Raw genomic sequence first — 144,179 nt, 5'->3', positions numbered from 1 at the left:
TCGGGTTTCACTGTTATATTTTTTTTTAATGTATTTTAAGTGAACAAAAATATGTCTTGACTCATCAAGCAATAACCGAATATTAAATCAAGAACCTACATTATTTTTGAATGTTGAAGACACAAAAACAACAGGGTTAGGTTGTTATTGTTTGAATCTAGGACTTACTTGCACAAATATGGTACTATAGCCCATGATTTACTGTAGCTAAAAACTTTAATCTCGAAATGTAATGCAAAATCCTAAGTCAATACATCGTCAGACTTTATTATTACTTTTATTAACTTTATTTGTACACCACATCATGAAACTAAAACATTAATAAAGTAATAGAATACAAAAGGCAGCCTTTTCACTTAATAGCGATCACTGCCAAGCAACCTTAGAATAAATATAGGTGAAGCTAATATAAAGCGTGTAAAAAATAGGAGCAATTCAGCTTCTCAAGTTTTGGGAACACTAATATAAAGAAGCTTAGTATAAAGCTGGTGGAAAATTAGGGAGTACTGCTGATACGGTATTCCAGTATTCAGTGGCGTGCACTTCATACATGCTCAAAAGCACTGCCTACCCTAAAATTGATATATATATATATATATATATATATAACTCGTAAAGGAAAAGAATATTTGTCATTTGATGCAATCTTAGTGCTGTATGCATAACTTGGTAAATAACGTAGTAGACGCCACTGCAAGTATTCATAATAATGATTATCTTTGTTCCAAAACTAAATAGTTCCTGAGATTGCGATTCTTTAAAGAGTAATAAGTGTATAAAGTTACAATAGGCAGTACCTATATAAACTGTGTAAAATGGAGTAATGAATAAGTATGGCAACAGTAAAAAGGTTTTCGTCTTGGATGTTATTAATAAAATAATTCACACGCATAACGGAGAGTATGCAGCAACTTCCTCTGTGCTACTATTATGATAGTAGTAGCACAGAGGAAGTTGCTGTGAACGCCAACCCATCTGCCCAGCGTGGTGATTGTGTGCAATCCCTCCTATGGGGAGAGGCCTTTAGTCCGGCAGTGGACTGTTATAGTCCATTGATGAATTCACACACACGCTCGTAGAAGCACACACCCACACACTATGCCGTTACAATTAGTGGTGAATTTTATAAAAAAAAAAAATCGAAACTCTAAATCAAATATAAGAAATACTTTTATGGGTGGTGACTAAGTACCCCCTTTTTTCGGTAGTCAAATCAGATATCATTGTGATCTTCATAATATGGCTGCCACTCTACGACAATCGTCTCCTTTCCAATAGCAATGAAGGTGACTAAGGTGATTACAATTAATAGTAACCGTTAGACTTATTTTAAAAATAAACTTTTAATTATAAAACTGAACTTACCTATTCATACTGATCTCTACGTAATTATGATTATAACTCGATTCCGATTCGTCGATAGCGTTCTAAGCCCCCATTTAGCCAAAGTGGAAAAATAAGATCTAAAAAGCTTTCGATCCGGCGGAAGCTATAATAACCACAGTTATAATTACTTACTAGAAACTTGAGAGTGCCATTGACGTTGAGTAATTTGTGTGGAAAATCTTACAGCTATGGATAGAGCCAGTTGAAAGTAGACAAATTACATTAAATCAATGTTCTAGAAGTTAAAGATTCTAAATATTGTTTTCCGGAGAACATATAAAAGATTGTCAATCTTTTATATATATATTTCTTGTGTGCGTGTATGTCACTGAACTCCTCCTAAACGGCTGGACCGAGTTAAAAGATAGAAGAAGAATATAAACTAAATTAAAGAAAATTAAAGAACTAAGTATATAAACAAAAATGTAAAACACCGAGAGAGTGATAGACACTGCCACCGCACCCAATTTATATTATTATGTGGAGTTCGCTTTTCAATTTGAACAATGAATTGTAGGTATTGGAGACATGAATTCGATCGCCATTGTAAGGCAAAAAAGGGTAGGTATATAAGAAGTTAAAAAAACAAAACCAAAAGCGGACTCGTCATTTATCTTATACCATTTTAAGTATGTAACATGAAAGCGCTATTAGAATTTGCACTATACGCGAGTAATTGTCATTCCATTCAATCGTTGCAGATGAATCGTTTTTGCTTCCTCGTTTCTAATTAATGCCGCTACGCTGGGGATTGGGGACTGCCTTGAGTTTTCAAGTATCTACTCGCAAATGTTATCGATATATATATATCGATTTTTGTCGCAGTATGAATCTATAATGTTTTTCATATAATTCATTAAATCTAACGTTTTATTTTAAACCTTATATCTAAAAATCATCCTATAAAAATAATGATTGTACGATCAAAATGCACTAATGAAAACTTAGAGACTTTTTGGGTGCCTAGCCCTGGAACCCTTACAGGATCATTTCGTTCTGTCCATCCGTATGTTACGAAACTATATCTCGGTAACAGCTACTTACTCAAGTTTATAGGCTTCTATTATCTGCTAAGTTTATATAATTTTAAGAATCTCATAAAAACACAGGTTTTCGAGTTGTGTGTTCAAAAATCAATGTTAGAAATCATCATCATTTTAATATGAACCCATTATAGGGGCTATAATGGGTTGGGGACACGAATTGGGCAACTGTATTGTCTTCACGGGGTTTGTTGCTAAATATATAAATGAATAAATTACCGGCCCACTACAGGGCACGGGTCTCCTCCCACAATGAGAAGGGGTTGGAAGGCACGTCCACCACGCTGGCCCAGTGCGGATTGGTGGACTATCTCTTGATCTTAGAAATATCTTGTAATAATCTTGTAATTTCGTTCTAGGATACGAATTTTAAAAGTAGAGTTATAAATATAAGTAATTTTGTAATGCGTGTCGACTAAGTTCAGAGAAAAGACCGCATAGAATAGAACAGAACAGAATAAAATAAAACCGCACAGAAAAGAACAGAACAGAATAGAATAGAATATAATAGAACAGACCAGAAAACAAAGGGCCAGAACAAACACAATAAAAATAACAGAATAGATCAGAACGATTCACTAAGTGATTTCGCCAAACCTTATATGAGAAGTTTACTGACTAAAATACCCACCTACACGTATATCTTTTATAGGCATTAAAGTTTTTACTGACGTGTAAAAGTTAAATTTCCATTTGCTACATCACGATGTTTCGCATTAAGAAATGTTTACGGCCATTAGTATAACACTAATAATTATTGTCGAAGAGTTTTGACTGATGTTATAGTAGGTACCTATATTTTATGTTAAGACTGCTCACCATTTGTTTTTTAATGCTGCAATCCAACTTTTACCAACAACATTCCAGTCAATGAGATAAAATTACCACTAAAGTCAGCGTTTGTAGATCAAACTAAAGACCGCGAGAAATATAGATTATCGTTGGTGCCCTATAGTAAACCTTAAGTTAAGTCTTACTTAAACTAAGATATATACTTATTATCACTTTAAAACATTTTAGGACATATTGGCTTTCTCACTCGGAAATAGGTTCGTGAAAACGTGAGACTTGTATTTTTTTATTTTACCAAAAAAGTGCAAAAAATCTCATCAAAGTCGAAGAATACTTCTTCGATTATGGTACGATTTTTTACTTAACATAACATTTTTGCATACCATTGAAAAAAAAATTATGATTTTTTATTTCATATAGTTATAGTTATTTTATTCTCCTTATGGGTAAAAAAATATCATTACTTCAAGCATTATAACAGTAAAAGTACAATTTGTAACAGTCTATGTTGTAAATCAAGTCACTTTCACGGTCATTTGCTTAACTGTCTCCATAATCTTTTCTCATGAGCGATATTAAATTGTTATTAAGTGTTTACCTGATATTAATGTGCTTTATTATGTGGGAATAACTGTATATAATAATAATATGCATGGGCGATGCCGCTTTTTATTATTAACCTTACGGAATCATATTACTAATAGGCACTTTACCTTTCAGTACTCCAAGTTCGACTTATTATATTAAAGGTGGTAATTTTAATCGTCAGAATGGATGTGACACCGTTGGATCTCAATAAAGTTGTCGTTCTACATGTAGTTAGAATAGTACAGTTGCTAAGACTGTGTTCGCGCCATGGTATTCCAATGTGGGCTTATGGAGCTTTGGCACCTTCGTCTACTCACCATCATGTTTAGGTGGCGTGCAAACGTATAACTTATGTAACAATATAATAAATAATATAAATAAAACAATATTCTCATGCGAAACCCATGAGTGTAAGATTGCGGAGGGTAATGTCACTACTTTAAGACTTTTACTTTATGACTACTAACTCTAATTTTATTCCAAGGATATTTAGTTTCCAGGACATTTTGTTTTATTCCATAATCTTCAGATCAAATAATAAAATGAGTAGAGCCATATATATCGACAAGGAAGAATAGGGTAAAGTTAGCACTGCCGTCTGAGTCATAGCAGCGATTTTTCCACTCTTTCGAAAATTGGTTATATATATATGGTAAATAAAAAACACAATACAACTACATGATAAACATATAACATAGTAAAATAAGGAAAGAGGTGAATTCATACGTTGTTTTAGAACTAATTAATTGAGTGAAAGCAATTACTTTTTCATTATTCTTTTGGATGTCTTTTTTAAATTATAACTAGGTAGATTGTACCTTTCCTAAAATATATATAGATAGCTATGCGATTTCGTATGTGAATTAACGTAAGTAACCCTGGTTAACTTACTTTACTTTTTAATTACGCTAAATTTCGTAATGCAATGAGTGAAAGCAACAACATTATTATTGTTCATTAGCATGCTAAATTGCGCAGGAATCCAGGTCACCTAGAGTCGGTAGGTACAACCAGCAAAGTAGCCTTACCGTTTAGATAGCCGCTGATACGGTGCGGGTATGATTAAATCAGGGTCGAAAGTAGACTGCGGCTCACTTTTGTCACACTTTTGGAAACGCTTTTATATTGCAATTAATATTAAACTTACTTTTAAACCAACACCTCCCAGATCCTCTTAAATACGCTCTCGTCAGTTTCGCTCCAATAAAGGAGCATCTTTTGAAGGCTTTACAACAAAACACTGCAAAGACCAAAATCCAATCTTACATATTGGGCGTGCCTAACCTAACCTAACCTAACCTCATGTTAAAAAATGTCAAACAGAAAATATCCTAGTTAGTTACCACATACCCAAATAATTTTAGAACGATTATAAGTTATAATATGTTATTACGATAACATTTGAAATTAGTAACAAGTACAAGTTTAAGTTACAAGTTATTGTTTATTTTCCTATGCAAAAGAATAAAAAGATCGCAAATCGCAAGGTTTTCTCGTAAGAACGCGTAGGCAACGAGGTTTTACAGCGCTATTTTACTGCATATCAAACAATGCAACCTTGCAAAAATTAATATTCAACAAAAAAATATTTACCTACCAATCAATCCACATACCATATCTTCTTATCCATATATAGTCCATTATTAAGGTTCCCTCAGCAACAAGATTTTAGACTTCCTAAAAGAACCTTCCTTACTCTTTAAATCCCCCAAAAAGCAATGCAAGCAATTGAATAAAGTAGGCGTTTACCGAAAAAACACAACCTTTATTCCAGACGTGAATCACTTTCGCTTGACCCGGTTTTAATTATTTCAGTCATTATAATAGAATCTAACCGTCAGAATAAAGAAAACGAACCTTATGCTGTTAACTTAAGAGCTACTAACAAAATACTTAACTCGCTCACATCGGCATTGCGCCAAAATTAATTTCTTTTACCGTTTTTGAAGACAAGGACAAGTAAGGTATATATGTAGTTGAAATTGTCTGTCTCTCAGATTTTTAACACGTTGCATTGGTTAAATACATACGTGAATACATTTATATAACCATATCATCGCCCAATATCCAAACTTTTTATTTTAAATTTGGGCAAAAGATATATTTAATTTAGGCATCACGATGTGCGAAATGACATATTTTTTAAAATTACGATTACATGCTATCTTAAAATTCTAGTAAGCTCGGAGACAACAAAAGTTTTTGGAAACGAGGGTAGGTAAATACGTAATAATATGTAGCATCGTAGAGCACCCAAACAGTTAAACCGATTAAAATTGTTTTCTTTTATCTTGAGGAGTGTTTGAAAAAATGCTATCGTAATAAACGAAATTACATAGGTGTTTTTATTTGTACCTATAACATATTATATTTTATCTTTTTAGCTATACGCTTATTATATTTTTATCTTCAAGAGTAGGACCTTAACGATGAATACTGACTACAGAATTACATTCAGTCTAGTTTTTACACTGAAACCTGATCGGAATTGAACTTGCATCATTCCATTACAGGCGCGGACTTGGCAAAAAATAGGTAAACCGACAGGTATTGCTTACACCGTATATAACAAGCTGTCGAAGAACTATCGAACAATTAAATACTGGTCAGATTACTAGTAGGTAAGTACCTAAGTTTAGGTTTTCTTTATTCTTTAATGTGTTTTATGTTTACTACTTCAAAAATTCCATTCCAAATACTAAGCTTCTCAACTTTTTATTTACTAAGTATATTTAAATACAAGTTAGATTAGCCCTTGATTAAAATCTCATCTGATGGAATTGCTGATGCTGTCTAGGATGGTAGCCACCAGAAAACACTTTAAAGTATTTTACGTACTTTTTCAAGGGGCCGTTTTCAGTGGTTTGATTTCTGGTATTGGCTATTTGGCTAAGATCTTACCGACGACATCACGGTGAACGAACGTACGATTTATTAGTTCTTCTGGAGAACGAATGGCCGGTGTTGAAGACACTACAAGCATAAAAACTTTTCGTTTCATAAGGCAATTTTAAATACATAAATTTAAAAGTAGATAGAAAGATATTTTTTTTAATTTTGCCCTTTTTAAATTCTAGTTAAGATTTGGATTTACTATAAGAAACAGAAACTGAATAAATACCTTTTCCATATACGCAAATTTTATATGTAGGTACTTTTTTCATAAAAAGATATCTCTAATTAATGAACATCTATTTTCCTAATCCTATAAGGCTGTCTGGCTGAGAGCGCTACTAAGCGATAAGGCTGCCTTTTGTATTGTTAGTACTTTTGTTTTTGAGATTCTATTTTCATTTTCCTCAACTTAGTAGTGTACGAATGAAGAGTATAAAGAAATTATAAATATAATAAATGGTGGGGCACGTTTTTATGAATGAAACTTATCATACAACTCGCCTTAATGAAAACTAGTACCTTTTACAACAGTGACCGGTGTAAGCTCAAAGCACTCAAAGTAAGCATGCCTACATACATATTAACTATTCTTGTCTTTAACATTCCTCAACAAGTTTCCAGTAAAGGCGTTAATTACAGCAACGTTTAGTCCGGTGCTATGCTTGTTTTATCAATACTTAAATGTCAACTCATTTACTATGGATAACATACCATTATAACGACTGTGATATTTATAAAGGAAATGACACAGCTATGAAGCTTACTTTAGGTGCCTTGTATTACATTGAGTGCGACTGCGTTACATTAAATAACCTACCTCTCGTCTTGAGCAGTGTTTTACGCCATCGGTTGCCTGGAAGAGATCCCTATGTAGCGATAATGCCGCCTATTGTATACATCGTGTAAACTAGCTTTTTGTTTTTTTTTCTGTATTTTTATGTCGTGTACAATAAAAGTGTATTAATTCATTCATTCATTAGTAATTTTACCGCGGTGGTAGCTTAAGACTTATCCCTTCCAAAATCGAGCTTTCATTTGCTATAAGACTGATATAGAAAAGAATTTTCTATAGTCATCATTGATGGACCAAGCAGATGGCCCACCACGGCAACTACGCCCTTCAGACCGCAACACAGCATTGTCACAATGCTGCTTAGCGACAGAAATAAGCGAGGCGATAGAACTTCCCCGAAAAAGCTCTGTCACAAAAGCTTTACTACTATTAACACAGACTAATTTCGGCATCGGCCCTAGGAGAGCCGTAGCTTGATCAAAGCGCTCAGGCCGCGGTTGCCAGAGAGTCGCACCGGTTCAACTCCTGTGTGTTCCGTATTTTTTAAATGCATTTTACAAATTTATATAAATCATGCTTTCATTCAAATTTCCCTGTTTTATTTTGCTAAAAGTTAGCCTTTATCTACAATCTCAACTGGTGTTAAGTAGGTACCATCTTACGCGAGCTAACCTGCTAGAATTGTGGCAGTTAGAAGCTAAATCGTTTAGCGGCACGTTATTGTCTGTATAGTGGTAACTAGCCACGGCTAAAGCGTCCCAACAGACGAGACGAGAGAAAATTCGGAATAGTGAATTCAGGGCAGCTACCTGCCCTGGAAATCTTGCAGAAATTTAACTTTATATATATATATATATATATATATAATTGGAATCTCGGAATCGGCTACAACGATTTTCATTAAATTTAGTATGCAGATGGTTTCAGGGGCGATAAATCGATCTAGCTAGGATTCAGACGAAGTTGCGCGGGTCAGCTAGTATACCTAATGTTTCATAGAGGTGTCTTTGTGTAGTGTGATGCCAAATAGCCGCGGGCGGCCTGACCTAAAAAAATCTGACTTGCCCCCCTTGCACCCAGTGTGGTGATTATGGGTAAACCCTCTCGTTGGAAGAGGCCATTAGTCCAGCCGTTACTGTTATAGGCTATTGATGATTAAGTATCCTTGTGTTAATTTAACACCGACACACACAATTTAGCGCACACACTCAACAACCTTTATACGTCTTCACTTAAGAATAACCACCAGTTCTTTCTGACCTCCAATCACCATAACGGCTTCACAGACACTACTATCATTTTATTTTGCTAGGGATGATTCAGATAAAAAGTAGGCCAGTGTTACATTTATTAACCTTACGTTTTCACACCGCTGAATACCTATGTGTAATTGCGTACTCATAGTGAGAATGCTATCATTGTTCACAGAAAAGAAATGTTTACAGTGGCTGTGGCTAACGGCACAATAATCTGGATTGAAAAACGCCGTCAATAGCTTGATTACTAGTTTTGCACGCAATTGTGGAAACGTGGCGCAAGTGAGCCCTACTGCACCTAGCCTTGGCAGGAGACAAAAAATTATCCCCCAACATATAAACGTGTCCGCCTGCCAAAGCACGGCAATAGGGAACAGGAGTTGGTCCTCATTTATTATTTAGTTCTGTCCTCTATCTCCACACACAGTTTGGGCAAAATTAAACACATATTATAACCTTTATAGTATAAAAATAATTATTTAAATCGGTTATAATTTGTCGGAGTTATGGTGTAAAATCGTCAAACACTCATCCCCTCTCCCACAGGAACTGAGCTTAGTGTCGGGATAAAAAGTATCCTATATTCCTTCTAACACTTCGAAGAATATGTGTACAAAGTTTCATGAGGATCGGTTTATAAATTTTTGCGTGAAAGCGTAACAAACAAACTTACATTCACATTTATAATATTAGTAGGGATAGGGATTATTTCGACCCACCCAAGGGCGCAAGATAAACCTTGAAGAACATTAACATTTTTTCCTCTCCCCGTGAAGAAGAATCTCTGCTGCCTATCCTAGCCGCGCTGGAGGCAGAAAGAGGTGACGAAGGGTGTAGGCCGCTGTCCACCACATGGCCCGTAGCGGATTGGTGGACTCTACACGCCATTGTGAGCATTATGGAGAAATCTCAGGCATACAGGTTTTCTCACGATGTTTTCCTTCACCGTTGAGGCAAGTGATATTTCAAGTGCTTAAAACGAACATAACTTAGATAATTTAGAATTGCGTGCTGGGATTCGAACTTGGCCCCCGAAAGTGAAGCCGAAGTCCTAATCACAAGGCTATCACAGCTGAAACTATAGAGTGAACTATGCTTAAAACTGATAAGGCCAACCCTTGCAAGATTCCCTGATAATGTCAAGAACGAGTTCACAATAACATGATTATGTCTACAAACTAACATGATCGTGTGATTAATGTTAAAAGTATGCCACTGTTACTGTTTTGTAACCTTATGTTTACACGCACGTGTATATCTAGTCGTGTCAATGTTACCATTGTCTATTTTATCTGAGCTAATTTAGTAGTAGCGTTACCATCGTCATCTTCAGCCTTTAAATATACCACTGCTGGTCACAGGCCGACGCAGTTAGCCTTTAACTGCAATCTTACCTGGTGGTATGTGAAGTAAGATTGCATAGCCTAGCCTGTTAGAAAAATCCATTGTCTACGGAGTTTTGTACTGGAACGCTTAATCCTTTAGTCTATATCGGTAGGACCTTACCTAGCCACGGCCGAATCTAGCCACTAGACCAAGAGATAATTCAGAAATTATGAACTTCCAAATTGTATCGAGAACCCGGTACCCGGAATCCCTTCCAATTTTAAGACCACAGCGCTTACCACTGCGCCACGGAGGTCGACAAACCTAAACCAAATATTACGTTGCATCCAAGCTTTTGATTCCCACAGATGACAATAATATTTTCTAAAGGTAACTTAACCAAAATCGAGCATTAAGGCGCCTCCAAATCCCATTTGTAGCAAACCACAAGTAAATAGTATTTTTAGTAAATGTTCCGCAGTCACAGGCAATGTCAGACCTAATGGCGCACTATAATTCAAATCTTAAGTAGGCCAGTGGTAGTACGTACAACTGCGGCTAGTGAACTAACTTACGTTTTCACACCGTACATGTGCTCTGTCCACGTCACGATTACCTAATAGAGTTAGTGAAAATTAAGTCAACGTTTAAATGTCGTCGTTGCCTGCATTGTAATTTTTATCGGAGGGTTATCTCACTAGGACACCATTGGCGACGCAACCAGTCGCGCTACCAATACAATATAACTAGGACTAACTTGTAGGGTGGCTGATACTATGTCCGCTTGGTTGCGCTACCAGAGTGGTAGCAGCCGCACGGAATACCAGCTTGTGGCGCAACCGCTTATGTTTATGAAGCTATTTGGCATCTCACTCAATCGCCAGTTGCACTAACGGGAATATTTCTCGCTTGTACGTATAGCAAAAGCAGCGTTAACTCTACCGAGCACTTTTTAGAAGGTGTCTGCTCTGGTGTTTCTCGTTTGATCAAGAAACGATGGTGATGCGACCAATGGCGCTGCCATAGTTTCCCAGTGAGATATTGGCCTTAGTTTATGAATTTCATCCATATAACTATCGGTAGTACTGAATCAAAATAAAAGTGATACAATTCATGTTAGACTTATTTATAGGCCTCATTAGAAGGCTCAGAGTCACTCAGCGAGCGATAAAGAGAGCTATGCTCGGTGCATCTCTACGTGATTCAATCATAAATGAGGAAATCCGTAGAGGAACCAGAGTTACCGACAGCTCATTTAGTGGCGAAGCTGAAGTGGCAATGGGCGGGGCACTTAGCTCGCAGAAAATCCTTTCTGGACGTTGGGGTCCGCGCAGCGTTAGTCAACCGCCAACAAGGTGGACAGAAGACAAAGCGCGTCGCAGGTAGCCGCTGGACGGTGGACCCAAGCGGCACATAACCGTGGATCTTTCGGTTTATACATGTAATGATGATGATAAAGGTACAAAAAAAACAGTATATTGAATATTCTATATTATATTTTTTATTCTTTTCAATTATTTAGAACTGACCTATTTTCCTAATTACTTCACTATTATGCCAAAAGCATGCAAAGTAAACGTCTCCTACTGCAACTGAATACTTCTAATTAATAGTAAGTACATAATGGTTAGTAAATCAATGATTAAAAATGTAGGTTAGTCTGTCTCGAGCCATCAAGCAACTGGGCGCCTCGTTTCTAGGCTGGCCATCGATTATACAGGCCCCAATCACAATGGAAAAGGACAACGATTGTAGAACAGTCGAAATCGGCAAGTACCACTCACTATCTTATTTTCTATTCTATAATTATATGCTAAGATGATAAATTTATTATTCGATGGCTATCGGATATCTATAATTTTATTATTTTAATAGCTACGCCATGCTAAACTAATAATTAGTTTGCGACAACGAAAAACGGTAAATTAGGCATGGTGACCTGATGATTTGTAATTGACCGCCACTGTGGCTGCGAAAGCAGCCTTGACACTTACTTAAAAAAAAAAAAATCATCATCATCTTCATTACCGTCCTCAGGTGCAGGCCTCTACACTGGTTATAGAGCATAGATCAGCTTTGCTGGTAGAGTTCCATTGTTAGTCACAATAGCAGGAAGCGACTGCTCTCTAAGGCACAGATATGAATCAGAGTACCTAATTAATATTTCTTATGATTCTTGAAAACATACAAAGCTCTTATTAATCAGTGTAAATGATATATTGAGGTCCGAATCTGGTAATTTTGTGAGTTAGTTTCCCACAACCTAAAAAATATACACAAGAAAAATATTATTTCCGAGTGGAAATAAAAAAATAGCACCTTACGTAATAATTAATTTTTTTTTAACTCGTGCGAATTGTTAAGCCACTATTTTACATGTAATATAAAAACTAGAGAATGAAGCCAATTTAAATTAGATTTGTTTTTTTTTGGATGGATGGATGATTTGGGTGTAACAGCGGCATAGCGATTTTTATTTTATAAGCAAAACTCATTCGAATTCATAACTTTCTCTAAAATCTAAATCTATGACTTTGACCCCGTAGTATATTTGCCGAATCTTATTAATTATATCGCTTCGTTTGTATATATTTCGGATTAAAACTTTATTCAGTGACAATTCAACTTAATAGAGCTCGGAAGGTGGTTTAATGGTAGACCCGAAAAGTGGGCAATAGAATTTCCTCAGCTAAATAACGTGATCCCATCGTATATAGGCTCATTGAATTTGTCGCCTCAAGGACTTAAAAATTAAGTGGTGTAATGTAAGATGATGTGTTTGAGTTCGTTTGATTTTTTTTTCACAAGAACCTACTGAACTCCCTGTAAGATCTTTTTAAATAAGCTTATTTTAAGTTTCAAAAAAGTATTACTAGTACTTAACATAACTTATGAACAAAAATAACCTTAATTAACCTATGTATTAAAATAAAACTAAATAAAATTTTAAACATCTTCGAAACCACCAGAGGAAGGCATAGTGCCTCAGATGTCAGCGTTGCCCCTTTGATTGAGCAAACTCATTATTGGGCCAAGGTAGCCGCCAGCTTTAGGATCACTTGTGGAGTCGTTATACCTTTTTGACAATTCGTTTAAAAGAGCTCGAGTGCCAGTCCGTACGGGACGCTGTACTAACTGAATTAACTAAAATATAATATTGGTACATTCCGTATTACAGATACGATGATGATGTAAACATTATTTTATTCGTTCCGCCATAAGTAAAATAAGTGCTATTACCTCTTCTGTGGTTTTACGCCGATAGTTCTTTGATCAACTGTAATCCACAGAAAAATAATTTGCCGTTTACTTGAAGTTGATATAGGCAAGCCGGTGCTTTTGGAGACATGCAAGCACTATTCATGTACAAACTATACTTGGTGATTGCCTTCGTGACATAAGCACTAAAGACAGGAGTTGCGGCATGGGACTAGAGTAGATTGGGGATTTACTACCATCGCTTAAAGCAGGTTCATTATAATATTGTTTACGTTCTGTTACAGAATTAAAATCCTTATTTTTAGGACGTCAAGGTGAGTCAAATAAGTTAAGATAATACTGTTTTAAGCAATCGTAGTAAGGCCCCAGGGAGCTTTCTACAATAATTTCTTAAAGCAGTATTAATATAATATTATAGGTACATGTTTTGTTACAGAATTATAGTTACTTCTTTATTATAGAGACCTGAAGATAATCAAATAAAACTGTCGTTTTAAAATAAACCTGCTTTATACTATGGTATTAAGACCCGTGGGCCAGGACTTCCGATTTTGTTCTTATAGCCTTTTGATGTCTCACATGTACAGTCAGACCTCTTTAAAAGGATAGAGGGATTATATTTATTCCTACACATAATAATAACCGAAAACTAGGGAACGCGTACGTCTTAATCCCTATCCCTATCCCTACTAATATTATAAATGTCAATGTAAGTTTGTTTGTTACGCTTCCATGCAAAAACTACTTAACCATTCCTCAAGAAACTTTGCACATATATTCTTGGAAGTGTTAGAAGTAATATAGGATACTTTTTATCCCGACATTAAGCTCGGTTCCTTTGAGAGAGGGGATGAAAGTGTTTAACGATTTAACACCATAACTCCGACAAATTATAACCGATTTAAATAATTATTTTTGTAATAAGTGTTTAATTTTGCCCAAACTTTGTATAGATCTGATGAATGTGGTTGGAGATAGAGGACAGAACTCCTCAGCGGACAGCAGCAAACCCCTCATTTAAGGCTAAGCGATACTGAATACTTTAATTTTTTTCAGAACTACAACTAAATTGAATGCCACATCAAAAAACAAAATCGATCGCAGACGAAGTCGCAGGGAACAGCTAGTTAATTTATAGATGAACTTGGAACTTGTAGCCCTGTGGACCTCAAAGCTTAAAGCAGAAGCTTGCTTGGTTATGTCGTGTCTTTAACTAATTAAAAAACTATTTTTTTTTTATGTATGTAGCGTTATAGTATGTAGTTTATTATATTTATATGTATGAACACTATATATTTTATATAATAATTATATGTTTAGTATTAGAATTTATACCATGTATGTAGTTTAGTTTGCAATATTTTTATGTAGGTAGAAATTTTTATTGCCGCACCAACCCGTTCCTTCCAATAACTACTATCGCCAAAGGTTGTCTGGGAGAGATAAGACCGCCTTTGCACACCTAAACTAGTTATTTTTTTTTTAATTATTTCTGTAAATGTGTTTATTTGTATTTTGTTTTTGTGTGTGCAATAAAGAATTTATTATTATTATTATTAATTTACTAGTTCATGAGCAATCAGATGTAAAAATCTAGAACTCAGAGCGCTTGACATTAAAAAGTTATGTAACTATTACAATCATTATGCAGAAGATATTTTGCAAAACTTAGTTTAAATTTATACGAGAATGCAAAGTTTTAGGTGACCGCTCTACTAACAGTATTAATGACACCACAGGTCGTGGGGGTCAATGTATGCATGTGCCGAAGGATTTAAATAACTTCCTCGCTATTGCACATCCGCACGAAGTGGTTTATTTTTGCCTGCCTTTTCACTTCGACTGGATAATAAACATTCCTAAACTTTTACGACCAGTGTAGATAATAAATTTAATAAAAAGCGTTAAAGTTAACAACGGGCGATAATTATAATGTTTCATGACAGATGCTATCTAATTAATCCTCTGATGAAGGGGCTATAGTCGTTTATCTGAGAATTACTATGTTACCATACCATATTATACCAGAGTGTGATAGTCGCAGCGTGTCGGTCTCCAACGAGGTGGGCAGACGACATCGAGCGAGTCGCTGGGAGCCGCTGGAAGCAAACGGCCCAGGACTGTGGATCTTCTAACGGTATTTGGTTGACGTGATAATAATGATGAGAGAGTCAAATATGACAAAAATCCATACAAAGATATTGTGTTTATTTACGCTGCAGATTAGAAAAGTTTGAATATTTAATTTTTCCACCTCCTTGCCTCAGAGAGCATGTTAAACCGTCGGTCCCTATCCGGACCGATATCACTAGAATCCATACTAATACAAATAGTGTTCGTTTGTTTAGTATTAGCTTGTTACTATAATCGCGGCACCAATCATGATAAAATTAAGAACTTTTACAACCTGGAGTTATATACATAGGATACTTTAACCCGAAAGAACTAAGAATTCCAAAGAGTTTAAAAAAAAAAACTCTTACGAAGTCTCGGGTAATCTATATTAATAGCTAAGCCAACCTATTGCGAGAGGAGATGTGTAATTGTACTAAGCTTTAAAACCGTAATATAGGAAACTTGTGCTCAGCCTCGGGACAGGTATTTCTCCCGCTATTCTCAGTATCTTCATATCTAGTACACGTCGAGTCCCAAACTGAAATATCGCATTTTAGATGATATAAATCCACACTCAAGTCAGTTTAAAACATCGCTTTCTCCAAATCGGCCGAATGATGGGCGCTCTAAAGCGATCCCGCCCCTAAATGACCTCACGTCTTTGCAAATACAACATATTTTCGACGGCCGATTGGCGCAGTGGGCAGCGACCCTGCTCTCTGAGTCCAAGGCCGTGGGTTCGATTCCCACAACTGGAAAATGTTTGTGTGATGAGCATGAATGTTTTTCAGTGTCTGGGTGTTTATATGTATTTTCTAAGTATTTATGTATATATAATTCATAAAAATATTCATCAGTCATCTTAGTTCCCATAACACAAGCTACGCTTACTTTGGGGCTAGGTGGCGATGTGTGTATTGTCGTAGTATATTTATTTATTTATTTATTTATATTAAGGTTACATTTTATTAGTGTATATTTTCCCCATATCCGTAAACACAGAGTCCGGTTTGTGTAGGCGGATTGACTCACTGATGACATCATCGTTACTCACTGAGCTGAGGCTTTCGAGGAGTCAGGTAACGAAATGTCTACGGTCTAGATGCTAACGTCATTTAAGACGAGGTTAATGAAAAGTCGTCTTAACACATAACCATTAACTTTAAGTATGCTTGTATACTTGAATATGTGGAGTATGCTTGTATATGTGAAGCGGTGATAGCGCATTAGGTAGGAGCTCGACTTCCCTTTCGGAGAGCAGACTTCGACTCCCAGTACGCACGCACCTCTAACTTTTCTAATAAATGTGCGTTTTAATTAATTAAAATATCACTAGCTCCAACGTTGATGGAAAACATCGCGAGGAAACCTGCATGCCTGAGAGTTCTACATAATGTTCTCAAAGGTGTGTGGAGTCCACTAATCCGCACTAAGCCAGCGAGGTGGAGTACGACCTTATCACGTTCTCATTGTGGGAGGAAGCCCGTGGTCTGTAGTGAGTCGGTAATGGGTTGATGTGATGATGACGATGAAGATGCTTGTATAGTCTTTGCGAATAACGAGAAGCTAACATTGAGTTTGTGAATATAAAATTTTATTACAATAATTTGTACCTATGCATAAATCTGAAAGCATCAGAATAAACTCGCATTGGAGCAGCGTAGATCTTTGAGCATGTCTTATTTCCGGTGCTTTAATAGTCTGAAAATGAAAATGTTCTAAAAATTTTTCACATTACTTGACACAGGATTCTGTATGCGATTAATTTGATACTAATAATTAATCTTACAAAAAATCTCCGGATTGTGAGATTGGATTGAGTAGTGCTAGTTTTAACTACTCTTTCGTGTTCATAAGGACAACACTACTAAATTAAATCTGCCGTCTAAAAATTTGGATTAGATTTATTTTTCTATCGTGTATTTAGTTACATTTTTTTAAAATCCTCAGCAAGTTTGAAATATATACGAAAAGATATTTATAACTTGTTCTTCTAAGCTTAGACAACGGTATTGGCACTTATAAAATATATATACAGAAGCGAATCTCCTCACGTTCTTTTAAAAAAAAACTATTTTTAATGTGTGTGTAAATGGTATTAAATCCAATAGCCTTATTTTAGGTTATTCAATATTTTCGGTGACGATGACAGGGATGTGACAAAGCAAGACCCATTACAGCTAATAAACCTAGAGGCGGTTATTAAAGAATCAATGCAGTTTTATTCCGTTGTGCCTTTAATTGGAAGATATATAGATAGAGACATCAAATTACGTGAGTAATCTCTTTTCTGATAAGTTATTTGTTTGTTCTAATACGCTTACAACTATTTTAGTTATAACTACTATACAATAACTCTTCCTTAATTTATTTTTCAGTTCTAAATTAAACGAGTCATTTGCTAGCCAAATTTAACTATCATGTATCAACCTAAATAATTGTTTTATAATTTGTAACATTGTGTTTTTCCTACACATGAACATTAAAGTAAAACTTTAATATTTCTATTATGTGCTTTAATAAAAACAAATAACTTTATAAGTGCCTACTTACATTAAATATTGCTGTAATTTTGTGATCGTGACTATTGGAGAATTAATCATTTAAGTCGTAACGTTCGGCAAATAATGTATATTTCATGAGATAATAAACGACGCATAGACATTTGAACGATAAATGTAGATTAATGTAAGAAAAAAAATAGCAACAACCAGAAATAAATGTAAGGTTCATATTTTAATTAAATTACATGTAAGATATTCTATAAAGAAGCAGGTGTTTCTTTGCGGAAGTCCGTGATATAAAACGGTATTATCCGTTACCACTAGGCAGATCTAGAGGGTAAATACGTACTTGATACTCCACTACAAATATTATACATGGGAACATGTGTCTGAGAAATGAAATTACAAACAAACCATATGGAGGAGTAGCTGGATTGAACAGAACACAGTATAAGAGAGACAGAATATGAGTATTCCTGTGAAAGCGAATTGGAAGCCACTCCAGTTTGTCGCGAAATTCTGAAATGTGGTCATATTTACGACGGCCAAATATGAAGCGTATGCAAAGATTTTGAATGCACTCAAGTTTATTAAATTGCTCCATAGTTAAATCCAGATAGCAATATCATCAGTGGCGTGCATAGAGGGTATGCACAGGGTATGCAGAAGGTATAAAATGAAGAAAATCGCCAGTATGAATTATGAACAACTTAAGGATAGGAAGTGTAAGTGAGTATCATCGTAATCAAGAATTGGAAAGAGGAGAGATTGAGCTAGCGCAATTTAATAGGTATGGGTAGGAAATTACTTAATCGCCGAAGAGTACCTACAGCTGCAAAAATCTTCCCGCTCACCTCATAAATCTGCATGCATGGCTCATTGCCATGAAAAAATACAGTCTAAGAATTTAAAAAAAAGTAATCACATCGTTGTGTATGAGTCCCACCGGTACATTTAAAAAACTTTAAAGAACACCTTAATTAAGACCGTTTTAGAAACCGGAAGCTAGGGCGGGAGCTGCAGAACACGTGCGGCTTACTAACGTGAAGTTCATTGTATTGGGAGGAAACGCGGTTTGAGTGCCCCTTGTGATAACGCATCTAATTTTTTGTGCATCAAACGTGTTTTAAAGAAACCGACTTTTGCTGACTAAATTTTTTAAACTGAATTTCTGACTTTTAACTAGATTAGCTTGATTTTTTTATCAGGCAGAAGACTTTACTTGCTCTTATACCTACAAATATAGGTTCAAAATAAGTCGCATTAAAATTTCTGAACTGAATTGATGAATTTAATATGCATAATCATCATCATCATCATCACTTCAACCGATTGAAGTCCACTGCTGGACATAGGTGTTTTGTAGGGAGTTCCAAAATCCACGGTCCTGGACCGCTTGCTTCCAGCGGCTCCCAGCGTCTCGTTTGATGTCTGTTCACCTCGTTGGAGGCCGAGCAACGCTGCGTTTACCTGTGCGGCCAGTTGTTGTCGCCATTCCAGCATCTTTAATATGCAACATGATCAATAATATATAAATCTATGGCCATAGATTGAAATATTAGAAGATGTCTCTTAATATCAAATTAGCGTGCTATGATTGGCATAGCAACTTAATAAGTTTTTTACCCACGAAACTGCAGATTTTTTGTAAAACGAAATCTTAGCAGAGCGGTATTAACTTATTTATGAAATAAATCTTTAAAAAACAAGCTTTTGCCCTCGGCTAAATGAACCAAGCTGAACCTATGACCGTCTGCAGAAAGCAAGCGACATGCAAAGCTAAATGAAAATCGAAATCAAAATCAAAATACCAAGTTTCATGGATATAACTTACCTACTTTAAAAAAATAAATTATTTTTTACAAACTTTTGATTAATTAGTCGGTTGTTTTTTTTTAAAAGTTCTGTAACCCGTACTTCTTTATTTTTAACCGAAAGCCAAAATACTAATTTTATTTTGTACAACTCGGGAAATATCTTTAAAAAAATCAGGACTTTCAAACAAACTTTTACGTCCTATTTCACCGCTTTGAAGGCAGTATTTTTAAAAACTTCAACACCTGTTTTATTTGTTAACTAGAACCCAAATACTAATTTACATGGTTAAACAGCTGAGGAATATTTTCTCCTAAATGGCTACATTTAGCTTTTTGGGTATTAGGTGGTCTGTCAGTCAGTCAAAACTAAGCCTTTTAAATTTATTGATTACGAAGATCGCACTACTTTTATCCTAATGTAATTAGTAATTACCTACAAGCTGAATCGTAAACCAATTAGCCGACACATATCACGCCCACGAGGAACGCCTACAGCTGCATTTCCGCGCTTAATCCATTAATTCCTGTATGACTGAATAAAATTTAAAACAAAAAAAAACTTAACTATTATTAGGTACCAAAAATCACTTTGCTTCAAGGCGTTGCTAAAAGCGCCATTGGTGATCTTTTTTTTTTTTTAATCTCTTGTAAAGAGCTGAGTCACTAAAGTGACTATGTAGCTCTTGTGGGTCTACAATTACTACCTTACAAACTAGCTTATTCTACGTCTACCTACAATAATCTTAAATCTATTAAATAAATATTTCGCGGCCTCAGAATAGGGGTCACAGACACAGATGATCGTTCAATGCAGTAATATTTTTAAATTACAGTTTCTATGACAGACCTTGACCTTCTATGAGTAAGGATTATAATTATAAAACAAATCTGGCAATAATAAAATAATACCACATCAAGCGATAGTAGTAAGCCCCAGGGTAATTTAATGTAGATCAAACTTTCACTCCAGTGAACTAGAAGTGTAAACTCAAAAGCTGTGGTATTCTCAAAGGTGAAACGATAAACGTAGAGACAAACGTATTAATTTTATAAAAAACCCAATTGTTTACGTAAACAGATGTTTAACTACATTAAAGAATATGACTTAACTTTAAGTCAGAAAATATAGGTTACGCTTTGCAACAATATAATACTTAACGCACAAATAAAGTCGATTGCACATGGCCGTCAAAGCCGCTCACAACCAATTTTACAAGCAATGTATGTTATATAAAATCACTGCAACATTACGTTATTCGGATTCAAAATTCATTATCGTACTTAATTCTTATACCTAATGATTTACTATTAAGCTATCTGAGATTTCGATGTCAAATATTTTATTATTAGTAAGATTATACGATTCAGATCTTTTCATGGAGGATTCAAATTGGGCACTGAGAGTTCCTTATAACGTAAAACATAGTAGAACTGTTGAGTTTTTCTTATGTTTTCGATTCATTTTAATAATACATTTATAATACAATACTAGCGGACCTGCGCGACTTCGTCCGCGAATGAGTCGACTTAAAAAAATAGTCGTATGTCCAATATAAAAACGAGATTCCAATATAAACGAATCCTAGCTTGAGCAATTTATCGCCCCCTGTATACTAAATTTCATGAAAATCGTTGGAGTCGATTACGACATTCTAATTAGTTATATACATATATTTTATGTATTTATCGATAAAACACGAATAAAATGACATTTTATAAAAATGAATCCTAGCTAGATCGATTTATCGCCCCCGAAACCCCCCGTATACTAAATTTCATGAAAATCGTTGGAGCCGATTCCGAGATTCCATTTATATATATTTATATATACAAGATTTGCTCGTTTAAAGATATAAGATTTAAAATAAATCTAATTATATAATGTAACGTATGTACATCCAAATTGGGCGCAGTCATTTTTTGTTTCAATTAAATAATTTTATGAAATTTATAAACATAAGTAAATTGTATATAGTAAGGAAACTGCTTTAAATGGCATCCCCATTCAAAAATCAAAAAATCATTTACAGAATAAAAGCATTGCTCTATGAGGTAGTTTTTTAATATTTTATTAAATTCATTGTCATTTTCAGTGTTCCTATCTGGCAGATGGTTAAATATTTTTATAGACATTGCGTATGGACTTTGCTTGAGTGCTTGAAAAAGGGTTGCTTTTGAATAGGGGGCATTTAATTTATTTTTATCCGGAAAACGCGGTTCTTTTCCTTTCATTTTGGTGTAAGAAAAAATTTTTTTTTTTCTGTTATTCCACGAACTTCTTCCAGAGAATCGAATCATGGAGTAGAATGGGTTGGCGTTTAAACCTCCTATGATATTGATAGACTAAAGAATTCGGACTATTTCATTGATTATTAAAATCTAATTATTTGAAAAGTTTAGATTTAATAAAGTTGTTTAACTGATAATACCAAATAGCTGAAATGTGAGAATGCGAAAGCAGGAATAGTGTCTTGTGTCTTTTACGGCCATGTGAAATAACTTAAGCGTGAAGGCTAATCTAATAAAATGAGCATGCTAACATTATTCAGCTACTTTGTTGTGTAGATTATGCTTAATAATCTGATCGTTCCGGGGCAAGTTACTGTCGATGGGTCTATTCTCGAAATTGTTAAAGAATATACATATCTTGGACAAATCGTTCAGTTGGATAGAAACAGAAGAGATCGATAGAAGAATACAGCTGGGCTGGGGAGCGTTCGGCAAACTCCGCCGAGTCTTCTCGTCACTCATACCGCAATGCCTGAAGAGAGGGATAAGATCCGTAACGAAGTGATTCACCAAAGAACTAAAGTAACTGACATAGCCTTTCGTGTTAGCGTACTAAAGTGGCAGTGGGCTGGTCACGTTTGTCGGAGGACCGATGGACGTTGGAGTCGAAAGGTTCTCGAGTGGAGACCGCGTGTCGGTAAACGGAGTGTCGGACGCCCCCCTACTAGATGGAGCGACGACCTCCGAAAAGTGGCAGGCATTGACTGGATGAGGAAAGCCGAAAATAGGAAAAGTTGGCGCTGCTTGAAAGAGGCCTATGGCTGATGATGATGATGATGATGATTGTTGTGTAGAATATGGAATATCACCTGTTATTAAAGTAATCCTACAATATTCTAAACAAGTCTCCAATTCAAAAAACAAACTCAATTAAGAGCCTTTCTTTACCAAGAATTAAATCAGTAGGTACGCTAATCTTGATAGACACAACTAGCATAAGAATTCTACCCAGGTTGCTTTTTAAATAATTTTAAGTAACAATGGAGATGGTTATAACAAAATGAAAACCAGGCTATGTTTGTCGTGGCCTTCTTCTTAGAGCGGGGCGCGTTTGGAACGCTCGTAGCTTTTGTCTTAGTTATCTCACTACTAACTAAGTATACTAGACCGTCGATTGGCGCAGTGGGCAGCGACCCTGCTTTCTGAGTCAAGGCTAAAAAATAAATATTTGTGTGATGAACATGAATGGGTGGTGACCCAGACACTGAAAAATCAGCGAATAATCAGCGAATATACCGCAGATATTTACTGGCGAAAAAAGTTATTAACCCGTACCTAATCGCAAAATAAGGAAAATTATGTATCTAGTAGCCATTGGTAAAAATTTATTAAAAATCGCTTACATTTCTCAGATTACCGCCCAGACCATACATATTTCTAGAACGATCCGTGTCTCTAGAGCGTTCTAAGTTGTATGCAAGGCTAAAAATATAATCCTCATGGTATTCCCAGTATTAAAAAGGGTAATGTGATTCTAATTTCACCCAGCAACACGAGTTTTTGCCTAGCATCAGCTGTGTTAAGGTGTTCGACTGACATTTGATCAGACATCTGCCATTTTTTTGATGCACACACTAGATTGGCAGCGGAAATAACGGGAATGGGCTTATAAATGGCAACATTCTTTTCTTTTGTTACTGTTGTTTAAGTTTTATTATTAAACAATTAATTACAAGTAACATTGTTTTAATTGAAGTATTATCTTTTACATACTGTTTAGTGGAACTTTTATGTGTGTTTTAGAGGTAAGTATAAAAAACTAACGTAGTATAGGTAAGTACCTACATGATTTTTTTTTTACACAAGTATTATACCTTATTGTGCACCCTTGATGCAGATTTTTTTTTAAAGAAACCGTTATTTATTTATGCCTTAACTTCAAAACTAGGAACTAGGTAGAAATTTAGAGAATTACATTTACAGAGATTTTTCGAGACTCATACCTACACACTTTCAACTCCAACCTTTGGGATAAAATTTCCAAAATTTTAAAGTAGCCTGTTTACCCGCTGTAAAAACCTCTGCCTGGCTTCAAAAGTCTCGTCAGGATAGGGCAAGCCGTTTTGGAAAATAGCCGGAACAGACCGATAAAACGTCAAAAAAAGTTTTTTATAGTAGATAACGTATAAACTTACATATGCATTTAGTAAAAAGCTGTTAGGTATATTATCGGTCCTTACAAGAGAACTTAATTTTAAACATTTACTAACGTAGTTACGAGTATCTAAACTGTAATAAATTACACCGTTGTTCAATGTACATTGACTAAGTAACGGCTGGTACTATCCACCTGTTGTTCTATTATATACCCACAGAATTAAGAACACACAGAAGCCGTGTACACGACTAATATTGAGGCTTCAAAACCACTTAAGAAGTGTTTCTCGAACAGGTTGTTAGTTACTTCATTCAATTTTTGTTTAAAAAGTGTTTACCTGTAATGTTGTAAACGTTTACCATAAAATGGGGAAAATAGGAAAAATTTCCGCGAGTGCGAACTGAGATGTACGCAGGGCGTTTTCACCGTTTTTGAACACAATATTCTGCACGCACAAGCAGGGCAGGAGAGGAAATATTTTGTCAACGGATACGACAAAATGTTTCTCGTCTCTCATACTTTTATGCACTCTCCGAGCATGGGCGCATTGGTGGAAATACGATTCAAATAATAGACGTTGAATATCAAACAGACTTTACCTACTTGCCGTGCTTTGGCAGGTGGAAAAGTAAATTTTTTTTCCCTGTCAGTAGATATAATTGGGGGATAACATGTTTGCCCCCTCTCTATGCTAGCCGTGCTGGTTGTGCCTACACATGGACTAGGGGGTAAAGGTCATTCGCAAAGAAGAACAAGACACCCAAGCCGACTGGAGCGACTGACTTCAAACAGCCCATAGCAATCATCATCTCAACCTGTGTTCGTATTTTGTAGGGATTTCAACTCGTCACGGTCTAGTGCTGCTTGCGTAGTTACAGCTTCTCCCTGCAACTCGTTAGATATCATCTCTCAACCTTGTCGAGGGGTTCTATCGACGCTTCGTTTACTTTTGTGGTCACTACTGTACTTTAAGACCTCCGATATAATAATTAAAAACCCTACCTGAGACGCATCTGACGCTGAAGACGCTTAAAACAACGACCTTCCACATACCTACTGATGATTTCATCACAACTTTTGTATCTTGAATACAAAACATGTCGGTCGCCCTCCAAAGGTAGGTGGCCTATCTATTGACGAACACTTCATAGATATGTATACCAGATAAGTAGGTATTGCAATATTATCTTTCTAATATCATAAAATAAATCGTAGAGATATGTTGAACAGTGGAGAAAGATCTAATGCTTGCTAAAGAAGTTTACTCAAGTTAACTAATTCAATTTTGTATCCAATAACCGGTATGATTAAAGTAAAACTTTAAACTCTTATTAATAAATTTATTATAGAGAATAAGGTTTTTATATTCATTTTAAAATATATCAATAAGCATTTTCGTTTACTTCGATGACATATTATACCCAGTAAAATCCAAATTCATTGTACTTTCTTTACAATGAATCTCAAAGTATATACTACCCAATAAAGAATATTTTTTCAAATGGGTTTAATAATGACAAATAAATATAAAATATCAACAGAATTTAGAATCAACCATCAAAACCATCTCCGTTTATAGGGGTGACCCCCTTAAGCATAGCGTTAAGCATATCATCATCGTAATTCTCACTGTATTATTTTCGGAGACTAGAAGGCTATAATGAAGTCAAAACCATTTGTGTTGATTATACGGTAGCTTTCCAATACTGCCAATAAGGACCGTGTTATCGACCAATGTCCTTTGAACACATAATAAGTGGTTAATAGTATTTTGAGTTTACGGCATTGGGTGGCCACCGACTACGCCTATTTTTTATGTAAGATCTTTTTTATCAAGTAATTTGTAACTTTTTATACATGCTCACAGAATATAGTTTCTCTAAAAAAATCCCGTATATGGCTATAAGTTTTGCAGCGTTATTTTGATTACAGACACAGCAAGGACAGATCGATTAATTGTATGCTAATAATTTATGTTGTCGCGGGAATACTAATTAAATTAGTATTGTCCGAAAGGGCAGTTGACCTCCAATCTTGATTTACTATCAGCTCAACTATCAATGCTTTGAATAATATAAATGAGCTGGTAAAAATAATCTTAGATTTATGGTTCCTTAAATTCATTTTATAAAGGTCTGACATTTGAAACGTGCTCCCAGTTAAAGTTTATTTTTAAGACCGATAGAAAAACTTTAAACGACTCTCGTTTAAAGTTTCGTCATCATCATCGTCAACGCCAGCGTATTTTGCTGATAGCCCTACTAGTCTAAGAGGTCCTATTAAAAGGATCATCAAATCACTTGAATTGCGGAACCCTTTGTTGTTCCGTAAGTATTATTTTCTTATCCAACAGTTATCGTCATTATTTTCTATCAATACTCTTAAGTGCAAGTTTCGCAAGAAACCTTGAGGTTTAGTTGATCCGGTTACCTAATACTATTTAACGTCTGGTGTACAGAGCAATATGACACCTATGTTGACAACTATAAAGACCAGGAGTGTTAAGTTATTGGATTGTATTACTGTAACCGAAATTTATTAGACACGCATATTGAATTATACTTTTCGTTGGTATAAAATATTACCTTTAATGCATTACTACTTATACCATTTTACTATCGATTTTGTAATCAACGATTTTATACAATGAACAATAATCCTCAAAAAGTAGTAAAATCTTTTTGGTGCAATTTCTTCAATATTTATTCTCCACATTACACCGTTCTTACGATTCAAATAAAATATCAACGCAGGTTTTGTTCCAACATCTCAGAATCCTCAGGAGATCTTGTCTATACAATGAATAATTGCTAAGACTTACCTAGCGATTGTAGCAAATTTAGCTTAATGTTCATTCTATATCATGGAATTCCGCAAAGTAACGCCTGCTTCTACCTACTTTAAACCTACCCAATCAATAAAATAAAGGGCGGTTTGACATCAGCTGCTAAAAGTCCATGCGCTGAGCTATTCACGTACCTGTCCACGTAACCTACTTCTTGTAGCTAGCATATATTATTCACAGCACAGAATATATTATACCTAGTACTAGTTGCGCTATGTAATATTATGTACCTATAGGGTAAATTTGCATTATTGCGTCTTTTAATTCACATTATTTAGTGAAGAATATTTTAGAGTTCACTTCTTTTTAATTTTATCAATTAATAAATTAAATGCCAGAGGAAATTGGGGCATTTATAAAGAGTAAATTTTCTCTGGTCTGGTTGAAGGCTTCAACTATGACTAACTAGTCAACCGATTATGGGTATTACTTTTATTTAACTGCTATAACCCTAAACACGTTAGCCCTTAGCCCGCTACCATCTAACAGTTGCATCATCAAATGAGGGCTAACTTGTATTGGAATAAAAATAAAATGTAATATTGTACATTTAAATATTATTAACTTGCATTAATGTACTTAACATACATTTAAAACTAATTAAAACCATAATAAAACTTTGGTCACAAGTGGGTTACGTAGTATTATGTCATTTATAAAGAAAGTTACGATAATATAGCCACTAACTACTTATTTAACATAGTCAGTTATAATAAACGTGTTGCTATATAATTTGATATGCATATAACGCAATGGTCGAACATGGAAGAACTGTAACATAATAAATAAGTAAAATTGCAAGTTTTTATTTTTGGTTAGTAGCATCATTAATCGACCTGTACATAGACAAATACATATCATTAATCCATATTCGGTACACATTTATTTAGATGTAGTATAAATATGTAATATGTTTGTTTATTTTTTATAACTGACTTGTCAAGAGCTGACGATTATCAATTCGATGCTTTGTTTTTACGTGTGCACAAAGATTTCTTCGCAGTTTCTTACAGAGTTCGCCTATTCTTGCAGAAAACCTTTGGCAGTTGAAAAAATAATTAAAAATTATCTTGCTAGAATTACACGAAGAGGTACCAATATGTTTGATATTGGTTTTCAATAAAAAAACCAATATTAAACATATTGGTCTTTTATTGAATTCATCTAAATGAATTTATTGAAAGGCCTTATTTAAATAGGTAAATGATTCAATTATAATTTTACTTAATACACGCATTCTTTTCGACTTCTTTCAAAACTTTGATTTACATCACTCTCGTGTCAGGTCTATTTTTTTTATCTATTATTATATAAGGTGACTGACTGAATGACTAACTGACTGACTGACTGATCTATCAACGCACAGCTCTAACCACTTGACGAATCGGGCAGAAATTTTGCACAAGGATTTTTGGAAATTCCAACCCTAAGAGGGTTAAATGGGGGATGAAAGTTTCATTCATTTATCAATTTATTTTCAAGTTACATCCAGTAAACTTTCATTTTAGAATCTCGATTTAAATTAAGAAATACGTGTTTCACAAATTTTGAAAATTCCAATAGGGGATGAAAATATATATGAAAGTTTCTGATTTTTTATGCATTTTACATTCATATTTTTCCACTAGCAGCAAGAATTTTTTTTAACCTTTGTAGTTAAAATTTACCAAATAAAAAATTAAACTTAACGTGACCGAAGCCGCGGGCAAAAGCTAGTCATTTATAAGATATTCGCTCTAATAGTACCTTCTGAATGTTGCTAGAAATGTACCTAGTTAGGTATATCTACTAAAGTCCTTATCGTTTCTTTATCAATGATATATGCGCTATCGCTTTGGAAGTAGGTATAGAATGATTTTTCTTCATACTTAAACGAGACGTTTGTTTGGAAGACACTTTGTTTATGTTTTTTTATTTTACTGAATCAGTGGCAGGCCCACTTCAGTTCCGTCAGAAGGGTTAGTCTCATACTGTTGTTTGGCTGTTAATCATAATAACCGGGATCGACCGGTTTTTTGATATACAAGGCACGAGAGTGTTCCCCACCAACATCCTAACTCTGAGCTTCTTAACAATACTTATTATTGCCTCACCCGGAATTAAACCCAAGAACTCGTAATCCCTAGTCGAACCCGCTAACAACTAGATATACCTACCTACCAATCAGACAGTTAATGCATTTAAACACTGTTATATTTCAATAAAAGAAGCTGTTGACTCATTTACCTACTTACTAAGAATAATACTTTGAAATTAGATTGCTTAACTCTTGGCGCCCTCAAGTTGGTAGGCTTTATTGCTATGTTTATAGAGTCGATCATAAACAATTGTCTGTGATTCCACGAGTCTGAATGTATGAGGAAGTATACCTATTATATTTCTTTTCTCACGATCTGACACCGCTCTGGCCATAAAATAAGCGTGTTTCGATAAACCGATAAAGGAACGCTCGGATCATTTAATTCCTATCAAATTTTAAAGCTTTAATATTAATAGCATTACACACAAAGAAGATAATAAAACATATACTTAAAACGGTCGGCTTATTATTTCATAATGTCGGCTTAATATATCGTAGCTCATATGACTTTAATTTTATTTGTAAGAACACTGCAATCTTACGTCATAAATAAAAACTATGAAATAGAAACGTTCGCAGGTTCGAATTAAGATTAGTCCTATTGAATAAAGCGGAGTTTGAGCGTAACTGAAATACTGGCATAAGTAAAAAAATCTAAATAAATAACTCTATACTTGAAGTACATAGGTATACGAATTAAAATCCACTGAGGTGATCCTGTTTCATAATCAACAAAATATATGGTTAGATTATGAGTCCTTTTAAAAGTACCCATTAAAACCTAGATGAAATCGCAAATGCTTCCTAATAAAGGGGTTGTGTCTTACAGAGATACAGACAAAACGAAATATATTACAAGTTCCTCGTTTTATATGACTTGTTTTTTTTGAAATACAATAAATAATCTACATTTTGCTAGACGATCGGAAATAATTACCAACCCACGTTTCATGGCCACAATGTCGATAGAAAACATGACAACGATTCGTTCGGTGTTTCTTTGTCTTTAGTTAACTTCTTAACGAGGAAGTTTTTTTTAATTAAGCGTAATCGCAATATTTAATTACCTTAACGGAACTTAGGAACTTCATTTAATAATAAGTTAATTACCCCTGAGTAGATACTTAGAAAACTACCTATAAAAATAACTGTTAATAGAACGGTTTCGGTATGCAGATTTTTTAAACTTATTTAGCTATTTATATAAACAGAAGGTAGATTTAAAAAACATGATTGAGAAATGTATACAAAACTATTGCATAGATTGCTAGTGTTTGGTTTTGTCTTTGATTGTGTACTCTAAGATCTACTTTCAAAGATTTTCATCAGATATTCAGTAAATGTATATTAAGCTACACAAAGTACTACATATAAAATCCATACTAAAATTATTATTTATTTATTATTTATTTATTAATGAAAAATATACATTTTTTATGTTAACATAACAATATCTGTTACGGCGTAACAAAAACCCAGACGGGTTTATCCGTACACCGGTATTCATCATTAAGCGCTCGGAATTATAAGTAGGTACAGTATTTTAAAGCTACATACAAAATATGATATATGACGGGTAGTTCCAAAAAAAAAAAATATAAAAAATAATGATCGCGTTTCAACCAGTTCTACATATCGCACTTTATCGTTTGAGTAAACTTTACACAGGATGTTCCAGCTATTTATTATTACATTTATTAGTTTGAAAGAAAAATGTTTTAAGTTTCTCCTTTATGTTTTTAGAGTTTATTTTCTGTTTTAGTTTATAAGGCAAGCTGTTCAGCAAAGTCGGCACTAGACAATCCAGGGTCTGCCTTCCGTACAAATTGTTACTTTGGGGAATAATGAGTTGGGCGTTTGACATACTGCGCGTTATTATTGGTAGTTTAATCTGCTTTTGGAGATTTTTCTTGAAAAAGTTCTCCATTAATAAGGTATATTTAATTTTATCGTGTATTGGCATGATTTTACAGTACGAGAATAATTCATGGTAATTACCTCTAAAATTGTTTTTGACTTTTTTGTATGGTACAACGGTTTTTAGCAAGCGCATTTGGAGCTGGTAAATGGTATCTAAATGTGATTTACATGTTCTCCCATAACTACTAAGACCATAGGCAATAGTTGATTCGGCAAGAGCTTTGTAAAGCGATAAGCGTATACTATAAGGAATTCTATTTTTTATAAGAGTAAATTTTGCCAACATGGATCGTAATTTATCACACACGTGGTTTATGTGTGCTGTCCACTTAAGACGATCGTCAATTACGACACCAAGGTATTTATGGTAACTAACCAAGTCAACAGGACCACAATTACACGGATTTATGGTAGCATGTAGGCACGCATGGCTATGGGCAATCAGGTAAGGAGTTACAGTACTTCTGTTTTGACTGGAGCTGATATACATTAGTTTCGTCTTTCTTGCATTTAGCACAAGCCCCATGTCATGAGACCACTTAGTTAGTAAATTAAAATCGGTTTGCAGTTTCAGAAGAGCTATATTTATATTCTCGCCCGCTGCTATAAGACATGTGTCATCAGCAAACTGGTAAATTTCACAATTTTTAATCAACCCAGTGGCGTCATTGACATAGGTTATGTAGTGCAACGGTCCTAATACTGATCCCTGTGCTGTACCTTCTGCAACAGGCATTCTGCTACTTAATTCATTTCCAACTTTAACTTGGTATGATCGTTCCTTTAAATAGTTTTTACACCAGTTTTTTAGAGGTCCCCTTATGCCACAATCATCAAGCTTTTCCAACAGAACATCATGCCGTAGTGTATCAAATGCCTTACTATAATCAATGAATACTATAAGTATATGTTGTTTTACATTTAGGTGCTTAAAAATTGTGTTAGTGAAGTTAGAGAGTAGTTGGGTTGTACTTTTTTGGGTTTGAAATCCATATTGGGTGTCGTTTATGATATTATTATCATCGTAAAATTTAGATATTTGGTTACCTATAAATTTTTCGATAATTTTATTAATTGTAGGTAGAATCGTTATGGGTCGGTAATTTTCATATTCTTTACGACTTCCGGTTTTATGGACCGGTCTGACTATACCAGATTTTAGTTCAACTGGGTATTCTCCTGTTTGGACTGATGCGTTTATCAGCTTTGTTAAAACTGGTAATATTTTTTGGCCTATATGTCTTAGGTCCAATGCTCTCACGCCATCTAAACCTGGCGCTTTATCGCATCTTAATGATTTTATTATCTTTAAGACTGTTGCAGGTGTTGCTTTTTTGAATCGCATTGAAACATTAGCGGGATGAGCATAAGTAGATTTATCTAGTAGTGTAGTGTTACAATTTGGTATAATCTTTTTAACATTTTCGTAAAATTTTATTGCAAATTTTTTTGCAATTTCTTTAGTATCAGTATGTATATTTTGTAGTGCATTTAATATTATATTATCTAAAGATTGTTTAATTCTACCCGTAATTTCATTGAGTATTTGCCATAATATTTTTGGGTTCCTTTTATTCTCAATAATTTTTGCTTTTATTTTATTATCTTTATTTTTTTGGATTATTTTATTAGCATAATTTCTTGATTTATTATATTTAAGTTTTAATATTTTATCACCAGGGTCTTTAAGCCACTGCATAAAAAGCCTATCTCTATGGGCGCATGCGTTTTTAATTTTATTATTTATGTTAAATGAATTAGTAGTGCATTTATGTCTGTCATAATTTCTTACTTTAATTTCCGATTTTTTATAACACGATTTAATATTATTTATTATTATGTTATATATTTCATAGGGACATATAATATTCTTAATAGGCTGCCAATCTATTTCATCAAGATATTTATAAAGATTTTTATTGTTATATGTAATTCTAAATTTCGGAACATCCTGTATCCGCTGTGGTCCAATGCATGCGAATGCAATAGCGCGATGATCGGCCAGAGAAGTTCCGAGCGCTGCCGTGTAAACTTCTTGTGAGCGGGATCTAGCGAAAATGTGATCAATACATGACTTAGTTAGTTTGTCTTTATATAGTTCTATACGCGTATATTCTGAGATCCCGCACACAAGGCCGTGACCATACATAACAGTGCTATATTTATGCTTTATAGGGCAGTTGGATTTTAAATCTATGTTAATGTCTCCTAACACAAATAGGTCTTTATTTCGCTCGACTTTACTGAGAAATGTGCTAAGTTCCGCAGTAAATAAATGCTTACTCTGACTTGGTGGTCTATATATTGCACACAGAGTGGCGGTGTAACCCAATGAAGTAGTAATTTGGCCAGAAAGGAGTTCAAAGTGTATTGATTTATAAATTTTGTTAGTGAATTTGTGTTTTTTCTTAATATATATAATTATCCCACCTCCTTTGCGTCCAGTACGCAGCTCTGTGTGCATTTCGTACCCCTGAATATTATATAAACGACTTAATGAGTCGGATATATTAGCCTCTGTGACAACGATAACATCGGGAGTATTTGAGCATTGTTGAATGCATTGCTCTAGCGATGTGAAATTTTTAATTATAGATCTAATATTTATGTGAATACATAACAGATTTGTTCTAGAAGGTATATAATCGATAAAGTTTTGTAGGTTTTTACAATCTGACACTTCGGATATATCTTCCTTATAGCTATCTAGGTTTAAATTCATTTCAGTATTAGGAATTAGTTACTATAAATAGGTTTAAAATAGTAAGTATTATAATAAGTATCGAAATAAAGTTATTTTAGATTTTTAACGTCAACGCTTGACCGAATTATTATCGCTTTTTCTTTTTCACCTTCTTTGCGAACGCGTATGATACCTTTTTTGATCCATATGTATTTGAAGGTGCTGCTGAGCTCTGATTTACAAAACCACAGCAGGTATTTCTTATATTAATTAATGCGAAATGTGTTTGTTAGTTACATACGGTCACTAAACTGATCCTAATTGTAGTGTTTGTGAATTTATAATATACATTATATATTATAATATCTAATTGTTTAATAATATTACATACACATCAAAACACAAGCATACATTGTACACGCAATATTAGCCCAAAGTGGACGCGTCTGATAAAAGTGCGAGTTGCGAGCCTGTGCTACACTATCCAATACAACATAGCAGACAATACACCAATAAAGGACATATACTATAGCTTGCATCCTGTACATAAAACCTATCCTGTCCTAGGGTGCTTTTTCAGGTCACATAGTAAATAATAATACTAATTGCTCCGATAAAGCACCCGGGTTTTACTCGAAAAATTAAAAAATAACTTCTGTTATAAGTGCACGACTTACGCCCTAAATTAATTATCAATCCAATCCAAAGTATAACCTACCCTGTAATTCTAAAGTCAGTCATTTAGTAGTCCTATTACTAAATTGATTGTGCCATAAGAAGATTTGTATTGAACTGTTTTACGCCCGAAATTATAATCAATCGAATCCTCGAAATCCAAACCGATCTTGTAGAAATTATGTATAAACAGCCAGCTATCTTTAAACATAATTTCGTCAAGGTCGGTTTATTCCTAATCGGGCCTGAAAATTTGTTCGACTAATCCGGGATTGAACTCAGGTCCTCGTGATCCGAAGTTGAGCAGACTAGTTAATAAACGACTCAGTCAGAAACCATCAATAACGGATAATCTATTAGATTGTATAAATAATGATCGAAGCCTTGAAATTATCGATTAGTGCCGCTGCCCGACAGTCTCTACTGTGATAAGTTTAATTCCACAGGGTTTGGTAATGAGCACCGAGAACTGCAATAGTGGTGCAATTTTGTTGCTTATTCATTTTTAAGTGTTTTAACGTACCCTTGGAAGATATATAATCTTGATTATTTTTCTGAAGGCATAAAAATAAATTAACACACATAATATTATGAATCCGAAAGTGTGTCTGTTTGGTTGTTTAGTACACAGGTAGCAAACAAACAGATAACAAAAAAGGCGAATTCATAAATTTTGTTACCTAAGCAGAATCGATCTTGACAAAATTTTGTACGGTTATAATTTGCATCCTTTTTTTCTTATAAGTACTTATGCGGGCGAAAGCTAGTGTATTTATTTTTGTTATCACTGCTAGTTATTTCTTTAAACTTTTCTTATACTATACCGCCTTTGGCTATCAATACTGAATGCTATTTTTGTTTACTTCTCCTGTTTATTTCTGTTTTATTGCAAATAAGGTAATCCATTTATCTAACTATCTATAAAAATTATCGAGCACCATTTCGACAATTTAAACCAGACTCTGCATGGCTATATCGGTCTTACCCTATGTCTAACTACTAAGAACGGATACGATCTTTTCCACTGCTATATTACTGGTTGGCAGGAGAGACCAGAGAGATGTGCTAATAATAATCTTATTTATTCAGGTTCCCTACTGTCACGGATGATGAATGTTTTTGTTTTTCGTATTCAATACGAACTCTTTTTTTTTTATAATTGACATACGAAGCAGACATAAGATAGGCCACTATCTTATGGTAAGTGGAAAACTGTCGTCCATAAATAGACCCACACTTCACAGAGCATGATGCCGTCGAGCCCTGGTGCTCTTCTCATGACGAGCTCTCGCGCTCGCCCCACTCCCCCGGTGACGCCGTAGCAACCTCTCAGGTACGCAACTGTGCATCCGAAAAAGAAAGAAGAGCATGCAAGGAGCACGTCCTGCGACATGCCGCCCTGTGTCCATCAATTTGAGAGGTGCTAAGCCTTATGTACTGTAATGCTACAAAAATAAGCATGTCGATATTATTTCCCCGGACGAGCTTTGTAACCAAAAACTCTACTACTGCTAAACTCACTCCAAACGATAAATTATGACATTGGCTTTAATTATCAGTTTAAACTCCTCTTACTAATATCAAAAACCTCTAATACTAAACGGCAAATGACCCGAAATAAGTGCAATCGTTTAGTAAACAGCATACTTTCAACATAGAACATAAATACATAATACACGGAAGTCGATTTCGATGTTATTTAATGCATTTATCTGTTCAGAAAGAAACGACCGATGCATTTTAAAATTTTAAATATGAAACCCAAAATAAAGTGACATTGAATTTCCAACTTACATTCAGCACACTATCCGAAGGGCCACTCGTGTTTAGGAGAGCATATGACGGAAGCAGATGTTTTAACGGTGCAGCGGTGCGGCGGACCGTTTCATCTGCTTGTGGTTTATGCTGCCCTGGTACTTCACACAAATTAACAATATGGACTTTAGTTTTTTGATCCTTCTTAAAAACTAGCTCAAGGGAACGGCTAAAAATGTATCCAATATTGGGAGCGATACGTAGTGTTGTAGGCAAATAAGTGTAATCATCATGAGATAGTGAATGATTTCAGAGATTATTATTATCTCTACGGTATAAACGTTAAATTAATGAATAATCTGACGTTAAACGTTAAGTTAGAACTTTAGACAGTGCTGACTCTCAGGGTAACAACATTTCTTTGTGTTAGATCGCCTCTACAATACAATTCAGAAAGGTCCTGTTTATGTAAAAATACATTATGAACCTTAGTTTAATGTCATAAGGTGGATTTTATAAAAAAAAATGACTAAGTCAACACCTGACGTCGAGCGAAACGAAGCGAATCGCAAACTACAATAAAAAGTTGAATAAAAACTGTTAAAGATCATTTGATATAGTATCGTACTTGATGATGTAAAATAAATAACATTAGAAATTTTTCTTTTTTACCATTTATCGGGATTGGTCGATCGGGTATAGGTTTTTATTCCACATGGATTGAGCGTATTTTGTATTGTACCTATCACGAAAAGATTTAACATTTTAATCAATGTTTTTGATAAATAACTTACGGAAGGAAGGATTATCTGTGACATTCTAATCGTAACACCATTATACCCACTAGTGCTGCAAAATAACAGTATGAGGGTAGCTAGTGATGCAAGATAACAAATTAAATATATAAGTGATAAAAACGGTTAAAAATTGAATTTCGCTACAAAATAATGATGAAAAATTTAAAATCTCAATGTTCTGCCAGGTTTTTGTTATAGTTAATCCTAGTTAAATATTACCTACATAACTAAATAAAAAATTACAACCATTGATTAAATATAATAATGAATGCTCAAACACCGTTGCTTTGTCAGTAAACAAGTAGAAATAAACATTATTGCTCAGTCTTATCGCATCTTAATCCAACACTGAATTCTTAAATGATTAACCAAGGAAGTAGGTTTGAGTATACGGACGAGTATTCGTGTTGCTAATTAGATTTATATGCGTGCACCAAATGTTAATAAGCAGAAACGCTAAAAACTATACAGAGGCTTAGGTAATTGCAATTTTAAACCTACGCAAGTGTAACATAATATAGTAAATAAAGATATTCTAAATAAACATAAATTGTTTGACGTATTTCGAAATTCTATTATTTATTAGTCGTCGTGCCAGTAAAGCAGGGCCATCTGCCGGGTCTAATTGTGTTTCCAAACCAACTAGAAACCCATTGAACACAAACCCAAAAATACATCACAATCGGTCAAGCTGTTTAGAAGGACTTAGATGCAAAACACAAGTACAGAAGAATATACTCGTATAATAATATTACTTTCATTGTTAGTTTTTTTCTCACCGTTTAAACCTTCCTTAGACTACCACGAATATTTTAAGTCCTACATAAGACAAATCAGTCCAGCCGTTTCCGTGAGAGTTCAGTGAGACTAACGTACATCAATGTGGAGTAGATAGATTTGTAAGATTCAAAATGCGTTTCTCATACCATCATGTTTCACAAGTTCATGAAAATAACGCCTGAGGCTTGGTAAGAAAAATCCGAAATCAAAATATGAAAGAAAAAAATAACTATTAACACTGGCAGCTGCATAAAATGGCGGACTAATAACAAAACGCTTTTGAAAATCACATAACTTATGTATTAGTTATCGACTTTACTAATGGCAAAAGCCTAGGGCGAACTTATAATTCCGTTTTCTATGACTAATCAAGACTCTAGTAGAAATTTGACTAATCGGATGGCGCTATACAAATTGGGATTCAGAATAATAAATACTGTATACGTTTATGAGAAATTTACGTAAGAAATTAAGTTCTTAAAGATAGATGATGCATTAGTGCGTTAGGTGATTGACTTTTCTGAGTTACGAAACAAGAGTTTTTTCCAAAAGTGTAGATACACAAATAGACATGATAACAGTAGATCTATGATCCATGTATTATTAAAAACTATTTAAATTTATAGAGAATTTTTATCTATTTATATAATAATCAAAATATCAACAAAATCTTTAATTTGATCAAAAATGAATCAGACAGGTACTTTCGAACATCATAGGGCAGTTTTCCAGAATTAGTTATAATGTATGGCACAAAATGTGATACAACAATTTTGAATGCAATATAAATATTTAAGAAATACGAAGGTGGGTTATATAACATTGAGCATACATTTAAAAGCACAGTTAAAAATCTATTATTTGCGATAAATGAATATTTATCTATCGTCATTTATTATACATATTGACAAAAATAGCTATTACCGCAGATATATTTTTTGCCTTCCATGTGAAAGAAATGCAATATTTAAAAATACATAACCTTCGTATGATCTATCTGTAATGGTTGATTTAACGAAACTTCTACAATATTTAATGAAAAACCAACACTTCATTGTAGGTTTTCATGTAATTTATTATGAATGATAATAAGCCAATAAGCCAATAAGCCAATTTACTATTAGCACTGTGCTAATTTAGCAAAAGCCAGTTAAAAAGCTAAGTTGAATAACCACGCAAAAATTTATGGGGGTACTAAAATATATAAATTATGTCCTGACATTGAATTTATAAGCTATTAGGTGCTGTTACTATATTTTATAAGTCGAGGCCGAGAGGTTACCTCGAGGAAAGGTTGTGACATTTACCTGCGTTCAGTCAAGCCTTAATGTTTTCTAAACGAACAAAATGCCTGTTTTTTATCAAAATAAAAATGTCTTCGATGCTAATCTAATTATTCATTAAATAAAGATTATCGTAACCGAATTAGCAAAAAAATAAAATCCTATTGCAAATAGGTACCTACCTGTTTAACATGAAAATGGTTTTAAAGGAAACCATTTGTTGAACAATGTTTGAAATACATTTCCGAAGGTATAGGTACCTTGTAGATCGTCGTAGATATGCCTGATTGTAATCAAGTAGATAATTAATTAACGCCAATACTGTAGTTTGCTGTTGTAATACTTAATTGTATATATATAGTTACCTAAGAGTTTTAGGTCGATGACATTTTTGATTATTTTTTATCACACCTACTATGAAGTAAAATTTCCGAAACAGTATAATAATAAATAATAAATTTGGCTTTATAAATAATTAAATGATCTAAGTGGTTTCTAGTTTGAACTAGCCCAAGAGAAGCGTAAGCAAAATGCTTTTTGAATGCAAAATCCGCTCTCATCAGAAAATTACTCACCTGCATTCGAGGAATTACATTTTATGCGAAAATGATCCATCCTTATTTCCTCACTTATTTTATACATGCGAAAGTGGCTTTGTTTGTCTTTCCCTCGCGACCTAACTTTTAATCCTATCACTAAATTAAATTGATTTTTAGCATAGAGTTAATTGAAAGGACGGAGACTAACATACGCTACCCCAACAAACTTTATCCCAGGTAAACAAACGTAGTTTGAAAAAACAAAAATAAACGTGGGTGAAGAACGCTGGCAACAGTTACTATAGAGTCATAATAGCCAAAAGATCGGTTTTTAAACAATAGTGTTCCCATCGCAAATAAACGACGGCCGTTATCGACCAGCAAGTAATTTCAACCTGAATCCAGTTCAGAATGTTCCTAACGATGATGTTTGGCAGCGCACAAGGCCGTGGCCTTAATCAGCTGCACTCTCACTTCGCGAGCGTCGATCGTGAAGCAACTTAGTTTTTGAATTGTGTATTACTACGAAAACAAACATTGGAGACTTAGTAAACTCATTTACTGCCAATAAGGAAAATAGCATCTTGCGAGTTCCTACAGTCTACACGTTTTTTTTTTGCTTCGATGTCTTCCTATTTGTGTTTTTTTTTCAAAACTATATTAGCTATCAGAGTATCAACCACCTCATTATCGACTCCTTTTACACGCTTAGGTACAATCTTTTCTACCAACCATCGAACTCTTCTTTTGTCTTCCTCCACATTGTCCTTTCCTCGTTCATATTTGTTATGTAAATATTATTGGATATTTTTTGTAAATATTTAATATTTTTGAATGTACTGAAATAATTAATACAGGATTTTAATCCTTTAGTAAATAAGCAGGTCATCTTTATAAATCGACCAAGCAAAACTATAAATGCTTTAATTTAAGTTAAGTCTAAAGTAAAATAATTTTATTAGGGTTGATGTTAACTGAAAAGTGACCTTGGCAGTTGCTTTACCAACGTTGTAATTTGTGAAAGACAGTATCCAATAATCATAACAAGTAGGAATATAAAATGTATTATCCCTAAGTGTATGACTTGTGGTGATTCGCAGTGAAACTGAACTCTTGCTAAATGTCCGTTATAATGTCAGGTCACAAGACAACCGAAGGTCATGTCCTTAATTTCTAAAACATCACCTAACGAGTCACGAAAATAAAATGTTAATTCAATATTACTTTTTATCATAAATGTTCGTCAATTTTATTTTTCATAAATATGTTCATGGCGATGTGAGACGTCAAAACAACATCTAAGTTTTTTGGTGGGCTACTACTTAGACCCGGGGCGCGTTTGGAACTGTCGTAGCTTTAGTTTTAAATTTTCGAATGTAATTATCGCTATAGTAATCCATCGCTGGACCTATTTAAATCCTTAGATGGATTTCAATAAATAAATATTTTTCTTTGGCTTTTGATTCGAAATCAAAAAGTTTGAATTTATCTTTTATTTTGAATGAATGATCCATTCATACTGCATTAATATAATGGTATAGGAAATGGTCCTATATATGCTCCCCCATAATTAACAAAATACCATAAACTCGTTATATCGATGCATAAGACTGAGTGCAAACCGAAACTTAAAATAGCTGCTAAATAAAATTGTTTGTATTTAGGTTAAAGTGCTATTATATATTTATCAGGTAAAGACCCGGTAATTTATAGCCCATGTAAATCAGAATCATTAATTACGTCTTTAACTAGTCCGAACAAAGAACAAAGCATGCAATGGTGGTGATTCTGTTGCATACATTTCTAAACTAAACTAAATTAACACACAAAAAACAAACTCACTAAACTGTGAAAATAATCGTTAAAGCCCGCCAACCAGAATTGGACCGGCGTGGTTGGGAATAAGTTATTTGTATATCTACGGGCATTGGTGCTAAATCTTGTTTACACAAATCTCTAAACTAAATTGATCCATTTAAAAGAAATTAGAGTCGGTGGGACTGAGATACTGTTGTGCATATATCACTTAACTAAATAGACACAACAAACAAATTCACTGAACTGTGAAATTAATTTTTAAGTCCTGCCAACCCGATTGGACTAGTGTAGGTGCGACTAAGTTACCTGTGCCGTCTACCCTACAGCAATTGGTACCAATTCTGTTGTACACAAATCCTAAACTTAACTTTATTGACCCATTTAAAAGTAATGCCATTCTTTTCACTATATGACGGTGACTTTTAACAGTATTAATTTAAAGTGTTCTAAATATTAACCATATACTAATGTTATATAGTCATTAGTTAATTGTTTATATTTATCCGGCTAAGTTTGTTGTGAGCTCTTCTTACTCCAGGGCGCGTTTGGAACCCTCGTAACTTTAGGTAAAGGTTGGCGAAAGAAGTTATCACCATCCCCTTACAATTATAAAAAAATAATAAACATATAGTTATGAACGCTTCATAAGTGCCTGTGATAGGCCTACATGAATAAAGAAATTTTGATTTTGAATTTATTATATATGTACGATTTATTTGTGTAAATTAGTTTATGTAGTATTATGTAGTATTATATGATTATTCGCATGTGCGTGTTTTAAAATTTTGTACCAACTGCAGTTTGTTCTTTTCTTTTTTTTCTAATCCTTAGGTTGCCTGCTGGAAGTTGTTACTAAGCGATAAAGGAGTTTTTCGTATTCTTTGTCTTTCTCCATTTTTCTCTCGTTCTTGTATACCTATCTTGTGAGGTGCACAAATAAAGAGTTATAAGTATGATAATAATTTCGTTGCTAAAAAGACAGCACTATTTTTAGACCTCTTTAAATATAATTAGCACCTATATCAAACTAAAATTACAGTTAACAATTTCTTTTCTACAGTAATTATTACAAAACGCGTAAGTACTCGTTCTAAGATACAGAGAATCATAACTTAGCGTAAAAGATTATTTAGAAATAACACTAAGATCTAGTTGGCTGCACGAAAACTCCAAACAACAGTTACGTTATTTTATGGACCGGTCGAGTCTGTTGGTGAATCATCGGTTGCTTTATATTCCGTACACTTCAAACAACAATGATTTCATACTAAATTTCCTTGAGGTTTTCCCACTTGCATCTTAAGCTAACTTATCTTGTTAATAATGATAAACAAATAGTAAAATACAGGGTACCGTAAGCAAAGCATCAAAGCATGCCAACGACTATATACGCCTCTCATGTGCGACTGCCTGCCTGTCAGTCTGTCTGTCATGGGCCGTATCTCATGAACCCTAATAGTATATTTATGTAGATATTACAGTTACAACAACTAATAATAACCAAAAAATTAAAATTTGATTTAGGCCGTAGTCCACCAAGCTGGCTATGTGCGAATTTGTAGACTTCACGCGCCTTTGAAAACATTATGGAGAACTTTTAAACATGCAGGTTGGCTCACAAAGTTTCACCGTTAAAGCAAGTGATATTAAATCCCTTAAAACGCACATACCTCCGAAAAATTAAAAGTGTCTTTTGTACGATATTAATAATGATAATAATGTTTTAAATTTTTCCATGGTACGGAACTCTTTAAGTGCAAGTCCAATTCGCAATTAGGCCATGTTACAGTCACACAATCATTAGAGAGTGTACAGTATACCAATAATAAAACTTCTTCGATTGCAGAAACTCATGATATTTCAGAACTCATGACAAACATTTTACTCAATATTCATTGTACATAGAGCCCGTAAAAGGAACAAAGGAACTCTAAGAACTATACAAAAATAGTTACAATAAATCTGTGAAATCTGAACATGGTAAGATAGTTACCATAATTTGTTACGAGGTCAAAGTACCCGGGCATGAAAATCAAGATTTTTGTAGGTCGTGTCACTTTAATAAAAGTACTTAAATCATTATAATGTCCACATTAATTGAATAGTTGTGTAAGAACTTGCTAAATTCATTAAGACATATATTAATATAAGGTTCTTAGATATAAAATTGGTGTTTTGTCGTACTGGCCACTTTGATCTCAAATATCTCCTCTTCGATTAGGAATTCCAATTTCAAATATGTAACAGCTATTTAGTCAAGCTTTTGTGTTTTAAAAACCCTAATTCTCATTTTTTTTTTCCTCTTTAGGCTTTTTCTTTGCGTTACTTCACTTAACAAAAAAGAAAACTTAAAATGTCGCGTTATTTACGCGTAGGAGTTCCATCATGGCACTAGTGCTGCAGAAACGGCTCTAAGAATGAATTATGGTTGGGGCGGTATCGCAGAGGAAAACACAGTGCGTTTATGTTCCAGGGTTTTCGTTTTGGAAATTTCGACCTGCACCAAGAGACCAAAGTTGATAATAAGGAATTGAAGGCTATTGTGGAAGTGGATCCATCGCAAACCACGTCCTAGCTAGCTGCAGGCTGCGATGTAAGTGATACAACTGTTATAATCCACTTGAAGTAAAATGGGGAGACGCTTGAAAGGTGGTTAAACCCACCGCTGCGCCATGGAGGTTGTCAAAGGTCATGAATAATTGACTGAGGTTATTTAACTTTTCTCCTTGACAATGATTAAAAACAATTTGCGCAAATATAGTCACTGGTCAGTGGTCATAGAGTAAATAACTAAAATAAATTTAATTTAACCTGAGTATTAAAAAGCGAAATAAAAGATTACACACAAATTTTGCAAAACTAGATTTTAATAAATTTTATATCTCGGTCTATAACCAATACTATTCCAATCAGAGAATCCATATCCAAATATCACCGGACGGTCAACGACACACGGAAACATAATTGCATGATTCCGAACCGGTTCCCATGAGGTCACCGTCTGACACCATTAAATACCTCATGCACTTCTGTAAGGTTTATTTGATCTTGAATTTGAACCGTGACTTTGATCAATGGTTTCCATTAACGTAACTGACGGTTATGTAAAAACAAACGACCAAAATGTATCTATCTATTCACTAACATCTTAGTACCCATAACACAAGCTACGCTTATTTGGGGACTAGATGGCGGTGTTTGTATTGTCTTTTACACACATTTTATTTATTATTACAACACATTCTAGCTTAAATCCTATTAGAAGCTATACAGCATCGTGCGATTTGATAGAGTTCAACGATCTATGTTAGTACATATTTGTAAAAAAGAAAACATTTTACAAAAACTAGCAGCTATCTCTTCTTCCTAACGTACAAATGCATTTTGTAAGCAAGTAGTAGTATTCTGTACATTTTGTGTAAGATTTCTGGCTTGCTAAACTCATTTATTATTCAATGGTGATGATTTTCATGCTTAACAGTTTGTGTTTATTTTTATTTCATAAGAAACATGATTTACTGTATTTACCTACTAGTGGTTAATTCTTTGAGAACAATCATGGTACTCCGACTCCCTACTACTGTTTAATTAACTTAAGGGATAGTATGGTTTAATTGTACAATGAGTGAGTTCTATGAATTAGGTAAATATATAAAGTTTCATGAATTAGACAACTTGTTATACATATAATGTCATTAATCGTACCAGATTCTGACCTTGGTACCAGACACTAGAATCTCCACTTCTACTGTATTGGCAAACCGCCAATTCACACGAAGCTTTTCACTTCCTCTTCTCTGATTCATACAGCTCAGGGTTATAATGTCCGCCTTTTTTTATTTCTATATCAGGCTTGTTTTTGACTGCGATCTAAGCGAATAAATGGTAGAGATGAAAACGTGCTTATCTAGAATTGAATAAAAAGCGTATCAATAATGGAGTTATTTCCATTGAGTGCAGAGCTCTCAATAATGCAGCTTTCAGGAGGTATCTCTCCGTGTTTAAATCAGGAATGTGGGATCATCAACTGGAGAGCCAAAGTACGCTGGGGTTCATAAACGCAGCGTTTGTAGCCCTAGCCCCATTAGCTAAGAAATATACACAGATCAGCTTTTGATAAGCCGAACAGTACAAGTGGAATTTAGAAATGAATTAGAAAGAAACAGTGTATGTCCAGTAGTGGACATCCGTCGGTGTATGTAATTTCATCATTAGATGATATCTGTAATCGGTTTCTAGCCGGAATAATACTAAGTAATTTTCAAAACTGAGACAAGCCATATCTGTAACCCTTCATAAAATATAGAGTAACGTTAGAGAGACACGCTCTCCAGTGTAACCCATCTTAGGAACTCGTATGCTTCAAGTTATAACGTTGCGGGAAGGTGACTATGATGTTTTGGTCCAGTAGTACCATCGGTTTAGGTGCTCTGATATAGGGCGAGAAACCAAAGCAAGAGACGCCATAAAGCAAATTCTACAACTTAAATGGAGATGGGTGGGTCACATTCAAAGATGTCAAGATAGTAGATGGACAAAAATAGTAACCAACTGGCATCCCATGGATTGGAAAAGAAGACCCGGTATGCCATTGAAAAGATGGGAGGACGACATCGCGAAAATTGCGGGTAAGACATGGAGCACTGTAGCAAGGGACAGGCACAAATGGGAAAAATATGGAGGAGGCATTTACTTACATAAATATCAAAAATTAGATATCATAAATACAATAAGGGCAATATATTACTTAGTTTGGAAAACATCAAAAATAAAAAATAATAAATTAGGATTAAGAAAAATTATATATAACTCTACTAACGTACCCAGCCCGCTTCGCCGGGGTAAGTTTTTCCTTTATTTTATTTAAACAATAAACTTACATCATTAAATTTTTAATTTAAGGCTCATAATAAATTAAATCATTCATTTCTCTCCGTATTCATTCTCTTCTAATGTCTTTTCGAGCGAGTGAAGATCATTATCTACACCCATGTACACCCAACAACAGAATATCATCATAGTAAATAAAATCAGTATTTGACAGTTTGACAGTTCAAAAATAGGAGTGCTCCGATCGACACCAAACGTTACAGGATTACTCGCCAGGTCAATCCGGAGATTCCCGATCCCAAGACCGATTTCAATGAAAGTTTCATTGAAATCGGTCCAGCCGTTTCGGAGCCTATAAGGAACATACCCACACACTTTCTCTTTTATATATATAGATAGATACTAGAAGATTATATTTAGCCAGTAAGAGTAGAGTAGTGTATAATTATAAGGAATGTAAATAAAGCTTTTATTATTATTATTATTATCAATCGATGGTACTATAACCATCGATTTAGATTTACAAAGGGCAACTTTTTAAAACAGAGCCAGCATAACCTACTTCAGACTTCTATTAGCATCTCTGAAAAAAGCACCAGACATACCACACATATATTGAGCGAATTCAGAAACATGTTCGAAAACGTAGCATTTCTTAAGTGTTTCTTGTTTTATTACGACCGAAATTTAGTCATTAGCAGATAGTACGATTTACATGGTCAACAGGTTTTTGGTTAAGGTAAAGAACCACCTCAAAATCCAAAGAACCTGTCTTCGACAACACCGTCGTTCGTTTCGTGTCTGACTAATGTGAATTAAAAGCCATCTTATAACGGCATTACATTTTAAAAGTTTTAACCCAAATTTTAGAAATTGGCATAAAAACGAGACGGTTTTGCAAAGTTATTTATTGCCAATCAGATATGTTTCTTTCATTAGCAAGTTAAAGTTTTGTGCTCTTGTTTCCCTTTCATTCTCTAAAGCCATTTCGATGTGAGTTTATTTGTGATTCGCGTATGTAAGTGTTTACTGCATCCATCACGCCCGCAATACAATCTGCGATAGCAAAAACTGATAAGAAATCGAGATAAGGGTGACAGACATCGGAATTTTCGCAATATCTAAAATAATCAGAATTATTATCAGAACATATTGGAATATAGAGGTATGTTTGACTTTTCAGGCGATTGACATTAATGTACGTAGACTGAAATTAATCTTCACGGGAAACTTGAAAAAAAACCACCCATATAAATGATTGGTAACTAAATTCATATATTTAATAGCCCCAGACAAAGGGGCATCAGGATCGCGTGCAGCCAGACGGAGCGTCAGCAGTTCATCTTTCGAGCTCTTCTTACGACCACGGACATACGGCACGGCTGCTTGATGTGGCATTAATCGCCGTGGCTAACTCATCAAATGTTGCGCAAGTGAAGCACCTGTGCATCTCTAGGAGATTCCGGAACCTCCCAATGTATGTGACTTCTGGGGTTAAGTGTCTAAAAATCCATATAACCCGATAACTCCCGAAGGAAATTAACTTGAATATACACTTGGTTTAAAAGATTTTGCCCCCGTTGATGAAAAAAAAAGACAGTTTGTAAAACTGTATTTAAAAATAAGATAGTTCGGTTGTCTATAATGGAATTTTCATCATTTTCCGTTATTGAACTTGTTACTTTAGTATCCAGACTCGAATCTATCTATAAATCTAATCTATAAGGCCTAGCAAACTTTTGTTCCAATTTTAAATTTCCCAAAGCTTTAAATGTTTGAACAATTTGTAACGAATTTACGCAATGGAAAAATTGATCTTCGGCCTAGTTAATTAGATACAACTAAAATGGTAACATTCAGTTATTAGAGAAACATGACCGGCTCGAATATTCGTTTGATCTCTTACGAGTCATTTAAAGTTGACATTCCAGGAACTTTGATGTCTTGCAAGTGAATATTTCAGCATGCCATATTAATTCCATCACAACTGGACTCCTGGTTTTTTTGTGGCGAGTACATTCGCCTACTAAGAGCTTAAGATCTATAGTTATGATATTCTAAAGCACAGGCGTCTCATAAAATATAGTCCATGTTCATGTTAACATGTTCTAGTCAATGTTATAATAGATACGTGGTCTATTTATGAAATAAAAGTGTTATCAGCTTATCAGGAAATCATTGGTTACATATTATGTGGAAAACGTTATTTCAAGTGGGTGATTCATTGTTATAAACATACTTTTCGTCATAAATTATAATTACTTTAGATATTATGTTAACTATTCTAGCAGATACCACTAATAGAAACCGTACCATAATTTTGATTGCCTTTGGTAAGCCTGATTTAGTTAATTGTAACTCTGTATGTAAGAAATCTTACCAATAGTTATAACTTATGATTCTGGTATTTAAGAAGACTGATTTAGTAAGGTCTAACGCATATCTTTATAAAATCTTACGAACAGGTTGAGAGAGCACTACTATACAATAGTCTACCCAAAGATATTTTTTGCGAGAAATCTTTTAAATCATTTAAAAATAAGCTAAAAAAAGCATTGCTTAAATTTTTTATCAACGCGCCACCTGTTGTATTTATGTGTTTGTTTTGTTTTCTATAACACTAACTTCATAATATATTACCACTTCTTTATGCTAATTTTAATTTATCATTTTATTGAAACAGTTTCTTTTGAGAATAACTGTCTTTAAACCTAACAATTGTTAATTAATCAGTAGATAAACTAAAAGTGTGTTCTTTCTTTATTTCAATAAGAAAATCACTAATGATTTGCAAGTGTTTGCAACTGTATAGTAAATAATTAATTATTCCCTAAACCTTTTTTTCAACTTCGCTTACTGTCTAAGAACTAAATGCGGAAGTTAGGCAAAGCAATACTTGGAACCATTGCACACGGACTATTTGATTTGTGTTTATTTTTTATCTGTAATAAACACCATACAAATATTACTCCAGATTAAGTATCTAAACAATCCAAGTAACTATATAGAAATTAGAATAAATAAACAATAGTAAGAGATGTGGCAACCCTGGTGACAGTTCAAAATATCCGTAAATAATTGGTAAAGCTATTAGTAAGTGAAAGGCTACGACTAAATTTAGTAGTCGTTGACAAAAATAAACTCTTAGAAATGACTAACGACCTTTAATACCTATAGAAATGTATACATTCCTATACATTTACATCGAATGGAACTAGTTTAAGTAGGGGTAAGTGCTTAATAAGAGTAAACGAAATAGAAAAGTGTAAAAATAGCACTATCGTTATCCCGAGGTTAAGTTTAAAAAGGATAGCACTACTTTTAGACCCGTCAATATAATGTAGTTTAGATATGTATACACAATAATAGGCTAGATCATATTTTGTTTTAAGGGTATTGTAAACAAAACAAATGAGCCTCAAAGGGTCCCCCCTTTGAGCCCCATTTGTTTTGTCCTTGGAAGTTGGATGAAAACTTGCAGACAGCCGGAGATTATGTGCAGCAGAGCAGATTGCAGATTTTTCTTATATGCAAAGAACACATTGAATGGATAATAATGTTTGAATGATATAGCTCCTTTGCTACAAGATAACAAAATAAAAACCAAATGCTAGAAGACTAAAGCCTGAGTTTAGTATATTGTTCCTGGATTAACACAATCTATTGTATAGCAGGCCAGAAAGGATTTATGCGTTACAGCGTATCCTTTCTGATCCTGTTACCTTACCAAAACCTGTTGTTTCTGAGTTTGCGTCTATTTACTCTTGATATTTCTTTGTGGTCGCTTCTATGGGGTGTTTACAAAACAAATAAAACAATAACAAACAGCACGAAGCCAATTTGTTCATGCAGACAAAAAACTCACCTCAAGTTTTTTGGAGTATTCCTCTGCCAAACGCTCCTGTTCTTTCTTCAAGTCCTCATTTTTCTCCAGCAAAGCTTTACCCAATTCTGCTGCCAGCAGCAAATCAGATTCCTTTTGTTGTAGTTGGGTCCATACATCGTCTGTATTCTCATTCACCACTGTATCTCTTGCTACAGCCATGACTTTAACGTAATCTTCTAGATCCTCGAAAAAGTTTTCATCCGACAGGCTCAAAAGTGCCGGCGGTTTTCTGTTACCACTCCTACTTCTGGTCCTTCTATGTTTTAATGTCTTAGTACTGCCTTTCCCGACAAATTCAGTTTGTTCAGTTATAAAATTAGGCGATCGGTCCGGCGGCTCTTTATCAGTGTAATCGGAGTTTTTTCTACTACTTCTACTAATATTTGCACTAAACTCTGCGGCCATTTAATTTCAACTATAATAACTAACCAATAAAGTTAACTCTGCACTATTTTCGTGTAGTTGTTCTTTTTGAACAGCTTCTCGAATGCCTGCTGTATTTTCACTGGCTTGGGCAGCTTGATCTGTTTAAAAATGTTCATTGGTATGTCGAAATCCTTTTTTAATGCCATTATAATATTTTTATGAGATTACGAGCGTAATCATTTCCGTGTCACTGGCACTGCACAAGCACGAAACACGATATTGTTATGTCGGTACACTCGCGGGCGAAGCAATGTGTTGCCTCGGCGACGGCTCGGACACAACAAAGCGATACAAAGCCTCCGAGGTGGATCGAGCCTATAGTGGCATAGATTATTTCATTAAAAGATGCAACAGGTTAGACCAAAAATTAAAACTTCTTTAATATATTACCTAAATAATTCACATGTTATTAATAAATAACGCTTTTAATGGCTTTAAATCAACAAATTATGCTTCAATGCGCATGGTAATGATGACGCTCTTTATGAACTATTAAGTTGTGGTAAGAGCGTAATATGATATTTAAGTGGTGATAGCCAAATGGCAAGGACTTCTGCTTGCTTAAAAAATAGTTAAATTTACATAGTTCTTAATTAAAAATAAATAAATTACTATTTATTTGGAATTCGGTTATAGTTATTCCCGCGGAACCCATTATTTTCCGGATAATCTCAATCAAAATGCATAAGACAATGTGATAAATCAGGATACCTATAAGCTTCCAAATTTTAGCCAAAACGTTTCATTAAGTAATTGTTGCGTGAAAGAGTTCAGGTAATAGAATTAGATTAAACATGTATTTAACCTAAATTACCTTCGTCTGGATCCTGATAACTATAGCATTCCAATCTATATTGTATGCGTGTTGAATTATGTAAATACTTTTAAGAGTTTTGATTTGTGAACTAATTTTGGGGGCTAAGTAGAAATTAACTTTACATTTTTACAAGTGTTTAATTAGATGATTACGAAGACACTAATAGTTTTCAAGAAAATAAACAAAAACTGATAACAAATTAAATTCCTACGGGAAACAGAAAATGATTTTGAATATTATGGAGCCTCTCCACGCAAGTTCAACTACAATATTTCGTCACAAATATATTCCATACAAACGTGTCCAACTTATAGATTGAGAGTAAACATCAATGTAGGTAATAATGATGCATAAGAATATTACAAGTAATCTTTGACGAAACAACACGTGTGTTAAACTGAAATAGCAAGAACAGGTAAGCGTTAATCTTTCACGTTAGAGAGAGATGGAAGTAACATCAAGGTAATAAAGAGAGCGGCCGACCAGACCATATTGGTGCAAGATTTTTATGTTTATTGGGTTTTATAGGAAGTGATCTCATACTGATTCCATAAAAATAAGTTTAAAATAATCTGCCGCAAAAAGTAGACCTTGACTTTAATTTCATCGCGATTGGAAACAAAGGCTTATTCGCAATTATCATTTTTGTATTTTTATTAATAATTTTTTGCTTTTTACCTCGCGTTCCACTTAGTAAAGTAAACGCAAAGACAACACTTTTTAGCCTTATAAAATTACAACATTTCAATTATTTAATTTATCATATAATATTTTCGAAAAAACTACTATTTCAGCTAATAAGTAAGTACTTTATAAGATGGACGAGTTCCTTAGGTACCGGAATGGCGTTTCCCCAGAGAAAAACGCATCATTGGAAGACCCCTCAATACGTAAAACCGACGGCCTAAAATGAAACACAAGATATTCGGCAGCAAATCTCTAAAAAAGACCTATGTCCAGTAATCTCTTTTTGATGATGCAGTAGTGAGATGCAGCAGGGCAACCACGGGCAGGAGTCAAAAATTTTATCCTCCGATTATATCCCCTGACAAGGAATATAATGAACGTTTCCACCTGCTAAAGAACGGAAACATGGAATAGGAAAAGTTTAGCCCCGTTTATAGTTATACATATATTATTTAGATATTATTATATTTCCACTTGTGCACCAGTGCTCTGAGAGTTGGTGAAGCTGTGGGAAAAGATACATTTTTATCCTTTCCCCGGGGATATAATGGTCCCCTGCCCATGCTAGCCGTGCAGTGATGGTAAGCTGTTATGGGTATGACAGTTGTACAATTAATGAAACCCATACCCACCCCAATCGGTTTATATGCAACATCGTACCGGAATGTATTAATATAATTTGGTATAATGGTAGCTGATATTCCGGGTCAACATATAGGATACTTTTGATCCCGATAAACAATAAGTTTCCTCCGGGAAACGGGATGAAAATTTTTATCAATTTTACTTCATAGCTCTGTTAAATTTGAACCGATTTTGATAATTCTTTTTTTATTTGAAAGTGTATACTATCAAGCATGTTTTGTCTTATTTTAATGAAGATATGATAAATATTTTCTCTAGAGACATAACTCTTCTCAAATAACAGCAAGTCGCAAGGAATATGGGACAACGATCGAATGCATGCGTAGGTACCATCCTACTAATGTTATAAATGCCAAAGTTTGTGAGGATGGATGTATGGATGGATGTATGTATGTGTGTATCAACCAAAATAATGACAACTTACTAACTCAGTATACCACGTAAAATAATAATATTAGCTAGCCACGATGATTATGAAGGAGCATCAGGTCTTTTCTAGCTTCTCGCTTGACTCATACGCGGACGAAGTCGCGAGGGTCTGCTAGTTTAATAATATATGCTTTAATTTCTTTGTAGCATTATTATAAAAAATAAATTATTTTTCGAATAAGATTGTTTATTAGAGACGTAAGCTTATAGAAAAATCCTATAATCAAGGATTACATGAATGATAAAAAAGCTTGGTTTTCAATTGCCTTAACTTCATAGCTAAATATAAATTTGACTGTGAGATGGTTATAACAGAAAAACCCCCGGATTTTGTTGTGGGTTCTTCTTAGACCAGGGCGCGTTTGGAATCCTACTAGCTTTACTTTTCGAAGTTTTAAGTTAACGAATGTAGGTAATCGTAGTCGTAGAACATTATTGGTAACATATAATAAGTGCCTGTAAATAGGTCTACATGAACAACACATTTTTGAATTTGAATTTGTTTTATTTTGTTGTGAAATAACTCATGCGACCGTTGGTAGAAATAAGACCGGCTGTTGGCTCGGCGACACATTGGGGTAAAATCCCGTAAGAGCTTATTATGGGATGCTCTCGTTTTTTGAATTAAATATTTTGCTGACTAACTAAATGAAACAGTTTTCTTAATAACATCAAATCAATGCTTTCACACACAGGGTGTTTTTCTTCTAATAAATATGCCATAAAATATGAGTTTGTATCTTTCAAATAGTATATGAAAATGTATTTTCCTTTTATAAGATCTGAGATATATCTAATGCGCCACTAACACAAGAAGGTTGCATTATGGCTTTTGAGCCAATCCGATTATGTCCTAAGGTGTTACAGTCAAGCGCTAGAGTATACTCTTCGGCCCTACTACAACCGCTTATTGACACTTTGTGAACAATTTAATGCAGCCTTAAACTTCATTTGAACCGTATAACAGTTTCACTTAGGTGCTTCAAAGGCTGCAAGAAATCACTAACGCTACAATATATTTATTGTGGCGTAAATAATAAATAGTACTAGCAATATACTGCTAAAATACATACATCGCTATGTATCCCCTAGGTACACCCAACAATAGAATAGAATATCATCATAGTAAATAAAAGCTGTATTTGACAGTTTGACAGTTCAAAAATAGGAGTGCTCCGATCGTCACCAAACTTTACAGGATTACTCGCCAGGTCAATCCGGATATTCCCTGAAAGTTTCATTGAAATCGGTCCAGCCGTTTCGGAGCCTATACTAACCCACACACTTTCTCTTCTATATATATATATATATATATATAGAAGAGAAAGTGTGTGGGTTCTCTCTCTTCTCACTCTTATATATATATATATAAAGAAGATATATCTACATATATACATATAACATACAGATACCCAGCCAATGAAAAACATTCATGTTCATCACACACACATTTTAGTTGTGGGGATTGAACCCACATTGCCTAGGACTCGGCAATCAGCCGTCTACAAACACAGAAACACAATAAAACACTTAATATTCTCGGTTATTAGTAGTAGAAAATTATTAACGAATGTTTGATTGACTATTAAAGTACCTAGGTAATATTTTAGTGGACTGTTTCGTGGTTTTGGACGATTAGAAATAACGACAGTGAATGATATTCACTGTCGTTATTTCTAATCATCATCGATCATTACAAAAATAATAAAGGTTAACAAATATTGTTCAATGCTCCTTACTACTTTATTAAATAAAGACATGTATACACGTTTTTAAGTTTATATGCGCTTTAAGTGCTGATAATTTTATTTTTAGCATTAAAACCGCCTAAAAACCTTTTTGAAATGAAAATGATGAGTTGATTATTAAAGTGAAGTGTTTCGCTTATGTAATAACAGTTAACTATGTCCAAAAGGTTATTCTAAATTAAAGGTTAACGTTTTTCGATTGCATATAATCGGAGTTAGATCGGAAACCTAAAAATAACTGAGATACCTCCTAAAATATAGAGCTTTCTTTCATATTCCTTTCCTTGAGATCGAAATAAATTTTAAATTAAATGTCTTATTTTATTGCACAACAAGTTTGCCCTTGACTGATGCAGTCTAAGATGGTAGTGCGCTAACATATTAGGGATATGGCAGTTTTATTAAACTTAAACTCCGACATCGTATCGGAACGCTTAATCGCGTCTTTGTCGGAAGGGCGGTAACTAGCCATGGCCGAAACGTCTCACCAGACAAAGGAATTATTTCAAAGCAGCTGAGTAACATTTAAAAGTTAAGACCACAACTCTAAAGTTTTAGGGTTAACGCAAATCAATAAAATAATGTGTCGCTTAGTTATTTTATCGATTTATCAACTTAATATAAGTTTCACTCGCATACGAACCTAAATAGCACTGCATTTTAAACCTAAATACGATAACATAAGACCTGTTTAGGCTTATTTTATCAGGGTATACAAATGTTATGCGCTTTTTACACGGTGAACCAACGCAGGTATTTATTGAGGCGTTGGTCTACTAGGAACTCGTGAACCAACGATAAAATAAGTGATGCGTTTTCATTGGTTGGCCACACAAATGGTTGGCCAGTGCAACCGACGGATACTTGGGTATTATATTATTGTACGCCTAAAATCATAAGTGTTTTATTCTATTACCGATTTTAGGACCAAAGTACAAAAAAATACAATTCACTTAATCACAGACGAACAATAAACCGCTCTTTGCTTATAATTACTAATTTATATTTGGTTCCAATTGACGTTGGCTTGTATTGATTTCTATTTGGGTCAACATGTAGAGATGGCATTATTTTATATAGCGGGTTGGTAACATGAACGTTGCTAAGACTTTACATACCATATCTAGTTTTTAAAATACTTAATAATCAAATGTGCTTAGTTTGGAAGATTGAAATTTGAATTTGATTGAATAAGCGTAAATCAAAATGAGTTCTCCCAACGATGACATGGAAATGGAAAAAATTGCTGAGGATGAACTGTCTAAATTACAAAGACAGGTATGTATTTACGTTTTTAATATTAATAAAATTAGCCATTGACCAGGCGTGTTAGCTACACTGCCGCCCATGAGCAATTCTTTTCGTTTAGTAGTTATTAGTAGAGCTTTTTGTGACGGAGCTTGTTTGGGGAAGTAGGTACTACCATGCTTATTTCTGCTCCTAAACAGCATAGCTGAGTTGCGGTCTAGAGGGCATGGTTGCCGGTGTAATAACAGGCACATGGGGTCACATTGGCCAGGTTGTTGGGCACAGGGTGGCACACTGTAGGACATCTTGCTTGCATGTCCTGCAATGCGTTGCCCTGTTTATAAACGATTGATTTCCCCTTACATAGCTGAAAAATAATATCCCCCAAATATATTTCCTGTCAACGGATAAAATTAACCTGTTCACCTGCCATAGCATGGTAACAAGGAATAAGAGAAGTTCACCCCCGTTTATTATTTAACGTATCTACAACGTTCACGAAATAATATCGAAGGATGCATAAATATATTTCATAAGGAATATCCCTGTAAAAATATTAAATCAAAAAGAGCATATTGTATATTTATATTTCCATACATACGAATTCAAAACATTCGAAGTGTTTACTTATGACAACCCTATTAAAGATAATAGGCTCATACGCGCATAGTACCTACGCTACGCAACGCGTACCTAATAAAGTGACAGGAGTCACATGACTTTAAATTTAGCATTTGATGTTAGGGCTGTATCTAGTTTCTTTTAATACAAATCTATCACAGTGGTTTACTCAAAAACTATTGGGTTTTCGGTTCTCCTGTGTTTACGTTGTATATTAGATAAGAATTCAGATAATATTTCCACTTATGCTAATGCTCAGAGAGATAATGCTGTAGGAGAAGACAAAATTGTATCCTTTTTCCGCCTGAAAAATTCTAACAGTGGTTAAGAGTAGGTATAACGCCAATCGTAGTAGGAGTGAATGCCACTTTTAGATCCTTTTAAATTCTCCAGCCCTTGGGCTGCAATTCAAGACCCCACCTAATCAAAAGGAAAACGCTTGGTCAAAAGATATGTAATCAAGATGGAAACATGCTAGGATATATATACCATACTTTTAATATGTGAAATAGGGTGGCCCTTGAAGCCAAACTAACAACTAACGGAAAGCGATGATCGTGTCAAAATTAGCTTGATTTGTGCCTGTTGAAAATTGGATCGTAGCAGGTATTACTTTGCGGAATTCCATGATATATTAAGAAAATTGAGCTTAATTTGCTATACTCCGCGAAAAGCAGGAGAATCTGCAATTATAATTTCTTCAATCTTCATACTCCACACTAAACCTATCTTTGGCAATGTACCCTCTACGCATCCTCTGGAGATCTTGACTTAACAATTATTCATTGTAAAGTCAACATCACTTGCCCTTTAGGCCTGCTGAAGTTATGTGTATATATAATACTAATAATTTGTATACGTAAAAATATAATAATTTGTATACGTATCTATCTCATACTTAGGTATCTTTTTTTCAGTTTCGTGTCATGGAAATAGACCGTTCGAACGTTACAAGCAGCGTACAACCGACCCTCAGAGTTCAGGCCAACATCATCCACTCCCTATCCACTGAGTTGGACAACATCATGACTGAATTGAGAGTAAGCATAATCAATATTTCTAACGAAGAGCACTGTGGTTAGAATAAACTGCTTGATCCCTTACCACCAGGTGAAACTGCAGGGCTAACCTGTAGTGAAATATTATAAAAGCGCGTTCAACCCGAACGCGATTGCCTTGAAAATGCCTATCCACGCAGCAAAGTATGTACGCTATAAGACTGATGTAAAAGGCTTATACTAATTTCGGCATCGACGGTAGGAGAGCCGTAGCTTAATTGGAGAAAGCGCTCAGGCCGCGATTGCCAGAGAGTCCCAGGTTCAAATCCTGTCGGTTCCGAATTTTTTTATATGCATTTTAAATTTATAAAAAAGTATGAACGGTTTGATATGACTCTAAATAACGATGAACATCCTTGTTAACTTTCTGAGATTATTAAAATGTTTATGATTTATTGTGATAATTCTAAAAAGCGGTGATATCCGGGGACTTTGGGGGGGCCGAGCTCGAACCGCTGCACGGAACTCAAAATTTTCTAAGTTTTGTACTTTTCTAAGTGCTTTAACGGTGAAGGAAAACATCGTGAGGAAACCTGCATGCTTCCCTCGAGCTGCATGCCTCCATGATGTTCTCAAAGACGTGTGAAGTCCACCAATCCGCACTAAGCCAGACTAAACCCTTCTCACTGAGTGGAAACCCGTGCCCTTTAACGGGTTGATGATGATGACACTAGTTCTGGACGTTAATAAATACAAATTGTCACCACTGTTCCATCGAAATATTCGCCTCTTAAAGATCAAATCAGCAAAGTTTGCTAAATATAGACTCTAAGATTGGCTAGATCTCTTCACACTCGCTTAAACTGGTCAAAAATACATAACTAAAAGAAAAAAAAACATGATTACTCGCTTAAACTAGAATACAAATATATAACTACTAGTTATATATTTGCCACTTTTTACCTATATACCTAGACACTAGTCCTGTACGTTAATAAATACAAATTGTCACCACTGTTCCCTCGAAATATTCGCCTCTTAAGATCAAATCAGCAAAGTTTGCTAAATATAGACTCTAAGATTGGCTAGATCTCTTCACACTCGCTTAAACTGGTCAAAAATACATAACTTAAAGAAAAAACATTACTTAAACTAGAAAACAAATATGTAACTACTAGTTATATATTTGTAACATTTTACCTATATACCTAGTTATTAACTAAGTATATAGGTAAAAATAAATGACTTGATTGATTGAAACATGGTTGCTGATTATTTCGAAACTTACCTACCTCGTATAATATTTTCAGTTCAACCGGTATACGGTAAGAGGACCGTTGCTGAACAAAAGAATGGGCGAATTGAGTTCTTAAAACCTCATTTCTATTTATGGGTTACATTTATATTTATAATTTATCACGCGATGTTCAGTGAAAACAGTCATCATGAGAACAAATCTTCTCTTTTTTTTTCTAAAATTATAGAAATATTTTTTTTTTCTGTATTAGATACAAATATCTCATAGCTCTCATCTAATAGTATAGGTCTAAACATAAACGTATATACATAATATTGAAAAAATTATAATTGTGTTTAGTTATTTGTTGAGTTGAACCATAGATAAAGTAATTTTTAGTTTGTCTTCGCAAGTTTGTTTTCACAAAATGTAATTTCTTGCTGCGTATCGAAAGCGTGCAAAATTACTTGAGGTTTCTATCCGGTAAGTAATCAGTCGAAGTCGATTCGATATGGGGATGATACTACCATGACTTAAAAATAGACTTTATGCTCATTGAACTGTTTTTTTTTGAGGTCAAAACATAGCGATTACCTATTGCAATTTTGCCCTTATTGACTCAATATTCACTTTGTCTAAATATGATTAATTACCTAACCTTATCATAATTAAAACTAATTTAACCATTAGAAAATTACTGCCCGCTAACCAGATCAAAGCTATTGCATCGATATTATCGCTGTCATTCTACGACAATCGACTTCGTAGACTTGAGGATATAACGAGCGTAAGAATAATGACGAAATCAACCTATTAAATTACCGAATACTTAACTATCACTGAACGGAATTTGTTACGCTATAATTTTAATCAGCGCTGATAGCCTAGTGGTTAGTGCTTCGCCCTAACTTCAAGGGGAGAGGGAGAGGGAGTTCGATGACCGGAATCCACCTCTAACTTTTCAGAATTGAGTGCGTTTTATTTTTTGTTTAAAAAATTAAATTATCACTTGCTTTGATAGTGAAGGTAAGATCTCTAGGATAATATCAATCCTAGAGAGCAGTGGCGGCACAGGGTTTTCGACCAGGGTATGCATAATGAAGATACATGGCATGAAATGGAAAAAAATCCCCTCCAATACGAGTTATATAAAATAATTTGGGTATGCAGTGCTTTTGTGCAAGTATGAAGTGCACGCCACTGCTAGAGAGCGTGTGAAGTCTACCAATCCGCACTTGGTGAGTTTTGGTTCGGTTTGGCACTACCGTCTAAACCCTTCTCTTTATGAGACCCGCACGCTGCGGTGGGCCAGTAATCCTTACTAATATTATAAATGCAAAAGTTTCTTTGTTTGTTTGTTGGCCTTCTTTCACGCCCTAACTGAGCATCCAATCAACTTGATTTTTGACATAAATTTAATTGAAAGTCCGGAGAGTAATATAGGCTACTTGTGGCGATGGCGATAATTTGTATCTTCTTCCAGTTGACAAAGAGCACTTCCAATCTCCTTGATAATGCAAAAACGCGACAACAACTGATAACATTACTAAAAGAGCATGAGAATTGCTCCAGTGACGTAAAAGAGCATCGCGCCACTATCAAGGAGTTAAACTTCCTCTTGAAACAAGTCCAGAAAGAGATCAAGGGTCTAAGAGCGAAAGGAGTTGGTTTTGAAAAGGTAACGTTGCATTCAGAGTACCTAAGTACCTAGTAATGCTAGCAGTATAAGTGGTAAGAACTTTTGTTAGTGCAAAGAAGCTAATTTAGCATACTGAATCATTGTAGATCATTAATTTATACTTTACAGAGCTGATTTGGTTGAAAACAAATCGTAGATAACTAAATTCACTCTGGTCTGAAGCTCTGAAAGTCTTGATATCGATTTTAATCATGGAACTTTACGGCAGAACTCTTTTTTACCAGTCAGGATGCTTAGGTTTTGTGTTTTTACCGCGTATGTAGTAACACTTACACAAATAATGCATAAAAAAGTATCTATTTGTTGCTTCGCTACTACAGAGTTGAACGGCAAATGCCGGCAGATTTTAGAAAAGAGCAATGCATTATATATAAAGAAAAATTTAATTTAAAACCAGCTAAAGTCTATGCTCACCCGCTCTCGATTATAGCACATTCTAAGATTTAGACTTACTAAAATCTACATAAACTGTTTCGGCAGTAGGTACGTAAGTAATTTTATAACAACGTTATTATCAAAACATTACTTATTTTCAGGACTATGCTGGCACTTTGTCTAACCAAACGATCATCAGCCAGTTGGAAAATCGCCTTAATACCGCAATGAAAAAGTTCAACACGGTGAACAGTGACAACTACGCTATGAGACTCGAAATCGACCGTCTCTTGCGCGATCGGTGAGAATAAATCCTATTCGTTTTAGTGTTTTAGTATGAGACATTAAAACCTCAAACTTATGAACCTAAAGTTTAGCAACTAGCGTTAAGTATGAGATTTTCAAATGGTGCAGTTGTATTCGAATATCAAAACACGTCTATTGTTAACAGCCAATGTACCTTAAGCATTGTAACTTCCTGTTTAAGGGGTAGAGCAACATTGCCCCTTGATGCCTTGTATGTGTGGATGTATGTGTTGTGAAAATGCTTTCACAACACATACATTGAATTATAGTCATCATCATCATCAACAGCCCACAAGGGTCCACTGCAGAACATAAGCCTTTCCAAGAGCGCGCCACCACACTCGGTCTTCCGCCTTTCTTATGAGCTTAAAAAGGTGGTTGGAAGCGTCCAGCTACCTTTTTAAGCTCATCTGTCCAGCAGGCTGGAAGTTTTCCCACACTGCGCTTGCCAATTCGCGGTCTCCACTCCAGAACACGTCTGCCCCAACGGCCATCGGTCCACGACATAATTGATCCGCCCACTGCCACTTCAACTTGCTTATCCTTTGAGCTATGTCGGTAACCTTGGTTTTCCTACGGATTTCGTCGTTTTGAATTTCATTCCGAAGAGAGACTCTCAAAATAACTCGCTCCATAGCGCGTTGCGCGACTTTAAATTTGTGGATCAGGTCGACTCTCAGTGTCCAGGTCTCCGCTCCATATTTCATTATAGATTATGTGTATATCCTTATATTGCAAACTTCAAACTCCAAGAGACATCTAAATTCACGTACCAAAAGATTTATTAGTCAAAATTTATCAAGCTGATACGCTTCCACAGATATCTACCTAGTTTTTTAGACCAGCAATACGTGTTCATTGTACCTACAATTTTAAGCCTCAAGTAATGCGATAATCACGTTGCCCTGTATGGATTCCTTGTACTACTTAATATATACCTACTTAAGTTAGTACCACACTAAAAAATCCAATATATTTTTTATTATAACGACCAGCTTCTTGGCAACGTCATGCAGGTAAAGATCGATGCCTTAAGCGTGTCGGGTGAGGTCAGAAACCTTTAATGGTTAATAAGTTCGTGACCTCTAGGTTTAAGGCATTCATCTTTAACATATACCTAGATATATTAGGTTGTTTTGGTTGGTTGTTTTTTTTTTATTCCACTAAAAGTTAGCCCTTGACGGCAATCTCACGAGGTCGCAAGTGATGTGGCAGTCTAACATGGTAGCGGGCTAACCTGTTAGGGGTATGGTAGTTGTCTTAGGTAAGCCCGTAGCCCATCGGTTTTCACCCGCCGTACCAGTACGCTAAATCGCAGGCAGCACGTCTTTATAGGTAGGGTGGCAAGTAGCCGCGACTATAGCCTTCCAATAAATTCCCAAATTGCCACTGTTGGTGAACGGACCTTGGAGCTCTTTCAAAGATAAGACAACAGCGGTTACTAATGCGATAGGATTTTCAACAAAAACCATACCCGAAAGTAAAAATTCATAACCTTCTCAGTTCTCACGTTTTGTCGACTTCCCTGGCGCAGCGGTGAGCTCTATGGTTTTAAGTGAGAGGTCCTGGATTCGATTCCCTGCAGAATTTTCTGCAAATTTCCGAATTTTCTCTGGTCTTAGCCCGCTATCATCTTAGACTGCATTATCATTTACCACCAGGAGAGATTGCAGTCAAAGGCTAACTTTTAGTGGAATAAAAACACAAATATGCATGTGTTGTTATTATATATATTAGATTATTTACATATTTATTAATTATATTGTGTACTTTTGATATATTTGTGTACACTAGTTTATGTATAAGTATGTAGTTATTCACATGTATGTATTTTAAAAATTTGTATTACCAGCAGTCTATTCTCCTCTTCTTTTTTCCTAATTTAAGTTTGCCTGGCAGAGATCGCTATTAAGCGATAAGGCCGCCTCTTGTATTCTACTTATTTCTTTACGTTTCTTTTTTTATTATATTTTTGTATATATTAATGTTGTGGTATACAAACAAAGATAAACTCTTATATATATATATATAATAATAACGTTTATCGAAATTCCAGTCAATACTTCAACACGATGTGGAAAGGTCAGATCAAGCGGCTGATGGAAGGTAAAGGTCAGATCCTTGAGCTGGTGGAACAAGCGATCACTACGTACGATCAGCGCGAAGAGTGGTGCTCTAAGCTCGACGCGTTGAAAGAGAAAGCTGCATTGGATTATAGAAAGCATTGTTTGGTAAATAAAGATTTTTAAGTAGGCTAACATTTCTATGTCTGCTTTTTAACCACCTTAAAAAAAGGAACAGGTAATACACTCGAGATTTAAAAGTATTTCTTCTAGCTCATCTCCATCAAATATAAAGAAATTTCGGTAAAAATCATGTTACTTATGTTCGGTGCTACCACTACAGCGATCTTGACAACATTGGGTAGAGATAGCATAGGAATAAACTTCTTAGCCTGGGAAAGTAATCGGTTCCAACACGGTAGGGCAGTAGATAAACGTTTTAGCCCCCGATTAGATTCAGTGACAAGGGATACAATTGAAGTGTCCACCTGCCAAAATACAGCAACAGGGCAAAGGAGTTTACCCCCGATAATAATTAAGATATCATTTCCACCCAGTCCCCTATTCTCGGAGAGTGGATAAAATGCTATGCTGCGGGAGAAGATCAACCTTTTGTCCTCCCCCTATAAAGATAATTTACCCCCAGAATAACAGTTTTGGTTTAATAAAAAAACTGGGGGGGGGGGGGGGGGGTGTCTCTTTGTAACTATTTAAGCGGTGTTGCCTCTTAAAATTTGTAGGAAGTACGCGAACTCCAACGTCAGCTCGACCATAGCATGAAGTTGGAGGAGTTCCTGCGCACAAAGGGCACGGTGCGTCTTACTGCTGCCGATGCCAAGGCTGAGGCGAAGAAACAAGAGCAGCAGGAGCAAGAGATACGGGCTTACAACAACTACATCAATATACTGGATGCCATTAGGGTATGATGAGTCATATACCAAATTAAATCATCGTTACTGATAAGTTAAGTTCGCATCATTTAAGTTGTAAGAGAGCTTTTTGGGACAGCGTTCTTCCGGGAGAGCACTACCGCGATGCGTATTTCTTCAGCCAAACAATGGTATGCCCGCACACTCAACATTAAAATATTAATAATAAGAATAACGTTTAATTCATATAAAATCCATAGCTACAACAATAACAATTATCTTATTTACTATATTATAAACTAAAATTGGCCAAACATATAAATAATAAAAAATTAGGAATCTCCTAACTAAGGTAAATACGCTCTTGGGCACCTGGTGTGTGAGTGTGCACCAACCCAGTGCACCATAAAGGGATTTTCCCATTTATTGGTTAATATTTTCAAAATATTGTTGGAGCTTCCGCGCATTCTGCTTATTCTGCAGATCTTTTTCTCATGATTGCGTAGAAGTTCACAACATAATTCTCCGCAAACATTTGCGGGACCACACAGAAAGGGTCTATTATATCAATATCAACCTTATAATATAGCCTATTAATTTCACAGCTTAGATTCTCCAAGCTGCTAATGCGGTTAGGAGGATTATTATCACCTTTTTATTGTCTACATTTTATTTACTACTCAAGACTAGGTATCTACTGTCGATTTTTCATAGGAGTACACGGGAGATGACGATGTGGACAAGTTAATTCAAGAGTTCACACGGCGCGAAGAGGAGAATTATGCGCTCTTCAACTATATCAACGAGGTCAACACTGAACTCAAAAATTTGAGCGACAACGTAAAGATGCTGCAAATTAGTATCCGTAAGTGTTATAAATTCTTACTCATTTAAGTGGCTAAGAATGTCCCACCTCGAATGAATCAAACCCCGTTCAGACAGGGAAATGTCAGTATTATGTATAAAGTCGTTTGTTATTTTGTAACAAATTACCGAATGAAATCTTTGGGATGTCTCTCAGTAATTTCAAAGTTTATATAAAACGTAAGCTTACAGAAAAATCCTAGCGCCGAGGGTAAATACGGAAAACTAAAGCCATTGAAAGTTGTCAACATATAAGGACGACGTTTTTTTAGAATATACAGCGAAGGATTTTCTCGAGAATTTTCCTTCCTTAAGATCATAAATGTAAGAGAATGCCTACGGAAGGTGGGTTTAAATTTGAGCATTTATTCTAAGGTGTTCAGGTTCAAGTTCCTAATATTATTATCCTTATATTTCCAGAGGATGAACACGCGAAACATCAAGCGAAGTTATTTAAACAACAAGACAGCATAGAAACACTCAAAGGGACGTTGGAAGACCGTCGTATAGCCAACGTGGACCTTCGGGAAGCGTATGACAAGACCAGCCAAGTGCTGCATACTCTTTTGCAAGAAGTGCAGACTTTGGCGCTGTTAGTATCTTATTTATCAACTATTTATAATCAGCTTCTAAAAAATGTCGAGATTTTCTACTCTCAGGGTTATTTTTTATGGATGTTGACCGATTTATTTACAGTTTCATTTGGTAAGAGATACCTACACTTGACCACTTTGTTTGTCTGTTTGTGTATATGAGTGCCACTGTGTGTGCCAATGCCACATACGATTTTCTATTCATTTATTATTGATGATTTTGAGCTATGTTTGATTTATCTGTTAAGCTATTTAAGTTTTATCAGCTCTATTTTCAGCTGGTCTAGATTTAAATCAGACTTCCTATTGATATTTATATCAATTCAACTTGTTTGATTGACTTGGAAAAGTTATGAATGTTTTGGATTACCTACGTGCTCGCTATTTCCTTTAAGTTCAAATAGTAGGTATGGATCAATAGCCGGTAGGTGGGCGTCAGGTTTTCGAAATTAGCATGTTTTTCTAAGTATAACTGGTAGCGCCGACAGTTCTTGATGAAAAACAATCGACACTATAATGTTCAAACACTATTGGCAATCTTAATTCTTAATGACACAGCGATAACATGCGGACTTCTTGACAATTCACAGCAGATGTGTCCTGTTTAAACTTTGAAGTCATAGCTTTAGTCTTAATAACAAATTACCGTACCGACAGTGCCGTCGGATGAAGCGGTTAAAGATTACAGATTGTTCACGTAATGCAAAGAAAATGTCTTACAATTTATAATTTGCAGGTCATCAGAGTGCGAATCTTTGCCATTACTGAAATTGTTGGGCAAAACATTGGACATTAACACGACCAACGCACGCCTCTACATTAAGGGCTTGGAAAAGAAGATAACAGAGATGGTTGACCTCATTAAATTCGATGAGGTAAGTTATTATTAGAACCACACTACTAAAATGTGTCGGTGATGTTTGAACCTCAAATTCAACCCAATTATTATTTAATTTAAATTATGTGCATTTTATTGCTAAATTTTAAGGATAATTCGAAAAAAAGAGGAAGGTTATATGCTATTTAACATCACACTAAGACCAATGAGATACTGCTAGTGATACAATGAAGGCGGTTTAGATGTGGCGTATGGCGGAGACATTAGTTTACTGGACTTTACGTGGACGAGCAATTTCATAATTATTGTTGATGCCACTGCTGTATAAACCTAAAACACAACACTCATTCAATCTGATGGTACTCCAGTCAATTTGTATTAAGAAATTGGGAGCGCTAATAATATATATATGGCTATACCAGTTATGAACTAATCTCTCTCTCTCTACATCGTACTCCTTATCGCCGACGATAGAGAATCCTTGTACTGATGTAAAACTAGCGATGGACAATGTTGATTGTTGACTCTGCTTTTGACACATACATTTTCGCACAATTTCTTATCGGAAGCAAGTGCAACGCGGATGTGATCCAACGAACACATCGCGCTATGCCCATTGCAAAAGTACTGACATTATTCAATTCATTTCTTGTTTATGGCTTTTGTCTGTGCCAATACTGACATTATATAAATTTCCCAATTGCAATGTCAAGAAAAGTTGACGTCAGAAAGATGGTAGGTCATAAAAAATATGCCATAACGTTTAGTCTCTTGTCAAGTTTGTAGAATACATGTTGTTCCGACCCTATATAACGTGGGTAACACATTATGTTTGCATACATGCTTTTTTGTAAATTCGGAGTCTCTAGTTTCAAACTTACAGAACACATTTTGAACTTGTTTGGAATTTGATTAAAGGCCCCTACCGGAAACCCGGAGCGGACCACCCTCTCCGCAAAACTTTCTATGTCCTTTTGCTAGTGGACAGAACAGTTCTCAAGATTGTCTGCCTCTTGACGCACTCTCTGATATGGGCGAATCATTATCATCAACAAATTTAGTTAGGACTATCTAGTCCGGTCAATGGTTATATATCAGAAATGGTGGCTCGTAAGAAAAAAGTATTGATACATTTATTATAGATCATTTTAAGATCTACAATTTTTGTCTGAGGTACTTTTATGATAAAACCTACCGTTTTGCTGAAAATTGCGGATTGCTTTTTTTTTACCTTTGACCTTGAATACAATTTTTTCCATACACGGGAATGTTGGGAACTTTAAAACATTTTTTATAATTATGTTTTGAACAATTTTACTGATTTTCAGCTTGTTGGGACTTTATGTAACTTCAGTCTCATTTTTTGGTCTAGATTGACCGGACTAATCCTCCATTCTCTGCCTCAATCGGCACTTTTGAGTGTAAATGTACTAACTATTTTCATGACTCTTTACAGATCGTCCAACGTCGGGCGGAAAGCAAGGAACGAACTCCGCCCGCCACACGTCGGCGACGCCGTGCCCCGGCATCCCCGCGACCACCTTCACACCAACCCATTCTAGCACGCTCTTAACTTGATTATCATCATTATCAGCTTTAAGTAGTAGTAGCGTTTTTTGTGAAAGAGATCGTCCGGAGAAGTACTACCGCCACGTTTACTTTCCGGTCCGAAGGGTGTGGGTCACTTTACAGGATGTGATCCTTGCATGCCCTGGAAAGTGTTTCTTTGTTTTTATAGATAGATGGTGTTCCACAATCACGTGGCCCATCTGCTCGGTCAGTCACTTGTTACAATAAAAAAAAGCTACACTGCTGGGCGCAGTCTTCTCCCTGGGAAGGTTTTAGAGCTTTCTCAGATTTAAAGTCATAAAATGCACTTAGTTACAGCATTAGGGTCAACTTAGTTTCCATGAATGAATTAAGTAAATTATTTGTTAAAAGGTATTGCTTATGGAATGTTATACGTTGTGTAAATGAAAACCGATGTATAACTTCACAGGATTTAGAGGTACTCTCTCGGTCTCTGAGATTTATCTGTGAAACTGAAATGCTCATAGTTTTTGTAAATGTGTACAACACGATGTATACGAGGGTGCATTAGGTTATGTGCAGTCGACCTTGAAAGGCGCAGTTTTGAGACAAATAGGGATGATGACAGGAACAGAGAATCGCTAAAATATTGTATTTATCCAATAATATATGTATAATAATTCTTGTATTATGAAAAACGTATTTTTATTTAAATTCTAAGTGACGTATTTATTTTCAGTAAATAACCTGAAAAAATTAGCCAGGACAGGAAAAACGCCTAATTCAAAATAATGACGTCACGTCTACGTCTATATAAACATAATTTTTGTACCGCCAAACTTGGAAAATCTCTGCGTATATTTCGTGATTTCAAACAATTTTTTTTATCAAGCAGTAGTAAAAAAATTATAGCTTCTCTTACACACACCTACCAACGTCGTGCATGATGAGTTTTTTCAAACTTTATGAAGTAAGTTCAATAATGTGTCTACAAAATACCAAGATTTAAATTGACTCGACACGATTGATGCCGCAATAAGCGGTGGCGACGAGTATGTTTTATTGGTTAAAATGTAATAGTAAAGTAGGGTTATTTATTTGTATTATTATAAGTTTATTTAATAAAAATATTTAATCATAAAATCAATTTTTATACAATTATAATGCAATCAGCCTCAAATAGTTTACCTGAGAACAAACAAAATATATTATTATTACTAGCTCCTAAAAAAAAAGAAGTCCAAAACGACATTTGTAAAAATACCTCCAAAGTTTACGTTTGTTTGTTACTTCTGCTTTGGCGTAGTTTCCAGTGTAATTACAGCCAAATGAGGCTTACCATCTATGCCTCTGGTGAAGACAAGGCGGAACTTAGTAATGCCTTGCATTCTCTGTGAAGTGTTACTCTGGTTTGAGGCGATGGTTTTTCCACTTGTACGGGAGCTATGCTGATGCGCTCGAACGTAACAACGTTACCTAGGTCCATTTATTTTTGGAAGTTATTTATACAAACTGCTGCCCGAGGTTTCGTCCGTGTTTTTTAGTTATTCATGAACAGCGTATATTTTTCCGTAGTAAATAGCTTATGTATTAATCCAGGATATAATCCCTCTCGGTTCCTAATTTCAGCCAAATTAATTTAATGATAATAATAAAATGTTTATTTGAGAAATTTAAACACCAACATCACAAACCAAAATACGAATACAATAGTGTAACTACTTAAACTCGGAACACTATTATAACTAAAAACACACAGTTAGTTTTGAGAATAAAATAAAAAATTAAACAAGCTTTTAGAAAGCTTGTTTATTTTTTTCTTTTATTATATGTGGCGTTATTTAACCCTAACGCAGAGTAACGCCTTAGGTTAAACCTGCACTAGCAGTGAACGCTAGTGCTGATTTTCGAGCGTTCTCACTTGGCATCACATCGATTTAGTATTTTTTGCCTTTCATGCAAAATAATACTAAATCGATGTGATGCAGTAACAAATATCCATCATCCATCCTTACAAACTTTCGCATTTATATAGTAGAAAGTAGGATATGGCCCTCATTGTAAAATTTCGATAGCGCGATGAAGGATCTTTTGGCGCCATCTAGTTTGGTAACGTGGAAACCGCTACACGCTTACCATCAGGTTGTTCAGCCTCCACTACCTCGAGAGCTCCTCCAATCACCCCTGCCAGCGCGACAACGCGGAGGCACAAATGGTGACATCGATGACTCAAGGCCCATCGGAATTAATAACATCCCCACGCGCGCCGACGACGACTTCGCTGACAGTGACGCTGACATTTCACGGACACGACTAACCAACAGGCCCAAAGCCAATGATGGCGGGCCCTAGCCCCTAGACAGGGGCTAAAACAACAAATACCAGGGCAGGGGAGATGACCCACACGCAGGTTGTTCAGCTTGAACATACTCACTTATCACGTATCCTGACGGGAAGACCGCGTGCGACCAGACTGCTGGCGATCATTGTAAAGCTGGTGGCTCCTCGGGCTCGACTTACTGCTAACAGTAAATCACGCTCCGGGCTGTACTGGGATTTCTGCTCTATGCTCGTCTCTGAAATAGATCAAATAACTTTTTACCATATTGCTCAAAAAGTTGTACATCGTGCGGAAAGTTCGATTTTACGCACTAGTGCTTTTTACTTTTCCCTTTTTTTATTATTCAATTTCTAGTTAGCCCTTGACTGCAATCTTACCAGATGATAAGTGATGATACAGCCTAAGATAGTAGCGGACTAACCTATTAGGGATGTGACAGTTAAATAAATCCAATGCCCCCAGTTTCTACGTTCGTTCGACACAGGTAGTTGGTAGGATGGTAACTAGCCACGGCAGAAGCTTTCAACCATGCCCAGAAAAAATCCAGATAATTTACCGTTAATTTAAGTCATCCTAGGATTTCAATATATACTACCTGTTGCCCGCGTTTTTGTCCGCGTGTATTACTGATTTTCACAAATCCCGTACGAATGTATGTACGTTTTTTTGCCTGGGATAAAAAGTAGACTTTGTTACTATCCGTTCTTTTAACTACCTCCAAATCAATTTGATTGGTTGCTTAGTGAGGGCGTCAAGGAAGGCCAACAAAAACCCAGTTTCGCATTTATAAAATAAGCAAGGAATGAGGTAGGGAACATTAAAAAGAAACTCACCAATTAGTCCCTGACTCCATTTCGCCTTCCCTACACTCTTCCAATCCACAGGTGCATCGGATGGCACGTAGAGAGAAAGAAGTGTGCTCACCACCTTATCAACTTCCAAGTCCGTCACTTCCCAAAGCATACCAATGACGATTGGGCTAGCAACAAATAATAAAGTCAGCTTAAGATCGTGAAAATACCGGATTCGATTTCAGTGTGGAATGTTGCGATATGCAATTTTTTTGCAGTTTTTAATGCATTTAAGTAGTTCTCGTGTTCAAAAAAAAAAAAAAATTGTATTTATTTATTTAAGTCTCTTTTATGTACATCAACCGTAAGAATATATCAGTAAAATTAGTTACCAAAAAATTAACACGACAAAACTACTCGTACCAAATGTCTTCACATATTATATTAATTTTTTAGAACATTTTAGGAGAGAACTAAATATTTAGCAGCACTCAGCACTTTAATAATTTTCAAGTGCAGTACGCGCCATCTAAGTTGACAGCACTGAAATAAGCTAATGGTGTTATTTTACTTCGTACATGCACAGTTGATCTTTAATTGCTTAAATTAAAACGCACATAACTCCGGAAAAGACCTGGGGATGCGTGCCATCTTTTTACAATACTCTTTCGCAGTATTGTAACTAGATGGCGCTCTTTCGATTCCATATAAATCGTAGTTAACTTTTACGCGATCGAATAAGTAAACGTAGGTAGCAAATCTTACACTAGGCACTCAGAGAAACTTCAAAAATAATTAATTCCCAAATAGATGCACAGGGGATCGAACCCCAGACATCCCACTTATAAGAACAATGCGCTCACCACTGCGCTAGAGAAGTCCTCAAAGATTCCGTATGGGTCAATCAGTGGCGTGCACAGGGTTTTTGGCCAGGGTATTGTTAGGTTCGGTAATATACGGATTTTAAATCACCGTCATCCCACATAAATTATTATTATTTAAAAATGTTTTATTACTTTAAGAATGTAGAACTTGTTACTTTTATTGATTTTAACTACGTCAAGAATATTTATTAGATTTTTAGATGGTTAGTTGGCTGATTTTAATGAAACCAGCCAATGACATCGATGCAGAAAAACATCGACCAATTACAACCCACGGTGGCGGTGGGGTGATTGGACCGACAAAAATAGACATCGACGTTGATGACGGGTCAGTCGGGTAGTGGATGGGAAGGTGGAAAGACGAATACAAAAAGTGTGTAATATTAAGAAGAGAAAGGAAAAATTATAATTAAAATATTAAAAGAAGAAAGTTGTGTTTATTTTCACTGACCCTTCAGTATGCATAAAGAAGGAAGGTGCCATAAAATGGAAAAATTCTTTGCATTTATGAGTCATACAAAAATTTTAGGGTATGCAGTGCTTTTGTGCATGTATAAAGTGCACGCCACTGGGGTCAATAGTTAAGGCGTGTATACTCACCACGACGCTATATGCAAGTGGTGATGCGCCCCCGAGGGCGGAGTCCTGCCCGGCGCGCGGCTGAGGCGCACGGAGCCGCAGCCTGACAACAGTGCGGTGGTGCGGCCCGAAGCACCCTCGACCCCGGCGCCGTTCGCAGCACCCTTCGCGAAGTGACACCCGTCGCCGTGACCACAATACCTATACAGATACAGACGTGCTTTTCACATCATTCTTTCGACACTGCTTTACTACAATATAAGGGTATGCCTTATGATATGCTCGCTCGCAAGCTACTCTTTTTCGAGTATTACTTGAACATGAGAGTAAAATGGATCTTATGTGCATTGCATTAAAGTTCAAGGGAGTTGTTTCAGAAATGTATGCAGCCTTGACTAGGTGTTTGTACACCTATTCATAATGTTCGGGTATAAATAGTCATGAAATACATCTGTATAATAATAGTTAGTCTGCCATGTAGTTATCTTTAATATTTAAAATAAAAAGTAAGTTGTTTAAAATTGTTTAAAAGTACAATTCTATTGGGTTTCTGTTTTTTTTCCTAATACTCTGGCCTCCGGTGGAACAATTCAATGCCTACAATTCTTTAGCTCGGGCTGTTGACAGATCTTTTCTCACTGGCCAGAGCATGTGAAAAGCCCGAGCCATAGATTATATAGGTGATAAAAAAATCCCACATAAAAATTATTACCTATCATTATGTTACGAAAATTACAATGCACCTTTGTAGAACCAGAATTAATAGCACAAAAACAGAACGATTGTTAAAGAACTTTTTAAGAAGATGGTTCGAAAATAATCTGAATTAAAAGAAAACTCACAAGAATATATCGGAAGTCGAAAGATAATCAAGGAATTCTTCAGGCGGAGGAGGCTCTCCGATGTGACCGCTCCACGATTCGCACCAATACTTAACGAAAGAGCTCATCCTTAGCTCCATGCGTTCGAGATTTTTGTCTGTAAGATAAATTTTTTGTCTAGTTATGTTTGAGGAATTGGTAGATTTTTTCAGTGCTCCAAGACTGATGAAATGCGATGATGGTAATGCTTTACAAACATTTATATGATTTAAAAACATTAACTCTCAGTATGGATATACGTTCTGAGGCATCTACACGAAAATGGAAAAAGATTTGCTAATTGGATAAACTATTATTTTTTGTTTAAAATGAAAGAAAAATTATTTTTAAGAACGAGCAGTTCTGAATTTGAACAAATTTGTTTAGAAAGGTTTACTATTACTAACATTGTCACACATCACAAACATGAAAAAGTTTTCTAACATTTTCATCAACATTTTCTAACACAAATTTTGGTTACAAAATGTTTACTAATGTTTTAAACCATTTTTAAGTAGCGTGTGGCAGCACCATCACATAAATCTATAATTTAATCAAATAGAAATTGTAACATTTTTCATCGTAAAATATAAAATGTGTCGAAAATATTACATTGTCTTTCATCAAATTACTGGTTTATGCCCAAATCACAGATTAAACCTAGGATTGCTGCTTTTCACCTGCGTCTTTAGAGACATAACTCTTATCGTAGAAGTCGCAAGGAACCTCTTGTAAACCATTAATTGTGCAATTTTGATTGTTTGGGTTTTACAAGTTGAAAGGGGTTCAAACCGATTAGGATTATTGTTTTTAATATAGCTGCCACACCTTAACAGATTAGCCCACTAGCACTTTAAACTGCATCATCACTTACCAATTCTCTTACAAAAAGGCAGTTGTCGAACTGCCTTTTTGTAAGAGAATTAGTAGTTTTTAGGTAGTTTTTGTCTGTTTGTAAGAGACTTGCACTTAAAGGAATAAAAAAAAAATTACCTGGATTTATAACATATCGGCCGATATTAGGTTCCGCAGCGAAATACCCATCAACAATTTTGTCTTCATGCTCCTTATACAGGCTGTACAAGAAGTGGATGTTTTCTATCCGCGAAACTGGCTGGTGATTCAATATGGGCAGGGTTTCCCATGGAAATGTATCTAACATCTGAAAATAAAATCGGTTTTTATGACAAAAGCATTAAGCCAATAGAAAATAAAATAAATGATTTAATTATATCTCTATTCCAACTAAAAAATTTAAGCCACTTTGAACGCTTCTTTGTTTCCCCTGATTCTAGAATGTTTTTCCAGGATGAAAGTGGCCATATACGGGATGCAAACTACTGGCCCACGGGACTCCTCTCATAATGGTTATGGTCCGTCAATTATTAATATAAAAATATCCAAAAAATATATAAATATTCTACGTTCATCTCCAGGATGAAAGCTATGTGTGAGCAAATTTTTAAAAATATCAAACAGTTAAAAACATTTTTACATTTACTTTATACAATTTTTTTGCACATTTTAAAATATTTATGAAAAAGGTTAATAACAAAAAAGATTCGCAGTCGGTAGGATTCGAACCTACGCTCCCAGAGGGAATCTGATTTCTAGTCAGACGCCTTAACCGCTCGGCCACGACTGCTGTTGAAGAGTAAAGTGAAAATATCGTATGTACTTCATTCATGGCAATACGTGTGTGAAGAGAAATAAAGGTATTATAATCATATTGGATAAGCTTTTTTTTTTTTAATTAAATTAAAGGTGTCATCTTTATATCATGTGACAGAAATTGTTTATTATTTCGGTGAAAGTATTTATATGGCCTACTATTTGTATAATAGTAATAATAGTTTAATATTTTCAGGAAATATTCCCATAGAATACATAAGATTAAAATACTTCGCTTTAAAATAGAAATTGCATATATTGTATGGACATGTTAAATTTTAAACGAAATGATGATTTTAAATGAATAATTACTTTTCCTAGCATAGCATTCTACTTTTCGGTATCGGTAGACTAGAATTGCCATAAAAGCAAATATCACGAAAAATTATACTTTATTTTAATTAACAACTATATAAATAATTAAAGCCTAATGTAGTTGAGATGTGCCATAAATCTGCACTAAGTATTTTTAGTTAAATTTTATATGGATGTAATTTTACTTATTGGCAATTGTATGCAGGCAAGGTTGCTAGGAAAATAATATAATAAAGTACTTACTTCATCGACAATAAGTATAACAGGATGTCGTTTCGCCTTCCGCAACGCTGTCCACTCGTCGCCATCTTTAATCTGAGTCGCTACATCAGAAAATGCTTTTATCCCATCCACTATATTGAAATGGTGAATTTTCTCGAAACATTCCGACAAGCACTCAAAACACAATTCGTTTAGAAGTCTAAACTCTTTACTGCAGCTCTCGCAGTTGGTCAAAACTTGTCTAACCTCATCAGGGTTGCCATGTTGAGTGAGTATCATTCGAATGCATGACTTGATTTGTTGTGAAGACAGCAATATGCTGCTTCCTAGTAGATTGTATAGCAATGTTTTTTGTTTCGACGTTAACTTTATGAACCTGCAATGTAATAATTTATCTATTCCATACAAACAAACAAATAATACAGCTAACGTGACAGTAATGCCAACCAAAACATCTTATTGTGAATGAAATGAGCAGTTTTTACGCGGTAACTGTCACGACTATTAATAAACCTCGTATTAAAAGACTATTTCAGTCATATATACCCCGACACTCCGTTTTGCATCATCCACCCAAGCTATAACAACTTCATTTGCTGGACTCATTAGGGTCGTAGTCGTCATTGATTTAAGCCAAACAACTACCTCAAGAATTAGGCTATTAAATGCAAAAAAGAACTTTATTAGTTCATGAGGTTAGAGCTTTTAAGCAAAAAAAAAACCACATTTGTTCAATTCCTGAGTTGGGCTAAAAATTGTTATTTATTTAGTTCTCTGCCAAGAAAATTTAAGCCAGTCTGACGCTAACAACTGAGAACAGTCTGAAAAAAAATGGCGCTTGCCTATTTCTTAAGACCACTAGATGCTTTAATTGAAGACAGACGTGCCCCTAATTTTCGTCCCTAGTGTTACTTTAGAACACGATACCTCGTGGGAAATGTAAATTTAGGCGCGCCAAACTATTAAAATGATTGCTTACCCCCAATCAGATATAGCAGTATCAACTTGTTTTATCACTTTTTCCCTTAGTGCAGAGTCTTCGAACTTTCCCGTTAGAAGACTTGACCATCCGCCAAGCCACTCCTTGTACATTACATTTATTACACTCTGAAAACATTCGAACGGTAAACATTGTAACGGTAATTGTTACTTAAAACCGCAACAGCTGTTGCGGTTTTGAGTGACTGAATTAATTAAAATCTCTGTAAGCATCTTTGGTTTCTTATATCGATGGGGGTTTATTTAAAACAAATTGCAAAGTGCAACATTAAAATTGTAAAAGAAGAAAAAGAATGCAATAGAATACCTTGTTTCTAGACTTTAACCCCTACTTCTGGCAATCATTCAATGCCAAAATAAGTTATGCTGGCAGTCACAAAATTATTATTCTGTGCATCCTGAAACTCACATGAGTTTATTTGAACGTTGACTTACTATATTATTATATTATCTTGTCACTTCTATCATTGTCTGAAACCACGATCGGAACAATAACAGTCGAGTCAACATTGAACATGGCGGTAATCTCGTGAGTATGGCGTAAATCTCCAGATTATCGTCATGTGGAATAGTAATGTCAACAATTATTGCACGGCGCACTGATCGATCGACTAGCACTATATCACATCTATTAGCTTATTATTATTGACGGCAGACTGGCGCAGTGGGCAGCGACCCTGCTTTCTGAGTCAAAGGCCGTGGGTTCGATTCCCACTACTGGAAAATATGTGTGATGAGCATGTATGTTTTTCAGTGTCTGGATGTTTATATGTATATTCTAAGTATCTATGTATATTATTCACACAAATATTCATCAGTCATCTTAGTACCCATAACAAAAGCTACGGTTACTTTGGGGCTAGATGGCGATGTGTGTATTGTCGTAGTATATTTATTTATTTATTTATTATCCTTAATATACATATTCATTTCTCTTTGTTATACAGCATTTCTACCCGATCATAGGCAATCCTGCCTAGCTGTTTATGAGAAAGAAGAGGATTGACACGGTCGTAATAACGGACAGATAGACGTACAACTAATCGTGCATCGAGTCTTTTTTCAGCCAATTAATGACCGATTACCGTTGTAGGGCATACCTTTATCCTTAGATCAATATCCTCACGTCTACTCCAATAGTTCTTTATCAGCCTTTTATTATTTAAAAACTGTGCTTTCTCGATGGTGTTGTAGTTCTCGATCAGCAATGAATAAAGCTCTTCAAATAGTGGCTTTTCCCCAACTGGAATTTATAAAATATATTAATTTAAAAGTGGTGCTTTGCTAACAGTGCTAGCGTATTGAGCTGATAAGAACTTCACCTCAAAGTTTTTTAAGTTATGTGCGTTTAAGTAATTAAAATATCACTTGCTTTAACGGTGAAGGAAAACATCGTGAGGAAACCTGCATACCTGAGAGTTCTACATAATGTTCTCAAAGTTGTGTTGAGTCCACCAATCTGCACTGCGCTAGCGTGGTGGATTATAGTTTTAACCCCTGTTCACAGTGGGGAGGAGACCCGTGCTCTGTAGTAGTAAATTTAAAACGCATAAAAAAATTTGGAACAGGCTTCTCTCAAACTCTCACATAATATTTAAAAAAAACCAATGTGATTGTTCGTTCATCTGCAGAGCTACCACGGGCAGGAGATAAAAATTATATCCGTCGATTGTATCCCCTAACAAGGGATATAATTAACGTTCTAAAGCACGGAAACATGGAATAGGAGAAATTTACCCCCATTTATTATTACACATATATTATTTGGGTATTATTTCCACTTGTGCGCCACTGGTCAGGGATTTGCTAAAGCTGTGGGAGTAGATACATTTTTATGCATGGGAGCTTGCAGTCAACGGCTCCCTTGTAGCGGAATAAAAATGAAACAAAGCTTATTATGCTACTAAATTGCTCTTAAAAGTCTCAACGGGCACCAGCCCACCAAGAAAAAAAAGCTACAACTAACTTACCTTAAACAAATCTGCAGTAGTAGAAGTAAGAAGAAGTAGTAGTAAGAAGTAATAGAGTATTACCTTTCGTTATATTAGCTGGTACTTCCACAGTAAATGGCTCAATATCCGTATGATCCATGTAGTCGTTAGTCAATAGAGTTAAGTATATGGAACTTATTTCGGTTCTGTATTCTGTGAAAGGCTTTAGGTTTTCGTTTGGATTGTAGGGTGCTGTCAATTGTATTATTGTCCATTCTGAAATGAATTTACAAAGGTTTTCGATTAGAATTTCTATTTAATTCAATACAATAGAATAGAAAAACTTTATTGCAACACAACACAATAAGAAAAAATACAAGGAAAACAGTAATAGTACTTAGTGCCAGGGTGCGGCCTTATCACTGAAAGTGATCTTTTTAAGGCAACCTGAGGGTACGAAGCCGAAAAGTGGAAAGATTACTAAAATCTCACTATCAACTTGTTACTGGCCCTACGGAGCTCCAATCTCCTCTTGTTATGAGAAGCGTTTATGTCTTAGTCCACCTCGCTGGCCAAGTGCGAGTAGATGACTTCCCAAATCTTTGAAATCATTGTGGAGAAATCTCTGACATGTTGGTTCCCTAATAATGTTTTCCTTCACTGTTAAAGAAAGTTATATTTAATTTCTTAATGAACATAATTTCGAAAAGTTAGGTACCGGGGAGCAAACTCTCCCTGAATGGAAAGCAAAAGTTCTAACTGCTATCACTTTATATAATACTAGCTGTTGCCCGCGACTTCGTCTGTGTTTGGTTTTTGATGTGACATTAAATTTAGTTGTACTTCTAAAAAAATTTTAAGTTTTCAGTATCACTAAGCCTTAAATAAGTGATTTGCTGCTGTCCGCTGAGGAGTTCTGTCCTCTATCTCCAACCACAGTTTGGGCAAAATTAAACACATATACCTCTGTAGTACACAAATAATTATTGAAATTGGTTATAATTTTTCGGAGTTATGGTGTAAAATCGTCAAACACTTTCATCCCCTCTCCCAAAGGAACCGAGCTTAATGTCGGGATAAAAAGTATCCTATATTACTTCTAACACTTCCAAGAATATGTGTCAAAGTTTCATGAGGATTGGTTCAGTAGTTTTTGCGTGAAAGGGTAACAAACAATATTACATTCACATTTATAATATTAGTAGGGATTTTTAACAGCAAGTTTTCAAGTCCTGGAGAAGACAGGTCACCACTGATTCAGGTCAACATTCAAACGGTTGGTCTGTACCTCAGTAAATTTCAGATGATGTAAAATTTTACCTTTAGGAAACTGTTTCAATATCTTTAGAAAATTGTTTACGTTGTTCTCAGAGCTAAACCTCATATATTTCTTATGTAAAGGTAGTTCGTCAGGTTCATAATTCTTGAGGATCTCTGTGACTTCTTCAACATCATTTGGTAATAAATTGAGGAGACTCGCTTCTTCTTTTGTTCTGAAATAAGATAAGATGTATAAACCAAGAACCTAGAACTTTATCTAACCCTAAATCTCAAATATTAATATATTTGCCTGATAGAACCAAACCGGCAGCATGTGCTTTAAAGAATACTGCTGCCTATGAATATCAACATATAAGCCACCATGTGTTTCACCATCTGTTTGACTTTGAAAGAAAATATCAATTTTTAGTTTTAAATGAGCACTGTTATTATAAAGCAGTTTTTTTTTAATAACCATATATTTGCCTGATAGAACAAAACCGGCAGCATGTGCTTGGGATTTAAAGAATACTGCTGCCTATGAATATCAACATATAAGCCACCATGTGTTTCACCATCTGTTTGACTTTGAAAGAAAATATCAATTTTTAGTTTTAAATGAGCACTGTTATTATAAAGCAGTTTTTTTTTAATAACCAGTAGAGCTACACCACCAGCAGATAATATTTTTTTAAATGGTACATATTGAAGCAGCTTAGCCCTACGGGCTTCATGATACTGAAGATCTAATTTTTTCTGCAGTGCAAATAAAGTAAAAAAAAGTAGCCCTACTTACCTCAAGATGTCAGAGATTAAAGTTTCTGCAGTGCAAGTAAAGTGAAGGTGATTTGATAGTGGAATGCAAACATAAAAATCTACATTATTGAGTCATGTAAGCATATAACAAGCTGTAGCTGTTTTTTTTTTTAACAATAAAAAAACAGCCCTAAATTATTATAAGAGGCTTTCCATTCCAATATTTGTTCCATAATATAGGAAGCAATAATAAAGAATTGTCTTATATTAATACTCACATTGTATTTGAAGAGATTATATTTTTCACAGGTTTTATATATTTGGTAATTTTGCTCAATTTGTTACCTGGAAGTTCAATTGAAAAGTAACTAATTACTCAGGGCACAAGGTGTTATATATATATATATATAATATATATATATATATATATATATATATATATATATAGCAGGCAGATGATGTACAACGGCACATCTATCTCCGAGACAGCCAACAAAGATACGCCACAACCCGTTTTAGCACTTTTTAGCTAAACAACTATATGTTTATTCCCATGAAAAATTTAATATCACCTGTGTTTTGTATCTGCTCATCTCTGTAAACTGCCAAGGTTCTTACTGATGAGGACACAGCTTCACTAAAGTGAAAAGCACACTCCTTTTCCATACCATCAGCTAAGCATTCTTCAGCCATGAGCTTTCTGCCACCTGAAATTATATTGAATTTGCATCAGGATATTAATTGTTTATTTATTTAATATATCTTTGATGAAGTTGAATATCAGCAACATAAGACTTATTATTTTGCTGCACAACAATGCAATCTACTTCAAAACAACACTATCCTCACTACTGATACTATGTCATGAGTCTATATAATATGGGCTACTGGGCACAGACCAACTCATAGTGCTTATTCCCACTAAGCTGTTCAAATAAAATATATGTTGCTAAATGAAATGTTGAAACCCAGATTAACATCTTGCCATGTTGCGGAGGTCAGATAAAGGCAAAATAAAATACATAATATAAGCTCTTTTGAAACATCAAGTCATTAGAAAGTCAACTTACTTTCATAATTAGGTCCGTTAGGTGTGCATGGAATATCTGTTACATACTTATTCAGTATATGTTTGTACGCTGGCCCCGAGAATTCTATTTCATTTGTGAAAACATCAAAATCTTCCATTCTCGCATAAAATTATAAATATCTCAATCATTTTCTAAAAGCAATCAGGTATTTGATTGCTTTTAGAACAGTAACCTAACAGTGAACAAATGCCACTGCACGGCATGGGCAGAAGACAATTAAGACCTCGGCTAAAGCATAAAAATATATCTTCTCCCACAGCTTTATCAACTCTCAGAGCACTGGCGAACAATTCATTTGTGAAAACATCAAAATCTTCCATTCTCGCATAAAATTATAAATATCTCAATCATTTTCTAAAAGCAATCAGGTATTTGATTGCTTTTAGAACAGTAACCTAACAGTGAACAAATGCCACTGCACGGCATGGGCAGAAGACAATTAAGACCTCGGCTAAAGCATAGAAATATATCTTCTCCCACAGCTTTATCAACTCTCAGAGCACTGGCGAACAATTCATTTGTGAAAACATCAAAATCTTCCATTCTCGCATAAAATTATAAATATCTCAATCATGAACCAAGAAAATAAATAAATTAATTATTTGTTTGCACGATTCTACTACCAATGTGGAAGGCAGATTATACAAAGAAGAAGTGAGGAAGAAACTGAGCAGCTGCTCTTTTCCTACATCAACAATTTACTTTTCAACATAAATTTTTCTATCTAACCTTGCTGTATTAAGTGTTTTAACATATTGCATAAATACATAAGGTCAGTTACCTCAGTATCCAACGTGCGTTAGATTTACTATTACGAATAGAACTTGAACTAACTCGCAGTATATAAGTGGGTGGCTGTGTCAATAAATTAAGGTTCTAGGATCTCAATACTGACGTTGTATTTAAGTTGCCAGTAGGCGCAAATTTCTCGACTCTCGCGTTTGTAAAAATAGTTTATCGGAAACTTAGAAAGTCAACTTACTTTCATAATTAGGTCCGTTAGGTGTGCATGGAATATCTGTTACGTACTTATTCAGTATGTGTTTGTACGCTGGCCCCGAGAATTCTATTTCATTTGTGAAAACATCAAAATCTTCCATTCTCGCATAAAATTATAAATATCTCAATCATAAACCAAGAAAATAAATAAATTAATTATTTAGCAATACATTTACATATTTTTAGGTATTATCACGTTATCAATAAAGGTTTATTATTTATTTTTGAAATTGAAGTTGAACTCTAAACGCAACGGACTTTTTCGGTTTTGTCAGTTGACAGTTGTCACTTTTTTATCGAGTTGCTTTACGGCTCTGGGCTGTAGTCATTTTAAGTAGCAGCTGACAAAAGCTCAGACAAAGGACGTCTGCAGAAGATTTTTATTTCTAAGACTATTTCATAATTAAAACTAAAATTATGCCAATCAATCAAGAATTAGGTTTGAATTGACTGTTTTCCGTGCAACATTCACTCTTCAGTATAAATGCTGACTTAGGCGCAGGTAAACTGCGCAAAAAGTCAAGCATATCTAATTTACAAAATGATATTGTCACATTTCAGCAGTTTAATAATTTTCTAAAAGCAATCAGTTATTTGATTGCTTTTAGAACAGTAACCTAACAGTGAACAAATGCCACTGCACGGCATGGGCAGAAGACAATTAAGACCTCGGCTAAAGCATAAAAATATATCTTCTCCCACAGCTTTATCAACTCTCAGAGCACTGGCGAACATGTGGAAATAATAATAATATCCAAATAATAGAAATTTAATAAAAACGGGGTAAACTTCTAAATTTCACTCGTTTCGTGGGCACATACATTTTAACCCTTATCAGGGGATATAATCGAGTAATAAATTTTTTATTTCCTGCTAGCCGTGCTGGGTCGTCTTTAATCTTTTAACTAAACGCATAACTTGAAACTTGACACTCCCAGTGTCAGTTTTATACCACCTCCACAATGATACGCCGATCCCTAAGACCCGTCTGAGACGGATTCGGTTAGCAACTGCTAGAAATATAACTGAATATGAAGGCTGCAAATTCCTTCCTCAGTTCTCTTTAAGTTCATTAAATATAAACACTTAATGGGTGTCAATATTCAACTTATCAAGTCGGCTTCACCTTCAATGAAGATGCCAACGTTAGTCAGTGAGCTTACAAATAGTACGTACTCGTACCATAATTATTCAATGGCGTTGGTTGAAATGTATGAACCTACCTATTTTACTGATCTAATTTATTTTATTATTCCACCAACAAACATACTAGCAGCATGGTGGGCCTAAACTCTTTCCTGTAATCTTGAGAGCGGTTGCGGTACAAAGACTAGGTACCTAACGATTAAAGAATAACAATTAAAGCGCCGCGCCGATAATGAATGACAAAGACGTTATGATAATATATTGAAATTCCTAAAGCATTATGCTAGCCGCATGCTAATTATTATGGTCGGCTATGTGTAAACACTAAGAAAGGTTATGCTATTATGCAATTTATAAGTTGAATACTTTCACATATAGGAAAAAGTGGGTACAATATATTTTCACTCGTATTTGAACTACCTCCTAAAGTGACAAAATTATAATCTTAACAAATGATAATACTTAGTTGTTGACCTCTATGTGGTACCTAATTATAGAGGTCGGTGATAATCGTCTTTTTGATCGAAGAGAGGTTACATACCTGCCTACATATTATTTTTGTTTATAAACCTTGAAAAGATAAATATCAGAAGCTTTAAATGTCATCATCATCATCATAACAACCCATTGCCGGCTCACTACACAATGAGAGTAGCCCATTACGCTGGCCCAGTGCGTATTGGACTCCCCACACTTTTGAGAACATATAGAAGAGTTAAAGAATAAATAATAATGTCGATACGAATAATTTCAAGTTTATACGCTGTTTACAATTATAACATAGTGCGCAATAGAACTTATTCAACTTATAGTCGGTAATACTTAAAGCAGGAAAATTATTTATGTAGGCGTTCTTGCACGCCCTTATTTGTCGCGGAATCAAGTTTACCTCTATATTTTCTAAAACATATCGTTGATATATATGTAGGGTTCTATTGTTGCCTAGCAATAGCAGCTACGCATGTATTAAACGTCTCATTATAATATAATCGGATTAGAGCGTGATTGAAGCCTGTTTAAGTGTATTACTGCGGGTAGGCACTTACCTACCTATATTACAGGCCACTTAATACACAAACAACAATATGATACCCTCTTTACCATTATTATTTTGAGGTTTCTAATTTGTTTTTGCTTCAGAGCATTTATTTGAGAGATATTAAGAGACCTTTCAAGTATAACTGCTTAGATAATTTTATATGACGTAAATGTTAACACATAACTTGCAAATTATTAAGTGTTCAGTAGTATTCAGCAGTGGCGTGCACTTAATACAAGCACGAAAGCACTGCCTACCCTAAAATTCATATGTAACACGCCATTGGTATTCAGGCACCTTTTTTGATCGTAATAAATAATTGGCGACCCACCTGACGGTAACTGGAAAACTATCTCCTATAAACAGAGCAACACTTCGCAGGGCATGCGAGGAACACGTCCTGCAGCGTAAATGTTAGGCTGCCAAACGTGCATCGGATTTTCCAAATTAATTCAATTAAATACATATAAGCTTTTTTTTGTTATTTAAAGACTAGCTGACAAATCGGTTATTAGCGGTTCCATTGTACTTCTAAACGTGAAAAATCTTTTAAATAAACCTAGAACCCAATATGGGGTCTAATTGTGATATAAACTATACTCTAAATATCAGAGATGGAACAAATAGAGTTTAAAAAAATTTTGCACACCCGACAATTTTATAAAATTCGATAAGTAAGGTACTTTCCAAGTTCATTAAAATACCGTGACACGTCGTGCGGTTTGCATACCTACACTACAGAACGCGCAGCGTGCCTACTGATACATAGTTTAAAATCTTCTACCTCGATAAAACAGGTATCTTACGAAAGGATTTTTGAATCTTTACGCAAACATACAGAACAAAGTGTTCTGTTTCATGATATACAGTACAGACAGTAAAGATACTACAACCACTCTTCTATAAAATAAATTATGTATATTCGACGGAGTTTTGGTGTAAAATCGTCAAACAATTTCACCTCCTCTCCCAAAGGAACTGTGCTGAATTCTGGGATACCTAATAAGATTCCTATGTCCTAACTTACCTAACTCAAATCTATAGTTTTACTGTAAGTGGAGAGATCACTGCCTCGTTAGTACATTGCTTAACATGTTCATGTGCTTTACTTGAGCGCGACGATATTAGGAACTAAAGGTCTATTCAAAAATAATATTTGTGTTGCATAGCCCATTTATAAAGGAAGGCTATAAGCTATAAAACATCACGCCAATGCCAGGACCATAGCACCAATAAAGAATGTTTCAAAATAGGGGTTTTTTTTCCTTTTTGAATTATATATGACAAAGTTGGTCCCCTTTAAACATATGACTATTGTTTAAGGTTGAATTATACCCGGACGACGTCGCGAGGGACCGCTAGTATTATATATAGTGAGAATCATTATAGAACCTACTCACGTCTCCCATTTATGGATGGAATGCTTCATGAGATCAGTTTAAATATATAATTCAATAAGGCTTTCTGTAAATTCGCTAAAATATGACTACTATTGTTAAAGACAATAAACAAGTTCAAACTGAGGGTAGGCGTGAAAGCAAAAAAGGCGAGGACGAAAAATTCACTGTCCATGGCATTAAGGACAAAGGCGATCTTATTCACATTTAGCTTCACCCTTTATTTGTACTTGCGAAATAAATTCTTTACAATCAAGGGGTAGGTAGCTAATTAAATAAGAAACCAGAAAAAGAAACAAATTACTTTAAAACTTTTTATTTAATATAAACTTAAACAATGTGCAAATTAATAAAGGGATAATTTGCTACATTTCCATTGCCGTAAATCTAGGCTTTTCTGACAATAATGTAACTTTTGTTAACATTAGATCAATAAGTAATAACAAACGGTTATTAATCTTATTGTGACTAAAAATGCTTCTTACAAATTAAAAGTTTAAGTGGCACTGAGACATTTTATATTGCAATATACAAAGTGCAATAACTTTTTTCAAAATTGTGCAATATTAAAGTGGGCACAAAAACGAAAACAATGAAAAAGTTTAAGCAAATTACTAAAATGGACGCCGAAATCATTTTTGTTTAAACTTCATCGATAAAGAACGGTCTTATTTATGTACAAAAATGGAAATAAAACTTGGGGAAGGCAATACTGATGGGTTATTATTAATACATAAAAAGCTACTGAAGCTAATAAATATAAGCAACTAGTAAATGAAGCGTATTTAAACATATCACTTAATTTGTAACATATTTATTATGTAAGTATATGTAAAACAAAAATAAACTATTCGAAAGTATTCAACATGCTTAGAAACACCTACTCATCAACCAATGTAGCTATTTTCATATATGTGTATATTTATGCTACATCGTATTATTTCATTTTTTTTGTAAAATACTACACCACAACAAATATCCTCATAAATAAATTTTATCTAAAGAATGTGTAGATATATTTCTAAATACGTATAAAAGCTACACGTCCAAATAATTAGTATATTATTATTTTACGAAGGCATCCGTCGGATATGACTCGAAGGCACAAAATTATTTTAAAAAACTACTAGTTATTGTACAAAAACATTAAATCGTAGTTAGTTCATTTAACTCGATAAAGCTAGAATAAGTTATTTTCCAAGCACCACCTCATATTATATCTCTTTGACTTTAAACCTATGTAATAATAAACACTAATGTACCTACATCTAAACATTAGTTAAATATTTGAACAATAAAAACATTTATTGTATAACTATTATTGCCATTTTGATATAGTTTCCGAGAGAGTAGCTAAAACTACCGACACATAACTGCGTCATAAAGATACTCGATCATTGTGATTTCAGTAAAAGACTATCGCATGTTAATGTTATCTTATTTACAATGCAAAAAGATCAAGACATAATCAAGGCCATAAATCTATCACATACAAGTTCGGATTGTTTCGGCAATAGCCAAATAAATAACTAACTATAAGTATACAGTAAAATTTAAACAGCAGATACTGACAATTCCAGATTAAGGAATTAAGTAGCCGTATTATGCGATTTACCGTTGCATTTATTCGAATGTACACGGGTACACGCAAGTCTCCGCTTAAATGAGCAAACGGCGCGGTGTAGGCGTTTTACAATACACTCGATTAATGCATGTCCTCACTACATAATTAATTCAATCTTGAACAAATACACCGCTATCGGATACCCGGTAAACTAGACCATAAACCCACTTTAGGATTTTACACTTTTAAACAAGTTTAAAACTTAAAAACTACGTAAAAAATAATTGATCACATACAGGAGTAGTTTCGAAAATAAACTGTGGCACTCAGTAAAATGGAAATTGCATTGATGTTGTCTGAAAGTCATCAAGACATATTGTTGATACCTAGCCTCTTGCTTAAGGGAGAGGCGTCCAGAATCCTCTCGTTTAGTTTGTCTTCCTCCCTGAAGTGAATTCTCGTAATAACAATGTCCCCCGTGCTAAGTGTTTGCGATCCAACCTCTACTTTCTTAGTTTCATTGAGATCATTGTATTTGACATCATCAAAATTTGCATTATGACATTTGCAACCACAATTTTTCCTCCCTGTATCCCCTATGTTCAAAATCTGGCTTAAATTTGACCAATCTTTGTTTTTGAGTAGAGGTAGAGTTTGTTCCATTGTCTGTGAGAATTTATCTTCAAGTTCACCACTAAGGGGCGCCACAGCTGAAAGAATAGCTTCCAAACGGTTGATCTTTTCCACTTTGTCCATATTTGTGTCTGATAATATCTCATCCATCATCTGCATTGACTCTGTTAGACTTGGAGGCTGTGTGGAGTGAGGTGAAGATATGGGATCTGAAGGGTTTGATTCTAAGCTGGCCATCTCATTTTCTTTTTCGTCCTCATCAGAATCACTGTCTTTATCTTGACCCATAGCTTCAAGTTTTTCTAATTTCTTTGAGATTTTGTGACACCCCTTGAGCTTTTCCTTCTCGTCTTCAGTTAATTCCAAATATCTCAACAATCTAATTTCCCTATTACTCAAAACAATATTTTTCGTTGACTCAGCCAACTTTAGTTTTAATTCACCCACTTCAGTGTTTATTTTTCTTTGTCTCTTTCTTAACTTTACTTCTGTAGGTTGAATATGCATAAAAACTTGTTCATTTGACAACTCCTCAAAAAGTTGTTGATTGTCAGATCTAATATTGTTTGACATATAAGCATAAATTGCTGGATTCACAAGAGAAAGTACATCAGAAGCTGCATAAATAATCATATCCTTTGTTAATGGTCTACGTGCCCAGTAGCGTTGGTCCCTACGGTAAACATTTTTCAACTGTTCCTTCATGGGATTCATGGGAGCATTGTATAGCTCACAAAGTGCATTAAGACTGAGATTTTTAACTTTGTAAACAGGAACACACTGTTGTTGCAACTGTAACACGGCGTGAGCTGCTTGTGTGTCAAAAACATTTTTCAATGTAATTTCAAATTGATTATATAAATTGACTGAATCATTTCTGCAGTCATGAATAATTTTAATAACACTTTCACTCTCTAATAGCTCCTTTATTTTTCCCTCCACTACCATACCTGGACAGGCCATGATGTCGAGAATATAAACTTCACCATTCATTGTGGCTATTTGACACAGGGTCAGTACTCCTTTTAATCCCAGATTAATACCTTCACAGTCAAATGAAACAATGCTCTTAGTGGTACGTTTATTGTTCATGATACTGTCAATAACTGTCAAACATTCTCTAACATTAGCTATGACAGTGGCACTCTGCAATACTTTGTGCCTCCAAGCCTCACCCATCATATTATTTCTAATACTTGCCATTCCATTGGTATCTTCTGAAGCACGGGCATTTAAGTGGTTATTAACTCTATCCCTTACCATATTTTCAGCTAAATTCTTTATAACAATAGAATTTATTCTTTGTTTAAGTGTTTGATTGGCTATATTTGCTTGTTGAACACGAGGAGATTCTATAGGACTGAGGATCCTGTGTGCAGGGCTCCTCATGCCATCTGATGGAATCGGACTCACCGCTATTGGAGGCACAGGGGAGACAGGTTTTTCTTCAACCACTTGCTTTGGTGGGTCAGTCTTAACTTTTGTTTTTGCATTTAAATACATTACAGGTATTTTTGGTTTGCTTATAAGTGTGACAAGATTGGATTGAACGTGAAAGCTGTCTGAAAATATTTTTAGGAAGGCGCTCAAGTCTGCCGGTGTCTTGAACATCTGATACCAGTATTCTTGAGGAAATCGAGACACAATCAAGTGAAAGAGTTGGTCCACCATAACGGGACCTTTTGCTTCAATGCACTGCGCAACATAATCTAACAATTGTTGGGCAGTATCTGTGTTTATATTAGCTACAGGCAAATTATGAAAATGCTCGGCATTACTGTGAGCATTTTCCCTTGTATGATTCTCACTGACTAGAACAACATTATCTTCGATAATTTGAAAGGTATCCGGATGCTTTAGAAGGAAATCTTTGAACTCCTTGATACGCTGTCCGGAAATGTGTCGTACCTGTGGGGATGCTTGACTACGGTGTCCTAGGAGACTTTTGATAGGCACTTCGGTTCCATCGCCGTATTGGATCATCTTGCCCGCGAAGTACTCCTTTGCTTCTTCTATGTAGTCGGTGTTTGAGGAGGCGCCAGCGCCGCTTAGGTGCCTTTGAAACGTGTTGATATCGACATAGTCCCCGTCTATGTTGAACAACGCGGGATATTGGCCCAGGAACTTCTTGAGGCCCGACTGCGACCCGCCAGCGATCTGGCGCATCTCCTTAGTGAAACCCTTGGCACCGAACTGGCAGGAAAGATCGTGCAACGTTCTCGGCTCGCCTTTATCGAGTAGGCGCTCCACGAAAAACAATAGAGTGAGATTTCTAGCGAGCTCATATTCCATTGATTCCATTTCCCCGCAGTTGGTGCCAATGTGGTCTTAAACTAAAAATTTTCTACGTATATGTGTCACCCACAACACCATGAAATTCTTCAATTCTGATGCGAGAAGAGACAATAGAGGAAAGTGACGTGCTTAGTCAAGTGTTACAACATGTAATTATAAATTCCAACGGTATAATTTTTTGTGGAAATTACTTTTAATATGTAAATTGCGTTGAAGTGTAAGACTTTGTAATAAAATGTAACAAAATATCAGTAAAATAATTGATAACTAAGAAAACATTCGTTTTATAATCTTGACTGAATATTTAATAACTTCCTCCATAATAACAGATGAAACTATTTAAAAACTTACTATTATTGTATTACTAATGCTATACGGTATAACTTTTAGTTGTAGATATATAGTATATCTACAACTATAGATGTAAGTCATTATGATACATATATAAAAAACGGCTATTTATAATAATGATTTTATGGTTTATAAATTTACCTTTATTTACGGCACATCATTAAGTATGGCAATATTTTCCTTTTTAGGAAAACAGATAATAACGTGTTTAGACACCAGACCATGGAGTATACCTCTATACTCCATGCACCAGACATAAGCTAATCTGTGTAAAGCCAGAAGGAAAAAAAGAACGTGTTTATTCAAAACATTGAGGATAAAAATTATGTGAAGTGGACATGTCAATACTGAATGCCAAAATAAATAAGGCAATCTAACAGTAATTTCAAAAAAAATTAAAAATATATTTATATAGAATGTTCGTAACATGTATTGTCAAGGTTAACCATTTTTTTCTTATTTCGTGAAATAAAGTAATATTTTGTGTACAAGAATTTGTCTTTGATTTTTGATCCATTTCCATTATTTACAAGATTTTAAAAAGAAATCGTAACACTAGATTGCTTTATTTACACACAGAAAACGTCACGCGGTTTGATGAGAACGTTTATGTTACATTTTTAAAGCCTGTTTTTAGTTAGTACAAGCTGAAAAAAATATTCAAAATATTTTTTATGGAAAGTAGTCTGATTCCCTATTTTATAATATTTTGTGGAACTAAAAATGGCACACGCGGCGGCGCGGCGCGGCGTTAAAAACTTTTGGAGGCATTATTTAGGTGAGTAATTTTGTTTCATTTTTGTACAATCTGTATTAATAGATAACAGGGCGTCCGCGTCACATTGATAAAATGCGCCTCCTTAAATTTTGTAGTTTCGTGTTTTTATGGTCGGAGTATGGTTATCTATGGTGTTGGGTCTATTATGTTTGATCTTTCAAATTATCGTTATAATCGATGTATCGTACGAATTGAAAAATTATAAGAACATCAGTTTATATAAATCGATGTTTTTCCTTGTGAGAAAATACGATGTGAAAACGAAAGAGAACGTAGGATTAAAATAGCAAATCACTAGTCCAATTATACAATACCTAAAGTTCCATAGGCTCTGACAAGATGGACATCCACTAAGCAAATCTTTTTAGGGCCCTTAGTAAATGACCTATTTATCGGGTTGTATAATCGATTTATCTTTACTCAAATCTACTTTCAAACCTTATTTCACTCTGTTAGTAATTACACACAGATTTGAGACAGTAGTTTGCATCCCTAGCTTGACACTGCTTAGTGACAGAGCTGTCAAAATTGTTTAGGTAATTTCTATGGCATTTTTTCGGCTGAAGTGGGAGTAAACATTATCGTAAACTACAATTATTATAAAATATATAATAAAATTTAATGCACTAAACAGTGCAACAATTTACTTAGTTATTCTATAGTTTAAATAAAAAAATAATCATCGACATAATGGTAAGTAAGAGCGATTATATTAATTAAGCTTTGACATTTATTCACATTTACACGGTTTCCTCTATTAGGTATTAAACGTGTATGTTATATCTTTTCCAGCTGGTTCTAGTTCTCGGCGACCTTCACATTCCACATCGCTGTAGCAGCCTCCCGCCTAAATTTAAGAAGCTTTTGCTACCGGGGCGAATCCAGCACATATTGTGCACTGGTAATCTTTGTACTAAGGAATCTTATGATTATTTGAAGACTCTTGCAAGTGACGTCCACGTAGTTAGAGGTGATTTTGATGAGGTTTGTTTTTTTTTATTTAATATCTACTACTTGTTAAATGAGGGGGGGGGGGGGGGGATTGAGTATGATCCCAGCCACATACTGCTGCTGCCAAATAAAATATCACTTGCTTCAACTATGAAGGAAAACATGGTTAGGAAATCTGCATGCCTGAGAGTCCTACAATGTGTATTTTTAGGGATATTAATGTGTCCTATTGTATTTCACAGAACTCAACATATCCTGAACAAAAAGTTATAACAGTTGGTCAATTCCGTATTGGTTTGATCCATGGTCACCAAGTGGTACCTTGGGGTGATGATGAGTCCCTGGCGCTGGTGCAGAGGCAGTTAGATGTGGACATACTTATATCCGGTCACACTCATAAATTTGAGGCATATGAGCATGAGAACAAGTTCTATATTAATCCAGGCTCTGTTACAGGTGCATACAGTCCATTATACAGGTTAGTAACACCAGTTTGTACTAGGAGGTCAGATCAAGTCAATGTTTCCCAATTAACTGGGGGTGGAGGACCATGCAGGGTAAAATAAATATGGTAGTACATCCTTATTCTTCTGACTTTGGAGCAGAGGTCATCCCCTCATTCCTGGTGCTTATAACTTCTAATTATTGAATTCTATACAAAATTAGGGCAGAAAGTTTGACTGTTTCCTGTGCCAAAGTATGGCAACTGTATTGGGTCAGTACTTCCAAATTGCATATCCAACAATATTGATTTTCCTCATCAATTAAAGTGGCTGCCAATTCATTTTCGCCAGAATGTGCATATTTTAACTGTCCTTTACAACATCCTTTATAATTCTTCTTCTCCCGTTTGTTTGTGCTACGTCTTCCACCTATGAGACCCTTGCGGTCTTGTGTGTAGAGATAAGCTTTCCTTTGTACACTTAATGTATCTTATGTTCACAATCACAATTTATGGTACATAAATAATAAATAAATAAAAATAAATAATATCAAAAACTAAACATATTTTATTTTTCAATTTAATCATTGGAGCTGTTTTCCATTTCAGAAATGCCACACCATCATTTGTTTTAATGGACATTCAGAGTTCCACAGTTGTTACGTATGTTTACAAACTGTTGGGAGATGAAGTCAAGGTAGAGAGGATTGAGTACAAGAAAGCGTAGCCCACATTTTTGTTACAATACTAGGATGCTTATTCACTATTCAGTGTAAATTGTGACTTTAAATTCCAGATAAACTTCCTAATGCTGGGCAGGTATATAGTTTTTTTACAAACATCTAATAAAAGGTTATGGGTCATCCTAGGAATCTTACTTAAGGCTTGCTTGGCAAATTACTCGGGCTGCCAGATATTTCTGGCAAGTATGGGAATTAAAAAAAAAAAATTATTGATTGAAGATTTCACTTGTGTTAAACATCTCAGTGTTATTAGAGACTAAGATCCTCATTGTACTAAACTAGAGATTGTGTCAAACTTCAAGAACTTCTACTTCAAGTGGGTATGCTTTGAATGTTTGCACAGGTTCAACAAAATTGAATATATAATTCAGCTAATGTAAGATCATTTGTCTAGTATTTAAAGTTTCCTTAAAGTTTGGCGCAATCTACATATTAATCTAGTGTTCACTAGTAAACATTTGTATACAACATGTAAATGAAAACCAAAATAATGAGGGTTTAGAGGTATATTATTTTCTGTTTCTGAAACTTATCTGTGAAACCGAAACGCTAATAGTTCGTCAGTAAACCATTGCCATAGTTTTTACTGAAAGAAATCAGATACAACCCTAACATCACATGCAAAAGTAAAATCAAGTTACTCCTGTTACTTTATTAGGTACGCAAAGCATCGCGTCGCGTTGCGTAGGTACTACACGTGTGTCGGTCTTTTATCTACAATAGGGTTGTCATAAGTAAACACTTTGAATGTTATGAATTGGGGATTGAATATTTTTGAAATGGGAGGTATTGGATGATGGTGATGGTTGGATTCTCTAGACAATATTTTTTTCAAAATTCATTTATTTTCGGTTGAAGTGTGTTAGTGCATATATAGATAACACTACTAACACTTTGTGCAGTGCCATTACATTTGCATGTAACACTGTTTACTAGTGAATACCTACAAGGCTTTATAAACCCATATTGTATTAATTCACAATATTATCCTTGTGATCTGTTAATTTTAATTTAATAATTGTATTTTAGAGCATTTTATTAATGTTTTCTTTGTATGCACCTAACATGGGTAAAAATTGCAGTTTCAAATTATGTTTGTTTTTCAATGAGTATTTACCAAACTATTTACACTCACGTATTTCTTATTACGTCAGTGACTATATATAAATTTATTACATAAATCATTAACTAAGTTTAACGAGTATGAGTTATCTATCTATATTAATAAAGAAATTTTGTTTAGATGAACTCTTTTATTTTGAATCTACTTATAAATAATATATTATCTGCAGTGTAATTAAGTTGCTAATTATAATAAAATAATCATTAAGCTTTAAATGGGCATGCTTAGAGATTAATTAGAATTATAATTATTAATAATAATAAGGGCCAGATATCTTAATTAGTTCATTGCTTAATCATAAATTTCTATTTCTATGAATACAAAGTAAAATTATCTCACGCTGATACCCGTGGCTTCGTACGCGGTTCTTTGTTTTTTCATGAATCCTGCGGGAACCGTACATTCTCCGTACATTTAGGGTATAATCTATCTCCATTTGAAAATTCAAGTCAAATTGGTTCCCTAGTTTTTGTGTGAAGGAGTAACAAACATCCATTCATCCGTCCATCTATACAGACTTTCGCATTTATAATATTAGTAGGTTTTTACTCGTTCTGGCGTAATTTTCGGGGTGACCGAGTTCGAGCCTCGGGACCTCTTAACTTTTCGGGAGTGTAATTTTTTTTTGTAATTGTAGGAATATATAATTTAAGGAATTTCAAATACTACTTGCTTTAACGTTAAAGGTCTGAGATTGTAGCCGTCTAAAATGGGAGAGGGCTAAACTGTTAGGGGTATTATTCCTATCCCTATTAATATTATAAATGTCAATGTAAGTTTGTTTGTTACGCTTTCACGCAAAAACTGCTTAACCGATCCTCATGAAACTTTGTACACATATTCTTGGAAGTGTTAGAAGTAATATAGAATTATTTTTATCCCGACATTAAGCTCGGTTCCTTTGGGAGAGAGGATGAGAGTGTTTGACGATTTTACATCATCACTCCGACAAATTATAACCCATTTAAATAATTATTTTTGTACTATAGAGGTTATGATATGTGTTTAATTTTGCCCAAACTTTGTGTAAGTAGATCTGATAAATGTGGTTGGAGATAGAGGACAGAACTCCTCAGCCAACAGTAGCAAACCCCTTATTTAAGGCTTAGCGATACTGAATACTTTATATTTTTTTTAGAAAGACAACTAAATTGAATGCCACATCAAAAAACAAAATTAAACGCAGACGAAGTCGCGGGCAACAGCTAGTAGTTATATAAACCTATGCCTACCCTTAATTGGTACCTCTACGGGACAAAGTACTGGAACGGTTCTTTGGTGCGATTTGGGCGGCATGTCTTTCTCGGTAGGGTAGTAACTAGCCACGGCCGAAGCCTCTTGCAAGACTGGACCAGAATTAATTCAGGAATTAAAAGTTCCTAAATTGCGAAATATAACTTCACTCAGATTCATAACATTTCATGAAGGCACTAAAATAGCAAAAATACTCGATCTTGATTCATCGAAGTACGTACACAATTAACTATAATCATCATAACAACTCATTACCTGCCCACTACAGTGGATGGGGTTTCCTCCCACAATGACAAGTGGTTAAGGCCGCTGACCCAGTGCGGATTGGTGGACTCCACGCACCTTTAAAAATTATAGAGAATTCAGGCAGGTTTCCCCGAGTTTTCCGTCAACGTATTTTAATTGCTTATAAACGCACCTAACTTAGAAAATTTAGAGGTGCTGGGAATCGAATTCGTAAGTAAAATCGAAGTTCTACCCACTGAGCTATCATCGCTTCGTTACATCATCATCATCAAATCAACCCATTGCCGCCATTACCGTCTCCTGCCACAATGAGAAGTGGTTAAGGCCGTAGTCCGCCACGCTGGCCCAGTGCGGATTGGTGGACTCCACACACCTTTGAGAGCATTATGGAGAACTCTCAGGCATGCAGGTTTCCTCACGATGTTTAACTTCACCGTTGAAGCAAGTGATGTGCGTGCTGGGATTCGAATTCGGCCCCCCGAAAGGTAAGTCGAGCTCCCCACCCGCTGGGCATTCACCGCTTCATCGTCACATACATATTCTTAAATAAGTTAGTTGAAAGAGAAGGAGAGTAACATAGGCTACTTGTTATCCCAGGAAAACAAACGGCTTCCACAGGATTTATAAAAAACCGTAATAAATGGGGGGAGAAGTCGGGCAAAAGCTACTAGCTTATAAAAGCACTTGAACCCATGGACGTTATAATATGACTCTTGAGCATTCAAAAATTTCGCACATAGCGCGTATGTATTTCCGCTTACGTAAATCTTTACGAAAACTTATAAACGAGTTATTATTTTAACTTACTTTACGATTTTATTTATGGTAATGAACTACTCCCTCCTTTTACTAGAGAGGTAATAAATTAGCGTAGGTACGTGTGTATAATCATGTCCCTTAATCTTTCTTATAAATAAGGAAAAAACTATTAATAAATCGTGGCACCACTATCAATAATTAAGCTGTAAGTATGTGGCTTATCAAGTCACAATATTAGTTAACCTAAGTATAAGGCAGTTAACCTAAATTGCAATTAATACAGCCATGAGGCGTACGTGAACTCGAATGCGTAGCGTGTTCTTACAGCTCTAGATCAACACCCGGTAAGTGACATTTGTCAAAAGAGTTTTCGATGCGTACAAATTATAGTCTGCCCAATCGCAGGTTTAAGCTTTATATCCTTATTTTCTATGGGGGAGAGGCCTGTGCTTAGCCGTAGAACATTAATTCGAATTATGATGTTGGTGATAAAATTGGATCTTCAGACGGTACCAAAGTTCGCATTTTGCATATGTCCTATTTTATTTTCTTTTACCTAATGGCTTCCCTTTCCATATATCTCACTTGCCTATGGTCACTGGTAGAGATTGTTTCGTCTTCATTATGCCACATGTTTCGCTACAAAAAATAAATAAAATAAAATAATAGTACAAATTGTGATAGGTAAAAAAAAAATTTGAAATCTGTACCAAACAATTATATTTCTTTCGACGGGCACAATTATATTTCTGTCCTCTTTACAATGTTTGCCATGGAAAAGGATAGCATTTTTTTATTTTCTTTTATTTTCATTCAGTTTTGTTTAAAGATTTCTGTTCTTACAACAAATTGATAGAACTTATTTAAACTTATTCAGAAAAACATCCTCTGTCGTATTACTTTATCCAGTGTAACATTAAGCCTATTTTATATTGTTTTAATAAAATTGTTTAGATATTCTTACAATCAAAAACATGCGGTCAATTGAAGATCGCGTGTTTTATGATTGGCTTATACTATTCGACTACAATTGCTTCTTTGTTCTAGTGGTTAGCATTTTCAACAACGGATCCTTGGTTCGATTCCTGGGCCAAATTATAGTGCCAGCCTGGAGTTAGGAAGAGTGCGATGCCAGCACCCGTGCGAACCCGTGAGAACACCTAAAGTCGTTAAAGCCCACCAACCTGCATTGGAGCAGCGTGGTGGATCTATTCTCTAAAACTGTCTTTCCTATGAGACAAAATACCTCTGCCCAGCAGCGGGACGTTAATAGGCTGCGGATGATGATTATACTATTCGATTACTAGATAAAATACGTAATTTTAGAAAGAGTAACAACATTTAACTTATAGGGAACCAAACACAATGTGGCTATGGACCTTTAGAGTCGAAAAAAGTGACAATGCACTTGTTAGGTTTTGTTCCGCAGCAGACGCACAGTACCCGATCTTCCTATTCACAATCATAGTCAAATACAACGTCCTCGAATTTTTATCGCTACGTAAGAACTCCATTTTTAACAAAACCTTTTTAAGAACGCTGGACCTAAAGTCGAAAGTCGTTTAGATACCGGTTGTAAAACTCGTAAATAGAAGACGCCGGTAAACAAAAACAGTTGCACATTTACCAGTTAGCGTAAAGAGCTGTCAAGTTCACATTTAAATACATTACTGTGCACCCTACTGTGGATCTTATTGCTTAGGTTTTATGGACTGTTATACTTTATTCGTTTTCGGTTTACGCATCCATCGTAATGTTCTGTTGTGCCGGTTAGAAACTAGCTCGCCCCACCCTCTGCATGCGTCCAATAAAACCGAACGCATATTCGAAATTTAAATCAGATAGTTGCTGTTCAGTTGCGCGTGTACTTGTTCCGGAAGTTGCACTCGGCGACATTTAAGAATTCCTATCTTTTTAAAATTTGGAGTAGTTATTTGTTATGAATAAATATATAAATTAATATAAGTGCTAATTAAGGTTATTTAAGTGTTAATAAAAAAGTGTCAATATGGCTATCTCTTTAATGAGATATGGACTGCGTTCAGCTGCATTTAATTTGGAGAGAACTGCGTCTCTCCTTTCAAATACCAGTGCACAGAGAATGAAGGTATGAAATAATAAATACTACAATTTAATGAAATAAAAACGAAAGGAAACAACTCTATAAAGATACCTGGGATGGTGGGACGGATAGGAATAGCCCTAATTATGTCCCTACCATGGGCACCATAGATAAAATATCGTTTTGGAGACATCTGGTGCAAAGCAATACGGCCAGTTTCATAGAAACGCTGCGTTGGTTTTGGATACGTATAGTCCATTTCCCTCGTACATAAAGAAACAAGAGAAACAAAACATTAAAAAATGGCCTTCACTACCAACCTGTAACTTAAGGGCGACTTTTATTGTTACCTGCTTTCACATTCAACATTCAATTGGGGGTTTATGATCTCTTGATCCCGAATTTGATGCAACCGTTGTTTCTCAAATATGCTATTTCAGTCTACATTTTTTTTTGGTTTCAATAATTCAATTATTGAAACAAGTTTTTTAAAAACAAGCTTTTAATGATCGTTTAATTATCAGGCCCTAAAAAACGTTAATCATCCAACTACTAGTTAAGAGCAATTAAATTAGCCCAAACTTCGGGCCTCAGTGTTAACTATCGCGGAGAACTGTAGGCCACATTTCGATTCCTATCAGTCCAGCTCCTTGGTACCATATTATAAAATACATCATTGAAATTCCCAGGGCTTTTAAAAGTGGATTACAAAATTTGAACTACGTAAGTAGATAAATATAATATTACTTCTTATATCATTGTAATCTCGGCACAGCTCTCGGGCAGTGCACGTTAAACCGGTCACTTTAGGAATTGCGAGGAGATATGGTCAATCACGTAGAGTCTTAGTTGGAGGATTTATCTCCTTCAATAAGTAGGTACTGTTGAAAATAATAGACTTTTTAATATGTAGCTTTACTTATTAGTAAAATAGATTTTATTGTAGGGGACGTTCTCAGTTTAGTAATAATTCTAAGTATTTTTATTCAAACTTTACATGTTATTAAATTTAACTTTCTCGTTATCTTTCTTTTTTGTGAACTCGACTTGATAAAAATATAAACACAGCAAACTGCCTGATAAAAGCAGAATTTGTTATAAAAATGCGGTGACCCTTGATAACCCATTATCAGCAGCAGAAGTTAAACAAAAGAACACCTTTGTATATCTTTAATTATGGATGCATCTTTAAAGTTTTCTACCAATATCAATTTAAGTTCATCTATGTATGTACGAAGTTCGTTGTCATAACTAGTATCTACGTAGGTAGGTAAGCCGAAATATTCAAAGCCTTATTGATAACATAATAGGGGATGAAACGCACGTGAAATGGCAGGTATTATTATCATAAGAACGGTATGGTAACGTTACGTCCGTTTTGTTTTTATAAAAAGCAAACAGGTAGGCGTACTTATTAAGTTATGTATTTGTTTACAACCTTGACTTACGTACCAATAAATACTACCTTGAGCAGCCAAAACAATAAGTAATAAATAAAAACATTCGTAAACATAAACATGTGACTACGTGATGTTTACCATGTTATGTAATATTGAATGTAGATTATATTATTATGAACGTGAAAACCTTATTCTGCAGTCTAGTCCGTTAATCTCCATTTTGCGAAATGAAATTTATTTCGAATACTGAGATATTTTGAGGTTTAGCTTACTATATACGATTTAGCTAGGTACCTTCCTTATATTCGATCTGTGGATAGAGTTGTATAGTGTGCATAGGTGTCTTTTCATATCACATTTGAGGGTGAAAAATCATCTAGCGTCCATTGTGCTATTAACAGAGAAACTTCCATTGTTTTGTGTAGGTATGGTTCTACTAAATATCTATAAAATCAAAAAAGTACAAGGTGTTATGACAAACCACAATCAAGTATCATGACAAACCCATCACGTTTATGTATAACACACCGGTGTAGTTCCTTCATCCACAAGAAAAATAAGTTTTTTGTTCAGGACATCAAGCGCTTTTGCACATTGAACATAGCAGAGTAAAAAGTGAAGGAGAGCTTTTACAATTTTATCAGACACTCGTGGTCCTTGACATTCCTTATAGATACTATCTACTTGTTCCTTGTTGACTTGTACAAAACTGGATACTCGGATATTGATGTTTTTATTTTTATTTTTGAACGAAGGTCATGAAAGTTACTAAAGGTTAACAGGTCAGTAAGCTTACAAATAGTAACATATTAAATCAATATCACAGGTAATCAATATGAAATAATTGTTATTTGACACCAATATCTTAACCGTCAATTTAACTTAATTGTGTATAAGTCTTTTTTTTTTTTTTTACTAAAAAATTTTATTCTTGGTTTGGCTTTTACTGTTTGTATTGATTCAAACTAGGTACGTGGTTTTATTTAAATAAAAAATAACTGCTATAGACTTATCACCATCAGATCACAGTTTAGATTGCAGTCAAGGGCTAACTTAGAACGCGCATAGCTTAGAAAATTTAGAGGTGCGTGCTGGAATTTAAGCTCAGCCCCCTAAAACTGAAGTCCTAACCACTACCGCTACCACTAGGTGAAAATCCCTCTTTGTAATAATAAAAAAAAATTACTATGTATGGCCAAGGATTACCTGTGTAATCCTCACATAGTAAGTCTTTTTTTATTTTTTTTCGCTCAATCGCTTAGCGGAGGTTTTTGTCAGTCGGCAAAAGCCTTAGCATCCCGCCAGACCAGTCTAGAAAAAAAATCAATAAATTTGAAAAATTGGAGAAATTATTCGCGTAGTTCTCTGAGCATCCGCCTTACATCCTTATTTAATATCAAAAACGCGAAAGTGTATTTGTTTGTCCTTCCTTCACGCCCTAATTAAGCAACCAATGAACTTTATTTTTGGCGTAGAGGTAGTTGAAAGAACGTAGTGTAACATAGGTTCTTTTTTATCCTAGAAAAACAAACCGTTCCCTCAATTAAGATGAAAGCTGAAGGCGGGAAAACAGTTCTAAAATAAAACTCATCTTTCAGCTGAAGAAGTTAATTTAATCCACACAAAAATGTAGTCCACATTTTGCTAGTTTCATATCCGAACTGAACTATTGGAACATAGTAAGTATATACTTAAGTCAGTAATCATTTGCCAAGATTGTAGCTACATAGCCGAGTCTACTATGATAATGAGTTCAATGACCCCGTTAACCGAGTAACGCCCGTACGTACATAACTATGCTTTTGTAGATACAGCAAATGAAACTACGTTCCACGCGGGTACCTACGTATCTAATGGTATATCTCAAGCCTTCACGGAATGGAAGCAGACTATGTACTTACTTATCAAGTTAGTTAGATTATCTATCAATGACAGGTTTTTATGTAACACCTTTAGAAATGTGTACACTAGCGGTACCCGTGACTTTTTTATAATTTTCATTCTACTACCCACCGCATCGCATCGGCTGCTGATCAGCGTGATTATCACAGAGTTGCGGTCCAGTAGGTACCTCAGCACGGCTAACATGGGCGGAGACAAATATTATATCCCCTGATAAGAAATCAAATTTACGTCTCTGCCTGCCAAAGCACGGCAACAGGGTGTGGTGGAGAAGTTCACCCTGTTTATCGCCCATGTGCGCCAATGCTCGGATAGTTGATGAAACTGGGAGAAGTTTAACATTTTGTCCTTTTCCAGGTGAGATAAAAATTCTCCTTCCCATTCTAGCTGGCAGGAGTTGAGAGTGGGAGAGTTTTGAATTGATTTGCCGATTAGATTGGTAGTATCAGAGATTACCTAATTCTAACAAATAAACTTTCACCCTCAATAAAATGTTTATTTTGGAAACGAGCAACTGTTTAGTTCATTTTTTATAATTTCAGTACAATCTGCTTTCCGAACCGGTATTAGTTAGGAATAAGAGTCAATACCAACAGATAAACCGTACGTTTCAAAAGAGGTTGTAAAGTGGATCTACTTGTTTTCGTATGTTAAATGTTTTTGAGGTAACTTTTACTTATTATAAAAAAAATCGTTGAATTCAGGTTTGTTCTAAATATAATGCCAATGTGATATCTGCCAAATGTGTTTTACACAAATCTCTAAGCAAACCTAAATTTTAAGGGGTGTAAATTAGTGCTATCTTTTTAATGGCATTAGATCCAAATGTGTCACTTACGTTTAGTTCAGATCACAACAGTAGTGAACCCAATGTGGTGGGTCCCAACTAAGGTTGGCAAGCTAACATTTATTTTCAAATTTTGGTAACAATGCGCCGGGGTCTGGTAACAATAGCTTACGGCGATGTTCTTCGGGGCACAGGTGGAAAGCTAAATGTTAAACTTAGGGCTAATATTGAAAATTTCTAGACATTTCAAAACCGCAAAAATACTTATATAAAAATTTTAGCCGGGTTGAGGGATCAAGCCAGAACCTCGTGATCTGCAGCCAAACAAGCGAATCTCTAAAGTCTGGAGCAAACAGGCAGTCACAATAGATAAATATATATTAAATAATTATAATAAAAACACTAATTTCCAAAAAAAATAAACCTACGAAAGATCAACTGTCAAAAGAGCTTCTTACGTGACACCTACTCCATAATAAGTTCTACAAGTTCATGTTAAAATCCAATGGCCGAAGTAAATATTTGCATTGACATCCAGACGGTACAGCTACTTACAGTTATTTATTTAGGGGCTCAATTCGTTCAATTGAACAACAAACGGGACTGTTTATATCGGCGCTTTAAATTGTATCAATTGCAACAATGACCCGTTTTTATCGACTTCCAACCTATGTCGTTTGGGGTCAGCCTGACTGAGGCCGAATTGTATATATATACATATATACAATTCGGCCTCATTTAACAAGTGTTTGGCAGTTTACGTAATGAAAACCTGCGTTGGTGTGGCGACCGAGTTTTTTTGTATGCATAGGTATATAAGCTAACATTCACTTCCTCGGTCAAAGGGTTTGGTTAAGAATTCAATGGTGACATTTGCGTAAGCGTTTTAAAACCATAACTTATAATATCGTCACCTACGCACATGCAGATTAGCTTGCTTTGACGAGTACGCATCACCATAATGCTATTCTAAAGTGAGTTACTTTCGTCTCTGAAACGTTGTCGTTTACTATGAACCTCATTAGGCTCACTCAGCGGATGATAGAGAGAAGGATGCGCGGTATATCTCTACGTGATCAAATCAGAAGTGAGATGATCTGCAGAAAAATTAGAGTTACCGACATAGCTCAACGAGTCATGAAGCTGAAGTGGATTGGCTAGGCACATAGCTCGATTAACTGATGAAGGTTGGATTAATTAGGTAGTAGGGACCTACAGGGAATTTCTTGATACTTAAAACAATGTCGATTTTCAGTCGCTTTTGCCAACCAATTGTTAAAAATAATTGCAGCAAATATCTTCTCGGGATATTTTTAAATTCTCGAAAAATCAGTGATTAGCATTTAGCCTACCACGATGGACGCAATAGTCGCGATTGATTCAGTGTACGTAAACTGCAATAATTTTTTTTTTCTAATTACCTAAAATGTGTTCTCCTGGAACTAAAATGGTCAGTGAACTCTTATCATAGATTCTAATTGATATGTCTGTGATCTTTTATTATTGTATTCATTCATTTCGTTTAATGCGGTTAGTGAATGTGCATGTAATGCGATAGCTTGTGACACAAACAAGTGAACGTCTATCGTATTCTTTCAAGGTAGAGAAGGAAGGACGTTGGCCCTTTGCTCATATTTATTTTTACCACTTTGTAACATATTTCGATTTAGTTAGTATTATGTTATTATGCGCACATGATGGATATGTACTATGAATATATTAGAGGAGAAAGAGTAGTAAAACAACGATCTCGTTTCAAAAATAGTCTATAGGAATTTTAACTGTTCCTAAATGTCGCAAGCAATAAGTATTTTAGATAAGTCAAGCATTGAAATCATAAGATAAAACTTTTTGTTCACAGTTCATTCACACAAAAGTGTACTGCAATGGGAAGGTCTGCTACATTCAGTACCAAGAACCGCGCGAGCTCGACCTGTTGGAGCGAGCGCTGGCTCTACGTAGGAACTACAGCAAACAGCACGGCAGACCCGAGGAGAACCGCAGGAAAAAGGCATTGGACAGCGAAAGCGATTCCGATTCTGATACAGAGTGCAAAGGATTTGATCGGGTTAGTTTGTACCCCTTATACGTGTTACATGTAATGAGGGCTGTATCTGTTTTGTTTCAGTAAAAACTTTGGAAGTAATTTACTCAAAAACTACTTATTAGGTTTTCGGTTTGACACATAAGTCTCAGAGTCAGTACATCATGCACCTCTAAAGCCAGTGAAGTATTATTTCGGTTTTCATTTAGGTACACGTTGTATAATCAAGTGTGAAACTTGCGGAAAGCCATGACAGAAATATGAGTACGGTGTATTTTCTTTAACCTTTTTATCAATCTACAAGTACTTGAAATATTTGTGAATACGTACGTTCATTTTAGATGTGAATTTCGCTTCCATACCGGAGCTTATTCAGTAGTTAAGTATGTGCGTAGACAGCGTATTTTGGAACATCTATCTGGTGTTGCGGTTAAAGAAATTATTAATTAAACCGTTCTTTATGTAGGGTAGGTTTAATATGACCTCTTTACACCTAACAGCTTAGATCGTTACCATCATAAACTGCATCATCACTTACAGCAAATGAGATTGCAGTCAAAGCCTAAATTATTGTCGAAGAAAAACGAAATCACTTTTGTTGATTACAACGTAATAAGATATTCGCTATTCGTTTTAGCAACTAAAATCTTTGTAATGCTTATAAGAACAAGACAATTCATATTGAATGTTGATGAGAAGCTGTCACTAAACGCCGCGCGTCGTGGGGTGTCCACCACACTTTCCTCTTCTCGTGCGTGTCGTACGAGGCGACTAAGAGAATATTATGAAGAATATATATATAACCAACCCGTCTGTATGCCTAGCGTTGAGAATATGGACAAACCCTCCCGCGAGAGCAGCTTTAGTCTAGCAGGGGACTCTTAAGGGCTATTAACGAATACCGATACTGCGTTACCAGCGTTTGTAATTTTTGTAATGAAAATTATCACGATTGTTACAGTCAGAATTCTGGCGTCGGAAAATGCGTACTGTGCACAACATCCTTGACGTGGACAAGGATGGTCTGATCTCATTCAACGATTTCCTGCTTTTGTCCGAGCGGTTTAAGGCGCTGGGACATCTGGACGACGAGCAGGCGAAAGAGTTCACTGCTATTATCAAGGTACTTAACTATTAAATCATAAGTTTGCACTCGACAAATATTTCTCTTTCCCAATAATTATGTCTACCATGACCTTATATCTATGAGTTGTAAATAAATATACCTAAGTAATATAGAAAAGTTGTAAGTTTAATAAAGCAGAAGTTGCCTTTTTTGTTTACTTGACCTTGATGATCTCAGAATTACTGGTCCGATTTGAAAAAATCATTTAGTGTTTGATAGCCCATTTATCGAGCAACGCTATAGGCGTATATATATAACACGACGCTAAAACCAATAGGAGCATTGCAATAGGAGCAACATTGAAGAATGTTTCAAAATCGGGGTTTTTTTCTTTTCTTTTGAGAGCTTCCGCTGCGTGCGTTGCTTTAACGGTTAAAGTTTCGATAAAATCCGTAATGACAAAGTAGTCGAAAGTTCAAAAAAAGTCTGCGACATCATATGGCTATCTTTAAGGTTGACTCACAGCTAGTAAATAAATATATTACGACAATACATACACTGCCATCTAGCCCCAAAACGTAGCTTGTGTTATGGGTACCAATATAAGTAATTTTTAAGTTTAGTCGAGATTTTTTTTTTCAAATATAATTATATCGCGGCGCGCATGCTAGCCTAATTGCATTACATATTCATGCAATAAGTTCGTTAAAAAAGTTACGGGTGCAAATCATTCAAATCAGCTTGTCTACCTATCGCATGATTCACACAAATCTGATAATTATATCTGTGATATGATTTAAAACGTGGAAACATCGACGAATTACAATTATGAGCTAAATTAATCCGCGAGAAATGGACTATTGATGCTAATATTGATGTTTTTAAAATATTTTTCGGAAAGTTCTTTAATATTAGGCAGGGAGGACATTTTATAGCATAAATAAATTTAATAAGGTTGGATTATCGGGCCAAAATGATTGAACCTTTATAACGTTGACAATAATTATTTCACTACAGTTGACCTGGGAGCAGCAATGGGGGGCAATAGATCCCTACAACTTTGTCACAGTTGAGCAGTATTTAGAAGATATGCATCACGTGCTCAATGACAAGACATTGAAAAAGAAGGCACATCAGTGGTTGCCATATTTGTTTAAGGTAAGCAGTTTAAGGAGGCGTATGCAATTTTGCTAAAATATGGGAGTTTTTCGGTAAATTAAAGAAAATAAAATCGAGCTAGAAGTATGGATTATATTTGTTGTGTGTAAATCATTGTATTTAAAACTATATAAGCGATTTTTCGTCACCTCTCTACACAAAACTAGATTTTCAGTTTTTTCTGCTTACTTATTAAATTGAAAAATCCATAACAGACAGAAAAGTTTAAAATGATATAAATTTGAAATTACAAATATAATTTCCTAGCAACTCTTAATCTTATCTCAATAGACATTTAGAAAAACTCAACACAGCGTCAACTTTATTTATTAGCATCATAAGAGAGATAGAAAGTTTAACAGTATGATTTACTTCCGGCCATAATAGCGTATACTTAATGTATAATTACTAAATACATTAATGTAATTAATATGTTTCCACAGGCGGTGGACAAAGACAAGTCCGGCTTCATCTCCGTGAACGAGTTCAAGCTGTTCTTCCAATGTCTCGGCCTCAGCAACGAACATGCAGCTGTCGCCTTCGCTGTCATCGATACTAATGGGGTTAGTTTTAAGAGTTACACTGCGCGTCAAGTTAACGTATGGCGTATGGCGAAATGGAATTGGCTCGCTTATTAATTATTAGATATTCAGAACTAACTTGAAAACTGCCTCGTTGCTCTAGTGTTGAGCATGTTCGACTGCAGATCACGAGGTCTTGGGGAGCTAATGAACATTGGGTTTTTCTAACAAAAAAATCTTAGTGCCTCGGTAAGCGGTCGGTCCTCGTCTGATCTCTGTCCGGTCGTGTCGGATATGCTATCCCATTGGACTATCAGTGTGAGGGACTGAAGAGTATACCTGTGCTTTGTGCACATTTGAGTATATTTGTGCACATTTCTCCTTTGTAGCTGGCAAATCTGTATAGAGATTGACCCCTGTGGCAGAAATCGTTTAAGAGAAACTGTTTTTTCTATCTATTTCAAATGGCTCACGAACAAAGTACTAACCTATGGTGTTTCTTCAAGTTGTGCAAAAGTTGCACGTTATTTGAGAATCTTGCTTATACCTAATTATAAAACTGAAACAAGCTTTTCAACTTCAACGCCATCGCGGTGCGTACAGTGTTACTATAGATGTATAAATATACCTCGTTAATGAAGCTTCGAAGGTAACTCAGTAGACTAGAATTCACCTTAAAATATCAGTGATTCTAGTCTAGAGAACACTGATTTTTGTTAACCCCCGATAGTTGTTATAAGTTTGAAGTGTATGTGTGGTTGTGTGTGTGTGTGTGTAAGATGAATTAGTCGGGAGTGTTTATATTTTTTTACAACTCCAACAATTTCGGTATCAGGTGAAAGGGTCTGACTAGAAGATTTTAAATTCAAGATAGCCGACACCTAAAAATGGCGAATTCATTTTTTTTTTCATTACTCCCTTAATATGTATGGCAGACAAATGACCTTGTAGAATACTGTGTACTATTATAATATTTTTGTGTCGGGGTTTTTGTATTTTTTTAATTCACAGGATAGTATTTAATTCATTTATATTAAGACTAACAACGCTGTATTATTTCCACAGGATGGAAAAGTATCGCTCAAAGAATTTGTGAAACTTGGCAAAGACTTCTTCACAACCGAAGACGAGACGCGAGTGTCCAAAATGTTTTGGGGACCATTGACTGAAGTGTGATTAAACAACAATGGCAAATTGAAGAATGTTTGTATACGCTATGACTATGAGTTGATATAATAATTATGTATAAGTGTGCTAAATAAAAGTAAAATAATTGTTTAATAATTTCTTTACGAACATAGGGCATCCATTAATTACGTTAGGTTATTCTAGCCATTTTTTCCACTCTTGTAGGATTTGGTATTAAACCATTGATTTTTAATACGTTCTGTTCTCTCTCTCTGTGTCCTGCGAAAAAAATATTACCACGTGAGCTTGAGTGAGGTTTGCCTGAAGTAATTAAAGGACGCCCCCTAAATAATCTTATTATACTTATTGTACTTTGTGCTTGATGCTTTTACTGTCAATTATATGTTGATATGGCAGCAGATACAGATTTTAACACATTTTAGTTTTTCGGGTTAGCTTTATAATGGCCTTCGCACACCTTTACGCCTGACATCTCAAAGCATAGCAATTTGAGCTTTGTTTAAAGTGACGCGTGGGCAACGAGTGGTCATACTTACACTAAAAATACAGAAAAGTCTAAATTGTACGAAGGCCAAGGAAATGTGTGAAGGCCATTTAATCGTCCGAAACAACTGATGATGATGGTGCAGGTTTGGTTATACACAGATCATAAATCTAATTGACAGGTTTAAAATAAGTGTCACTTTTACGAGATTTTTTTTTTGTTTAAGAGGATATACTGTGCACACTGCACATACTTGTATCTTTTGTTACAGTGCTCTCAAATTTTCATTTTTTCCTGCCAAAAGAGGTAGAATTACTCAATTTGCTGTGAGCAATGTTGCGAATAAGACCCATTTATAAATCGTTACATTTCCAATTTATAGTTTGGTTTACAATTATTGCAATAAATTCGACCAAATTGTTGCAAAATAAGCGTGAAATGCGCACTTAAATCAAAAAAATTGACATTGGAAAGTCAAAATGGCACATCAACAAAAGAAGATATATATATAAGAAATAATTTAAGGCCGAAAAATGTTGTTTAAACAAATAATCGGATTTTAAGCAAATCTGTTTCTTTAAATGCAAGTTCGAGTTATAATAATTTATATTTTTATTTTATGCCAACATTTCGATGTCAGTTGTTTTATATAATTTTGATTCTGAATTACCGTTACCGAATTAGCACCAATAAATAGTGGTATCGTCTTTTTACAGACGCTAAATGACATAGGATTACATTCCTATCTTATACTTAAGTTTCAATTAAGCAAGATTCCGGGTAGAATAATTTTGCTTGAGACCGTAAAGGTAGATATTACTTATTTAAGTTTTTTTAGAAATCAAACATTTGTTTGGTATTATTGAATTATTTTTGGTTAATGTTTTGCAGTGAGATGTTATTACACCTAGAACGATAGACACCATACATTAGCATTCTGCAATTGTCCGAGCCCTGTTATTAGACACAACTTAGTAGACCTTTTTATAAGTAACTTTCTACTTTTTCTTTTGTTACATTACCGTAATGATTTAATCAAACCGGTTCAATCGAGTTTACAGGTCGGTGTGAACTTTAGGGGTAATACTATCTCACTGCACTATGTCTGTCTAGCCTAAATATATGTAACTCGTGAAAATACTCTTGAAAATGCGTAGGTGAGTCAAATACTGTGTTCATTAACAGTAAATTAGGATTTTTTTTAAATATATAAAAAAGACAAAAGACACAATAAAATAATGAGAAATAGACAATTTTTTTTATTAACTTCCTCGTAACGAAATAATCAAAATGACGTGACTTATTATATACGAAACACTTTATTTATCTTAAAGTGCTTTATAATTACGGGTAATTAGCATTCTCTTACATGCATTTTAATTAACAATAATTATTTTATAAGTAAATTAAGTAATTAATATTTTTTATACTACGCCTAATTGGTCCTTTAGTAATTTCGTTTCTTCGATCAATGATGATATCTGTGTTGTCCTGAAAAGAAAGAATAAAATATACCTAAAATCCTTGCCAGAAATATGTATGAATTATAGAATTTCAACTAGACGAAAGGTCGAGAAAGTTGCATTGAATATGCCTATTTGTTTCGCGGCGACCGACAATATAATCAGCTCTTTACAGACTATTCAAATTAAAAAAAAAAAAACTGTAATTTCCTGTAATCAAAAAGAGTTTTAATCTGTCTCTTATTATCTCTCGTTATGGCAAACAGAATAATGTGGATACGTAATTCTGTATGCTACATGATAGTATTTAGCTGAATACCAAAATCATTACCGTATGTAATAAATACCCGTAAAGTGACGATTGTTATGAACAGAGAACAGATATGACAATGACAATGAAATAACATAACGTTGCGAGCCCCAGTCAAAGCGAGTGAAGCCGCAAAGAAAAGCTACTCAATAGTGAACTTACTGTTGCTGTAGGATAGCCCATATGGTATCGCTGTGTGACTTGCCAAGAACAGTATCTTTCTTCTTGTATTCTTCTTGCCATTTTTTCATCTGTAATTAAAAAAGGAAATCTAAGTATGCCTCTATAATAGAGTTACATATTTGTTACGTTAGCCGTGGAGACACTGGGGCCATGGAGTCTAAGTGCAAAAAAGTTCTTGCGAGACATTACGCCGCGGTTGATTGCCTCATCTGGTGCCAGAAGGGCTGGTTAATTTTTTGCGCAGAGAAACAGCCTGGCTGCTCAGCGTGGAACTGCAGCAAGCATTCTTGGCACTTTTCTACGCGGGCATGAGCTTTACAGTAATAAGCTCAGTTATAAGTTTTATTGTAACATTATCAATAAAAGAAAAAAAAATCTTTATATCATCATCATCGTCATATCATCAGATGGACCACTGTCGCTCTTAGGGTACAGGGCTCTTCTTTAATAGGACAAACAGTTTTAGAGCATAGACCCACCACACTGTTCCAATGCGGGTTGGTGGACTTACTTAACCGCGATTAACAGCTTAACGTGCTCTCTGAGGTTGACACCGCCAATTTACACACCGGAAGCAACTCAACCATTTTTGGCCCGACCCGGGATTTGAACCCAGGACCTCGTTTTCTGCAGTTGAACATACTAAGCACTAAACCAACGAGGCAGTTACAAATAACGTTACTTTTATTTAATCAACATCGTCATATCATGAGATGTACGTACGTCAGTGCTACTTTATCAAAATGTTTGTTTTTCTTTGTTTGTTTGAAAATTTTATTGCAAACACACATTTTATCCAAAGTATATACAGACTGAGAATAAATTTAGAATAGAAAAAGGGGCGTGCAAAGGCGATCTTATCGCTAAAGCAATCTCTTCCAGACAACCTTTGGACCAAAATGGTGCGAGATTACGTATCTTAACAATTATTCATTGTAAAGTCAACATCTCCTGCGTATGCTCCGGTTTCGGAGCGAAACGTGCGTTGAGGGTACATTGCCGAAAATCTGTTTGGTGTGTCGTATAAGGATTGAAGAAATTATAAATTACACCATACAGATTTTCCTGCTTTTCGGAATATAGCAAATTAATTTTCATAATACATTATAGTAGGTTTTTGGTCTTTAAAACTGAACGTTTTCAGCAAGATACTTTCGTTTGTTCCTCGCTTCCGTCCACCATCTTAAGAGTATCTTACCTCATCCTGCTTATGTTGCTTATGCAGTTTTAGGGTATGGACCTGCTCCGCGAGGGTTGCTGCTCTTCTCTGATGCTGCAACAGTTCAGCCAATAGTCTTCGCTCTTCTCCAGAGCTGCCGCATCCGGCACGCAAATTTCTCACTACTGCTGAACATCTGTATACACATGTATAAGTCAAACGTCACTTGTCTACACAGGAAGGGTTTCAGACCCGATTTTTTCAAAGTAATAATTGACGGACCGAGCAAATGGTGGTACTTGATGGTAACTCGAAAACCATCGCGATTAACCGAGGAACATTACGCAGGGAAAATGACCTTGAATGCGTTGCCGTGTGGATGATAAGCATGGTGTGCAAAATTACACAGGCCACCACGCCCTTCCGACCTGAACACAGCATCGCAACAATGCTATTTAGCGGCAGAAATAAGCATGGTAGTAGAACATCCGGCGTTTAACAACTTAACGGCGGTCAAGCTCTGCCCCAAAAAGCTAATGATTTTTTTAATGAATAATATAGCTACATATAGATACTTATAATATACAGATGAACACCCAGACACTGAAAAATATTCATGTGTAAGTCCAGCTGTGGAAGTCTACAACATGTCTATGATGATGAACCGGACGGGACTACCTTCACTGTCCGTCCGTCCTTCAGCAGCTTTTATCTCATAAACCTTAATAGGCACAGAGTTGTTTTCACAGAATGTGTTGCTATAGCAACAAATAAAAACATAACAGTACAAGGGGCAGTTCATAGAACAAAAAACGTGTGTTATTAATCTTCCATAATAATGTTAATACTATCTAGCGTTTCACATTAAATTTTAATTAAGTACGGAATTAATGAAAAACAAAAACTGATAAAGTAAAAAGTGATTTTCATTAATTTATATATGTATGTTTTGAATATTTTAAAACATTCTTAACTCTATAATGTAAATAAAACATTGTTTGAATTAAAGGACAGGTAATAAAAATAATACTAGGTATAAGAGGCATCAGTCAGAAAAAAAAACCTATTATTAAAAAAACGCCATAATCGATGTTACCTGTATTTCATATCCTCTTGGTGTTTCTCTACTAAGGCTCGCTTTTTCTTCAGTGCGGTCGATTGAAGATAAACGCTCTCCACTTCTTTCTATAATGCACAAAAATTAAGACCGGATTATGATAACTATAAGAATAGATATATATAAGAAGTATTAGCACATTTAAAAGAATCAATATTTAATAAAAAAACGCGACTACGATATTAAATTTTGTACCCACTAAAGAGTAAATACATTTTTGAATTAAATACTATGTAATACTAGCTTTAGAGTTTTAAAAAAACTGCACTACCTCCAACTAATTCTGATAAAAAATGTGGACGTACACCGATAAACTGAAAACGTCTGTGTAACAATTCCGGGTGTACATGCGGGTGTGTGATTGCGTAAACAATGCATATTGTTGCAATAACAGCAATCGCGGTTAATTTGCTGACAATTTTTTAAGACTACTATTGTCTTTCTCTGAAAATCTTCGTCAGATCTATGAGACTCAAATGGAAACTTTCGAAAAAAAAAAATCCGCGAACCGAAATCGAAATTTAAGAACGAACTTACATAGATAACCGAATAGAAAAACCGAATAGATAAGGTTATCTATTAGTTGGAGGTCGTATAAAAAATAGCATCACAGTATCTAAGTCGTAATATTTCGTTACATACCGAAAATAGTAAGCCGTTGTTTTCAATTACTTTAATAATTAATTAATCAACTTCCGAGTATGTTGGAGAAAAATATTGACTTTGATAAGGTGTCCCAATACGACCAGCCCCGCTATCATGTAATGAATCGAGCATCAATAAAATTCATCAATAAAAAGTCATTATGATGAAAGCATGTTCACAAATTATAAAGGGTGAGTTTTAAAACGGGCTTTTCTATTGCAGCTCCCCAAACCGATAAATATAAAAAGATTTGGTATTATAAAGCCATTCTATGTTTTTTAACTGTATTGAAACTGAACTGTAAGAATATAAAATAAAACCTTTTAAAATAACGTCGAAAATCGTAAAAAAGAGCTCTCGAAACAATTTCCAAAACTTGTTACTTGATAAATATTCATGAAGTTGATTCACTATTTGTATTTTTACAGCATTTTTTTATAGACTTTTTCAGGGACGAACCTTATGCGCCATATGATATCCGTCCCAAAAACTCACTTTATATATTCGACAACGTTAGTGGAGTGACAAATAAAAATATTACTTAATTTGATTGCAGTTTTCATAAGTCATACTCTCGTATTACCAAACAGAAATTATTTGAGAATAGACGCTCATTTAAGAAACTAGTGAAATAACCAATTCTGACTACCTTACATAGTAAATATAGTGTCATCTTTCTCACTCTCACCCTATTATTTTCCTACTACTGGGCTCACGCCTTTTCTTTCTTAGGAGTTTGAGATATAGGGCTAGGGACTCCCTTCCAGGGTAGGAATACGCCTATATATTATTGATGTATTCCTAAAGATGTCTTAAAAGATCTGCAACTTTGTTGTAAATAGGTTCTTGACTCAATAAAAAAGGAGACAGCATGATATGCTGTCTCCTTTTTCATCATGCCTCAAACAAATATCGATAAAATTCTTCTGGATAATATTCTAGATGACGAAATGAAACTCCTATTTTTACCGTTCAATACAATGCACTGGATGTTCCTATTGCCAAAATATAGGGTTTATAAAAACTTCCTAATCTTCAACAGCCGCAAGGTAAATTTTATTTCATTCTTTAGTGTATTATTTGCCGTTGTTTGTTATATGATTCGAACTTTAGTGTTTCCAACATTACAATCAAACGTTACCTATGATATTCTTGTCACTTTTGACGGTGTGATTTTCTGCTTCGGCTACTCAATAAGTTTCGTATTAAATTTATATTATAGGAAACTGAATTTAGCACTTCTTTTAAACGTACAATCAATTTTCAAAGCGTACAAGTTTAATCAGCACATGGACACTTTTATCGCAGTTTCTTGGTTTTGGTTCGCTGCAGTTGTTTTATTGCAGGCGAGTATAATATTAGTATTTCTTAAATATTTCAAAGTGATACCCTGCGATATTTTACTAATATACTTTGTGATGCACTTCGATTTGAATATAATTTATGCAAGTCGTTTTGTCAGTCTAATTGGGAGTCAATTGAATTTATGGATCTCTGAGCTAGAACGCATAAGTACAGTAGCTTTAGCAGAGAAGATAAATGATGATCAAAATTCCAAAGACAAGGACGAAGATGTATCAAGCATTCGAATGCCAGGTAAAACCGTTAATAGTTTATGAGATATATGATTGTTTACTTTATAAAAATAGATAATTTGAACTGAATTATTTGATTAATGAACTTTTCTTTGTTCGAAAAATGAATAACCTTAAATGCATCTACAATTATAGTTCTTTGATCTCATAAAGTGACGCGCGATTTACTTTTGGTAACCAAGTGGTCAACCAATTTATACATGTGTGTGAGCGAAGGTTAATTAGTACCGTCTGTGGCACAAAGGGTTAAAAAATGTACGAGTTGATTCTTATAAAACGAATATTGATATTGATGATTGTTAATTTTTTGTTTTAACGGGATAAAATGTATCCTGTGTCCATCTCTAGGACTCAAGCTGTCTCTATGCAAATAATTATTTGGATCAGATCGGCTGTGAAACCCTGCATTGATCGCAACAGATTGATACGAATGTCGTTCAACGATAAAAATCTAGATGACACAAAGACGACAAGCAGTCGTTATTGGCTGGAGACATAAGACGTCAAACCGATAAATTAATCGTCACGACATAGTGGGAACGCAGCTTTAGACGATGCCTAAAGAAACTACTTAATATATTATTTATTTAACGAGAAACCTTCATATATAGATAATTCAGTAACAATGTTATTAAAGTAGTCACCAGTAGCAATGTTAGGTATTTAATAGCTTTGATTTGCAGCAAATTCAAATTGTATACAAGACAACACGAGGCAAAAAGAGTGGCTAACACTATTACAAAATTACAAAAAAATATTCGAAACCTATGAAATGTACAAAAAGACATTTCAGATTTTAGTAAGTTATTTCTCCTTTTTTTTATAATAAAATTTATATGGTCAAGGTTCTGTTAAAATCCATGCACAATTCTCTTTTCTGTAGTTTTATATTCCACGCCATTGGTTGCCTGGAGGAGCAATGAGCCACCTAAAATGCGCTGTGTTGGGTCCTTTTCTACTTTTTCTGCACCTTCGTTTGGTTTTCTATAAGTTTTTTCATACATTAATTCATTCATACAATTTCAGATACTGTACGGCGGAGCAAAAAGTTTTCTCAATATAATCTTTTTTGTGCAATATTCGATTGAAATGTCCTTTGACGCTGTAAGTATTTCTGAAATAGGCAAAATTTTGAAGACTTACTGAAATGAAACAAACATTTTTCTTTAAATGAAGGTTGACCAGTACAAATTTCTGATTTATCTAACTGTAAAAATAAATATTGTATAGGATTTTTTACGATGAAAAAGATAAAAAAATTAACTGTCTTTTTGTCTTGAGATTTTTGAGAAAAAGCACAACGTTCACTCAATATTCAAACCCAATGCAAGTACCTAGTTAAGAGATTTACTAGACTTTTTGAAGTTATACTTCTATTTGCGCGTTAGGGAAAAATTATGAGATTAAATTTTAACGATCCGCGCGCACACTGTCACAAAAAACCGACACCCTGAAGTTAGCTATAAGGTTTGACAGTGTAAACTTTCAATTTTCAAAGTCTGTGGGCTCATTCCCGCGATTTATGTGATTCAATTGTACAAAAATCTCAATGTTGAGTGAAATTTGGTTGTCCGATAATGAGTCTATTAGTATTCCAAATTTAATTTTGTTTATTATGTCTATTTCTTACAAATGTAGAAATAATTTTACAGATGCGTTATAATAAAACTTTCAATGTATTAAATACCTTTTTGTATTATCAAGGCGAAAGATACAATTTTCTAAAAGATTTTTATCTTATGACGCCAAAGAAGTATAACTTCTAAATCGTATACATAAGTACACACACTTTTTTTTTACTTTAATAGACGATGGTGTTTTTTACTAATATTGAGATTTTTCAGGAAAGACAATATAGAAATATAGATATAATATTTAATTAGGAACCGTTTGTTTTAGCCAGACACGAGCATTATGTTTTATAACATTGCAATCTGTATGTTTGCTTTGAAGAGCTTGGTAATACTATTCCTTATAAGTACTTCCAGTCAACGGTTTTACGCAACTGTGGAAAGAGTTAAGTGTGCTTGTTTAAACGTTACACAGAACGTAGAAGATTTCCGAGACAATGGTAAGAGGCATCAAGTATCTTAGTACCTGCCTATGCTATAGAAAACGGTGTTAGCCTAGTGGTATTCTTGTTTTTTTTTCAGCTTATTTTATTGTATTTATATATTTATAGACGGCCGACTGGCGTAGTGGGCAGCGACTTTGCTTCCTAGGCCGTGGGTTCGATTCCCAAAACTGGAAAATGTTTGTTTTCCCGTGTCCGGGTATTTATCTGTATATTATAAGTATGTATGTGTATTATATTCATAAAAATATTCAACAGCTATCCATCCATTTTGGTGTAAGCTTGTGTTAAGCTTGTGTTATAGGATAAATAAATATAAGTAAAGTAAAATAAATATGTATAAATAATATACACTACACTACTTATATTTATTTATACATATTTTTTTTTACAAATTTTAGTGTACACCCTTACTTCTTTTTTTTAGTCTCTTTTAAAGAGCTGAGTAACTAAAGTGACTATGTAGCTCTTGTGGGTCTACAATTATTACCTTACAAACTAGCTTATTCTACGTCTACCTACATTATTCTTAAATCTATATATTATATTTATAATCTATTATATAAATATTTCGCGGTATTATTATTTAATTTTGGAATAGGGGTTTGAAAAACTTATGTTAACATCAGCAAACATTTAATTCCGAACCTCGCTACGGACACATTGCATCAGAATGTATTAAACATTTTCCCTTAAACTACACTCCCTTACACCCTTACTTTATAATTCAACTGTTAACTTGTCCTTTGCCAGGTTGCCTTGTAGAGTTCGCCTATTGTACCTGCGTAGTATTTGTTGATTCTTATTCTTGTTATGGATTTTGTTTCATTTTTGTGTATTTTCATGTTATTTCATAGGGCTTCGGCCTACCTTTACGGGGGACCAAGGTCGATCTCCGGCAATGACCTCTTACGTTTCAGAGCGATGTGCGTAAATATATTGGAAATTAAATAGAATCTAAAAAACTATATCAGAAACTTTTATTACCTAACTAGATGTTACCCGCTACTTCATCCGCTTTTGTTTTTCGAAAGACATGTGCCACATAAATGTGGCAGCACTTTATGTATTTAGGATAGCTAAGCCTGGTGTAAAATCTCCCGAGAGAAGTGAGCTTAATTTCGGGATAAAAAGATCATCATCCTATATTTCTTCTAATACCTTCAGGAATATGTGTACAAAGTTTCGAGATGATTGGTTTAGTAGTTTTTCCGTGAAAGCGTAACAAACAAACTTACATACACATTTATAACATTAGTAGGGATTGTTGTACTAAAAGCAAGTTAGCTGAAGAGTTGCTGACGAATTTATGCTTTAAAAATAACAGAGATTAGATGCATTATACACTGACGTGTCAGCATACTCAAAAACTACTCGTTTTAATCTCGTACCAAGGGAACAGATGATAGCAATTATGCGCAATGTTATATATTCTAAAGAAAATTTGGAACTAAAACTCCCCTGGGTTATTGGAAATACTCAAAGATATGATTTTTTTGCCGTATGGTGACGGTTAGATCAGAATGCAGTTGGCAACACCCCTTCTATTCCCACGGATGTCGTACGAGGCGACTTAGGAATATAGAACGAGCGCTGTTGCTCCAACTACCATCTGCTGCGACCCCCTCTGCCCAGATTGTGGGCAAACCCTCCCGTCGGGAGATATTCCAGCAGTGGACTGTTAATAGCTATTGTTGTTTTTTTTTTCTTTTAGGTGCAAGACAGACGTGCAAGAACATTCTACGTCTAAACAAAGTGGCCTTTGAGAGGATGCAAGCGTGTCGAGTGTACGTGGTCGACGCTGCTATGCCGTTAAGGTTCATCTCGCTCGTGTTGAACTACGTCGCTGTGATTATACAAATCGCTCTTGGCAGAAAATAACAACTAACTTTACTTTAATTTATCTCGATGACTCGGGATATATTCGTATTAGTAATTGATTTGTTGATAGTAACTATTTGTAAACTAATACTATTCATAGCTCGGAGAACCGATGGACGTTGGGGTCCCAGGACCAACGCAGCGTTGGTCAGCCCTCAACGAGGTGGACAGACAACCAAGGCAAGCCGCGTCGAGCCGCTGGAAACAAGCGGACCGGGACCGTATATTTTGGAGCGCCTACAAGATAACCTATGTCCACTAATAGATATCAATCGGTTAAAGTGACGATGATGATGATGACGATTAGTAAGCGATTATCAATCAGAATTCTATGTATTTAAACTTTCTATTTTTAATTATATTACTTTCTGGTAATGGCAAGGTTCCTTGGAAGCATCCGGCTCCGCTTTCATCTCTCACAAGATAGAAAAATGAATTTTAAAATGTAAAATATAAATTGTTGATATTGGAAAAGAGCAAATTCTGAGTTTCTTGCCGGCTTCTTCTCGGTAGAATCTGCCTTCCGAACCGGTAGTAGAGTCACTACACACAGACAGACTTGACGTTTCAAAAGTTCTTATATTAGGCCTACTTGAAATAAATGGATTTTGAATTTCTGTGCAAACAGTGCAAAGGCCAAGGCCGAGTTTGCAACCATTTGCCATCTTATTATGGTGTAATTATTTATAGTTAATTTAACTGGAACTAGCAAAAGAGTATGGCTTTAAAAATTATTTATAATTCTTTTTAATTCAACAAAAAAGAACTGTGTGTGTACTTATGTACACACGCTAGAAGTTATACTTGTCTTTGGCTAAACAATTTTATATAACGCTTCATTCTACGTTTGTAGAGAAAACGACACTAACAGTAGAAAAAAGGTATTGTTTTAATTATTGAAAGTCCTACCAAACCTTTTTTAGAAAAACTAAAATGTTGACTATAGCTAACTTCATGGTGTCGGTTTTTCGTGACGGTGTGCGTGCGCTTCGTAAAAATATACTCTCACCATTTTTCCCTAAAGCGCCAAAAGAAGTATAACTTCAGAGAGCTGCTTACCTGCAACTCGGAGAGCCAGTCGCGATGTTGGAAACCAAGAGTATTGAGTGTAGCTATCTTCCTTGCCATCACTTCCGAGGCTCTCTGTTGCCGCATTATGTATTCACTACGGAGTCGAACCGTCGCTTGCGTTAGTAACTGTAACAAAAAAAAAGGTTGTTAACATTTCACGTTTTATAATGTTTTGATAGTTAGAAACCACCAGACGTTCTCCGAAACTGTGTTTGACTAAAATATTTTTGAAATCAATACCTTTTTTTATCAGTAATTATTGGCGGTTCAAACAGATGGGCAACATGGTAAATGGAAAACATTTCTTGTACCTAACCGTGTTCATATCCTGGGGCGGGTAGGTGTTAAGCTTAATATTTTGTTACTGTTTATAAACACAATAAAAATAACCTAAGCTAATCGCCTCGTACGACAACTGCAGGAGCCTTCTAAGTTCTAAGCGTTCACCATAAAATGTGAAAATGGGAAAAAGTTTGTGAGCTACCAACATTCCGCGGGTTTAAAGTGATACGTGCGCGGGGAGTTTTCAATGATTTGCACAATGCACTGTATACAATAATGGCTGAATGAGGATTATGTACGCTCTTAATTCAATGAATTCATAACTACTCTGCCAATGTGTCCATTACTTGACAAATTTGTGATACCTTTAAAGCATTGGCTTATGGTAAAGCAGCTGATATCGAAACTATATTTATATGGCAGAAAAGAGCTGTACGATCAATATATAAACTTAAATCACGCGAATCCCTCCGTGAGAAGTTTAAAGAAATAGGCATACTTACTGTAGCTTCACAATATATTTATAATATTACAGTATTTGTAAAAGAACATATTAGTCTTTTTAAACAAAAAATGAACATAAACCGTCGACTTACAAGAAATGGTCATAAATTAGTGTAATCTGCATATCGTCTGCGACAGGTACAGAAGTCATTTGTGGGATTGAGTATACGCTTTTATAATATGATTCCTAAGGTGATATTGGACCTGCCAATGCATAAGTTTAAAGAATATGTTAAAACACAATTATTACAGCGAGGTTACTATACAATTGATGATTTTTTTAATGACAAGGTTGCTTGGAAGCATCCGGCTCCGCTTACATCTCTCACAAGATAGAAAAATGAATGTTAAAATGTAAAATGTAAATTGTTGATGTTGGAAAAGAGTAACTGCTGAGCTTCTTGCTGGCTTTTTCTCGGTAGAATCTGCCTTCCGAACCGGTGGTAGAGTCACTACAAACAGACAGACTTGACGTTTCAAAGTGCGTTTATTAGGCCTACTTGAAATAAATGAATTTTGAATTTGAATTTGACGTTTCAAAAGTGCTTATATTGGGCCTACTTGAAATAAATGAATTATGAATTTTGAATTGAATTTTATGGACTGAGCGTCGAATCTCACACTTGGCACTTTGGACACAAGTTGCTTAAAACCTTGGACCCTAGTACTAGTTCGGTTGAAATGAATAAGTCAAGTTAGTTTACCTCTAGACATTCCTTAGGATCCATCTCCCTTTTCTTTTTCAATTTGAGTATGGGTTGCGACACCTGTCTCTCCAACACTTCTAGTATTATTGATGTGAATGGTAGTTTCTGTCTCTGCAATTAATATAAATTTTATTATGAACATCTTTCAAACGACCCCTCGACTTGCATGCGCAACGCTAATGCCAATCTCCTATGAGAACGGAGGCTTATGTCTTTGGTTAAAAAAAACATTTTTTTTGGAGCTATGGTGATACGCTTCACCGTAACAATAGGAAGATCTTCCTCCGAGCGGATGATCGTGCTCGGGGACCGAGGTCTGAACATTCATCTTTGGAAGTTGTATACATAGTCAATTTTTGTGAACACTTCATTGGCGCGATGCCGGTTTTTGTGGCGCCATCTAGTTCGGTAATGTGGAGATCGCTACATTAATTAAAATTGATTTAATCATTTACATTTAGTAAATGGTAAAATAAAATTTCGGCAGCGAAACCGATTCACTGAACTGTGAAATATCAAACAAAAGATTCAAGCAACGGAACACTCTGATGGTGTCAGATCATTATTTGAACTTTTACGCATACGCATACGTTACCGGTGATCAGTAAACCAAAGGACAATATTTTAAACCGGTTCCGAACACTGCTTTACGTATACAAAATTAAAAAAAAGTATTAAAAAGTACCTCTTTTAGTATAGCATTGATGTCATCTTGCTCGAGCGCGGGATTTTTGAGTTGGAGCTCCTTGTAAAGCTGCTCTTCCAAATTGCAAGGTTCCAGGGACCTGCCAATTTAACCATCAGAATCAGTGTGACTCTAAGCATATGCTTAGGCGTCTCACGGTGGAGCATAGTTACCTTTGTTCGCAAGTGACATGGATTTAGAGATTAGACCTTCCACTCTGCTTCAACTTTCAAAACATTCGAAATTAATTTCATTTCAAGTTGACTTTACGTTTCCAAAAAGCTTAAAGTACGCTGTAAGCATTTTTGAAACGTAAAGTCTGTCTGTTTGTAGTGACTCTACCACGGATAGCAGATTCTTTTATATTAATAGTTTTATAATGAACGTGTTAGTGATTGTTCTCAAAGGTTTATGAAGTCTACTTATCCGCACTTGGCCAGCGCGGTTGACTATGGTCTCAACTTATTCTGAGAGACATGCGTGAGGTGTTAGTCTTTAGTAAAGTTATCTATTTGCATATAGGTATTATCAGTATTTATGTATATTATTCATAAAAAAAAATCATCAGTCATCTTAGTACCCACAAGCTACGCCTTCTTTGGGGCTAGATGGCGATGTCTGTATTGTAGTAGTATTTATTTATTATATACTAAGTTATTGTATATTTAGTGTTTATTAAAGTATTACCTAAACTCCTGCGCCGAACTGTACACATGCCGTGTAGTGAGCCAGTACTAGATTGATAATAATGAAAAATAAATTTAAAATGGCGGTCAGTCATACATGGCGTTGTTTTTGACAGAAATATTATGACTATTTTATGATCCTAAAATATCGCTAGCCAGTGACTGCACACAAAGTATATTGAAAATATTTATAAATACCTTGTGACAAAATCACCAGACGAACAGAGTATGAGGAGAGTACGTAGAGGCGCTGGTGTAATCGCCAGACCCACTAGTGGGCTTGATTTCCCGCTCGTATGCAAAAGATAACGGGCCGTACTTGGCTTGGTGCAGATCGCTTGGAGAATAGACTCCGTGTCACCTGATGTCATAACAATGTTTGATGATATTATTTGTGAGAACGTAAAAGCACAATCACAAGTTAGATTTTGACCGCAATCTTACCTGCAGGGCTAGCACAGACAGGCGACAAAAATGATACCCCCCTGACAAGGGATACGATTAATGTGTCCACCTAATAAAACACAGGAACATTGGGTAGGAGAAGTTTAACCCCGTTTATTATTACATATATATTATTTGAATATTATTTCAACTTGTGCGAGTTGATAAAGCTGTAGGAGAAGATAAATTTGTATACTTTCCCCGGTAAGATAATTGTCTCCTGCCATGCTAGCCGTGCTGATGGTAGGATGCAATTTAAAACGGACTTGGCTTGTCAGTTGGGGTTGTGGCAGTTATATTGAACTCATATATTAGGGGAGTCGGTATCTACGCCACTTCGTACCTACAAACCAGATGGCTTGGCGGCACGTCTTTGTCGATAAGCTGGTAACTTGGTACTGGCCATGCTGGAAGGCCCGAAGCCCACTAACGGATCAGGCTTGAGAAAACTTAGGAATAATAAAACAAATTGCCTCTGCCAGACATCGAGTCCGGGACGTTACACTTATACGGTTACCACTGCAACACGATAGTCATCAAATAGCGGTTCGCAGCTACGCTGTCCGCTAATACTTTAACAATACAACTAAGTGCGCCCCGCTGTGAATAAATAGCTGGTTGATTCCTTAGGACGCGAAAGAAGGACCTGTAAACCACCCTAGGGACTTTGATGTTTTTCAAGGATCGAAAGTAGTGTTACTCTCCGTCCTTCTAACTAACATTATGCCGAGAAACAAGTCGATTGGTTTTTTGTATAGGGCGTTAAGGAAGGACAAAAAAACTGTTTGTTTGTTCCTTGACCGCGTTGGTTACGGTTTTATATACGGTTATAGTGGGAACTGTTTGTTTTCCTGGTATAACAAGTAGCCTGTGTTACTCTTTGTCCTTTCAACTAACTCTATGCCAAAAAAAACAGGAGATTGGTATCTTGTATAGGGCGTAACGTAAAGACAAACAAACACACTTTCGCATTTATAATATTACTATGGATTTATGAAACTAGACTAGTTTGTTTAAATTTACCTTCGTCCGCTGCAGCGTACTCGCTTAGCCTCTCGAGTACGGGCAACGTGACCGTATGCACGCCGCCAGCGTGCGTGCATGCGTACGTGTTGCGACTCACCTGCAGCAACAACATTTAAAGTCAAGATACGGTACCTTGGATGCGTACGTAAAAACGTTTCCGTTCTAATTAAAACTTTTTTATATAAACAGAAGGCATTTTTCATTCATATATATAAATGTTTCGGTTCTAGAAAGGTGATTTGATCGTTTTCTAAATTTGTCAAAGCCCCAAAGGTCCAAAAATTAGTTTATTATTACATTCTGACCGTATATGTGGCCGGATCTCAAAAATGTTCATAGTGTTACTCGTTTTACAGTGCTCAACTCAACTTATTTTACAAATTTAAGCTTTAAATCAATATTCCTTTTTTTTCCGTAGGTGTGTTGAAACAAATGAAAACCACCCTACGATAGCGAGAAAACAAATCATATCAGAGATAACTGATATCTACTTTCTAGGGCTACTTAAAAATGATTTTTATTACTTGTTTTACTCAGTAGAAAATAAAGATATTGAATCTTTAGTTACTATTTTGCTGCACCCCATGTGTATAGAAGAAGAAGCCTTTAAAACTTAGCCTGCAGAAGAAGCTATTAAAACTTAGCCTGCGAATGAAATCAGTCAAATTTGTTGTAGAGTTGTCAAATGGTGATGTTTGTTCTAATATTAATGTTTGTTTTCAGTTCTTATTGTAGATTTTTATGTAAATACTAGCTGTCCCTGCGAATTTTATTTCGCCCTAATATATTTTACATCTCAATGTCATCTATAAATTACAATACGTAAAACTCATCTTACTCCGGATTAATGAACCTCTATATAGGTCACATAAACAGTTTTACGATTAGGTATAGACTACATGACGTGCGCTGTCAGTTGTGTTTTGTTTTTAATGAACGGCTAGACAAAACTTTGGATTTTAAATTTAAAAAAAAATATTGAATTTTAATACTTATTTTCCTATTCCGGACTAACAATCCAATCAAACAAATCAAAATTCATTATTTTTGAAATCGGTCCATCCGTTCTCAAGTTATAAATGGTGTAACTAACACGACTTTGTTTTATAAATATAGATATAGTAAGTAATAAAATTAAAGTATAATGTATATAAAGTTCCGTGTTATAGCATATTAATATTTTTGTTGTCTGTGCTGTCTTAGGTTAAGAACTAACACAACTATTTCTTTCTTGGTATATATTCAAAATTAACTTCGTTAGTTTCACTGATCAATCTTATTCGTGCCTTCTCCATCCACAAGACATTGACGAAGTACCTTGTTCCCAGTTGGCACAGACAAAAACCATAAACAAGAATTGAATTGTACATATAAAATGACAGATTTACACTAAAGTGGACATGACGTTATTTTCCATAAAAAACTATACTAAAGCTACATTTAAACATTTAAAAAAAAAAGATTAAACAATAGAATTACCAACCGGGTACAGATGCACGGGGCACACGTATTGCAACGCTGTTTGTTCATCGCCCATTACGATGTTCAGCTCAACAGACTCCACGACATACAGTGCGTGGCTTTCGTCGTCTAAATCTGTAGCCTGACGATTGGAAAATAGTAAACTGTCACTACGAATTCGGGAAAATTTACGATATCAGGATTTTTTTAAATAATCATTAAAAATATTTCATTGAAGAAATGTAAATATAAATTTCATAACCAATTAAACCAAATTTCTTAATTACTTAACATATAGGGACTGTTACATGGATTCTACTCACATTGGACAGAAGTAAGCAATGGTAAAGTACAGCTGATGCACTGGCGATAACCAACAGGGTGGGTGTATCAACTCCACCCAAAGCTGTTATGGCACAGGACTCTGATCCATAATTATCATCTGCAGGTGGGTACATAGCTAGAGGTCCTTTTAATTTTGTTTTTACCAGACTGAAATAAAATAAAAATAATAGAACTTGGTTATTAAAAATAGAGCAGACAAAGTCAAGAAAAAAATCAGCAGCATAACTGTGGTGAGTTGGTATTGTTACTGAACCTCAAACATTATGGCGTAGACGGAACATTGTGGAGGTGGTTTAAGTCTTACCTTACCAATAGGGTTCTGAGGGTGGTGGTTGCAGGCTATGAATCTGATCCGTTGGTCCCAACGTCTGGTGTGCCCCAAGGTTCTCACATGGACCCAATTTTATTCTTAAATGATTTTAATATAATAGTTATACAAATAATCGGCCGATTGACCTAGTGGGCAGCGACCCTGCTTTCTGAGTCCAAGGCCGTGGGTTCGATTCCCACAGCTGGACAATATTTGTGTGATGAACATGAATGTTTTTCAGTGTCTGGGTGTTTATCTAAATATTATATGTATTTATATATATTATTCATAAAAATTATTCATCTGTAATCTAAGTACCCATAAAACAAGCTACGCTTACTTTGGGACTAGATGGCAATGTGTGTATTGTCGTAGTATTTATTTTATTTAAATCTATTTTTGCAGATGACTTAAAAAAATGGATATAACACAATTAACAAATGGTGCCAAAATAAAAATATGCTTTTTAATCCTTCTAAATGTTTCCATATAAAGTTTACCAAGAATAAGTACACTTTTCCAACTACCTTGGAACAAAACTTCATTTTACACAAGGTAAATGTTATAAAAGACCTGGGTGTTAGTTAAAAAAGCTTCCAAAATTTGCAGCTCTAAGCTTGCACAATGAAACTACATTTTAATAACATGGTTTGTAACTTCCAAATGCTTTCTCTTGTTGACCAACAGTGTATTACTTATTTGACTTTTTTACACAAGCTCGTAAATTGTAACTTGGAAGCTCCTGAACTTTAGCATACCCTTTTGTGGTCTGCTAAAAAATACCTAGATTTGCTACTTACAAAACTTTTTATGTGAACAGTGGTAGAATGAATTTGGGCAGGAATGTCGCACTAAATCACCTAAGTCGTGTCTATAATGATCTTGCTTGCGCAAATAACAATATTGATCTATTTTGTCATAGGCCAAATGATTTTAAACATGCTATTATTTCTGCATTTCAAGTAATCTAGCTGCACTTTTGGATTATAATCTTTATTTTATTCTGTTTTAGTTTTGCTTATTGTAATATTACTTTTGTTTAACTATTTTTTTGTTTTTTGATTATATTTTGTAGTGTTCTGTCATGTACCTGTCATTTTTTAGTAAATGCTGTGCACACCTTTAAGTGGCTAGTCACATTGATTAGAAATAAAATATTTGTATTTCCTTTAATATGTATTGTAATCAAGCTGTTGGTGTTGCTTTAATAAATAAATAAGTATTAAGTACGTAAAACGTAATTTTACTCACCTTTTACTATCCAATTCACACTGCATCATATACACATCTCCATTTCCACTCAATATGAGAAGGTGTTCCGAGTCTGGGGTTGGTGTGAAATCCACTGCAGTATCTCCAAAACTGTCAAGAACAGTTCGCCCTAGCGCACCAGCTGGCTTTGGTCCAATACTGAACACTTTCACTAACTTTGGACCAGTCTTTAAGCCTATGTTGTACAGCCTGAAAATATTGTTCAGTAATATAACAATACTTCATTTTTTTTTGTATTTATACATACTAAATTTTTTGTTTGATATGAAACAAAGGCTGTCTGAGCGAGATTGGTTAGCGATGAGACTGCCTTAGCAGTAGTTAAGAATATTCTCTTTATTTTTTATTATGCAATATAGAGAAAATAAAGAGACATAATAAATCAACAGATAAAGCTGCCTAATTTACGTAAATATTAGGATTGGCATACTGATTAAGCATTTTTTAGAATGATGCAGTATCAAAGCCATGTTAAAGATATTAATTTTGCACCAAAAAAGGGCATAATCACATGGCAGTACCTAAGATTTTGTCAGTCAAATAAGCCAAAGACAAGCATATCAATAAATTATAATTGAATGAGCTGGTAAAGAAAACAAGGCACTCACTATATTAGAGAGGTTTTCAAAATAGTACAGTTGTTAGCTAAATAACTTTACCTCATAGTGTTATCTGAGACAAGAACTAGCAGATGCGAGAGAGACTTAGGATGCCAGTGCACACGGTGTATCTCCCCTTGCAGGTATAGGAACTTTTCATCTAAGCAAAAGCTCCTATAACAGATAATGCAACAAAACAAAATTTTTAGAGGTGTATACATGACACATTTTTTGAAATTAGATGCATAATCAATAAATAAGTAAATATACTACATCAATACACACCTCGCCATCTAGCCCCAAACTAAGAGTAGCTTGTGTTATGGGTACTTAGATGACTGATGAATATTTTTATGAATAATATACATATAATACTTATTATATACATATAACCACCCAGACACTGAAAAACATTCATGCTCATCACACAAACATTTCCCAGTTGTGGTAATGGAACCCAACGCCTTGGACTCAGAAAGCAGGGTTGCTGCAAACTGCGCCAATCGGCCATCAAAATACTATTATTACTACTATATAAAACATTAATGCACTACTCATGATGCGAAGCAATGAGGCAAAATTTTTTTTTGCCTCATTTCGGCGACTATTTTTATTATTATAGCCTTGTTAGTTCACAGAATCAAGATATTTTGCATACTATTGTCGAGATAATTTAATGGAGATTAATTCCATACTTTTAAAAAATTGATTTACTGCAATAGAATTGGAAAAAAACGCCAAAATAGGTCAAAAAAAATTTCTGTCCGTCATGTGTGAAACCCGAAAAGACTCTAACTTGTGAAAAAAATCCATTATTTGAGTTAAATTTTAGATATTATGTACATTTTATTCCACCAGGGGTGCGTGTGCATCACTTTCCTAGTACAGCTGTTTTTTCGGCAACTAATTTTGAACAACTTATGTTTCTTTTTTTTACTTTTTAAATATTATTATAATTATATCATTTTTGCATAACATTTAAACCATTAATTAACTACTAAAATTTAGGTTGGATACTGTAAGAAAAACATTTAAAGCTATAGTTAATAATGCCAAACTTATATTCTGATGAAAATGTGAAAGTAATTTAAAAATAATTTACACCTGATAAAACAATATTATCAATTAAGATCAAATAATTCTCATTTTAGACTTGATTTATAACTATCCAAATGAAGTTTAACTTCAAAAACACTTGTGTACAAAGCAATAATTATTATTACAGTTTAACTTACTTGCACAAAATTGTATGACTGCCAGAGTCGAAAAGACCACCACGACCCCACCTTGACGGCAGCTCCGCCACTGTTACCCCTCTCGATCCCCATATACAAAGTTTACTGCTGCACCCACTACTAATGACATGCTCCACAGTGAATGCTGGTGGAGAGAGCAGATGAAGTTTCTGTAACCAATAAAATTAACCTCTGTAAAGTTTTTTGTGTATTTTTCTTAGACTAGACTGCATTAAGAAAACATCTAGTATCAACTTACAATAACGCAATAAATCCATACTAATATTATAATTCCCTGTCGCAATAAAAAAAGTGCACTTAGAACTATTTTTCTGATGTTTACGCATTTATAACTTTTGGGTTTTATTTTAAAATGCAATATCTGTGGCAAAACAACATAACCTCGGAAAGTTGCTTTTATTACTCGAGTCTCTACGCTAGTATCTGTTTAAGCATTTTAATTGTTACCTGATATGGAGTTTCTTCATCATTTTCTTCAAGTCGCTTCAAATTTACACTAAATAAGCAGTTCTCAACAGAATTCCAGATATACAAAACATCATCTTTAATTTCGAACAAGTTGCGCAATTTTGAATCGCAATCATCCAAACTTTCTTTTATGTCTTTGAATATCTTATGGCTTGCTAATTTAGTTTCATACAATCGGAAATCCATCGTAATTCATAAAATAATAAACTTTAGCGACAATACAACTTGTTTTGGAAAAACGGCGGTTCTGACAAATATTATTTTGTCTATGCCAGTGGACACTGGACAATAATAAATCATAATCTGTGGTTTTGCCAATTTTTTTTCTTCCCATAGGGAAAATGCAAAGGTATATGACCGTACAGCCATATCTTCAGTGTTTAATATTCATGTCTTATTTGATTGTAAGGAATAAATAATATATTGAATTCGTTTCATGTACAAAATGTTTAACTGACCTATTACTTTACTGCAAATAGAAACGAGCTTTGAACGCTTTGTTTGTTGGTCTGCTGGTCTGTTGGTCGGTCTGTATCATCGTCGGAAACCTGATATATTGCTCTCTCCATCGCCCGCTGAGTGATTCTGAGCCTTCTAATGAGGTCCATAGTAAGCGACCACATATCGGATCCGTAAGTCATCACTGGCAACGCGCACTGTTCGAAGACTGGTCTTCAGGCACTGAGGGATTTTGGACTAAAAGATGCCCGAACGCTGCCTATCCAAGTTGATTCGGCCGTTTACCTCTTTCTCAAAATTGGACCTACCTAACATGGGCGTAAGACATAATTTTCGTCTTGCTCATGTTTATACGTGGGCCCACCTGTTGAGAAACTCTGCTGAGGTCATTGAGCTGAGGTCATATAAAGTTTTGCCAAGAGTATAATAATATTTTGTTTTTGACGAATTTGACATTTGATTTAATAATGAAAAAAAAAAACAAGATTGTTTCTTTTTTTTTTTTTTTTTACAAAAATTGCTAATTCTTCAATGCGAATGTGATGTAGGTACCCTGGTATTTACCTAAAGCGTTAAACATTTTTCTCTGTTTTATTTTTTTGTTATTTGATTTTTTTTCTCAAAATTGTGCGTTTTCGGAAATTATATGACTGTGGCTTCCGTTAAGTTGCGAAGTGAGATATCTTCTCAGGATATCACACTTTATCACCATTCTTCTAGCTTCACGATTCACGAGTTATTAGAAGTCTACCTAGTAACAGTTTGCTTCCACGGAGCTTTATCATTAACTTGTCTGTTGACTGTTACCATCATACAAATATAAACGTTTTCCCATCCATAATGATTAACAAAATCGGAAGTAACTCTTTTAATTTTACCAGCCTGAACCGCTGAACTTCGATATTTGGGAAGTATATAGTCTGCATCCAAGAGACAAAGGATACTTCTTTTAAGTCATTAATATATATTATTGTCAATTATATTTTAGGCGGAAAATGCTGCGTCTTTTTTTGGTCGTAATGGCTTGGCTATTGTATTGGGATCAGCAGTGGCTAAAAGTGTATTTGTCTGATATTCAAAACATATTACCATGTTGGCCCGAACGAAAGGGAGAGTAAGTACTACTTAATTATGCACCATAATGTGAACCAATTACCGGCCCCCTACAGGGCATAGGTCTTCTCCCACAATGAGAAGGGTTTTAGGCCGTAGTCCACCACGCTGGCCCATTGCGGATTGGTGGGTTACACATGCCTTTGAGAACGCTATGGAGAACTCTCAGACATGCACCGTTAAACAAGTGCTATTTTAATTCCTTAAATTTTAATTCCACATAACTTAGCAAAGTTATAGGTGCATGCTGGGATTTGAATTCGGGCCTCCGAAAGTGAAGCCGAAGTACTAACCGCTAGGCTACCACCGCTCTTATTAAAGAACTAGACGTGCCCTGCGGGTTCGCCCGCTTAAATTACGGGACGCACCATACTGCTACATAGTCTACACTACCTCAATAAATACCAAACGTTATATTTTTTCAATCGTTCTGGAAGTGCCAAATATACAAACCTATGATGTTATGAACAAATTGTATTTCAACATATTTAAACAAACGCTGATTTAGCTGAGGTGTGGATGAATAATATATCTGTTCTTGCTCTTGGAGCTTCAATCACGTAAAAATTACCACTCACAAATGCCCGTCCCGAGAACCTACTCCCGTTGTGCCTTATTTAAAAACAACTATGAAAAATCACTGTATCAATAATGTGTGGCTTAAAAGCAGAACTACGTATTAATCGATAGCGCTGGGTAATCAACGAACGTGGGTTCGGTGATAAAAGATAATTTTGTATTTATGAGTCTTAGCTCGTATCACTAACAAAGAATAGTAATCATTAAAGGAAGAAAACAAATCACATTGTTGGTTGGTTCGTATGCTTAAGGTTAACCAAGACCAACCATTTTTTATTTTGTCCTAGCCTTGAAGCTCTTATAAATGTTGCGACTCTTTACGTATTCAGTATTGTTAAGCTTTTAGTCAGGGGATTGCTGCTGTCCATTGAGTTCTGTCCTCTATATTGAATCACATTCATCAGAACTTCACGAAATTTAGATAAAACTAAAATCAAAGTATAACCTATCCAGTACAAAACTACACAGTAATAGTCGTTAATCCCACCAAACCGCATTGGAGCAGCGTGGTAGGTCCATACTCGAAAAACCGTCTTAGTCTAGTTGACAAGATGAAAATGGTACAAAATAGACATACTCCTCTTATGTGCGACAGCTCATTGGATCCGGAATGCTGCCTAGAAAAATGTGCCAAAAGCACATAAAAATTGCAAAAGTTATAATCAATTGAAGATGAAAAAAGATTGTATTTCGTTTTTTGCCAATATTTCATAAACCTTTCATATTTAAAAAAATTCAAAAAAGATTATGAAAGAGGAGGAACTGTTCAATAAAAAACACCCAACTTTCGGAACTCTTTCTCCATTATTTATAATTTTAATTAAACGCTGAAAATAGGTCTGCGCGTGGCTTTAGATTACGCGCGCGGCGTCAAAAGCGTTTAGGGCACATTAATTAATTTTTTTATTTAAAGTATTGAATATATATTTTTTTTAATTTGAAAAAATTATATGTGTTCTGAACACTAAATAATTTATTCCCGTTGGAAATTTTCTTAAAGTAAATTTTTCAATAAGTTAAACAATTGTTAACTAACAACATTTTCTCGAACATCCGTCTTAATTGTTTAAAGTAGAGTCTTTCTTACATGCATACTTAACAAGATTGTGCCATAAAAGTTGACAACGGAAGTACATTAAGGCGATCTTTGTACCATTTTGGTATAGTCTATTTGATTCAAAACGAAAACAATATACGGTAACTGCTAACTAAACTGTGTTGTGGCGGCACATCAGAACAGTTGCCACAACCCCTTCTCTTCCCGCGGATGCCGTACTAAGGGAATATAACGGAGAACGTGCAGCAGCGTAAATGTTGTGTGGCACTACAATATTTATTGCGATCACCAACCCGTCTGCCCAGCGTGGTGATTATGGGCAAATCCTCCTGCTGGAGAAGCCCTTAATCCAGCAGTAGAGTGTTTGAACTAGGATTGCGCTTGCTGACCCAGGCACTCGCTTCTCCACATGTCCACCACATCGTTTTCTTATTTACTTAGAAAATAAAGCTAACTGGTTCCTTCCTCTGCAGGTATATGTATGCATTTAATACAGCGAAGACAATCACGAGAGTAATTTACTTGCTCTACATAGTGTATTATGTCATACATTATTTCTTCTTACGACATATGTCTAGAATGCTTTCGGATAGTGTTATTAACTCCATGACCCATAACAAAGTAAGTTAATTGCAAGCTTTTATATAACTTACCTTATTTTTGATATGAAATCTATATATTAATACGTGAAGCAAACACTTTGTACCCCTTTATCGAAAATTGCTCAGGCGGAGGATTATGAAATTTCCCACACTTATAGTTTACAAGCTATTGCCCGCGACTTTGTCTGCGTTTGTTTATGTTTTTAAAGCATTCCGCAGGAGCAATTTATTTGGGAGATATGTGAGATTTAATTAAAGTGTAGTCCTTTAGATATTTTTAAGTCTAAAAGTATTTTACGGCTATATAGATACTCTTGCTGATAAAACTATTTATTTAAATAAAAAATAATACTGAAATACTAATATAACCTACTTTTGTTCCATCGGCGATTTAATAATATTTTAGAACAGACAATCTGCTATTGCGACTTACCTATGATATACCTTAATAGTTACGTATATTCTCTGGCGGACTTTTTGTAGGTAATAATGAGTACTGTAATGTCGTAGTACCTACCTACTTTTTATTTATCATCAATAGTTTCTTCAGTAATGAATTTTATAGGCAAAGTTTTGCAACTTTGGGTTACATGATTGCAATATCATTAAGGATATCCTCAATTTTTGAAAATAAATTATTGCCTATGTTAGATCGTGATAGTTTAGCTTTCTTTTAGCGAAGAAATGGTTAAAATCGGTGCATTACTTTCGAAGCCTAAAGAGTTTTTTTGAACCCAACAAACAAAAAAACCTCTTTATTATATTAATAAAGAAGTATAAATGTAGAGAAGTTGTGTCAATTAAAAATAAATTGCATAAAATATGCCATGTGTAAGGTTACTTGCATTTTCGTCAAGGTAAAATGCCATTCTTAGCTAGATTATCGATACTAAATGATGTGCAAATCAATAAAATGTATCTCTAAATTATAAAAGACCTTAGTCATCAATCCTTCCATGTTCGACAAAATTTGAGTAGTATTCTTCTTGGATAAGACGGTACTGGCACGAAAGTTGGAAGGACTGGCGACTAAAGCGACGCGGGGAAAGAAAAAGAAGAAAAGTAAGAGGATAGAAAATAAAAGACGGCGCGGGGCGTCATCGGGCGTTTGGGATTTTTTGGGGGATATTTCTTTAAAAAAAAAGGAGAAGGAAAAAGGGAGAAGCTTATAACAGTAAAAGAGTAATTATCTTATGATTTTAAAATGGAAAATATAAGAAGTATGTTATTACCGTAATTAATGAAATATATGTTTGGTGTATGATACTGAGATGACCAATCTCATTTGGACTGGAGTAATTCTTATACATGCATGGCACAACACGTATTTCTCTTTATAATCATATTTTGGATACTAATTTGTTTGAAAGAAAATTGGAAAATTTTATTAACACTCTGTCTCAATGCCTTGGCGAAATTTGTGATAACAGAAGTATATTGAGAACGAAGGTTCTATTGTCAAAGAATATACTTCTATATCTCAATACTCAATATACTCAATATTTTGTTCAAACTTTAAAATTAAATTAATTATGGACATACGAGTATTTCGACCACTGGGTGACTAGTACATATAGTTGCGCTTTGGCAGTTTAATCGACCCATATTCCGTCCCAGAAAACGGCATGACGGTCTCTTGCTCTTACAACAGGAAATTATTAAATTACAGGTCCCAAAGTTCGTCCATAAGGACCGCGTTCTTCAAAGCTCCAAAGTTCCGATCTCAAATATTGGCCTGCATATTTTATCAAACGTTTTGAATGGTGTACGGATTGAGTATGCTGGGATGACCATATTGGAAAAGGTAGCGTTTCATTGTGACTTTCTTCTTATTCCTCAATAAAGCTCTGCTACTAGTTTTTTTATTTTTAGTAACAAGAGGGCACCTCCTGATAATATATTTTGAGGATAAAACCGCAATAATACTTCACAGACTTCAGAGGCCTACATTAGATTTGCACTGTCTCTGAGACTTATCTGTGCAACCTAAAACTTAATAGTTTTTGAGTACACCACTGCCATAGTTTTTACTGAAAGAAATCTGATCCCTAACATCAGATGCAATATTATCATCATGACTCCTGGAAATTTAGAATAGGATAGATTAGAAAAAAAATTATTACAACAAAACACAAAGAAAAAAACAAAGAAAACAGTCCGTCTGACAAGTGCTTCTACATTGCATGATGGTTTTCGGCCTTTGGTATCGGTGGGAACCACGACGGTACTTTCCATTCATTTAATATGTATACTGTCTACTACACAACTTTATAAACTTTTTTCAGCTCAAACTATTTCATCAAAGTTTTCAGCTCTTCACCTCCTTAGCAACGATAGTACGGCCTGATAGTTACTCTGCAGGGGATACAGTATGCAAGAAAGGTACCCTTTTATAGATTTTAAATACCATCACTTATTTTATGTAATGTAATTTCGGTAAAAAGTTCCAGCTCGAAGTTTGGCAAATGGTCACCCCGTGCTTCGGAGAGCTCGTGAGGCCGTAAAATAAAGCTAACATTCAAATTTTTTCATTTAAGCGGAGTCGAAGTTGAGTCCTTATGCTGAAAGATACTTTATGTTTTAAGGCACTGCAGCTGACAATATATATATGGTAGTGAATGGGATATTGGAAGCAACAACGGCTACTGGAGGGCATTTGGAAACCATGTCACCTGGTGACATATTCGGCGAAATCGGTGTTCTTCATATCGATGGATACAAAACGTGAGTACTATGTTTACTACAATATATAACTATTTTTAAGGGGTTACTATTAGTAGTGGTAGAGCTCTTTATGACAGGTTAGGCAGGGGGGAGGGGGGTACTACCACCATGACTTTTTTTTTTGGATGATTGGCGGCAATGCACTTGTATGCAAGCAGGACGTGTATCTTGTAGGCCCTGCGAAGTTTTGCTCTGTTTGTAAGTGATGGCTTCCAAGTGACTATCTGGTGGGTCGTCTCAAATTATATTAAATTAAAAAAAATTTACCAGACACCTTACAACACACAAAATCCAGTGTGACCATTTTTTGTGTTAGTGTATTTCTGGGCAAACAAATACTATTTTTTTATATGAGGAAACACGCGTGATATGACACTTTCTGCGGATTACACGTGTTACTTAACTGTATAGGTGTAACTATGTGCTTGCACAATTATTTGACTTAAATATTTTTATAGATTTTTGATTATTTATCTATTATAGGTAAATATACCTGAGTAAATAGGAAAAATTACGAATTCCACTTAACATTTCAGAAGGACAGCAAACGTTCACTCAGTGACCCATTCTAAACTCTTTGCAATCAATAAAAGAGATTTTGCCGAAATTATCAATAAATTACCTCAATCTAAAAAACTGATTGTGAACATCGGAAAATGGCGACTGCGACGTTCAACCTGTGAAGCCTTGTACCTGTAAATCATTCATGGTAAACTCTTTTATTAGCACTACGAAGTTGTGACCCGTCTTTAGTCGTAAAGTTTAATTGTGTATGAATGTTTCTGGATTTTATTTTTTTATAAGAATACATGTATTATAGTAATGTAGTTGTTGTGTGTTCATTGATTTAGTTTCGGTATAAATCCTTTTTGTTGGTGTAAGAAAGTCATAGTTGTAAAAAAAATTATAATTTAACTAGCTGTTGCCCGCGACTTCGTCTGCTTGAGAAGACACATGCACATTAAATTTAGGTGTAGTTGTACTGAAATTTTTATGTTGTGTATTCTTATAAAGAAAAAATCTGCAAAGAACTGTCTCAGCTCCAACTATCACTAACAAAAAATAGTAATCGTTATAGGACGAATCGAAATCGCATTTTTAGTTGATTTATGTGCTAAAGGTTAACGAAGAACATTTCTAACATTTTTTATAAAGTCCTTGTGTAAAATCGTCAAACTTTTTCATTACCCCTCCCAAAGGAACTGAGCTTAATTTCGGGATAAAAAGTATCTTATATTACTTCTGTTACCTCTAAGAATATGTTTCCAAATTTTCATGATGATCGGTTCAGTAGTTTTTGCGTGTAAGTGTAACAAACAAACTTACATTAATATTTATAATATTAGTAGGTATTTTGAATTCCCGCGCGAGTCTTCTCCACTTTTGGCGGTTGGTAGCGTGTCGAAAGCATTCCACCACAGTTGTCTGGGTCAACGATTTCACCGTATCCGTCCAACGAGTAGGTGACCGCCCTCTTGCCCTTTTTACACGCTTTTTATTAGCTTCACCTGTATGTTTGTATGTAACCGACTTCTTTGGGCGCGATTTTGACCCACTTTGAACGATCAGATTTGATTCAAACTTTGTAGAAATATCGAGGATCGATGACAATACACTAATCTGAGAAGATTATTCCAATTTTCAATATAAAAATAAGATTTTTTAGTTTTTTCGAACTATTAATTACAATTACTACAGCGCCATCTAGACCCAAATGTAAAAAACCCTAGACCCAAATGTAAAAAACCTATGGCGTTTCCAACAGATGAAGTTCGCGTACCTAACAAATACCACAGAAAACATTAAGCTACTAGATGGTAGAGGAGGTTAGCTGTTACTTTTTAATGGGCTGTTTTAAATAAGTTATCACGGAATTGATAGTAGATTAGATCAAATAACAGTTTAAAATAAACCAAACTAAAAAGTAGAAAATAAATAATAGTTTAAAAAAAACTAAAAAACACGCTTTTTATAGAAAACCGAACTAAAAAATAGAAAATAAATTTTAATAAAGAATAGTGTTAAAAATTTCAATAAATATAAATTAATAATAGTGTAAATAAAAAATATATTTTATTTAAAAAAAAGCGTTGGGTGCTTTTTAAGATATTATCAAAATAATAATCACTCTACTCATATCTGTCAATAAAATATTTTTAACTATTGACACCATGCACCCAACGCTTTTCTTACAATAAAATATATTTTTTATTCACACTATTATTAATTTATATTTATTGAAATTTTTAACACTATTCTTAATTTAAATTTATTAAAATTTATTTTCTATTTTTTAGTTCGGTTTTCTATAAAAAGCGTGTTTTATAGTTTTTTTTTAAACTATTATTTATTCCTTCAACCTGTCCTGGCACCACCAATCGTTCAATCGACCCCTCATTCCTTGAGATGTGGCCAAAAAACTTGAATAACTTGAATATTCGTATCTGCACCGTCGACGAAAATAGGTTTCATAATATTATACTGCTATACCTAAAATAAAAATAAAACAGGATGTTGCGTCCATTGATGTCGAATGCATTCTCCCACGAAGCCTTTATGTGTTGGACTCATTACCGCAAACAATTTAATGAAGGGTTGGGTTTTATAACTGTATATTGCCCAAGAGTGGAAACAAAAAGTAAATTGTTTAATTTCAATCATTAGTTTAACAAGTAATGTTTACACACTAAAGTTTGTATGCCATGACCATAGTGTAGTGACATACAAACTTTTTACCAGTGAGTGACTGCCGATATGCTACCGGCGCACTGGGCAGCGACCCTGTTTTCTGAGTCCAATGCTGTGGATTCGATTCCCACAGCTGGAAAATGTTTGTGTGATAAACATGAATGTTTTTCAGTGTCTAGATATTCATCTGTATATTATAAGTACTAAGATGACCGACGAATGTTTTTATGAATAATACACTTATTAGCATGTTATTCATAAAAATATTCATCATCTTAGTAACCTTAACACGAGCAAGCTACGCTTACGCTTTGGGGCTGGATGGTGATGTTTGTATTGTCGTAGTAGGTATATTTATTTAGTTATAGAGATATTTTTTTATGACTTTACACGTTAATAAAACGGACTGATTAATATAGGATTTTTCATTTGTTTCAGATCAGCCTATTCTGAAGATTTTCTCCGTTCACCTATATTCTATCTCTACTCTAATAATTTCTTGCTCAAACAATGGAACTTTGCCCAATTTTTTTTAAAGGAATATTATGTAACATACTAAGTTTAGAGACTATTTACTGATTTGCTCATAGATGCTCATTATATTTTCATAGCGTGTATATGCTAAGTTATACAATGGGTTATTTAATTAAGCGTATAATATCTAAATATAAACTTGTAAAACTATTAAACTTTATGATATGGTTAAACATACAGGTAAAACCTGTATGTTTACCTACTCAAATATTTATTCTCGTGATTTAAGCATTGGAGATAGTATTCATGAGATCCAAATTCAATAGACGTTTTAAAAAAAAATTACCGTACACGATCTATGTTGGCAGTTCTGAAGTTAGTCACGAGATACCGTTTTAAAAATTGTATGGTGACAAATCTCGTTTAAGCGCAAGAGAGCCAACTTCAGGTCGGCTAAGTAAGATCGTACAATCTGTATAGGTAAAGAGCGCGCGAGAACTAATAACCATGGGAGCCACAGATCGAATGGGTGATATCGTCGTTCCTTATCACGAGTGGTTGCATTGGACCCAAGACCCTTAGTTTAATTATTAGAGATATCGACGACTTCTTGAAGCGCATTGCTACTTGTTCCTTGTTGTTTAAGCATTATTGACAACGCACGAGACAATCAATAATTCAATAGCATAGAAAGTATCAATTCAACATCGCTTTTGCATCTTCTATACATACTTCAATTGTTTTAAAACATTTTTGCGTTTAGGCCACCGCGTACAGTCGTACTCTTTCTTTATATTATGCGTGCACCTAATATGTGCTGTGCCACGCAGATTGTCTTTGAAGTTGTCTCAACCGAGTCAATCTTATATTTATATTGTACCAAAGCAGTGGTTATGTGGAAAAGGTATATGAACAGTGAAAAAAGCAATAAAAAAAGTTACCTAAAAATGTAGAATCGTGGCGAACGGTTAGCCTATATAATGTCAAAGTAAAATTTACCGAATGCTAGTCGCGAATGTCATAAGACTGATTGTATGTATAATATATATAATGGGGCCTCATTTTACATATTGGATAGAAGCAGCCTTACTTTGCGGAATTCCATGATATATTATGAAAACTCAATATGAAATTTTCATAATGCCTCATTTTACTCTAAAGTTTCAGTGTTTCGATACTTGAATACGACTGTAGGACCGCGATCATATTAATCGTTCACTTCAGGGTACTATGGGCCTTGTAACCTATCGCACGTATGTTATTGTGGTTATTAATCATACGGCGACATAAGACAAAAAATGAGATCCAAGTTCAACAAGTTCAGGGCTCGGATTCTCTATTAAGCTCTAATTATATGACAGTCTAGACCATAATTTTTTACGTCTTGATCAGCATCAGAGCATTTTCTGCGTAGTTTCGGCAAGTTTCGATATAAAGTGTTTTTCGACGAATTTTTTTATATAAGAGAGTAATAAATCTCTTTTTTCAGTCAAGGGCTTCATCACTTGAAATCTCAGTGTATTTTTTTAAATATAATTTACCATAAATGCTCTTGATCACGCCTGATTGAAAGTGTTGATGCAGCCTAAGCTGAAGCGCGCTAGCCTATAAGAAGCCATAATATTGGTGGGGATAACAGGTACATACCTATTCCAGTTTTTCTGGTGCTATAAGAAAAGCAGAAGCAAAATGCTTTGGTATACTTATGTAGGTAGGTACATTACTGTTTTTAAGTGCTTATAAACTAGGCCTACTTATCATAAATTAATTTAGAATTTTGAATACTGTAGCTGCCAGCAAAAGAGGAATTTATAGATGAACGTCTAATTTTGGGTAATGTGGTGTAAAAACACATACGTTCTTTCAAGGGATTATGTCGGTTTTTTATTTTTAAATGCTTTGATGGGAGGTCGATTGTCGCGATTGGATATTTTCGTTGATTTAACGTGTCACGCTACTTTATTATCTATGTAGCTTTCAGCTAGGTCTCTCTGGTTAAAGTGTTTAATTCCGTTTTTTTTTCAATAACAGCTTTCTCTTTCCATGCCAGTTTCAAATTTAAATAAAACCTTTAATAAATTACCTCCTTGGTTGCCTTATTTCGGAGTTAAACGATGCATTTACAATTTAATTTATTTTGCCGCTAAACCACGAAAGATATGGATTTTCATACACCTTTTGCCGGCCGCTGCTCGCATGTATGTAGCCATTACAGCAATTTTCATTATTTTAAGGTGGTCAAAATAATGCTAAATTTCTATGCATGTTTGAGATTTTTTTTTTGTTAAAAGTAAGTCTTTTAATTGGGTATTTTTCTCAGACTGGCTCATTACTCGCGCGCACACTTTCCTACTTACCAGGTTACAAAAACGTTAATTTAGCTAAACTTTAGGATTAAGTTGTGTGTACTTACCAATTTGAATTTAGTAGAACTATTAGTTTAAAATAAAAGTAATAAATTTAAGACTGTAATGTTTTGTTCTACACAATGTTATTTACTCGTAAATAGTACTTAGCTTTGATTTACCGAAGAGATTACCTTTGAGATTAGACTTATTATATAATTCATTAATCATAATCTAATGAGAATGTTGATTTAATTGTACAACTAAGGAGTAGGTACGACATTATTAACACTGGTGTTATTATAGAATCAATCAATCATTCGAAATACTTCATTGTACACCTAAACAAAATAGATATAAAAAATAACAAAGATACAAGTAATTTAAATTAGTGTAACAAAGATATCAGTCAGGTACTTATACATTTAAGTCCTACTTTAATTTGCTTTTACCATTAACCTAACCTAACCTATTATGAGTGAGCATTTACAAAAACTATTGTCTGTATTAGTGTGTAGCCACAATGTACAGTGTATTTTATGTATCTTTCATTTTCTTGTAAATTAAAATTTAATGTATTAAATTATGACGTCTTTT

The 144,179-nt window shown here is 34.9% G+C and overlaps 8 protein-coding genes and 1 non-coding gene across 11 annotated transcripts in view; 4 read left to right on the top strand and 5 right to left on the bottom strand.

Annotated features, from left to right (window-relative positions):
• LOC120627786 (bicaudal D-related protein homolog) overlaps positions 1-50,544 on the bottom strand; it is a 100,900-nt gene extending 50,356 nt beyond the window's left edge. The window contains exon 1 of the mRNA XM_039895813.1: positions 49,992-50,544. Within this exon, the coding sequence (XP_039751747.1) occupies positions 49,992-50,417 (426 nt within the window). The 5' untranslated portion in view covers positions 50,418-50,544. The remainder of the gene's footprint in view (positions 1-49,991) is intronic.
• A 5,426-nt stretch (positions 50,545-55,970) lies between these two features.
• LOC120628374 (coiled-coil domain-containing protein 63-like) lies at positions 55,971-68,048 on the top strand. The gene is made up of 10 exons (XM_039896712.1): positions 55,971-56,042; positions 57,551-57,673; positions 60,352-60,546; positions 61,104-61,243; positions 63,305-63,479; positions 64,052-64,231; positions 64,895-65,045; positions 65,465-65,636; positions 66,374-66,512; positions 67,932-68,048. The coding sequence occupies exons 1-10, from the start codon at positions 55,971-55,973 to the stop codon at positions 68,046-68,048; spliced, it is 1,464 nt and encodes a 487-aa protein (XP_039752646.1).
• A 1,049-nt stretch (positions 68,049-69,097) lies between these two features.
• Positions 69,098-82,935, bottom strand: LOC120628365 (separin). Of its 2 annotated transcripts, none has more exons than XM_039896697.1 (14): positions 82,688-82,935; positions 81,187-81,321; positions 80,893-80,959; positions 79,919-80,091; positions 78,701-78,874; positions 77,768-77,910; positions 76,648-76,775; positions 75,690-76,044; positions 74,454-74,622; positions 73,443-73,578; positions 72,622-72,801; positions 71,180-71,325; positions 70,440-70,581; positions 69,098-69,193 (listed from the first exon to the last, which is right to left on the bottom strand). In XM_039896697.1, the coding sequence occupies exons 1-14, from the start codon at positions 82,803-82,805 to the stop codon at positions 69,190-69,192; spliced, it is 2,070 nt and encodes a 689-aa protein (XP_039752631.1). In that variant the 5' UTR covers positions 82,806-82,935; the 3' UTR covers positions 69,098-69,189. The 2 variants fall into 2 exon arrangements, with proteins under 2 accessions (XP_039752631.1, XP_039752630.1); XM_039896696.1 differs by lacking the exon at positions 82,688-82,935 and adding an exon at positions 81,685-81,820.
• Trnas-aga lies at positions 75,024-75,105 on the bottom strand. The gene has a single exon. It is a non-coding gene; the product is annotated as a tRNA-Ser (tRNA).
• Positions 82,936-86,586: 3,651 nt separating the features above from the next.
• On the bottom strand, positions 86,587-90,899 carry LOC120627937 (egalitarian protein homolog). Its single transcript, XM_039896065.1, has one exon. The coding sequence runs from the start codon at positions 90,782-90,784 to the stop codon at positions 88,217-88,219; it is 2,568 nt and encodes an 855-aa protein (XP_039751999.1). The 5' UTR covers positions 90,785-90,899; the 3' UTR covers positions 86,587-88,216.
• A 1,512-nt stretch (positions 90,900-92,411) lies between these two features.
• LOC120628349 (vacuolar protein sorting-associated protein 29) lies at positions 92,412-94,212 on the top strand. Its single transcript, XM_039896673.1, has 4 exons — positions 92,412-92,600; positions 92,700-92,891; positions 93,101-93,336; positions 93,910-94,212. The coding sequence occupies exons 1-4, from the start codon at positions 92,598-92,600 to the stop codon at positions 94,025-94,027; spliced, it is 549 nt and encodes a 182-aa protein (XP_039752607.1). The 5' UTR covers positions 92,412-92,597; the 3' UTR covers positions 94,028-94,212.
• Positions 94,213-99,286: 5,074 nt separating this feature from the next.
• On the top strand, positions 99,287-109,727 carry LOC120628089 (sarcoplasmic calcium-binding protein). Its single transcript, XM_039896304.1, has 6 exons — positions 99,287-99,532; positions 105,438-105,644; positions 106,582-106,743; positions 107,704-107,844; positions 108,288-108,407; positions 109,431-109,727. Exons 1-6 carry the CDS (start codon positions 99,434-99,436, stop codon positions 109,539-109,541), a joined length of 840 nt encoding a protein of 279 aa, XP_039752238.1. The 5' UTR covers positions 99,287-99,433; the 3' UTR covers positions 109,542-109,727.
• A 1,507-nt stretch (positions 109,728-111,234) lies between these two features.
• Positions 111,235-131,805, bottom strand: LOC120628088 (nucleoporin 88). Its single transcript, XM_039896303.1, has 15 exons — positions 131,521-131,805; positions 131,053-131,222; positions 129,878-129,991; positions 129,198-129,407; positions 127,615-127,783; positions 127,314-127,433; positions 125,828-125,927; positions 124,559-124,721; positions 123,675-123,774; positions 122,987-123,100; positions 121,485-121,622; positions 114,210-114,298; positions 113,153-113,309; positions 111,934-112,022; positions 111,235-111,489 (listed from the first exon to the last, which is right to left on the bottom strand). The coding sequence occupies exons 1-15, from the start codon at positions 131,725-131,727 to the stop codon at positions 111,423-111,425; spliced, it is 2,007 nt and encodes a 668-aa protein (XP_039752237.1). The 5' UTR covers positions 131,728-131,805; the 3' UTR covers positions 111,235-111,422.
• Positions 131,806-137,026: 5,221 nt separating this feature from the next.
• On the top strand, positions 137,027-142,842 carry LOC120628119 (cyclic nucleotide-gated cation channel-like). 2 transcript variants are annotated; one of them, XR_005658950.1, is made up of 5 exons: positions 137,027-137,155; positions 137,637-137,733; positions 137,937-138,075; positions 138,612-138,784; positions 141,202-142,842. XR_005658950.1 is itself a non-coding variant. In XM_039896343.1 (4 exons), the coding sequence occupies exons 1-4, from the start codon at positions 137,138-137,140 to the stop codon at positions 141,320-141,322; spliced, it is 375 nt and encodes a 124-aa protein (XP_039752277.1). In that variant the 5' UTR covers positions 137,027-137,137; the 3' UTR covers positions 141,323-142,842. The 2 variants fall into 2 exon arrangements, 1 of the variants encoding a protein (XP_039752277.1); XM_039896343.1 differs by lacking the exon at positions 138,612-138,784.
• Positions 142,843-144,179: the final 1,337 nt, after the last annotated feature.

Source organism: Pararge aegeria, chromosome 12, assembly GCF_905163445.1.
Source record: "Pararge aegeria chromosome 12, ilParAegt1.1, whole genome shotgun sequence".
Classification (NCBI taxonomy): Eukaryota; Metazoa; Arthropoda; class Insecta; order Lepidoptera; family Nymphalidae; genus Pararge; species Pararge aegeria.
Note: the sequence above shows the minus strand (reverse complement) of the source record. Positions and strands in the feature narration are given on the sequence as shown.

What these genes read in the sequence shown, in the direction of transcription:
- LOC120628088 (XM_039896303.1), bottom strand. Translation starts at nt 131,727, where the DNA reads ATGGATTTCCGATTGTATGAAACTAAATTAGCAAGCCATAAGATATTC. An exon ending in ATTGCTTACTTCTGTCCAAT is followed by an intron (nt 127,434 to 127,614) that starts GTGAGTAGAATC and finishes TCCAATCGTCAG; the next exon opens with GCTACAGATTTAGACGACGA. An exon ending in TCTGGTGATTTTGTCACAAG is followed by an intron (nt 123,775 to 124,558) that starts GTATTTATAAAT and finishes TTAAATTGGCAG; the next exon opens with GTCCCTGGAACCTTGCAATT.
- LOC120628374 (XM_039896712.1), top strand. Translation starts at nt 55,971, where the DNA reads ATGAGTTCTCCCAACGATGACATGGAAATGGAAAAAATTGCTGAGGAT. An exon ending in ATTATAGAAAGCATTGTTTG is followed by an intron (nt 63,480 to 64,051) that starts GTAAATAAAGAT and finishes TAAAATTTGTAG; the next exon opens with GAAGTACGCGAACTCCAACG. An exon ending in ACCTCATTAAATTCGATGAG is followed by an intron (nt 66,513 to 67,931) that starts GTAAGTTATTAT and finishes GACTCTTTACAG; the next exon opens with ATCGTCCAACGTCGGGCGGA.
- LOC120628365 (XM_039896697.1), bottom strand. Translation starts at nt 82,805, where the DNA reads ATGGAAGATTTTGATGTTTTCACAAATGAAATAGAATTCTCGGGGCCA. An exon ending in TAACGGACCTAATTATGAAA is followed by an intron (nt 81,322 to 82,687) that starts GTAAGTTGACTT and finishes ATATAATTTCAG; the next exon opens with GTGGCAGAAAGCTCATGGCT. An exon ending in CCGATATGTTATAAATCCAG is followed by an intron (nt 73,579 to 74,453) that starts GTAATTTTTTTT and finishes TTTATCTTACAG; the next exon opens with ACAAAAATCTCGAACGCATG.
- LOC120628089 (XM_039896304.1), top strand. Translation starts at nt 99,434, where the DNA reads ATGGCTATCTCTTTAATGAGATATGGACTGCGTTCAGCTGCATTTAAT. An exon ending in AGTGCAAAGGATTTGATCGG is followed by an intron (nt 105,645 to 106,581) that starts GTTAGTTTGTAC and finishes CGATTGTTACAG; the next exon opens with TCAGAATTCTGGCGTCGGAA. An exon ending in AGTTCACTGCTATTATCAAG is followed by an intron (nt 106,744 to 107,703) that starts GTACTTAACTAT and finishes ATTTCACTACAG; the next exon opens with TTGACCTGGGAGCAGCAATG.
- LOC120628119 (XM_039896343.1), top strand. An exon ending in GGATACAGTATGCAAGAAAG is followed by an intron (nt 137,734 to 137,936) that starts GTACCCTTTTAT and finishes TTATGTTTTAAG; the next exon opens with GCACTGCAGCTGACAATATA. An exon ending in CATATCGATGGATACAAAAC is followed by an intron (nt 138,076 to 141,201) that starts GTGAGTACTATG and finishes CATTTGTTTCAG; the next exon opens with ATCAGCCTATTCTGAAGATT.
- LOC120627937 (XM_039896065.1), bottom strand. Translation starts at nt 90,784, where the DNA reads ATGGAATCAATGGAATATGAGCTCGCTAGAAATCTCACTCTATTGTTT.
- LOC120628349 (XM_039896673.1), top strand. An exon ending in TTAGAGGTGATTTTGATGAG is followed by an intron (nt 92,892 to 93,100) that starts GTTTGTTTTTTT and finishes TGTATTTCACAG; the next exon opens with AACTCAACATATCCTGAACA. An exon ending in GCATACAGTCCATTATACAG is followed by an intron (nt 93,337 to 93,909) that starts GTTAGTAACACC and finishes TTTCCATTTCAG; the next exon opens with AAATGCCACACCATCATTTG.